Below are 144,179 nucleotides of genomic sequence, written 5' to 3'. Positions count from 1 at the left end.
TCTGCCTCTGGACGAGGCAGCCGCGCAACACGGTCCCTAGTATTACTAGGATCGTGTTGCTGGAAAATCAAGTTTTATCAGTTCCGGTTTCGCAACAGCGCTTTAACTGGCGCTGTGACGTCTTATCAGCAGGAACATCCGGCACTGACGCAGCTGCAGTCTCATTCGACTCGACGCAGCCGCACGCTACGCATCGCCATGCCATACCGCCGTAGAAGATACGTGAGGAGGAGCAGAATTCTAGTGTACAAGACAGTGGATACATTTTCAATAGCACCAAATGAAACTGGTCAACAGGAGTTACTACAAGGACCTATTACTTTTGTTGGTTGCAAGATTCAATTTTCTTGTACTACAACAGAAGTAGTTAGTGGCAATTCATGGTTAACAATTGCTGTTCTGAGAGGTACTGACAAAGCTCTTGAAGGATTGGAAGCCTACAATGAGAGGGATATTATTTCTTATCGCACCTTTGCAGTTGGAGTTATACCTAACCGAAATTATGGTACATGTGTTGTTACAACGGACAAGCCTTTTTCGCTTTACACATACTTCATATGCCTTTCTCTTCTTTCTGCTCCTCTTATCCTTTCTCTGTCAATATTTCTTAGTGCTCGTACAGTGTTCACCCCAGCTGTAAATCCTAACGCCTTCAGAACTTCACACTTCACACTGTTCCCTTGGTTGTAGGTTGCTATTGCATCATAAATGCCAAAGTGCAGTGTTTTATGCTTAAAAACACCCTTTTAGGAATCACTTTCCAAATTAAATTGTTTACGCTCTCATTAGGATTCTGCGTCTTTCCGTGTATACATTTGTGTAACAATTCTGGCTGTGCTAAGTCATGAAAAATTGGTTTTATTGTTCCCTCCTGATTCTTGTACATACTGCATATTACCCGCTTTACACAAGAAGTATAATACTACCAACAACAGGCGCAATACTGAACTAATTCGAAACGGTAAACAGCAAAGAGACGATGTTCCGCGCTCTTATTCATTGTAGTATCGCAACTTGGTATTAGTGTTAATTTTCTTTTCCCTACGTTCTTCCTCTTCTTATATACACGGTTACTAAAACGTGGCATCGTAACCAGATCAAAAGTGTACGACGATATTAAATGGAGCAAGATGTTCGAAATTCTGAGGAAAATAGGAGTAAGCTGTAAGGAAATACGGGTAATATTTGTCACAGCCCCAAACAATGTAGCCAACCCTTGCACACTCGCTGTATGCGTAACAGGCCGAGAAAATCCCAAGCAGTTCGCCAGGAAGTCACGAGAGGGTGTTAGATGCATTCAGCGGCCGCCCATTTCCTCTGCAGGCGTGGGGGAAAATGGTAATAACTCCACTTCTAGGGCGAGTGGAACATTAATTCAAAGTTTACATTAAAGAGGAATGTTCCATTTAATTTTCGGTAGCAAAAAAAAGAAAATCGTAATTTTTTGGATTTGACCACCTCTGGCTCCCCTTAATTTGGATGCGTGCGTTTAACGACCTCGCATATGTGTACAACGACATGGTGGCTATGATAAACAGTAGAGTTCTGTAGAGGACAGTTCAGGTCGTGATCTGTACCTATTTCTGCTGTTTATATGTTCATTATTAAAATTTTTATGGCATATAGGGGGCATTACTGTTTGATCGAAACACTGCCGTTGTAACCTACAGTTAAGCTGAGGGCATTAGCGGTGTCTACTATTTATGTCAGCAAATATTACCTCGTCATCAGAAAATAAAAATCATTTAGCACATGTTTTGTATGGCCTCACTTGTATATTTGGTACTCAATCCTCGACATCCATTGTTGCTACGTGTCACTATACAAATATTAAAAGGCATTACGAGAATACTGGACCGCACTCTTGCCATGCACTTGAATCTCTTATATTATTATAATGTGACATTCAAGGGATTGCGGATTCTGAATCACTCTGCACGTTCGTATTAAATTTATTGTGTGTAAAGGTAATTTACTTTCCTTCAGATGTGTCTACAAATTCAGTGGGCAACTTTACCAAACTCGTTTTAATAGTATATAAACAGAATGAGAATTTGTCTGTGATTTTCTTGAATTTTTTAGTTATTTCACTACAACAAAAATTACATTCCTTCAAGCAACCCAGTTTCAACTTCTCACAATAAGTGTTCTGCTGTTTTGGTTAATGTAATAATTTAACATGTTTTACATTTTATGTTTTCCGGTTTTATTTTAATTATCTAGGAAATAACCACTCCTATTCATCCTTTCTACATTTTGCTTTGCAAAGCCTGGTTTAAGAAGTCTGTCACTAATTATGGCACAATACAAATTAAAATAGTTATGTGCACTATCAGTATGTTTTATTAATATTCATATTATCTTTACTTGTGAATAGTTATACAAAGCTTTCTTTCTTTACATGTGCCTGAGGGCAGACGTTAACTATCTCGATAAAAGATACAATGTTTCCAGAATCAGTATCACGTGAGGAATATGCTGTCGCTCACTTCGTAGTGCAGCTATAGAGACTTCAAAAACAACATTTCACTAAATAGAGCGTGCACAGAGGCGTTTAAGCAATCATATTCACGAAGTCAATAGGCGAATCGAATGGGAAGAAGTCGTAATGAGTAGTTCTGTTGCAAGTGCGCTCTGTCATGCACTTCAAAGTAGTTTGTATAGTATAGAGGTAGATATGGATACAGATATAGATTTTTTTCATGCATTTAATGGTACAGCGTGCATGTATGAAACAGACAACATTACGCAGCTTATTTTTGAGAATATTTTTTATTATTTACGATGTAAGATTGAAAAAAATTTTTAGGATAATGAGACAAAAAGTAATTGACTGGCAAAACAAAGCAGAAATACACGTGTAAACAACAGTTCCTCTCAAGGAATTTGGAAATTTTTGAATGCCTCTCCAGTACGAGTTTTTTCAGCCCAGTATTTATTCAATACAATGAATAGCCAATGGCATCTCCCTATCAAAGTCTGCAGTCTAACAGTTCTTGAAGCCTATTGTGGAAATTGATAAAAAATGTGACCGACACAGGTAAGTGCTATTATTTCCCGTGCTGCAACAGAGACTTAGAAAAGTCAGTTCCAGTTTTCAAGAAGGGTCGTCGGGCAGATGCGCAAAACTATAGGCCTATATCTCTGACATCGATCTATTGTAGAATTTAAGAACATGTTTTTTGATCGCGTATCACGTCATTTCTGGAACCCCAGAATCTCCTCTGTAGGAATCAACATGAATTCCGGAAACAGCGGTCGTGTGAGACCCAACTCGCTTTATTTGTTCTTGAGACCCAGAAAATATTAGATACAGGCTCCCAGTTAGATGCCATTTTCCTTGCCTTCCGGAAGGCGTTCGATACCGTTCCGCACTGTCTCCTGACAAACAAAGTAAGATCCTACGGAATATCAGGCCAGCTGTGTGGCTGGATTGAAGAGTTTTTAGCAAACAACACAGCATGTTGTTCTCAGTGGAGAGATGTCTACAGACGTTAAAGTAACCTCTGGCGTGCCACAGGGGAGTGTTATGGGACCATTGCTTTTCACTATATATATTAACGGCCTAGTAGATAGTGTCGGAAGTTCCATGCGGCTTTTCGCGGATAATGCTGTAGTATACAGAGAAGTTGCAGCATTAGAAAATTGCAGCGAAATGCAGGAAGATCTGCAGCGGATAGGCACTTGGTGCAGGGAGTGGCAACTGACCCTTAACATAGGCAAATGTAATGTATTGCGAATACATAGAAAGAAGGATACTTTATTGCTTGATTATATGATAGCGGAACAAACACTGGTAGCAGTTACTTCTGTAAAATATCTGGGAGTATGCGTACGGAACGATTTGAAGTGGAATGATCATATAAAATTAATTGTTGGTAAGGCGGGTGCCAGGTTGAGATTCATTGGGAGAGCCCTTAGAAAATGTAGTTCGCCCGCATCTCGTGGTCGTGCGGTAGCGTTCTCGCTTCCTACGCCCGGGTTCCCGGGTTCGATTCCCGGCGGGGTCAGGGATTTTCTCTGCCTCGTGATGGCTGGGTGTTGTGTGATGTCCTTAGGTTAGTTAGGTTTAAGTAGTTCTAAGTTCTAGGGGACTGATGACCATAGATGTTAAGTCCCATAGTGCTCAGAGCCATTTGAACCATTTTGAAATGTAGTTCATCAACAAAGGGTGTGGCTTACAAAACACTCGTTCGACCTATACTTGAGTATTGCTCATCAGTGTGAGATCCGTACAAGGTCGGGTTGACAGAGGAGATAGAGAAGGTTCAAAGAAGAGCGGCGCGTTTCGTCACAGGGTTATTTGGTAAGCGTGACAGCGTTATGGAGATGTTTAGTAAACTCAAGTGGCAGACTCTGCAAGAGAGGCGCTCTGCATCGCGGTGTAGCTTGCTCTCCAGGTTTCGAGAGGGTGCGTTTCTGGATGAGGTATCGAATATATTGCTTCCCCTACTTATACCTCTCGAGGTGATCAAGAATGTAAAATTAGAGAGATTCGAGCGCGCACGGAGGCTTTCCGGCAGTCGTGCTCCCCGGCAACAATAGGCGACTGGAACAGGAAAGGGAGGTAATGACAGTGGCACGTAAAGTGCCCTCCGCCACACACCGTTGGGTGGCTTGCGGTGTATAAATGTAGATGTAGATGTTGATGTAGACCAGAACGGCGATACTGAATGCCTGCACCGCTTGCCCCTCACCTGATCCCGGGCACTGCGGCGACGAGCGATCCGTCCTCCCGGAGCCAGACCACGTCCGGGATGGGACTGCCTCGCGCGGCACAGCTGACCAGGGCGCCGGTCGAGTTTGAGAAGCGCAGCTGTGCCGGCGGCTCCTGCACCAGCACTGGCGCCTGCACGCCCAGCTGCCCGCGACACACGCCTCCTGCAAAAGGTGGGGAGGCACATCTGATGAAGGCTGGCTGCGGCTATACAGAAAGCTTAGTGCAGATCACAGCTACACAGGAGGCCCCTACATCAGCGTCAGCATCTACTTGTCGACTTACCCACAAGAACAAATGGAGAGCCACTTGATGAACTGCTGGCAAGCACAGGTAGCCTTAGAAAGTTATTCATACAAAGCCAGGAATGGACAACCAGTCTGCTTTGAGAAGGAGCAAAAGAATTAATTGAAAATGTAAAGAAAGAGACACCCCTTCAACATTTCTGAATGCCACACTGCTGTCATGTTATCATCCTAACATTTGTTCATCAGAATCAGAAGCCATGCAGCAAATACTTCAGCGTCTGCCCACCAATGTCTGCAGTCTAACAGTCCTGCAACTAAGCAACTCATCAATTGTTAAACATTTGCAAACTGTACCACTGATAGCATTATAAATACAGGACTAACACGCAAACCATAGCAATGACAAGCATCTATTTCTTAATCATATTTTCTTCATGAACATCAACAAAAGCAAAACGAGGATAATTGAATGTAGTCGAATTAAATTGGGTGATGCTGTGGGAATTAGATTAGGAAATGAGACACTTAAAGTAGTAAAGGAGTTTTGCTATTTGGGGAACAAAATAACTGATGATGGTCGAAGTAGGGAGGATATAAAATGTAGACTGGCAATGGCAAGAAAAGCGTTTCTGAAGAAGAGAAATTTGTTAACATTGAGTATAGATTTAAGTGTCAGGAAGTCGTTTCTGATAGTATTTGCATGGATTGTAGCCATGTATCGAAATTAAACGTGGACAATAAATAGTTTAGACAACAAGAGAATAGAAGCTTCCGAAATGTGGTGTTACAGAAGAATGCTGAAGATTACATGGGTAGATCACATAACTAATGAGGAGGTATTGAATCGAATTGGGGAGAAGAGGAGTTTGTGGCACAACCCGACAAGAAGAAGGGATCGGTTGGTAGGGCATGTTCTGAGGCATCAAGGGATATTGGAGGGCAGCGTGGAGGTTAAAAATCGTAGAGGGAGACCAAGAGATGAATATACTAAACAGATTCAGAAGGATGTAGGTTGCAGTAGGTACTGGGAGATGAAGAAGCTCGCACAGGATAGAGTAGCATGGACAGCTGCATCAAACAAGTCTCTGGACTGAAGACTACAACAACAACAACATTTTCTTCATAATGCTACTTGGTCGATGTCTACAGCACAAATGATACTGTAGTAATAGATTACGTTTGCAATAACAGGATTTCCATTTTTAGTTTCAGGAGAGGGGAACATGGTGGATTGGTAGGACTGTTATAACCCTCTGGACCTCCACTTTGGCTACTTCAGAATGTGGATCATAAGAAGTTAGTCCACAGGGAAGCTGCATATACTTGCACTTATAAGAGTCACACACTGTCTAAAGCACTCCAGGGGAGAATCTCGTCATCTGACAAATATATGATGATGAGAAACACAAGCATCATTTTCAGGAGGTGGTGCCCTTCAGCTGTTATAGGGTGTTTGGAAAACGTCATATTACACCTTGAGCTGCTGGTAACAGACTTCCTTTATTCAACCAGTTTCAGTGATCTGACCATCACTAGGCTCATAGAAGTATTCAGCATCATGTTAGACGAAACGTAAAGCCTTTATCGTCAGGTAATGAAACCATGAATAATGGACTGTTATCATATCATAATATAAATTGTGCTAGGGAGTATACTCATGCTTGTTAAAACTGTAATCAGCGTCATTGCGTCTACAGTTCTCTGCATCACCTTCACGAACAGAACAATATGAGTTTGGCAAGATTCCTGTTTGTGCAATCCCAGTTGATTATATAGAGCAGAGATTCATTCCCCGAAGATATGATAATACGCATCTGTTGACACTCCAAGAAGAAAAAGACGGAAAAAAGAAAGACATACCACGAATGAACTACCCAAATGGGACAGAAACTGGTGGATGTGATGTAAATATGCAGACAAACAAACGACTAATATTTCAGGAAAGTTGGATGATTTATTCAAGGGAAAGATCTTCACAAAATGAGCAAGTCAATAATGCGTTGGTCCACCTCCGCCCCTTATGAAGCAATTATTTGACTGGGCATTGACTGATAGAGTTGTTGAATGTCCTCCTGAGTGGTATCGTGCCAAATTGGCACTTTAGATCGTCCAGATCCCGAAATGCTTGGACCGCCCTGCTCTAAACGTTCTAAACTGGGAGGAGGTAAGGCGTCCTTGCTGGCCAAGGTAAAGATTGGCAAGCATCAACAACCCGGGGCGCCGAACACAGCCAATGTACCGCTGTGCTGCAACGGTGCCACAGATGACAGCCACACGGGTCCTGAAGTGAAAATAAATGGCACCCCAGCCCATCACTGCTGGTTGTCGGCCATATGAGGGGCGACAGTCAGGTAGGTATTCCACTGCTGTCCAGAGCGTCTCGAGACGCGTCTTCGGCCTAGAATCTCATTCACTGGAGTAAAATTGTCTATGGTGATGAGCCCCTGCTTCGAACTGAGCCCCGATCACTAGCAACGACATGTCTGTAGACGCCCCAGATTGCAGTGGAATACCAACATGTCACCCACCATACTGCCCGACAAACAGGATTGGTGGTGTTGGGTGCCATTTCATTCCATAGGGGGCCATTATGATTATCATTGCATCCGTTATCTTAGGGTTTGCCGGCACGGTAGCTCAGCGTGTTCGGTCAGAGGGTTAGCTGCCCTCTGTAAGAATAAAACTGAGTCAATGGCTCAACACTAAACGTGAACAGGTGTCATGGGACATTTGCACCGAACAAATGCAACAGAAAAAAAAGTAGCGTTTTTTATTCACAATCAAAACGTCTTCGGTCTGGGTTCGAATACCGCCACTGCTTAAATTTTGATTAATAATCAGCATTGGTTGCTGAAGACTTCCGTCATTAGAAGTCACCCTCATTCTGCCTAAGGCTTTCTCAAAGAGGGTGGAGGAGCTGGCAGAGATTCAGGGCACTCTCTTGTCCTAGTGGTGGGAAACTGCCCCTGGAGGGGGAAGAATCAACAAAGCTCAACAGTATGAGGATGCAGAAGGCAATGGAAACCACTGCATTAAAGACATATAACGTATATCCGCATGATATGTGGGCTGTAACTGTAGAAGTGTCATGATGATTTCTCATTTAGCAAAAGATTCCGGAATAGTCCCCATTTGGATCTACGGGAGGGGACTACCAAGGGGGATATTACCACGAGAAAAAGATTGAATAATCAATGAAATAATAACAATCTACGAGTCGGTGCATGGAATATAATGAGCTTGAACGTGGTAAGGAAACTAGAAAATCTGAAAAGAGAAATGCAAAGGCTCAATCTAGATATAGTAGGGGTCAGTGAAGACAAGGATTTCCGGTCAGTTGAATATAGGGTAATATCAACAGCAGCAGAATATGGCGTAAAGGTAGTAGGATTCGTTATCAATAGGTAGGTAGGGCAGAGAGTGTGTTACTGTGAACAGTTAAATGATAGGGTTTTTCTTATCAGAATCCACAGCAAACCAACACAGACAACTGTAGTTCATGTATACACACCGACGTCGCAAGATGAAGATGAAGAGATAGATAAAGTGTATGAGGGTACTGAAAGGGTAATACAGTATGTAAAGGGAGATGAAAATCTGATAGTCATGGGGGACTGGAATGCAGTTGTAGGAGAAGGAGTAGAAGAAAAGGTTACAGGAGAATATGGACTTGCGACAAGGAATGAAAGAGGAGAAAGATTAATTCTGTTATGAACTTCAGCTAGTAATAGCGAATAGTCTGTTCAGGAATCGGAAGAGGAGGAGGTATACTTGGAAAAGGCTGGGTAATACGGGAAGATTTCAGTTAGATTACATCATGGTCATACAGAGATTCCGAAACCAGATAATGGATTGTAAGGAGTACCCAGGAGCAGATATAGACTCAGATCACAACATAGCAGTGATTAAGAGTAGGCTTAAGAGATTAGTCAGGAACAATCAATACCCAAAGAAGTGGGATACGGAAATACTAAGGAATGACGAGATGCGCTTGAAGTTCTCTAAGGCTATAAATACAGCCATAAGGAATAGCTCAGTGGGCAGCACAGTTGAAGAGGAATGGACAGCTCTAAAAAGGGCGCTAACAGAACTTGAGAAGGAAAACATAGGTACAAAGAAGGCAATTGCGAAGACACCATGGGTAACAGAAGAAATACTTCAATTGATCGATGAAATGTGGAAGCACAGAAATCTTCCGGGAGACTCAGGAATACAGAAATACAAGTCGCTGAGGAAGTGCAGGGGAGCCGAGACGAAATGGCTGCAGGAAAAATGTGAAGAAATCGAAAAAGAAATGATTGTTGGTAGGACTGACTCAGCATACAGGGAAGTCAAAACAACCTTCCGTGACGTTAAAAGCAAGGGTGATAGCATTAAGAGGGCAACGGGAATTCCACTGTTAAATGCAGACGAGAGAACGGATAGGTGGAAAGAAAACATTGAAAGCCTCTGTGAGGGGCAAGATTTGTCTGATGTGATAGAAGAAGAAACAGGGCTGTGTTGACTTAGCAGCTGCAGCTACGTCACGACGTTGGGGAGGTACACGAGGCGCTGGAGGGGAAGTTGGTGGGGGGACCGTGCTAGAGTTTTAACTAAGCACGGTCCGCCTGAAAAATGCTGCTTCCGGCCGCCATTGCGGTTTATCGGCGCTCTACTTCCTGCCGCGCCCAGGCAGCTGCTAATTATCTGCAGGAAGTGTGACGTATGGCGCAGCTCTTACTAGTACTTGCAGGCATGTACGACATGTTAGGACGATTTCTAGTTGCTTTATATTACGAAGCTGTTGCATTTAATTTAACACGAGGCAACTGCTTGTTTTACACAGCCATGTAGCGTTCTTATTGATTACTAATGATTATAATCATATGTTTCTCTATTTTTGCAGGAGTGCCGACTCCTGGGGAGGTGGGTGGGTTATTTGTTTTTTTTTAGTTTGTTATCTGATACATACTCATACACATTGATCTTGCCAAAAGCCGAGAAGCGATTCTTCTTGGTGTTTTAGCTCACTAGGCCCCCTCTGGGATTTTCTCTGGGGCACTCTGGGATGCTCTCTGGGGCACTCTGGGATGCTCTCTGGGGACTCTGGGATACTCTGGGATGCTCTCTGTGGCACTCTGGGATGCTCAATGGGAGTTGCTTATTTCATTGGTCACTTTAAAGTTGCGAAGCATCCTTATCTATCCCGTGAATTTTTTTTTTAAAAGCTTACTTATTGATTCTATAAAAAAGCTTATCTTTTATAGGCCGGCCGAAGTGGCCGTGCGGTTAAAGGCGCTGCAGTCTGGAACTGCAAGACCGCTACGGTCGCAGGTTCGAATCCTGCCTCGGGCATGGATGTTTGTGATGTCCTTAGGTTAGTTAGGTTTAACTAGTTCTAAGTTCTAGGGGACTAATAACCTCAGCAGTTGAGTCCCATAGTGCTCAGAGCCATTTGAACCATTTTTTTTATCTTTTATATCTTTTAGATCTGGTATTATAATCAGTATTTAAAACAGCTTCCGAGGAGTTAAGATCAAATAAGGCAGAAGGGGTAAATAACACTCCATCAGAATTTCTAAAATCGTTGGGGAAAGTGGCAACAAAACTGCTATTCACGTTGGTGTGCAGAAGGTATGAGTCTGGTGACATAACATCTGACGGAAAAACATCATCTACACAATTACGAAGACGGCAAGAGATGAAAAGTGCGAGAATTATCGCACAATGAGCTTAACAGCTCATGCATCCAAGTTGCTTACAAGAATAATATACAGAAGAAAGGAAAAGAAAATTGATGATGAGCTATATGTCGATCAGTTTGGCTTTAGGAAAGCTAAAGGTACGAGAGAGGCAATTCTGATGTTACAGTAATAATGGAAGGAAGACTAAACAAAAATCAAGATACGTTCATAGGATTTGTAAACCTGGAAAAAGCGTTAAACAATGTAAAATGGTGCAGGACGTTCGAAATTCTGAGAAAAGTAGGAGTAAGCTATAGGAAGAGACAGGTCATATATAATATGCACAAGAGTCAAGAGGGAATAATAAGAGTGGACGACCAAGAACGAAGTGCTCACATTAAAAAGGGTGTAAGACAAAGATGTAGTCTTTCGCTCCTACTGTTCAATCTGTACATCGAGGAAGCAATGATGGAAAGGTTCAAGAGTGGAATTAAAATTCAAGGTGAAAGGATATCAATGATACGATTCGCTGATGACGTTGCTACCCTGAGTGAAAGTGAAGAAGAATTATATGAGCTGCTGAAAGGAATGAACAGTGTAATGAGTACAGAGTACGAGCTGAGAGTAAATCGAAGAAAGGCGAAGGTAATGAGAAGTAGTAGAAATGAGAACAGCGAGAAACTTAATATCAGGACCGATGGTCACGAAGTAGATGAAGTTAAGGAATTCTGCTACCTAGGCAGCAAAATAACGAGTGACGGACGAAGCTAGGAAGACATCAAAAGCAGACTAGTAATGGTGAAAAGGGTATTCCTCGCCAAGAAAAGCTTACTAATATCAAATATTGGCCTTTTTTTGAGGAAGAAATTTCTGAGAATGTACGTCTGGAGTACAGCATTGTATGGTAGTGAAACATGGACTGTGGGAAAACGGGAACAGAAGAGAATCGAAACATTTGAGATGTGTTGCTGCAGACGAATGTTGAAAATTAGGTGGACTGATAAGGTAAGGAATGGGGAGGTTTCGTGCAGAATATGTGGAAAACACTGATGAGGAGAAGGGACAGGATGACAGGACATCTGTTAAGACATGCGGGACTGACTTCCGTGGTACCAGAGGGAGGAGAAGGGACAAAATGATAGGACATCTGTTAAGACATGAGGGAATGACTTCCGTGGTACTAGAGGGAGCTGTAGAAGGTAAAAACTGTAGAGGAAGACAGAGACTGGAATACATCCAGCAAATAATACAGGACGTAGCACGTGCTACTCAGAGATGAAGATGTTAGCACAGGAGAGGAATTCGTGGCGGGCCTCATCAACCCAGTCACAAGACTGATGACGCAAAAAAAAAGGTTATCATGCGCGGCACCCTAACAGCATAGCGGTACGTGGACGATAATCGATGACCCGTTTTGTTGCCGCTCTTGATAAGGCATAAGCAAGTTCGCATTTCAGCAAGACAATGCTCGCCTGCACACGAGGAGAATTTCTACTTCTTTCCTTCGTGCTTCCCAAACCGTTCATCGTGCAGCAAGGTGACCAGATCTCTGCCCAGTTGGGAACGTTTGGAGCAGGGCCCTCCTACCATATCGCGATTCTGACAGTGTAAACTGCCAATTAGACAGAAATTGGCACGATTTTCATCAGGAGGACATCGAACAACCCTTTCAGTCAATGCCAAGCAAAATAACTGCTTGCATAAGGGCCAGACGTGGATCGGAGCGTTGTTGCTCGCTCAGTTTGCGAAGCAATTTGTGAATAAATCATCCAACTTCTATGAATTGTAATCATTTGCTTGTCACCACACGTACGTCAAGTCTACCGATTTCGTCCCATTCTGATGAATCCGTCGTGGTGTGTCTTTTTCTTTTTTTTTTATTTGTTGGCCAGCTGCAATAACGAAATCAAGAAATACATTGAGCTCTCCTCTGTAGTGCGTGGCACATCTGTAACAGGCCGCACTGTTTTGCAATCCACACAGAGTTCGACTTTTACATAACTTACATGTGGAGGCCTGTCATCTGTCGAAATGGCTGAAATTGTCAGCAGGTCGCCATTGCCAGTTGCAGGTTGCATTTCTGACGGCTTCTAGGTGCAAAAAATGGGATTCTCAGTATTTCATATAGTTACTGACAGAAAATAAAAATTTTAAAAGGCGGTTAGGAGGTACAGGGTGTTTCAAAAATGACCGGTATATTTGAAACGGCAATACAAACTAAACGAGCAGCGATAGAAATACACCGTTTGTTGCAATATGCTTGGGACAACAGTACATTTTCAGGCAGACAAACTTTCGAAATTACTGTAGTTACAATTGTCAACAACAGATGGCGCTGCGGTCTGGGAAACTCTATAGTACGATATTTTCCACATATCCACCATGCGTAGCAATAATATGGCGTAGTCTCTGAATGAAATTACCCGAAACCTTTGACAACGTGTCTGGCGGAATGGCTTCACATGCAGATGAGATGTACTGCTTTCAAGTGTCCCCACAGAAAGAAGTCACAGGGGTTCATGTCTGGCGAATAGGGAGGCCAATCCACGCCGCCTCCTGTATGTTTCGGATAGCCCAAAGCAATCACACGATCATCGAAATATTCATTCAGGAAATGAAAGACGTCGGCCGTGCGATGTGGCCGGGCACCATCTTGCATAAACCACGAGGTGTTCGCAGTGTCGTCTAAGGCAGTTTGTACCGCCACAAATTCACGAAGAATGTCCAGATAGCGTGATGCAGTAATCGTTTCGGATCTGAAAAATGGGCCAATGATTCCTTTGGAAGAAATGGCGGCCCAGACCAGTACTTTTTGAGGATGCAGGGACGATGGGGCTGCAACATGGGGCTTTTCGGTTCCCCATATGCGGCAGTTCTGTTTATTGACGAAGCCGTCCAAGTAAAAATAAGCTTCGTCAGTAAACAAAATGCTGCCCACATGCATATCGCCGTCATCAATCCTGTGCACTATATCGTTAGCGAATGTCTCTCGTGCAGCAATGGTAGCGGCGCTGAGGGGTTGCCGCGTTTGAATTTTGTATGGATAGAGGTGTAAACTCTGGCGCATGAGACGATACGTGGACGTTGGCGTCATTTGGACCGCAGCTGCAACACGGCGAACGGAAACCCGAGGCCGCTGTTGGATCACCTGCTGCCCTAGCTGCGCGTTGCCCTCTGTGGTTGCCGTACGCGGTCGCCCTACCTTTCCAGCACGTTCATCCGTCACGTTCCCAGTCCGTTGAAATGTTTCAAACAGATCCTTTATTGTATCGCTTTTCGGCCCTTTGGTTACATTAAACATCCATTGAAAACTTCGTCTTGTTGCAACAACACTGTGTTCTAGGCGGTGGAATTCCAACACCAGAAAAATCCTCTGTTCTAAGGAATAAACCATGTTGTCCACAGCACACTTGCACGTTGTGAACAGCACACGCTTACAGCGGAAAGACGACGTACATAATGGCGCACCCACAGACTGCGTTGTCTTCTATATCTTTCACATCACTTGCAGCGCCATCTGTTGTTGAAAATTGTAACTACTGTAATTTCGAAAGTTTGTCCGCCTGAAAATGTACTGTTGTCCCAAGCATATTGCAACGAAAGGTGTATTTCTATCGCTGCTCGTTTAGTTTTTATTGCCGTTTCAAATATACCGGTCATTTTTGAAACACCCTGTATTATCTTACGTTAAAGGCTTTAAACATTAACACAAGTATTAAAGTTAGAAACGATGCGTATGTATTGACGCAGCGTAATTCACAGAAGGCAAATTGCCAAGGCAACATTCATCAAGTATTACAAAATGAGAGCACTTAGTGATTTTCAACAAACCTTATGCCAAATTTCAACTCTTTATGGAACATTTTCTCGTTGGAAGGAGAAACGTTTATTGGTTACTACTTTTCGTTGTTTATGCAGTAAAACTTCAGCGTCAGCATGACCTTTCAATATATTATTTCTGTACTACTAACGCTATTCGAGGCTCACTTTGCAGACAATATCCATTTATAACATTAAATGTACTTGCGACATTGTGTCACTGCACAGCAAAATAGTTTAGGAGATACGATTTCATTACTATTGAGCGTAAAAAAATAGCTTTTCTTTAAACGGAACGTAAATTACCCAGACGACACTCATGCACTGTTTGATCATGAGAGCATTTAGCGACTTACAGCAACTATAACACAATTTGAAACTTTTGGTACGTGGGGAAAAGGGGGGGGGGGCGAGTTTAACTGGCTGATTAACGGTGTGGGAGATTTAAAGGTTTTCGAAGGCTTGAAACTTTGTCCTGCCGTGACACTCAGCTCTGGGGATAAATGGTTCAAATAGCTCTGAGCACTATGGGACTCAATATCAGAGGTCATCAGTCCCATAGAACGTAGAACTACTTAAACCTAACTAACCTAAGGACATCACACACATCCATGCCCGAGGCAGGATTCGAACCTGCGACCGTAGCGGTCGCGTGGTTCCAGACCGAAGCGCCTAGAACCGCTCGGCCACCCCGGCCGGCCTGGGGATAAATGCTAGCAACGAACTTATAATTATACATTAATACCATCAGCTGCTGACGGGCGTTGATATATGTCAGCGAGAACAGGTGAAAATGTGTGCCCCGACCGGGCCTCGAACCCAGGGTCTCCTGCTTACAGGGCAGGTGGTCTATCAACCTTTTTTCTTTTTTTCGTTGTGGACGTCACATGACATCCGTCAAAGTTCGTTTGTTGATCCTTCCACTCAGTTTTTTTACTACAGAGGCCAACCAGCTCTCTGATCGAACACGCTGAGCTACCGTGCCGGCATCCATCTGAGCCACCGAGGGCACAGAGTATAGTACGACACCAGGGACTATCTCGCACACGCCTCCCGCGAGACCCACATTCTCGCCTTGTATGTCAACACACTACATTCGTAGTGTCCTTACCCAACACACTCATTACTCGTGGAAGACATTCTTACCAAGTCCCATAAGAGTTCGGGTCATATGTGTGCATCCGCACAGAAGTGGAAGGTCATGCCCGGTATTGCCAGAACCATATACTTATATGGATATGGTGTCTGTTCTGGGTTCCTGGGTTCGAGTCCTAATCACGGCACACATTTTCATCTGTCCCCGTCATATATATCAACGCCCGTCAGTAGCTGAAGCTATTAATCTATAATTCTAATTTCGTTCTACACGGCTGCAGGTCCGAAAGAACAGACACCATATCCATATAAGTATAAATGCTAGCAAAGTGAAGTAATAATAATGCTCGGATATTTTACAACAGTGTGTAACATGACAGCCAATTGTAAAGGGAAGAGCCGGCCGAGGTGGCCAAGCGGTTAAAGGCGCTACAGTCTGGAACCGCGCGACCGCTACGGTCGCAGGTTCGAATCCTACCTCGGGCATGGATGTGTGTAATGTCCTTAGGTTGGTTAGGTTTAAGTAGTTCTAAGTTATCGGGGACTGATGACCTTAGAAGTTAAGTCCCATAGTGCTTAGAGCCATTTGAACCTTTTTTGTAAAGGGAAGAGACACCTTATTCAATCACAAACACGTAATCACGGGCGCACAGGCGGCGGCTAAGATCGGGTCATATTCGTGTTGACAGCTGAAATCACCTTGACAGGGGCACGTAAAAGGCCAGTTTCTCACTATGCTTCACAGATTGGGTTGTCTCTGGACTTCCACCGGTTGCTAAGATAACTGCGTGACCAGGAAAACCCGTCCGTTGGGCAGCAGAACGGCTGCGGCTGCCCATTTCTCATGGCCGCATTTCGTGTCAACAGCAAAATTAGAACTTACCCCGAAATTAATAAATATTGAATTATACGTGTTACTGAAGAGCCAATAGGCTCATTTGAAGTGCAGAAGATGGACGATTATGCGTGTGTAGACAGTTATAAGTTAAATATTATAAATAATTCCTGGACTGCGAAAGTGAATATCTTGGCAACGCATTATCCGATTGCAACAAACGAGTTGTCTACGGATTCATCTCATAGAACTGTATCGGACTGAAATTATTCGCATATTTAAATAAGAGGCCGAGAAGTGGATTTCGCACAATTAAAAACAGGTTTTTTCTTACTGAATAAATAGAGACCCATTAAAATCAGCGGCAGAATTGTAACATTAGATATATAGGACATTATTTAATGTACAATTTAAATTGTTTGTTAATATTTACACTTGTAAATCCGAAAACGGAGGAAAAACCACAGAAATTATTGTTTATAAATAAGCTATAGCAGATAAGAGAAAACTGATAACAGTATAATATTTGTCGGAAAATTTCCGTGTGATTTTGTGTGTCAAATATTTACAAACGGTTAAAATTAAGAATTTCAACAATTTTTACGTTCAGTAGCTTAACTGACTTTAGTGGTGTTTGACTGAGGTTTCCTGGGTGAAGAGCGACAATTTGGAGGGGAGTCTATGTTCGGACGCCGTTGGAAGCGGTCATGCTATGTTAGTCCATGTTAGGAGAAAGTTTTATCTAATGAATGGTGAAATAGCCGCCAGTTTGCATATGTGAATTATTCAGAGTTCCTACTTTTAGACATGAAAATTTTATGATTGACTTGTTATTTTTCGGGTTGCGTGTGATACAAGCCGCACTTATAAGACTTCAGTGTATAGCCATTGTGGAATTTATAGTTTGAGATACTTGAACGGTTTTCTGAAGATAACTCACGTAGTTCATAGTGGTTTATTTAGCCGCCTCCAAGATCTTAAGAAACTCGGTCAGGCTCTGAAATTAATTTATTGTGAACTGTCATTTTTTATTTTTCTATGTTGTTATTGGAAATAAATTCGAATTTGTGAAACTTTAAAAATACGTGAGGACATACGTGAGTTTTACATAGCCAGTCCAACTAGCATTTATATTGTACTTTTGTGGAACATTGGGTATATTGCGACGAATGTGAGTTGGCGCTCCATAGACGAAACGTAGCCAATCCTGTAAGTCCAATCACATTTACGGTGGCCCATCGAAGTGTTTGTACTGTGTAATGTGTTGGTTAATCTTTTAGTGCAGTTGTACGCAGGGGTTCCGAGCTGGTACAGAACTTGTGAATCGTTTATAACCTTGATTTTCCACGAGTTTATGAGAGAGCTTGTATTTTAATTTTGTCATCCGTAGCACATGCACATTTCTGTACAGCCCGTACCGTTGCAAGTGGTAAGAATAAAGTGATTAAGATGTATAATACTGGTTCGGTAGCTCAGTGTTGCAATGATTTCTTAATGTGTAAAATGACGAGTTGCACTATGGTTCTGAATCTACGTTCAACCTGAGCTCCCCTTATAACAGCCTCGGTAAGTTCAATAATCGGTGGAAGAAAACGACACACGACGTCGAATAGGACCATGGATAGTGAAGTTGTAACACTTTCATGCCGATGTGCTCTTTGACCATTTATTATTGTATATATACTTGCTTTTATCTTTATGTAAATTTATATGTACACGATGTATGAATTAATTTCTTTATTTTGCTGTATAATCAATTATGTATATTATGTAAATATCGCTGAGTAATCGCTGAGAGAATGTTAGGGAAACGTTAGGTTTTTCTCAACGAATAAGTATCGTTGGAGTAGCAGCGTCTCTGGAGGCGGGAGGATGTTACGTCAGAGCGCGCGCTACAGAGAGAGAGAGAACTCTGGTGTGAGACTTGGTGAAGTGCGGACGCATGGATGGCGTGCACTGTACTGGAGGAGTGATTGTTTAGCGGCACGTGGCAAGTTATGAGCGTGGGCGGTGGAAATATTGGCTGCAGCAACATCAAGAACCCGCCACGCTAATATCATTGCCAATAACTCCCGTGCTCGCTAATTATCATGAAAAGGAGCCAGCAGCAGTATCGTCGTCAGCAACTTCGTCACGGCGAGAATGGACTGAAGTAAGTTTGCTGCATCACAGCTTATTGTCAACTAGTTTAGTAACGGTGTTACTCAGCTTTGTGGTGTTTTGCGAGTGAATAATTACCATAGTTTAATCAAAACTGTTTACCCGTGATTCTCCTAAAATCATTCACCAAGTAGGTTCCTGTCCTGTCCTACTGTTACAATAATCCGAGTACCGCATATGAAAAATGAAAATTGCAGTACCGGTTAATTTTGCTTTTGAACTAAATGATTCAGTTAGATTAAAGTTTGAATTTAAAGCATTCAGTAATTTCAGTCTTACTAACTTTAAATTTGAACTTTAATCTGAGCTGATCTAATTGTTGCAAATAGTAAATCAACTAAACAAATTAAAATGATTCCTAGCACTATGAACAAAAGCACTAACTTGAATTAATGAGTGAGTGCAAATATCAGTGACTACTGTAATTTGTTGTTAGCAAAGTTCTGGTTCACATTTTGTCTTGCAGTCGTGCTAAAGTATAATAACTACCTTTTAATACAGTAATTATCAATTTCTACTTCCCTGTCCAGAAGTCAATAGAGTTTCATTTAATTACTTTTTTAACATTTTCCATAATTCATATGAAAATACTAGACGTTATTGTGAGTTAGCGCCATTGTCACTTACAACAGTAAGTAACCGTTAATCTAAGTGTTATCTTGTATGTTTTCAAAATTGCAGCTCTATTAGTCAATGATATTTCGAGTGCAAACTATTTTCTTTCTCGCTTTATTACGTAAATGTTTCAATTGTTTATGCTAACGTGCGTGCAGCCCTCTGTTGCCGCGCGTGTTCGAGTAATTCTTGACATTGACTGTTCGGCTCCTTAATTCACCTACCGAACAGAAATTTTGCCCAACTGGGCTGGCGACCGTATTTCTTTTAGCTATAATTATTTCAGTAACTCTTATTATTATGTTCCGATCCACGTGGTACCCCTTCTCGTTGGCACAGTACGTGAATGACAGCACAAACCTTTCCAACAACTATACTAAATTTTACAGTAATGAAGTAGGTGGAATAAGTTGTCCTAGAGGGCATCTTGTTGTTAACTTCCCCCTCATTTATCGACTTTATATTGAATCTTTGGAACGGTAGCCTTTTCAAAATTTTATTCGAATTGTTTAGGCACATGCTTACACGGTATAACGCCTCTTCTTCTTAATGATTTGGTTTGATTTGTATTTGGCCTAGGCTAAAACTTGGCGACAGTCGGTAGAGTGTTGAGATCGTTATCAAAAGACGAAGACGACGTTACATAAAATAACAGTGCTGAACCGAAATGTCGACGTGTGTGAGATATTTACTTCACCAAGAATCGTAATTAATCGTTCGTAATCTATGTTTAACTGATTAATGATGAAATATTAATGATAAAACCAATACAGTCACATCCACAACAAATTCCCTACAAGCTGGTCGTAATTTCAAGTATCTAAGAAATCGTAACAGTGGGCTTGTTATTTGAGTGAAAGATTCTACACAAGCGCCGAGCGCTACGGTCAAATATTATCGCTGCGCGTAATTATTACTCGGAAGTTTCATGTCAATAATTTGATAGAATTTTAAATCACAAATGCACGACTTGGCACGAGAGGGTGTTTGATTGCACAATATCAGTCACTTCCTAACCGAGCCTTGAGAAGAAAACTTTCCCAGGTGTTGGGGGGATTTAAATTATATGCTTCGGATCTATCACTGAAGTTCCATATACCACTGCCTATTATGAATGAAATTGTCTATCAGTGCTCGTTGCCTAAATCACTGTCTAGGTAATGTTTAGTTCAATTATCTAATTAAAAGTACACTTTATTTTAGTAGGTAAAAGTCCTCCGTTCGAATTCTAATGCCGTGATATTTGAAGTCAGAAGATCGTATTACTGCGTCATAATAGATCGAAATTATTCAATCTCAAAAACAATATAAGCGCGCCTACATATACGAGCATTCAAATATATGACCTGCTTCGGCTAACTCTCGTAACGTAGTGACAATGCATTGAATTATACTTAGTCATTACTCACGATTCCCAAAGAGTACTCAGACGGAATATTCTTTGGGATCGTTGGTTCTACTTTGCGAATGTTAATTTATGCTAATTTTGCAATTTATTACGATTTTGATTTTAATTTTTCTGAAATTTAGTCTTTATTTCGTAGATTGTTAAATTGTCAAGTCTTAGATTCCTGATTTAATTACTTGTTATTGTCCTAATAATAGTGATAAATGGAACTTTGTTCGCTTATTCACTTTTCTGGGAATTTGGGACTTGGGGGGAAATCTTTGGGGTATTGGGAGCTAATTTTTGATTTTTATTTCTCGTCCGAGGAAGTGGCATTACAACGGTCATATATTTCTAACATTGTCGATAGAATGGAAGGGGGACGTTACGAAGTACTGTAGTGTTGTAACCAATTTTCGGATTGATGAGAACTTTACATTTCCTTTTACGTTAAGCATGGTTATTGGTAATCAGTTTTGTCTCTCAGTTCTTTCTCTGCAGCCGTGATCGTCCAGGGAGGGGATAACATAACATCAAAGTCTCAGAACTTTCTCCTTATACCAAACGACTAGGTAGTACGGAAGAAAGTAGATGTAAGTCAGTGGGCAGAACAGCCAATGTGCTCGACGGTTTACAGTTCTTTTAGTTGTGGCTAAAGATCCTTTGAGGAGTAAGCGAACTTTCCAATTACTAATGGTTTTAAGTCCAAAAATACCTTCAATATTTCATGAATATTGCTGCGAACAATATAAAAGTTTATTCATTGGAGAAAGGGTAATGGGGCTACGTCTGTCACTGAATTTTAGAGTTCTTCCTCTGCTTGTGATGTTATCAGATGATATTTACCGCCGGCGAAAATTCTTAATTCCCCTGCGAAATCACGGCTGCCTACACTGAACCGGCGCGCTTTGAAAACCACTCGCCATTAATTAAGGCTCGTACCACCTGTTCTGTGGAGATTAAATCCGCTGTTGGGCCGAGAAATACAAACTGAAAACGGGGGGCGAGGAATTTCGCCGCAGCGCCGACGATCGTCCGTGAGGAGACTGCTGCTGCCTCTCCTGAAACGTAGGAGACTTGAGGTACAGAAGCGTAATTACAGGCAGAACTGCAAAGCTACGCGCCGAGCCCCGCGATTCGCCCTGTCTTTGGCTGCCCTAAACAATGAAACAAAGGCCGACGAGGCACGCGGCTTATGAAGTGAAGCGCGGGGAACGGCGACAGAGGATGAAGGAGTGGAGTGAGGGGTTGGAAGAAGAGGCTAATAAACTGCGGAGCTGATTCATACTCGAGCAGCGCGCGATGCGTGCGTGTTCATCTTTTATGCCGGCAAATGAAAGTGAAGTGCTGCGCGCGGCGCGCTCTTAAATGATGGAACGAAAAATGGAAACACGTTTCGCCGACCGTGAATAATGCAATAACTACATGGCGGCCCTAATTTCGACTCACACCACCTGTTTTTGGAGAGATTAAATCTTTTGTGCGGAGCACGGACAGCGAACTGAAAACGGGACGCCGTTTCTCCTGTGTGACAGCACGGAAACGCTTCAGAATGCAGCGTTAAAGCTCCCCATTAAAGGAGGTTGGTATTGTTAGCATTCGAGGGACGAGACGCTATGTGGTCTTTATTTTTTTTTTTTCGTTGGTTCATTATGATTTCCTTCCCAGTTCATTACGAACAAATGTGCACTATGAAAGGACGGCATGAAAATGAGAGTAAACGCTGATTCATTACGTAACTGTAAATGGCGGAGAGTGGCAGAGTGTCGTACTTCGCATACTCTGGCTTTTGTGTGAAGCGAATAGCTGTTTGGGGGAACGTTATCTACACTTGTAATCTGGAAACCTCCTTACAACTTGTGGCAGAGAGTACTTTGCTACCACCAGCAATCCCCCGTCGTTATTACTGTCCACTTCGCTAATGGTGCGTGAGAAAAACATCGATAAATCTCCATCTAAGATCTTACATACATCACCCGTTTATTTCGAAATTCATTGCTCAGAAACCAAAAGTTGCCTCTGATCGTACTATACAGGGTGGTCCATTGATAGTGACCGGGCCAAATGTCTCACGAAATAAGCATCGAACGAAAAAACTACAAAGAACGAAACTCGTCTAGCTTGAAGGGGGAAACCAGATGGCGCTATGGTTGGCCCGCTAGATGGCGCTGCCATAGGTCAAACGGATATCAACTTCGTTTTTTAAAATAGGAACCCCATTTTTTATTACATATTCGTGTAGTACGTAAAGAAATATGAATGTTTTAGTTGGACCACTTTTTTCGCTTTGTGATAGATGGTGCTGTAATAGTCACAAACGTATAAGTACGTGGTATCACGTAACATTCCGTCAGTGCGGACGGTACTTGTTTCGTGATACATTACCCGTGTTAAAATGGACCGTTTACCAATTGCGGAAAAGGTCGATATCGTGATGATGTATGGCTATTGTGATCAAAATGCCCAATGGGGATGTGCTGTGTATGCTGCTCGGTATCCTGGACGACGTTATCCAAGTGTCCGGACCGTTCGCCGGATAGTTACGTTATTTAAGGAAACACGAAGTGTTCAGCCACATGTGAAACGTCAACCACAGCCAGCAACAAATGATGATGCCCAAGTACGTGTTTTACCTGCTGTCGAGGCTAATCCGCACATCAGTAGCAGACAAACTGCGCGAGAATCGGGACTCTCAAGAACTTCGGTGTTGAAAACGCTACATCAGCATCGATTCCACCCGTACTATATCTCTATGCACCAGGAATTGCATGGCGAAGACTTTGAACGTCGTGTACAGTTCTTCCACTGGGCACAAGAGAAATTACGGGACGATGACAGATTTTTTGCACGCTTTCTATTTAGCGACGAAGCGTCATTCGCCAACAGCAGTAGCGTAAACCTGCATAATACGCACTATTGGATAACGGAAAATCCACGATGGCTGCGCAAGTGGAAGATCAGCGACCTTGGCGGGTTAACGTATGGTGTGGCATTATGGAAGGAAGGATAATTGGCCCCCATTTTATCGATGTCAATCTAATGGTGTAGTGTACGCTGATTTCCTACGTAATGTTCTACCGATGTTACTACAAGATGTTTCACTGCATGACTGTTATGGCGATGTACTTCCAACATGATGGATGTCCGGCACATAGGTCGCGTGCGGTTGAAGCGGTATTGAATAGCATGTTTCATGACAGGTGGATTGGCCGTCGAAGCACCATACCATGGCACGCACGTTCACCGGATCTGACGTCCCCGGATTTCTTTCTGTGGGGAAAGTTGAAGGATATTTGCTATCGTGATCCACCGACAACGCCTGACAACATGCGTCAGCGCATTGTCAATGCACGTGCGAACATTACGGAAGGCGAACTACTCGCTGTTGAGAGGAATGTCGTTACACGTATTGTCAAATGCATTGAGGTTGACGGACATCATTTTGAGTATGTATTGCATTAATGTGGTATTTACAGGTAATCACGCTGTAACAGCATGCGTTCTCAGAAATGATAAGTTCACAAAGATACATGTATCACATTGGAACAACCGAAATAAAATGTTCAAACGTACCTACGTTCCGTATTTTAAAGGTTCGTCTAAAATTGTGAGCCATATGTTTGTGAATATTACAGCGCCGTCTATCACAAAGCGAGGAAAGTGGTCCAACTAAAACATTCATATTTCTCTACATACTACACGAATATGTAATAAAAATGGGGGTTCCTATTTAAAAAAAAAAAAAACGCAGTTGATATCCGTTTGACCTATGGCAGCTCCATCTAGCGGGCCAACCACAGCGCCATCTGGTTTCCCCCTTCAAGGTAGACACGTTTCATTCTTTGTGTTTTTTTTCGTTTGACGCTTATTTCGTGAGATATTTGGCCCGGTCACGATCAGTGAACCACCCTGTATAATCGTGGCGCTAGAAAATTGTAACGAAACGATGAGAGACGTGCAGAGGATCGATAGGCGGTACAAGTTATGACCCTCAATAAATATAACTTATTTTTGCTAATACATACACGGAAAGACCCTTTATTGTACGATAACACGATTGACGAACAATCACTGGAAGCAGTTAAGGCCTACTTCCTTAAAATATCTAGGTGTCTGCGTACAGAGTGATCTTAAGCGGAAAGGCCACATAAAATTAATCGTGGGTAAGTTAGATGCCACACTGAGATTCATTGGGAGAAAATCTGCAAATGTAGACCGTCAACAAAGGAAGCAGCTTACAAAGCACTCGTTCGACCAATACTTGAATATTGCTTGTCAGTGTGGGATCCACACCAAGTAGGATTGATAGAGGAAACAGAAAGGTCCGTAGAAGAGCATCACATTTCATTACAGGGTCACATAACACACGAGAAATCGTCACGAATATGTTCAGCTAACTCCAGTGGCAGACCTTGCAAGAGAGGCGTTCCGCATCAGAGTATAAAATTCCGAGAGTGTGCGTTCCAAGAATCAATATATCGTTTCCTCCTACGCATATCTCGCGAAAAGACCATGAAGATAAAATTGTAGAACTTCGAGCACACGGATGGCTTACCAGCAGTCGTTCTCCCACGAAACATGCGCGACTGGAACAGTAAAGTGACAGTACTGTAAAAGTACTCTCCGCCACCCACCGTAAGGTGGCTTACAGGATGCAGATACAGATGTAGATGTAGAATTGTGGTTATTGTCAAAACCTTGCATTTTCATAGATTATTCGCAATACAACTGCACCGACACACTTTGTACAACAAATCCGTCACGAAGGACTTCGTGGTGAGCCACACAGCTCAGGCAGACAACAACCGTCGTCAAATACGTGAACATCGGCATTCGGGAAGAAATCCGTGATTTCCCTAAATCGCTGCAGTCAAATGCCGGGATGGTTGCTTTGAAAGGGCACGACCGATTTTCTTCGCCAACCTTTGACCTTGTGCTCCGTCTCTAATGACATCGACGTCGGCGGGACGTTAACCTCAATCTTCCTTCCTTCCTTGCATCTAATCGTCACCCAAAGCAGAAGATCTCAGTGCTTCATACATTAATCTGATTAGCATTGCGAATAGCACGCAGATTGACCTTCGCTAACCATGAACCAGTTTCGGGCTAGGTGGGAGTAGAGGGAGCATCCTAAATAAATCTATGGCAACAAGGGACAAGATAATGAGCCCCAGTACAGCCACGGTAAATCTGTCGCCTATCAAACATACGGAGTGGGATTGGCGACATTCTGTTTCGAAGGACAGTCAGACCAGTCTGTTTTACCAACGACAAGATAAGAGACTTACTGATTTCTACAAACGATGCAATCGATAACCTCATGTGGCAGGAGTCGAAGAGGTTATCAGAGACTGTGGATGTATTACACTGCCTAAAAGTGATGCACCCAGAACACACGGTGTGTGTGTGTGTGTGTGTGTGTGTGTGTGTGTGTGTGTGTGTGTGTGTGTGTGTGTGTTAAACCGGGGACCTAGAAACGACGGAGAGGCTTCGTCCCGCTGTAGTCCTCAGTGGTTCGCAACCCCACAACAGGCCACAGCAGTCCACCCACCCCACCGGCGCCTACACTGAACCCAGGGTTATAGTGCGGTTCGGTCCCCAGTGGACCTCCTCTCCCCCCCCCCCCCACCCCTCCTCAGGGAACGTCATCGCCGAAATAGTGCAACTGAGGCGGAGTAAGGGGGACCAACCCGCAATCGCCGAGGCAGATGGAAAGCCGTCTAAAAACCATCCACAGGCTGGCCCGCACACCGGGCCTTGAGACTAATCCGCCGGGCGGGCTCGTGCTGGGGATCCAGAACACATGGTGGGATGCCAATGTAACTACGAACACGCACACTCCATTGGCGTGTGTTTAGATCATTAGAGATGCAATTCTCTGTAACAGGTAGAACCGCCAGCAGAGTGCTATAGTTTCGTTCGTACTTAGTGTTGTTAATAGACCTATACGGTGCTTGAACAGTGTCATATGTTCAGTGATTACTGTGAAGGACATGCAGATGAAGTGCACTTGCGTAATACAACATTATCAGCGCCTGACGCAGTTTGAAAGGGGACTGATTGTGGGTCTGCATTAGGCTGGGAGGTCTAATCGTACAGTATCCATATCTGTGGGGCATTCGGATGTGACAGTGGCCCGATGTTGGACTTCTTGTGGATATGAGGGCAGACATACTGGTTTTCAAGGTTCTAGTCGACCATATCTGGCCACTACAATAACCCTGGGTTCGGTGTGGGCGCCGGTGGGGTGGGTGGACTGCTGTGGCCTGTTGTGGGGTTGAGAACCACTGAGGGCTATGGCGGGACGAAGCCTCTTCGTCGTTTCTAGGTCTCTAGTTCAACACACACACAAACACACACACACACACACAGAGAGAGAGAGAGAGAGAGAGAGAGAGAGAGAGAGAGAGAGAGAGAGAGACAGAAAACATGTTCTGGGTGCATCACTTTTAGGCTGTGTAGATGTGTCCGCAGTCTCTGCTAACCTCCTAGACTTCCGCCACATGTGATTATGGACGGCATCATGTGTAGAAACGAATAAGTCTCTTATTTTGTCGTTCGTGAGACAGACTGGTTTGATTGTCCTTCGACATAGAATCTCGCCCATCCCGCTCTGTATGTTTGATAGGCGATAGATTCCAACTGTTCACTATGGACATCGTAGCCCCTTCACATTTGCGCCAGCCATCCGAGAACAAGTAATGGACTCCTACGACGTTCTTTGTCCTCCAGCGCCATTATTCGTAGACTGGCAATAGAGGTTCAAAGTGGTTCAAATGGCTCTAAGCACTATGGAACTTAACTTCTGAGGTCATCAGTCCCCTAGAACTTAGAACTACTTAAACCTAACTAAGCTAAGGACATCACACACATCCATGCCTGAGGTAGGATTCGAACCTGCGACCGAAGCGGTCGCGCTGTTTCAGACTGTAGCAGCAGAGGGATTAGGGAATTAGTGTCTCACGCATAGACTGCAGTTATCACCACAACTTCGGCTGCGTTTGTAGGGGACTGCTGATGAACGGTGTTTCAACGTTTTCAGCGATGAATCGAACTTCTATACTACCCAAGACGAGTATCGTCGGCGAGCGCCGCGGCGTCACGGAGAAAGGTCCAATTTTTCCACTTTTCAAGAGGTACAGAGGTGTCACTCACAGCATTATGGTGTGGGAAGCCGTCGTGTGTTACTTCAGGTCACGGCTGGTGCTGATTGAAGGATCCTGACGACAGAACGATACGTCACATATGTCCTGCGCCCTCGTGCGTCATCCCCCCTGTCACAGTATCGTGGTATCATTTTTCAAGAGGACAATGTCCACACACGGTACACGTCCCTATGACCGTGTACGCGATGTTGAGGTGTTCCCATGGCCAGCAGGATCCCCAGATCTGTCCCCAGCAGAACACGTTTGGGACCAGCTCTAACGTCAACTCTGCCCAGCACCAGAATCCAGAATATCAAGGACCAGTCACTACAATCGTGTGCTCAGGAGAGTGTACAACGGCTTTATGGCAACCTTCCCAGCCCAATGAATGCACACATACAGGCCAGAGAGCGACAAACTCGTGCTGATAAGTGGGCTCATACTACCGAGTTATTTGTCAGTTTCACTCGATTTAGTAATCACTGAAACAACTTCACTTACTTTCCGAAACCGTCAAATTTCACTTTGTTTCCTACTCCCCGTCTAGATGCTTCCTTTTTTTGTCAGGTACTGTGTTCTTGAGGGACGGGACGCACTATAAACTCATTTATTGTGGGGCAGGGTCGGTTTATACAGGATTCTTAGCATACTAAATCGTCTGTGAGAGATCACTAAGAAACGTGTGGCTAGTCCATACCATTTTTTAAATAAACAAGCATTTCTTTCACGCACTGAGACAATTACCTCCAAGCGGTAGTCAAACGGACCGTCAAAACCGCAGTGACACAGACGAACAGAAACCGCGACGCAGTGGCAGCGAACCATCAACAAGTTTTGTTGTGGCGTAGTAAGACAGCCACGCCACTCGGAAGTAGCCGAAAGGCACGCGCTAAGCTCACGGAGATGGGCGTGAGGTCTGAAACAGGATACGTAATGAATGCTAGAAAGAAAAGTACGTAGCTGCTGGAATACTTAACTTTAATCCATCATTGTTGTACATCGCTCTTGACGATACAAGTGAGACTCTGTAGATACATGCAATGTTACTAATGGCGCCTTGCTAGGTCGTAGCCATTGACTTAGCTGAAGGCTATTCTATCTGCTCTGCAAATGAGCGAGGCTTCGTCAGTGTGCAACGCTAGCTAAGTCGTCCGTACAACTGGGGCGAGTGCTAGTCCGTCTGTCGAGACCTGCCGTGTGGTGGCGCTCGGTCTGCGATCACTGACAGTGGCGACACGCGGGTCCGACATGTACTAATGGACCGCGGCCGATTTAAAGCTACCACCTAGCAAGTGTGGTGTCTGGCGGTGACACCACAAGTTTCATGGTCGTAACTTTATTTCTTCGAGTTGATTATTAAAATGTTACGCCTACCCTCCGTATTCATTTTGCTTGTACTCAATTTTTGTGTTAAATTAATGTTGTCATACCTTTGTACAGCACTTGTTTTTTTTTTTTATCTTGATGGCACAGTGCTTAAAAGCCAGATTACAGATCGATTAGCGGAGGTTCGATCTCTAATGAGCACTGGAATGTTTCTCTGCCACTTGTCAATCCTTTTACCACTGGCCATTTTTATTCATGTGAAAAATACGGAGGTGCGTCAAGGTTCGGATTCTATGTTAAACTGCAGATACCATTACAGCCGGCTGGATACGTCAGTTCGGCGGTTGGAGGAAGTTAAGCGTATACCACCTACAATAAGATCATGGCTCATAAATCACTGTAATTTTCAAATCAGTCTTCGGGTTGATGACAGTTTTACCTTTTCATCTGCTTACAATGGCCATACTTTTAAGAACATGCAAGTCAATAGCTCTGACCGTGCATCATAGGAACGTTTCATGTATTTTCCTGAAAAAAAAATGGTTCAAATGGTTCTGAGCACTATGGGACTTAACATCTGAGGTCATCAGTCCCATAGAACGTATAACTACTTAAACCTAACTAACTTAAGAACATCACACACATCCATGCCCGAGGCAGGATTCGAACCTACGACCGTAGCAGTCGTGCGGTTCCAGACTGAAGCGCCTAGAACCGCTCGGCCACACCGGCCGGCTAGGTTCCTGATTAATAGTAAAGTACGACTGTTGGGCAATGATGTATCATCAGATAATAAAAGTAGGGAAGCAGTGTACCCAGAGAGGACTAACCTCTTCCCACGGTTAAGTCCCTCAGCCACCCATCAGTAGACGTGGATTCAAGTTTCGGCTCTGGGAGGTTATTACTGTCCCACCCACTTCCCCCAACAGAACCTGTTTTCAACCGCCTATGTTTTTGCCATATGAATACATATACAATTAAATAAAAAATTAATATAATAATAATAAAAGTAAACGGTGAACTTTATATTCATATTGAAAATATTACGCACATTATTAGAAAAAAGAAAAAAACTTTCTACGGCCGTATCCAAAGAACGAATCCCAACAGACTGACTAAAAGACTATTTCCTTACTTCGGTAAATTAAAATTATTAAGACGCGGTTGAAGGAGGTTGAAACGGGCGTGGACGCGAATTACTCTGCAAGATATTGAGGGACGATTGCCACCCATAAAGAAATTACAAGACTCCAAAGGTTTCCATGAAAAACCCAAAAGGAAGACTGGAGCCACCTGGACCAAAGAAAGAAGAGAGAAGCATCGAAAAATGATGAAAGAAGTGTGGAAACAGTGGAAATAACCGTAGCCCATAGCCGATAATATGGAAAAGAGAAAGAAAAAGGACAATTTCAAATCAACGAGGGAGTTAGATCGGCTTACAAAATGAAAAAAACTTCAAATTCTCTAGAATTTGCAGAGGACCTAGCAGTTTTACGGAATCTGTGGAAACAGCTACTAGAGTCATAGAATTCCTGAACAAAAAGCAAAAAATGAGGCTCATAAATTATCTTTGAGATAACCTATTTATGACAAACGGTAACACGGCCTCCAAGATAATGAAAACCAGATACGGAAAAACGGAGACAATTAACAAATTCAATTATCTATGAAAAAAAATTGGAAAAAGATGCTTCCGAGAAAGAAGATATTAGGGGAAAAGTTAATAAGATGAAAACAGCGTACTACGTCATTAAGGATTTACGTAATACGAAATCAGTATTCGTCAATGATTAACTTTCACACTACTCTACAGTAACACGTCCAGAAGCACTTTATGCAGCAGGATGTTTAACTCCAGACAAGAAGGCGATGTTGGCAGGACTGTAAAAGACAGCGAGACAACTACAAAGGAAAATTTTGGTACCAGTTACGGACAAACACAATACAGAAGACGTCAAAATACAGAACTTTATACACATGTGGAAAAAATGAAATACATTATCAGAAAACGAAGAAGAGCTTTCTACGGGCACATCCAAAGGGTCAATGCCGAAAGACTGACAAGAAGATTGTTCACTTATTTCGGTAAATTGTGAATGGATAACGCACGTTGCAAAGAAACTGGAAGTGACATAGACGGACTCTGAACTGCTCCACAAGATATTGAGCAAAGACAGCCAGTTAGAAGGAAGTTGGAAGATTTCGAGGGTTTCCACTAAAAACCCACCAAGAAGAATGAGGTCACTTGGTAAGAAGAAAAATAGAGTTGTGTAAGAAAATAAAGGAGAAACAGTTGAAATTAACGAAGCCGACAGAGGCTCACACGTAAAAGAATAATAACAAAACTAAATAATAATGATGATAATAACAATAGTAATAAGTTTTCCATAAGTGCTTAATGGCTTGCTGGTACAGCGTAATGCGCAGGTCGTTACCTTGCGAGTGAGGAAGGTGAGACAGACGCCGATCGAACCCACGCAGCAGAGTGGCGACCGTAGGCTGATACATTGACAGAGCAGAGTGCGATTTTTAGGCGGTTTCCCACATTCGATCAGGTGAATGCTTAACTGATCCACAACTTCCGTCTGAGACGCGCAGACAAAGTACGATACCACACAGATAGAACCGGTTCTAGAATAATTTTCGACTCAAGAGACTTATCATTGGGCACCTCCCCTCCTTTTCCTTATCCCTCGTACAATTCCATCAGTGGCAGTTTTTGCAACTATCTGTGATGCGAACTGTACACAAATCTTGCATTTGTGCGACCTAGGTGCCCTTCTCAGCTCGACGCCCCAAGCGGCCGCTGCTCATAGTGGCATGTCCCCTATGGCAATGTTACAGATGTGGCGCTCTGGCGCCCTTCAAAAGTTGGCATCCCAAGCGGTGGACTGTGTCGCTTGGGCCTTAAACGAGTCCTGCACACAGAACACATTCTACACGATTGACAGAGAGGCTGCACATGCGACATCCGTCCGTTATGCTACCTTGACGACTGTGGCTTCAGAAGGCCATTCGAGCACAAAGTTAAGTAATAAAATTTGTCAAATTAAAGTTAGCTAGGGGATCGAAGAAAGAAGTCTGCATTAGCTCTTGGTACGTCGCTGTAGCATCACTTCCAGGGAATTGCAGTTAAAAGAAATTCACCTTTTGAAGTACATTGGCCATGCAGTTTATTTAAAAACTGTAATAGCAATCAGCTCTGACAACTTTAACAACCTCGTAATTTACACGATCTAAAATCTAAGTGTGCCCGTGAGGTTATTAGCACTTCCGTATAATTGTTAACTCAGACAGAGCAGCTTGGGAGTCTGGGAATGCTGTTTTTTTCCGCCAGCTTTGGGGAAAACGAGTACTCCATTTATTTTTATTTCCTAGTGGGAGGTATTTTTCTTTCTGTCCTGTGTTGCTTCACTGTTTCAACCTGTGGCTGGCGAATCACGTTAGTTGCTTGCAGCAAGTACGGGGATGGACGAAAGAACGGAAACACTGAAAATACGACACAGCACATGCCTAATACGGCGTAGGAAAGCTGTTGGCATTCAAACCAGTGTGCGATGGTCTCGGAATGGATAAATACAGGTCACGTACAAGTCTCAAGAGATCTTACACCATTCTTCCTGCAAAATAGTGGAAACTTCAGGTAACAATGATGAGAACTGATAGTGATCACGCAGCCTTCTCGCCAAAGCAGACCACAAAGACTCAATGATAATGAGGGCAGTTGCAACGATTCATCCTCGTGCACACAAAACCAGTCGTGGACAATGCGAGATTTGTGAACAATGACTCTGAGACCTGGTACCAAGGAAGGCACGATTGGGTTGCGACTGTGAATAGGGCCATAATCAATTACTGTTGGTTAGTTCATTTTTTAATCACTTACACTTTATTTGGAAACAACAACAAATGAAAAGTGACAATAAATTAATAAGTGTTCCAGGGCTGAAGGCCTTAATGACAACAAATTCAACTATTTCTCGGCTGAAGGCCCCAATAGTAATAACTTAAAACTGAAGGCCTGAATAGCATCTTTTAGGAACCAGTTAACTTCTTCAACTTGCAGTTACAGTTATTAAAATATTTCTAAGAACAATCATCAAAATCTCACTGCTAGAATACAATTGTCTAATTAAAATTTTAAGACAAGTAGCATTCATGGCTGACGGCCTTAATGACAACAAATTCAACTATTTCTCGGCTGAAGGCCCCGGTAGTAATAATTTAAAACTGTTTCACGGCTGAAGGCCTGAATAGCAATCTTTTGGGAACCAGTTAACTTCTTCAACTTGCAATTACAGTTATTAAAATATTTTTAATTTGAAAAAAAAAAAAAAAAACAGTCGTCAAATCTGATCAAACCAAGGCGGTGGCGGGGGGGCGGGGGGGGGGGGGGGAGAGCGCAGACGTTGCTCCGAGGATCGACCTGGGAAAGTCCCTCAAAACTTCGCAAGCGATGAGACAGGCAGCCAAGAGTTGCATTCACTTCACGAGATGGTAACTGAGACTAGTGGCAGTTTAAATGCATGACCAATAATCATTTGCCGAATCTACGCAATGTGCAATGACCAATAAACGATTGAATAACACACCCAAGCCGGAACCGGTGGTCAGCACTACGTCTTCAGACTCCGGTGTTAAGAGCATCCGGAAGCAGAAAGGAACCACTACTAGCAGAGTAAGGGAAAAAAAAACCATAACATACACTAAGCTCCAGGGCAGGTAAATGGGGTGTTAGCGGCCACTGGGCAGGAAAAATACCACTGATGGAACTTCACAAATAATAACATACAGAATGCAACAATTAATAATAAGAAGAAGGCTAATTAGGTTCGCCTTCCCCAAACGCCCCACTCGCTGCTCATTGCCTTGGCGACACTGCAAGCAGCAACGTGTAAGCAAATGGCGAGATCTCACAATGATGGAGGTTTCACTAGTTGAATTAAGGCCCACTCAGCTTAACTTCCTGGGTACGGTTGACAGTGTTGTACATATACATGGATACTCTGCAAATCAAATTTAAGTGCCTCGCGACTACAGCCCTTCCATCTGGAAGTGCATGCGTGCCGCCAGTGGTCCCGGCATGTTTTCGCGCTGCGCGGCCCTGGCTGCTCGTCCGTCCCCAACCGAACTGCCGACTCACACCACGGAAACACCACAACGTCCACCAAAGATAGTTCGACCGTTGCTAGATATCGATAACGGCCGCTGCTGCCACTAGCGGACCGACAACGCTTGCAAACGGGGTGGCGGCAATGAACACGAGAAGAAGACTATAACCGTAACTATAACAGCTAAACGATGCCAACCTAGCAACGGCACTAACGCGAGCCGCAGCACGTCTCAGACTCTGTCGTCTTGGAACACAGCATCATCGTTGGGGAACAAACATTATACCATACGAGGGACATGAACAGCCAAAACGATCACATAAGCGTCGGCAGTATTGAGACCCCTGGGGCCCATGGAATAACACAATATGGTTGCCCGTCACTTTTCGCTCTAGGGTCGTAAACTCGGCCAGAGGTTGGAAACATGTGATACAAGACTTTTCAGAATAAATGACTTTTTTTTTTCAGTGCTCCACAGTTTACTTTTATGGCTTCGGCACGACGTTTACTTATTACATGGATTTGTATCACTGATGATTGGTTTGGAATTCCAGGTAGCTCTGCAATTCCTTGCTTATGGAGCTTCTTTCGTGTTGTTTTGTTGCTGACAGGGTTCGCGAGTGCGACTTTCAGTTATGCAGTGGCTTCTGCAGCTGTCTTCTTATTAATCGTCGCAATTCTCTACAACGACTGCCCGTCACGATCACTCAACACACACTTTTGTAAGCGTTGTGACTTAGCGGACGATGTTCTTCCACTTTCCCTGGGTGCGGTATAATCTTCGATAAGGTGCCCCTTGAAACAACAAGCAATTCGGTTAGCTTGGTTACGGAAGCAACCACCATATGAGCACCAATAATTTTCCCACGTTCGAATTCACTTAACACTCATGTACTCCAAATACACAGAACACTGTTCCTACCACGACTCCGGCCGGTGTGGCCAAGCGGTTCTAGGCCCTTCAGTCTGGAACCGCGCGACCGCTACGGTTGCAGGTTCGAATCCTGCCTCGGGCATGGATGTGTGTGATGTCCTTAGGTTAGTTAGGTTTAAGTAGTTCTAAGTTCTAGGACACTGATGACCTCAGATGTTAAGTCCCATAGTGCTCAGAACCATTTGAACCTTCCACGACTAACACTTGCAACCCACTGACAACATCGCAAAGGTGCCGTTCGTGTTGGAAAACAACAGCACAGCCTGCAGGCTCGGCTACAATCTGCATTTATGTTCAAGGATGCGTTTATCATGGCGTTGCCATGTCTTTGTCCAATCGCTGTACGGCCAGACTGTAAATGGGCACCTTTTGGTTCAAATGGTTCAAATGGCTCTGAGCACTATGGGACTCAACTGCTGAGGTCATTAGTCCCCTAGAACTTAGAACTAGTTAAACCTAACTAACCTAATGACATCACAAACATCCATGCCCGAGGCAGGATTCGAACCTGCGACCGTAGCGGTCTTGCGGTTCCAGACTGCAGCGCCTTTAACCGCACGGCCACTTCGGCCGCCTGGCCACCTTTTCTTGGCTGGGATGTTTCGAGACAGCAATCCCATCCACGTGGACAAACACTCAGGAAACCAAATGAGAAGTATAATTTGATAAACATGGCTTGTCGTTTTCTAGAATTTCTTGCCATCTTTGATATTGAGTTTCCGCTTGAGAGTTACCTGAGAAAATAGGAAATTGCCGAAAATAGAAATGCGAACTTCGCTGGTTGGGGGGTGGGGGGGCATGACCCCTCCAAAAATAGGCGAAAAATATACCCATTCAAAAAAGCAGATAAAAATCTACTTGGCGCCTTCCTGAGAGACAATCTCCACTCCTTCCAAATTAACGATGTAAGTGTAGACATTATGCGGCTCGAATTCAGAGAAACAGTATCCACAGCAACTGAGTGATTTATGTCAAATAAATTAACAAACGACGGAGCTGATCCCCATTGATACACAAAACGGATCAGAACACTGTTACAGAAACAACGAACAAACCATGCGTAATGTGAAAGAAAGCAAAATCTCCCAGATAGGGGATATTTTACAGAAGCTCGTAAATTAACGCGGACATCAATTCGAGATGCTTATAACAGTTTCCACGACGATCTCGAAACCTGGCAGAAAAAAGAAAGAGATTCTGGCCGTATGTAAAGTATACTAGCGGCAAGACACAGTCAATTCCTTCTCTGATCGATAGCAATGGAAATATTATCGACGACAGTGCTGCCAAAGCAGAGTTACAAAACACAATCTTTCGAAATTCCTTCACCAAAGAAGACTAAGTAAATATTACAGAATTCGAATGGAGAACAGCTGCCAACATGAGTAACGCAGAAGTAGATATCCTCGGAGTAATGAAGCAACTTGAATCAGTTGATGAAAGCAAGTCGTTTGGTCCAGATTGTATAACAATTAGCTTCCATTCAGAGTGTGCCGATGCAATAGCTCCATATTTATCAATCATACACCACTGCTCGGTCGACGAAAGATACGTACCCGAAGATCACACCAATATTCAAGGAAGGTAGTAGGCGTAATCCACTAAATTACAGGTCCATTACATTAACGTCGATATTTAGAAAACAACGTCTTTGTGAAACACAACTGGCTCTTTACACACACTAAGTGTTGAGTGCTATTGACAAGAGATTTAAAATTGATTCCGTATTTCTAGATTTCCAAAACGTTTTTGACACTGTACCACACAAACGGCTTGTAGTGAAATTGTGTCTTTATGGGATATCGTCTGTTATGTGGCTGGATTCGTAATTTCCTATCAGAGAGGTTACAGTTCGTCGTAACTGACGGATGATCATCGAGTAAAACAGAAGTGATTTCTGGCGTTCCCCAAGGACTGTTATAGGTCCTTTGCTGTTCCTTACATATATAAACGATTTAGGAGACAATCTGAGCAGCCGTGTTAGGTTGTTTGCAGATGCTGCTATCGTTTATCGTCTAGTAGGGTCATCAGAAGAGCAAAACAAATTGCAAAACGATTTATAAAAGACAACTGTACCGTGCAAAAATTGGCAAGTGACCCTTAATGATGAAAAGTGTGAGATTAATCACATGAATGCTAAAAGGAATCCGTTGAACTTCGGTTACACGATAAATCAGTCAAATCTAAATACCTAGAAATCATCAGAATGAGATTTTCACTCTGCAGCGGAGTGTGCGCTGGTATGAAACTCCCTGGCAGATTAAAACTGTGTGCCGGAACGAGACTCGAACTCGGGGCCTTTGCCTTCCGCGGGCAAATGCTCTACCAAGTGAGTTTCGGTCCGGCACACAGTTTTAATCTGCCAGGAAGTTTCATATCAGCGCACGCTCCGCTGCAGAGTGAAAATCTCATTCTGGAAACATCCCTCAGGCTGTGGCTAAGCCATGTCTCCGCAATATCCTTTCTTTTAGGAGTGATAGTCCTGCAAGGTTCAAGGTTCGCATGGGAGCTTCTGTAAAGCTTGGAAGGTAGGAGACGAGGTACAGGCGGAAGTACAGCTGTGAGGAGACGGGGTGCTGCGTGCTTGGGTAGCTCAGTTGGTAGAGCGCTTGCCCGCGAAACGCAAAGGTCCCGAGTCCGAGTCTCGGTCCGGCACACAGTTTTAATCTGCCAGGAAGTTTCAGACCTAGAAATTATAATTACGAACAACTTAAATTGGAATGAACACACAGCAAATGTTGTGGGGAAAGCAAACCAAAGACTGAATTTTATTGGCAGGACACTTAGAAGACACAACAGATTTGCAAGAGACTACCTACACTACGTTTATCCGTGCTTTTTTGGAGTACTGCTCCGCGGTCTGGGATACTTACAGATAGGATTAACGGAGTACATCGAAAAAGGTCACAGAAGAGCAGCATGTTTTGTGTTATCACGAAATAGGGAAGAGAGGGTCACTGACATGATACAGGATTTGTTATGCACATCATTAAAACAACGACGTGTTTTGTTGCAGTGGAAACTTCTCGCGAAAGTTCAATCACCAACTATCTTCTTCGAATGCGAAAATATTTTGTTGACTTCGACCTAAATAAGGAGAAACGATTCACACAATAAAATAAGGGAAATGAGAGCTCGCACGGGAAGATACAGGTGTTCGTCCTCTTCGTGCGCTGTCCGAGAGTGGAATAATAGAGAATTATCGTGAAGGTGGTTCGATGAACCCCCTGCCGGGCACTTAAGTGTGATTCGCAGAGTATCCATGTAGATATCGATGTAGATGTATACCACCACCCCCCTGCCTGCTATTCGTATCGGCGCCTGCCCATCAGCAGCCGGTAGGCTGGAGCCACACCGGCTCTTTACTCGGTGTCTCAGTGTCATCTGTCTTGTGGCTGCCCCGCTGAGTCACCTCCCCTTGCAGGTGGTATTTTCCGGTCCGTCTGTCTTCAGCCCCGCGCCGCTCCACTGTTTACCTCCAGCTTCCTGCAGCGGCTGAGCCCGCCCTGCCTAGCGAGGCGAGACGAGGGAACAAACGGCTCGACTCCAGGATCCGCTGCCCGCCACAAGGCTGCCGTTGTGTCAAAGGAAACAGAGGCAAGGTGGGCTCCAGCCTGGAGACGGGGCGCACAGACGCGCCCGCCTGTCTCTGCGGGTCCCTTCGTTAGGTCGCCTCATTACTGCAGCAACCACGAACGATCAGCCGCGCCAAAGCAGCGGCTTGGCATTCTACCGCAGGGCCGGTGCTGGAATTTCATCCGGAAATACTATACACTGTAACACCAGTAAAACCCCGATTCTTTAAAGACTCGGCTTCCTTGTATAAAACGGCTTCCAATATCTGATTAATTTACAAATTATGTAATGTCTTCAATATTAGACGTTAAGCGTGTGAGCGAAAGAAAGTAGGAACGGTTTGAAATCGTGCTTAACGTTTGTTAGAAGTCACCAAGTGCTCTCATTATGGAACACTGTATGTTCGTAAACTGAGTTATTTGCCCAACATTTTAAACAAAAATTAGATTTTTACGCATCTAAATGTATATGACGTAATTTCCTAAATATGTGTCATAAAATCACACGATACTTAACAGTATAAACAACGAAAATGTAGTAAGTGATAAACTTTTTTTCCTGTCATCATTTTGTAAAGGGTGGAAGAATAGGGTTTAACGTTCTCTCAGCACCGTGGTTGTTGGAGAAGGAACAGAAGTTCGGATTGTTTCAGGAATGGGGAAGAAAATCGGCCGTTCCCTTTCAAAGGCACTATCCCGGGATTCGCCTGGAGCGATTTAAGGGAATCACGAAAAACCTGAAACTGAATGGCAGGACGCTGGTTTGAACCGTCGACCTCCCGAATGCGAGTCCATTGTGATAACCACTGCGCCACCTCTCTCTCGGTCGTCATTCTGTGTGTGGTGTCGGCGAGAAAATATTGCATAAGGGTTCGAAACTACACTACTGGCCATTAAAATTGCTACACCACGAAGATGACGTGCTACAGACGTGAAATTTAACCGACAGGAAGAAGATGCTGTGATATGCAAATGATTAGCTTTTCAGAGCATTCACACAAGACTGGCGCCGGTGGCGACCCCTACTACGTGCTAACATGAGGAAAGTTTCCAACCGATTTCTCATACACAAACAGCAGTTGACCGGCGTTGCCTGGTGAAACGTTATTGTGATGCCTCGTGTAAGGAGGAGAAATGCGTACCATCACGTTTCCGACTTTCATAAAGGTCAGATTGTAGCCTATCGCGATTGCAGTTTATCATATACCGACATTGCTGCTCGCGTTGGTCGAGATCCAATGACTTTTAGCAGAATATGGAATCGGTGGGCTCAGGAGGGTAATACGGAACACCGTGCTGGTTCCCAACGGCCTCGTATCAGTAGGAGTCGAAATGACAGGCATCTTATGCACATGGCTGTAACGGATCGTGCAGCCACGTCTCGATCCCTGATCAACAGATGGGGACGTAAGCAGTTCGACGACGTTTGCAGCAGCATGGACTATCAGCTCAGAGACCATGGCTGTGGTTACCCTTGACGCTGCATCACAGATAGGAGCGCCTGCGATGGTGTACTCAACGACGAACCTGGGTGCACGAATGGCAAAACGTCATTTTTTCGGTTGAATCCAGGTTCTGTTTACAGCATCATGATGATCGCATCCGTGTTTGGCGACATCGCGGTAAACGCACATTGGAAGCGTGTATTCCTCATCGCCATACTGGCGTATCACCCGGCGTGATGGTATGGGGTGTCATTGGTTACACGTCTCGGTCATCTCTTGTTCGCGTTGACGGAACTTTGAACAGTGGGCGTTACATTTCAGATGTGTTACGACCCGTGGCTCTACCCTTCATTCGATCGCTGCGAAACCCTACATTTCAGCAGGATAATGCGCGACCGCATGTTGCAGGTCCTGTACGGACCTTTCTGGATACAGAAAATGTTCGACTGCTGCCCTGGCCAGCACATTCTCCAGATCTCTCACCAACTGAAAAGTCTGGTCAATGGTGGCCGAGCAACTGGCTCGTCACAAAACGCCAGTCAGTACTCTAGATGAACTGTGGTATCGCGTTGAAGCTGCATGGGCAGCTGTACCTGTACACGCCGTCCAAGCTCTGTTTGACTCAATGCCCAGGCGTATCAAGGCCGTTATTACGGCGAGAGGTGCTTGTTGTGGGTACTGATTTCTCAGGATCTATGCACCCAAACTGCGTGAAAATGTAATCACATGTCAGTTCTGGTATAATATATTTGTCCAATGAATACCCGTTTGTCGTCTGCATTTCTTCTTGGTGTAGCAATTTTAATGGCGAGTAGTGTATGTGCAGACTTCTTTGGAAGTCACTAAGTGTTCTCATTCTCAAAAACTCGCTGAATGAAGTCTGTGTATTTGCGCGTCGTCGGTCACCCTGCCTCAAGACGAACTCACAGTTTCAAACTGCACACCCGTCCTGTTGTGTTGGACTTTTGCCATAAGATTATACGTCTTAATGACTAAATCATGAATGAATTTTAAATTTTTAAAGTCAGTTTGTAACCACGCGAAATATCTAAAATCGAACATTTGTTTCCCTACGTTGCAACTGGCACCGGACAGCATTTCAGTAATATATATTCCGTCCTCATTCTTGCCCGTGTTGCAATGGACATAAGGGACATTGGAGGCAGCAAGTCTAAGGCAATTATAATCTATTTAATTGTGGAGTGACCGCTACGGTCGCAGGTTCGAATCCTGCCTCGGGCATGGATGTGTGTGTTGTCCTTCAGTTAGTTAGGTTTCAGTAGTTCTAAGTTCTAGGGGACTTATCATGACCTCAGTTGAGTCCCATAGTGCTCAGAGCCATTTGAACCATTTTTTAATTGTGGAGTGAGGGGGGGGGGGGCTGGATAGAATTCACTTACAGGTAGGGAGGTAGGAATGGGAAGGTTGAGAGCTGTAACCTTGTGTCTAGTACCCAGCCAAGTCTGCTCCCAGTAAATGCTGTGTGGGTGGAAGGGAGGACGTAGGGGGTGGGGGCCAACAGAACACTTCAGATAAGTGTGTCGTATGCCGCTGTTCCAACCATTAAACCAATACACACTGTGCTCAGGACTCATAGTAAACAGACATACATAGCTATCTCAACGAAACCGTCTTGGCCTCGTTTATTATTTAACCGTGGTAATCGACCTCGGCCGAATTTCGCCATCTTCAGACTCGAAATTAAAACGTAAATTACATATATTTTAAAACTAATGCAAGAACAAATGTAAAGGGTGCCAATTATTCAACTACGTGAAAAAGTAACGTAAATTAGTTACAAACTACGGCGTGCACATACTTTATTCAACATATAACCGTCACTACAGATATTCATATTTAGGTTATGACATGCTCGATATGCCTGCCATCATTGGCGATAATGTCGCGCAGACGAATAGCGAAATTCTAAATGAGCCGCTGAAGTATCGGAACATCGAAGCTGTCGATGACCTGCTGAGCGGCTGTTTTCAGGTCAGCAATGGTTTTGGGGTTATGGCTGTACGTCTTGTCTTTAGTATAGCCCCCACTAAAAGGAGTCGCATGTGTTCAGATCCGGAGAACATGGTGGCCAATCCAGGCCCATGCCAGTGGCCTCTGGGTACCCTACATCTAGAATGCGGTCCCAAAGTGCTCCTCCAGCACATCAAACACTCTCCTGCTTTGATGGAGTCGATCTCCGTCTTGCATGCACCACATCTTGTCGAAATCAGGGTCACTTCGAATAATGGGGATGAAATAATCTTCCAAAACCTTCACATATCGTTAGATAGTCACCGTGCTCTCAACGAATATCGCACCGATTATTAAGACACCCGTTGAGGTTGAAGATACTTATAGACCGCGAAATGCTGATTCTCAGTCCCCCCTATGCGCCAGTTTTTCTTACTGACGAGCCCATCGAAATGAAAGTGGGTTTCGTTGCTAAACCAAACAATACTGCGGATACTGATTTCCATCATGTCCCGAGGCCAACAGTGCAGTTTGAACGTCCTAACGCAAACAGTTCAGAAGTTATGAAGATTTTACTTCATGAAGTTCAATATCTGTCACACTGTATTTCCGAAGCTCCAAATGCCTGCTTAATAGTCCAATTTGCAACTTTTTCTTGAAAATTAGGCGCATTCAAAATTGCCACCAAAATAAATAACAGTTTCAATAGTCATAAGCCGTATTTATACTAACATGAAGGCTATGGACACAACCCACAGTAAACTATTAGTCTTTTTCTTTGTTATTGACCATTTCATCCTCTTCCCCTCCCCGTGGATTCACCAGCAACATCACTGTCACCACATGCGACGGTAGCTGGCTAGCAGGAGCCACAAGGCAGCTCTTCAACCCATCCAACCCACTGTAGATAAAGGAAAAGATAAAATCCATCGCACACAGCCCGTGACAGTGCTGCTGTCCTGTCTTCGCCATGCCACTAAGAGGGGGAAGGTTGCAGGCCCATCGCCCCTACCGCCTTTTCAAAAAATGTTCAAATGTGTGTGAAATCTTATGGGACTTAACTGCTAAGGTCATGAGTACCTAAGATTACACACTACTTAACCTAAATTATCCTAAGGACAAACACATACACCCGTGCCCGAGGTAGGACTCGAACCTCCGCCGGGACCAGCCGCACAGTCCATGACTGCAGCGCCCCTACCGCCTTTTAGCCCCGGTACTCACTTGGCAGATAACTGGGTGGACATGGAGCTGTCCTAGAGGGGCAGGAACGAGGAAAGGTTCCCGCCCCTACACGGAATTGAACCCAGGATCTCGAGGCCTGGATTCTAGTCCTTTACCCGCTAAAACATCAAAGCCACAACCAGATCATCCAGACACACCGTTGAAATGATTAAAATTGTAGAATTAAAATGCTGGTAACATCCTCTTTACAACTTACTATAAAAATGCAGATGGCGATGATGTGACTGGTGCTGAGTGACGATCATAATGACGATGCTGCTTCTGCCAAGTTCTTGGAGGTCAATTCCCAGTAAATGTTGTGAGGAAAGGCGTAGATTACTGTGCTATTCACAATAAAGTGCCCGGCAGAGGGCTCAATGAACCACCTTCAAGCTGAAACTTCCTGGCAGATTAAAACTGTGTGCCCGACCGAGACTCGAACTCGCGACCTTTGCCTTTCGCGGGCAAGTGCTCTACCAACTGAGCTACCGAAGCACGACTCAGGTACTGGCAGAAGTAAAGCTGTGAGTACCGGGCGTGAGTCGTGCTTCAGTAGCTCAGTTGGTAGAGCACTTGCCCGCGAAAGGCAAAGGTCCCGAGTTCGAGTCTCGGTCGGGCACACAGTTTTAATCTGCCAGGAAGTTTCATATCAGCGCACACTCCGCTGCAGAGTGAAAATCTCATTCTGGAAACATCCCCCAGGCTGTGGCTAAGCCATGTCTCCGCAATATCCTTTCTTTCAGGAGTGCTAGTTCTGCAAGGTTGCAGAAGAGCTTCTGTAAAGTTTGGAAGGTAGGAGACGAGGTACTGGCAGAAGTAAAGCTGTGAGTACCGGGCGTGAGTCGTGCTTCGGTAGCTCAGTTGGTAGAGCACTTGCCCGCGAAAGGCAAAGGTCCCGAGTTCGAGTATCGGTCGGGCACACAGTTTTAATCTGCCAGGAAGTTTCATATCAGCGCACACTCCGCTGCAGAGTGAAAATCTCATTCTGGAAACATCCCCCAAGCTGTGGCTAAGCCATGTCTCCGCAATATCCTTTCTTTCAGGAGTGCTAGTTCTGCATGGTCGCAGAAGATCTTCTGTAAAGTTTGGAAGGTAGGAGACGAGGTACTGGCAGAAGTAAAGCTGTGAGTACCGGGCGTGAGTCGTGCTTCGGTAGCTCAGTTGGTAGAGCACTTGCCCGCGAAAGGCAAAGGTCCCGAGTTGGAGTCTCGGTCGGGCACACAGTTTTAATCTGCCAGGAAGTTTCATATCAGCGCACACTCCGCTGCAGAGTGAAAATCTCATTCTCACCTTCAAGCTGTCTCTCTACCGTTCCACTCTCGTACTGAGCGCGGGAAAAACAAGCACTTAAATTTTTCTGTGCGAGGATTTCTTTTATTTTATGATGATGATCATTTCTCCCTATGTAGGTCTGTGTCAAACAGAATATTTTCGCAATCGGAGGAGAAAACTGGTGATTGGAATTTCATGAGAAGATCCCGTCGCAACGAAAAATGCCTTTGTTTTAATGACTGCCACTCCAACTTACGTATAACGACTGTGGCACTATCTCACCTATTTCGCGACAATACAAAACGAGCTGCCCTTCTTTGAACTTTTTCGACGTCATCCAATAGTCCCACCCTATGCGGAACGCACACCGCACAGCAGTACTCCAGAATAAGGCGGACGAGTGTGGTTCAAGCAGTCTCTTTAGTAAACCTCTTACACCTTCTAAGTGTTCTGCCAATGAATCGCTGCCTTTACTTTGCTCTACCCAAAACACTATCTACGTGATCGTTCCAGTTTAGGTTATTTGTAATTGTATTCGCTAAGTATTTTGTTCAATTTACTCCTTCAGATTTGTGTGACTTACCGCGTAATCGAAATTTAGCGGATTTCTCATGGGAATAATTTCTCATGTGAATAATTTCGCACTTTTCTTTATGCAAGGTCAATTGCCACTTTTCGCACCATATAGATATCTTATCTAAATCATTTTTCAGTTCATTTTGGTCATTTGATGACTTTACAAGGCGGTAAATGACAGCATCAGACAGTGGAAGTTACCGGTCTTCTTGATTATTATTTAAAAGTTATTTACAAATCACAACCTGGCGACCGTTGGCTAAATTGCTTCTCTATTGCTATTTGATTTCATAAAAATAATTTGATAATCGTATTCTTCTTGCGCTAAAATAAAATTATCAGTAAAAGTGCCACAATCTTTAACAGCATTTTCTCTGCTTGCTAGTTTTTCCTTGTAGCCTTCGTCCTTGGGCTCTGCTATTTATACGAGGGTTATTCGGAAATTAAGGAATCATCGGTCGCGAAATGGAAACCACAGCGAAAATCCAATGAATTTTTGCATAGGTGTGTTGGGCAGTGTCTCTACTATGCCCATCGATCGCCTTACATCGTTCTACTTAGTCCTGAGCACACAGGTAGCACATAAAGATACCTTGAACAATAGTGTCTACCGCCAAGTACGAGGGCCTGGTGAGAAATTTCACCTGAAGCTATGCAGCCCACATTACACAACTGCCGTGCGTTTTCTTCTTCAAGACAACTCTCACCCGCATTCTGCAGGGGCAATGAAGATGCTCCTGCATCGTTTGCAATTGGAAATGTTTGATTACCCACAATACAGCCCGTAATTGTCTCCCTCTGAGTTTCATCTCTGCTCACATGAACCGCTGGGTATGAAGACAACATTTTGGCACAGACAACGAGCTATAGGCCAGCGTAGAGAATTGGCGGAAAGCACCAGCGGCTGCGTTCTATAACGATGGTATTGGAAAGTTGGTACAACGCTACGACAAACACCTAAGTCGGATCAGCGACTATGGAGATAAGTAACTGGAAGTTGTTGCTAACTTTGCAAATAAAACAGTTCTGATTTTCACTGTGGTTTCCATTTCACGACCTATCATTCGTTACTTTCCGCATAGACCTCGTAAATAGTAAAGTACAGAAATTTATCTCTGTGGGGTAGCTCAGAACGACCGTATACATAAAAGTCCCCTGAATCATTAGCTTATTAACATTTGTATTCTTAATGGATGCTTCCTTATCCAATTGCTTTCAGTTATTGGTCGTATGCGGATGCTTCATATGGTTCAAGGGCTTTTGAGGTGAGGAAGAGTGACTGCTAGGATATTTTGTCACCACTCTCTGTAAATTTTTCCAGCTGTAGCAAGAGTTATAAACAGGTTTCTTCACCCTGTTCGCGTCCTTCCTTTCTTGTCTTTTTTGTCATCTTGCGCCAGAAAATCATTTCCGACCACGCATTGCTATGTGAGTTTCCATCGTCTACGTCAGGCGAGGTAAGGGTTACCTTTAGTGATCCTCTAACCTGAATTACATATTTACTTTAGCTAATGGGCCGCCGCGCCACGTGATGCGGGTGTAGCAATCGTAGCGCATGAAGTCATAACTAAAGAGTTTCTTTCTTTCTTTCTTTCGCTTACGCCATAGTCCGGCAGCGATAGCAAGGTCGGCATGGTTGCAACGGATTTGGCAATGTTAGTGTTGGGGATGGCCGGATGCCCTTCCTGCCGCCACCCCATACCCCCCAGGACGGAATCAGTGTACCCCAACTGTCTGCATCTAGTGTAAAGCGTGAAATAGTGCGGACGTGTTTGAAATGTCTGCGACGCGTGTAACTGAGGCGGAACGTGGGGACTATCCCTGTATTCACCTTGCGGGATGTGGAAAACCGCCTAAAAACCACATCGGCCCTCGTCGTGAATCCGCCGGGCGGATTCGATCCGGGGCCGGCGCGGCTACCCGAGTCCAGGAAGCAGCGCGTTGGCGCTCTCGGCTACCCTGGCAGGTGAAGTCATAACTAAAGAATCTGTGACGTTAAATATTTGCGGGGTAACGAACCGATATGAATGACAGCTCTATCCCGACACGCTACGCCATCAAATTATACCTCAGAATACACGTTTCCCAGAGTACATTAACTTTATGTTTACCCCATCTTCATATTTTTACATTTATTTACGCGTCGTGAGTATTGTTTGTTTACTTAAGAAGTTTTACAGTAGCTGTCTTGAATACTTTCGCTGCAGAATTCTTCAACGAGGTCAGTAAAAAAATGTTTGACACATAAAGAAAAGTAAACGTCAAAAATGGGTTGCCAGGCATCATGAAATGTCATCGTGGAAAAATAAACACCTATAAATGCAATAGCTTCCGCTAATTAATTACAAATTACCTTCAGTTTCAACAGTTGCGGTATGCTAATAAGACCACAACAGATGACAAGAATTATTTATTAATGTTAACACAAGAAGGGATAGTTAGACAAGATACAGTATTGAGATAGGTAGCAAATTTGTGTAAATTTGCGATTTTTGTCCTCGGGTAAGCCATTAGAACCGTCCAGGGAGGCCGAGCGGTTCTATGCGCTACAGTCTGGAACCGCGCGATCGCTACGGTCGCAGGTCCGAACCCTGCCTCGGGCATGGATGTGTGTGATGTCCTTAGGTTAGTTAGGTTTAAGTAGTTCTAAGTTCTAAGGGACTGATAACCATAGAAGTTAACTGCCATAGCGCTCAGAGCCTTTTCAACCATTTTGAACCTAAGCCGTTAGAGCATTTCAAATTTAGTGTGTTAATATTTCCAAACACTATTTTTTTAAAAAAATAACTGTCCAAAAATACGGTCGTTTCTGTAACACTAAATAAATTAAGTCACCAATTCCTCATTCATTTTAAAAAGGTTTGGAAGTCTAAGTCGCTTGAACTAAGCATATATCAGCTGTATTAACGGAAGATGAAATGGAAGATGCGAGCAACAGAACTGCGAATTGCCAAACGGATAATACTCGTCCTCACACGCTCAATACGTACTGGCAATACTGAAAATACTTTGGTCGGCGTCAGTTCGTCAGCAATTCTAGTGTTGACAATGTTATTTTATGTTAACCGGGGACCTAGAAACGACGGAGAGGTTCCGTACCTGCCGCAGCCGCGGTGGTCCGCAACCCCACGACGACCACCGCAGTCCACATCACCCCTCCGCAGCCCCACACCGAACCCAGGGTTATTGTGCGGTTTGGCCCCCGGTGGACCCTCCAGCGTACGTCTCACACCAGACGAGTGTAACCCCTATGTTTGCGTGGTAGAGTAATGGTGGTGTACGCGTACGTGGAGAACTTGTTCAAATGGCTCTGAGCACTATGCGACTTAACTTCTGAGGTCATCAGTCACCTAGAACTTAGAACTAATTAAACCTAACTAACCTAAGGACATCACACATCCATGCCCGAGGCAGGATTCGAACCTGCGACTGTAGCGGTCGCTCGGCTCCAGACTGTAGCGCCCAGAACCGCACGGCCACTCCGGCTGGTCGAGAACTTGTTTGCGCAGCAATCGCCGACATAGTGTAGCTGAGGCGGAATAGGGGGAACCAGCCCGCATTTGCTGACACAGATGGAAAACCGCCTAAAAACCACCCACAGACTGGCCACCTCACCGGACCTCGGCTCTGGCTCTGAGCACTATGGGACTTAACATCTATGGTCATCAGTCCCCTAGAACTTAGAACTACTTAAACCTAACTAACCTAAGGACATCACACAACACCCAGTCATCACGAGGCAGAGAAAATCCGTGACCCCACCTGGAATCGAACCCGGGAACCCGGGCGCGGGAAGCGAGAACGCTACCACACGATCACGAGCTGCCGACACAATATTCTCCCTCAGACAGTCATTATGTTGATGTTCGACAATAATATTTGTTATGTGAGGACTCCTTAAGTTCGGTGAGACGTTTCTACCATTGGAGGTAATAGGCACGACTAGTATGTTGTTAGCAGTGTATAAAATAGTTGAAAGTGCTGAAAGGCGTAACAGCAGAGCTCACTAAAACTTCTGCAGACTGTACAGCCAATAATACAGCAGTACTCACGTACTGAGCCGAGCGTCGGCGGGAATATCCGAAAATGAGTCCCGAGCAGACTACAGTGCGATCACCTTGCTCTCTCTCCCACAAATTTCTTCCGTAGGTCGAATTAAAACGAATAGTGAGTCGCATGCGGTCCGCGGGAAACCGGTTGCTCGCCCGTGATCTAGGTGTGCTCCATATCTCCTGAAAATCTGTAAACACTGTACATAGTCCGGATCTTTCAGCAACTCTAAGGATACTGTCGTTCGGTATATGTAGTGCTGTAGGTGTACAGTACTTCTTACTGTATACGCAGAATCAGTTCTTCAACAGGTAATGTACGTAATGTGTAAATTAATTAGGGTGATCCGTTAAAGTGCGAAAAATCGTTTCATTATTTCATTTCTCAAATTACTTGGGTAATCTGCGAATAACCTAGATAAGCTGTAGATTTTCCGTTTTTTTTAAATAGTCTTAGTCTTACGACTGGTTTGATGTGGCCCGCCACGAATTCCCCATCATTTGAGAGTAGAAACTGCAACCTACATCCTCAACTATATGCAGGATGTACCCGAATCTCTGTTTCCCCTCTACAGTTTTTACCCTCTACAGCTCCCTCTAGTACCAGGGAATTATTCTGTGATGTTTTTACGGATGTCCTATCATTATATCCCTTCTTCTTGTCGGCGATATCCATATATTTCTTTCCTCAGCGATTCTGCGGGGAACCTCCTCAATCCTTACTGAATCAGTCCACCTAATTTTCAGTATTCTCCTGCAACACCACATCTCAAGGGCTTCGATTCTCTTCTGTTCCAGTTTTCCCATGGTCCATGTTCACGCCCATACAATGCTGTGCTGGAAACGTTTATTTTTAGAACTATGACCGTCAAATTAAGGCCTATATTTGATATTAGCAGGCTTTTCTTGGCCAGGATTGCCGTTTTTGCAAGTGCTACTCTGATTTTGTGTTCTTCTTACTCCGTCTGTCATAGATTATTCTGCTACCTAGGTAGCAGAATTCCTTAACTTCATCTATATCGTGACCATCAATCGTGATGTTACGTTTCTCGCTGTTCTATTTCTGCTGCTTGTCATTGCTTTCGTCTTTCTCCGATTTACTCTCAGTCCATATTCTGTACTTATTTAACTGTTCATTCCATTCAGCAGGTCCTGTTATTCTTCTTCGCTTTCACTGAGGATAGCAACGTCATCAGCGGATCGTATCATTGATATCCTTTCATCTTGAATTTCAATTGCACTCTTGAGGCTTTCCTTTATTTTAGTCATTCCTTCTTCGTTGTATAGATTGAACAGTGGGGCAAAAGACTACAGCCCTGTCTCACACCCCTTTTAATCAGAGCTTTTCTTCTTGGGCTTCCACACCTACTGTTCCCCTTTACCTACAGCTTACCCCTATTTCTCTCAGAATTTCTAACATCTTGTACCATTTGACATTGTCGATTGTCAACCTCAACGTCAGAAATGTCTCCGTAGCACTTTTATCTTTCTCAAAGCCAAACTGATCGCCATCTAACAGAGCTTCAATTTCCCATCTGCAGTTGACGTTCGTGGAGTTACAACTCCGGCTCCATTCACCGCCACCGCCTACCGTCCAGAACTAACCGAAACCGGTTACAATGAAAATAAATGGTTTTGCTGTCGATATTTTTTGTGTCCATTTTTAAAGTACGTTTTGCCTGAGCGCTGTTCTCCACAAGAAATGTTTTCATAAATTACTGTGCTACTGTTGTTTGAGGTAAAGAGATTTCTACAGCAGGGACAACTTCTTTCGTTAAAAATCACTCGCTGCAAACACTGAATTCGGATTTTGTAAGCAACTGTTTTAAATATTCATTCGAACACCAAGTATATAAAATCCATCCTGCGTTTTACTATGAACCACAACTAAAATCGAGCGGGCATCAGTTTTCGTTCTGTCTGCTCAGGTTACTGTAATTCTCACAGTGATAGCTTCATCGACATTTCGGCAGTGCTTAATTTCGGCCGAAACACGGCGGAACGACTTTTCGACACAGCACGGGAAATTTTTTGGTCTCACTGGAACAAGTTGGCCCTGGAGAATTAAAATAGTACACGAGTGTTAAATCGCAACGTAACTGTACACTGAGTTAAGGGGCTCCGGAACGCCCTATACTTGCAATGTTAAAATAACGCTTATAAATTATATCTTTCCTCACAAAGTATTTGAGGTAGGAAGTTGAAATTTTTACAGATTATTTATTGGAATATGGGCTACAACTTAACACAGGGATTTTACAAAATTTTGGTTCAGTTATCAAAGATGATTTTTTTTTCAATTGTAATGAAAATTCACAAAATTTTTTTTGCAATTTTTTATTTATATATTCAAAAATATACAGTTTTTTGGAAAAAGGCTGTGTTACATTATGCAGAAGGTACTGTGTAACATTTACGGAAAGTTTGAAACAAATATGTTTGGAAGATACTTAGAAAACATGTAATTAGTATGAGAAAATAAAAGTTTTGGGAATCGAGCGACAAAGACTGGATTAACTTTTTAGTGCATTCCAGGTCAATAGGATGGATTATCTTCATCCTCTGCAAACTCCTCCTCCAGCTTCCTCTTGTTCCTCCTCCTGTTTACTCTTGCTTGTATTTATAGACTCTTTACAGCCCTGTTTGCAGCCCGAAGGCGTTCCTTGTCTAAAGCAAGCATCGCTCGTACCATGTTAGAACCTATCTTCATTCCCATATTTCTAAATACCTTTGGCTTTCCAACATTTCTCCTTTTCTTAAAAGCCTTCAGAGGATTTCTAATAACTTTACTTTTACTCATTATTATACTTCAACAAAACAGAGACTCAAGAAACAGAATTAATTACGAATATTTTCGAGATAACGACAGAGTAAATAAACATGAAACAATCGACAATCACACCAGCGATATATATTAAACCATCACAGGTTAGCCACAACACATACTTTATCTCACATCACTAAAATGTACCTGATGAACACGGACGTTAATAATAACACCAATTGACAGCAGTTTAACAGCGCCACAGTGGGTCACGCCCATGTAGAACACATTTTTAAAAAAATTTAAAAATAGTTGTAGTCTTCGGAATTGAATAAATTATGTATCTATTAAAAGGTAATAGTCTGCAGATTCAGAAAACGCAAAAAAGTAAAAATTGAACTTTTCATGACTTTGAGCCTTTCCGGAGCCTCTTAACAAATGTCATGGGATAGCGATATGCACATTTACAGATGGCGCTAGTATCGGATGCACAAGATATAAAATGCCGTTCCATTGACGGAGCAGCCGTTTGTACTGAGGTGATTCATGCGAAAAGGCTCCCGACGTGATTATGGACCGGTATTAACAGACTTTGAACGCGGAATAGTAGTTAGAGCTACACGTGTGGGACATTACATTTCGGAAACTGTTACGGAATTCAGTATGCCGAGTTCCACAGTGTGAATACCAAATTTCAGGCATTACCTCCCACCGAGAGCAAAGACGTTTGCGCAGAATTGCCAGTGCTAAACAGAAAAGCAACAGTGCGTGAAATAACCGCAGCAATCAGTGTGGAACGTACGGCGAACGTATCCGTTAGGGCAGTGCGGCGAAATTTGGCGTTAATGGGCTATGACAGCAGACAGCCAATTTTCTGACAGCATAACGTCGTGTACTGCGCCTCTCCTGGGCTCGTGACCGCATTGGTTGGACCCTAGACGACTGGAAAACCGTGGTCTGGTCAGATGGGTTCTGATTTCAGTTGGTAAGAGCTGATGGTAGGATTCGAGTGCATCGCAGACCCAACAAAACCATTGACCGAAGTCGTCAACAATGCACTGTGCAAGCTGGCGGTGTGCTGTGATTACGTAGATATGTTATGTTCGGCTGCTTGGAGGCTATTTTCAGTTATTCGTGACTTCATGTATTCAAACAACGATGGAATTTTCACGTGTGATAATTCGGCTTGTCACCGAGCTATAGTGGTTCGAAACTGATCTGAAGAACATCTTGGACAATTCGAGCGAATGATTTGGCCACCCAGATCGCACAACATGAATTCCATCGACTTTTAAGAGACATAATCGAGAGGTGAATTCGCACCGGCAGCGCTTTCGTAATTATGGACGGCTATGGACGCCGCATGTCTCAGTATTTCTGAAGGGAACTCCACCGACTTGTTGAGTCCATGCTGCACTACGCCGGCCAAATGGATGCCCGACAAGTTAATAGGAGGTATCGCATGACTTTTGTCGCCTCATTGTAATTTGCCGCTGCGTCGGCACCAGTGAACGTGACACAGGGTGATAAAAGTGATGCGATGGGCAGAGGCGTGGGACGAGGTACTGTGTTTGTGTGTGCGTGTGTTTGCAGCAATTGCGCTTGGTACATATCGCCTTTTGTTCACGACTTCCAGCACTCTCGCCTATCTACTAGCATGGTGACGCCTCTTGATATGAGTGAACGAGAGATAAACAACGTAAGGAGTGTTTCAACACGCGCATCTCTATGTGTTTTGACGAAATCTTGTTTCTTCTCTGCTGATCAACTGCGCGTACAGAGAACGTACGGTTAAAAGTTGGCAGTCTTTCGAGCCGACAAGTAAACAGCCTTCCCCTCACATCCGTGAACAAGAGGAAAAAAAATTCGGGACAGGCACCTGGAAAAAGTGGTGAAGCTGTTGGGTTGGGTTGACTTTTACACTGCCGTAGTTCACACTACCCGGTCAAAAACTGCTCCTTTGAATGGAGGAAGAGTTAGAAGCCACAAGATGCCAATATCATTTGCATAGAGAATGAAAACTACGTTGCACTTCAATGTCGAGGCTTGCTTGTCGACCTGCCTCCGGTGGGATGAAAACACGGAACGTAAAATGTTGCCCAGACGATCTTTTTGAAACACTTACTGTCGCTGAAAACAAAACTTTCTTCGGATTTCTTTGCCAGATATCAACGTCAGTAACGAGACAGATGAGTTTGGAACGCTGCTATGACTGTTAAGGAGCACGCAATAGAAGAAATCTGAAGGTGCGCAATTTGTGTCAGAAAGTTTTGCCCCACCATTCTAAGAATATTATGTATTACCTGTCCATATACCAGTGTCACATGACGTGAGGAGGACACAAGGACAATAATGATATCTTCTGGGTGAGGAGGGAGAGAGGGGGGGGGGGATGCTTTCTTCTTCATCTAGCATTGTTACCAAAAAAAAATGGTTCAAATGGCTCTGAGCACTATGGGACTCAACTGCTGTGGTCATCAGTCCCCTAGAACTTAGAACTACTTAAACCTAACTAACCTAAGGACATCACACACATCCATGCCCGAGGCAGGATTCGAACCTGCGACCGTAGCAGTCGCACGGTTCCGGACTGCGCGCCTAGAACCGCGAGACCACCGCGGCCGGCGGCATTGTTACCAACTCAGGTTCCACGCACCGATAAGCTGCTATGGTACAAATGTCACACGAAATTAACTTTTCGTGAAGATGTATTATAGGGGCGTTCATATGTAGGCATGTTGATTATTTGTAGTAAGGAATATGAACTTAAATCAATCCAGTTGCAATAGAACTCAATGAGCAGAACACACAATACAAATAAAACACTAATCCACTAGTGTAGCTCCGGGTTTCGAGGCACATCGTTTTTTGTTTCTCCTAACTCTTCGGAAAGTCGGAATTGTACGTGACGCCGATATCATCATTTTTCATCACTAAATGCTTTATTGATTAATATTAGAGGTACATTCACCGAGCAGCTGCAACGCAACTTTTTGAACGTAGCGACTGGAAACAGTTGAAAACACGACGTCACGGTCACGAAGGCTTCTGGCTCGTGCCGATATGTACTGAATAGAACTAGGAAGAAAACGGGAACTGTTACCGTAACAGATAGTACCACCTGTTGTTTATATTAAATATTGTGATTTCATTGTTTTCGTAATAAGAAATTATGTTTTAAATTTTTTTTCACACTTTCTCGCGCATCTTGAAACACCATAACTCTAATGCTCTACTGATTTATTTTGATTTTGTTTATTTAATGTTACATCGTTGAGCTTCTGTAAATGTTGTTTGATTGAATCGATAACACAAAACTGTATACACCTTTCTTTGTAAAAACTGATGTCATGATTTGATTCCATGCAATGTACTATATCTGTCATTTAAATTCTTTGTCCCATTTGCAGGGAACGAAACTTACTGTATATAATTGTAATATCTGTGTGAATAATTTTTGGTAGAAATGTCAATATGTGCAAATGTTCTGTTTTATTCAATGTATTTGGTTGCTGTTATGTAAACTGCTGATCTTCACTTAGGGTTCTTAGTTATCCTGTATGAAAAAGGTGTAGTGGTTCCCCTCGGGAACCGAACTTAGTAGCGCGGGCAAATTGTGGTTGGCCTAAGTAGAAATGGTGGAACTGAGAGTCAGTCGGCGACTAGCTACCAAACTGTGCACTGCCCATGTAAAAGTTGTATATTGTGCTGGTTTCGAGAGAGGCTTTTCCTGCCGCTTACCAGTGCCTCGGATGGATGGATAAATAGCTGGAACTATTCTGGAATTGGCACCTATCATCGCCACCAAGAAGAGACAGAGTTCAGCAATTCTGCCTGCAAATCCACCTACCACTATGCAGCTGCCACCACATTGCGCAATCATTATAATGGAGCACTATAGTAACGTACAGTGAAGGATCAGCTCATTGGATGTTTTAGTGTGCACAAATATAAGGTAACTTATAACTGAATTCATGTACCTACCTTGATTTTTTTCTATCACAACACCTCTCAGACTCCTCTGCATTTGAACTATGATTACCGCGTGTCCTAGTTTGTAGAAAAAATTAAAGCCTCAAAGCCAAATATTTAATCAAATAATGTTGTTTGATCTTTGGTAAGAAGAGAGTATTCAGATTTACTGTGGATTTAGTGAAATTGTGGGAGGTAGTAAATGTAGTTTTGTGAAGATTCAAAGTCACCTATTTAATCATTTACTTGAAAGTAGAAGACGGTGGTAATAAAGACAATTTGCTGTTTCTTTTAAAGATTAGAAGTTCATAAAACTGAGGCATATAAAGTTTTGCTTAGTTGATGATCATAGTGCTGCCTGTAGTAAATTGTAAAAGGTGAGTCAGTTTCTTGCAAATTTGTCAACATTGTGTCTCACTGCAGTAAAAGCCGTGAATTGCAGTTGTGGAAAGTTGGATGCTTGCTCAGTAGCAGTAGCAGTAGCAGTAGCAGACACTAGTTTTATAATCTGACAACGGCTCAAAGAGTTTTTCACATCCTAGCAGACTCAGCAGATCATAACTTGCATTTATTCGATAATACTGAGATGCTTATTTCTTCTTATAACCTTTTATTGCTTTAAATCTTCAGTTCTACAATTATGCTTTCATTATGTCATTAAAACAGTATTACGTTTTGAATCTCCTCTAAAGAGTTTTACGAAGAAATTTTTCTCCGTTTTACTCACCAATTGTGTGCTTGCCAGAAAACTAGGAGCTAAATTTAACTGCTCAAAAAAATTACACAAATTTACACCCTAGCAACCGATGTAATTACGAGAAATAAAAGCGACCGCCGACGAAAAGACACTGGCGAAACTAAACTAAAAATGGAGTGAGAGGGGTATGGAGTAGGGAAATAAATGAGAAAAACAAACTTTTGAACTTTAACGAAGCGGAAGCCGTTTACGTGCACATTGCTAAACGTAAACTACGGAAAACTCTTGATTCCGCACGTTAACGGAGTAAATCAGTTAATCTGCAGGTTAGCTAGGTAATGTGCACAAAACGGCTTTAGAGTTTTAGCTGTAACGTATACATAAGCGCGATATTTTGCAGTCGGTCTAATTCTCTGGCTTTGTGGTCGTTCATTGCTATTTCGATGACGATGAGTTTGTCCATTTTGCTGTTACCATGCCATTCGGCTTAGCCGTTGTAATAATCTGTGGTTGTTTCCATCTCTCTGCTGTTTGTAACCACGTGCCCTCCTTGGGATCCTAGTAGAACAAATTGAGATTTTTGGTAGTTTGTAACATTACCGGTGGCAGTGGTATAGTCTTGTAGGGTTCGTCGTGTTTTGCATGCAGATCACCGTTGCTCTTGATAAATACTGATGTCACCTGCATACGCGTGACATGTGGATTTGATAGTGAGAGTTCGTAGGCCATGTAGATTTTATGTAACTTTTTCGGCCGTGGTTCTACTATGATTGCATGAAGAGTTACGGAAAGAGGACAACCCCCTCGTATGACTGTTCTGACAGGCGACGATCAAGTTATTTGACTACATATTTTGCAAAGTGATCGAGTGCGAGAAATGCTCTCTCGTATTATGCGAACGACCGTATCCTGAAATTTCAATCTGTGCATTATATTGAATAAATCAATCGTGACGAACCCTGTTGTAGGCTTTGTCACAACCGATAAAAGATAAAGCTAACTTTGCTTTGCCGGTCAATGTTATGTGTATTATATCCCGATATTCGGGTGGATCCAGCCCTTATGTTTTAGTTGATTGAGCTATCTATTCATTTTTCAGAACGAAACCATACTGCAGCATTTTCATAAGTTGAACGAAACCAGTGGTATACAACCAGGATGCAATATCCTCGGATGGTAGCCTACCGACGGGAGAGATGAAGAAATCACCGGGATACGCGGAAGTTAAAATAAGCATTATACGTATTCATTTGATTATGTACGGAATAGAGGGGTATTAAACGGAATAGAGGGGTATTAAATGAGTTCGATAGTCCAGAGGCTTTGGCAGTTTTCCAGTGCAAGGAAGCTTTGAATGATTCCGGTATTAAAAAGGAGATTGCTGTGGTTAGCACTCATTTTTCCCGTATACCTGTAGGTATTAAAAAGCTTGAAACTCATGGTGTGGCGTTGAATCTATTCAGTTAGTGAATAGAAATATTGTCGTGAACGCCTAATTGCCGGAGGTATTCCAAAAAGAACTTAAAGGAAAGTTTGAAAGAATGCTAAACAATAATACTGGGTGTGAACCCTTGTGCCAAATTGATAATTTTATTAATGGGACGGATGAACTTTTACCAGAAACAGTAAGTGCCAACACAGCACCCAAATTCAAATACTGCCCAGTTGCCTCAGTTGATGTAGAACAGTCCTTTTCTGCTTATAAAAATGATTTGAGTGATCGAAGGTACAATCTTACTACCGAACAACGGGAACGGTACTTGGTCGTTTATGTTTACGACAGTAGAAAAATGAAAAATAAATTGTAACTTATGCTTTGATCCAATAGTATTAATTAAAAGTTGTGGTGTTCAAAAAATACATGATTGCATGTTGTTTTTGAAATAAATTATTACGGAGGTTTTGAGCGTGCCCCTCTGGGTGCGATGTATTTCGAAATTGGTCCTGTAGATATCGATTGTTTCGCTGCGACTCATTCGCATCGCATCCGTGTGTCACCGACAACAATAGAAAACAAAGAACAGTTCTTGAAACACGGTATTCTTCCCGATTTTGCTAATTTTTTGAAAATAATCCCAGAAAGGCCCCCTTCCTAACCTCTACCACAAATTATTCAGAAAATGATATCTGCGCTCTAGATGTACCGATTTTCCGCGTGGCGGACTCTTCGTAACTGATATGCGCAGGTTCGACGTTTTGCACGCAGTAACTACTACGTTTTATTATTATTTGATCTTGCATACTTCGACACTTTTCACACATTTTTTGAGTATTTTTCATGTATGTTTGCATCCATATTTTAAGGCTTTTATGATACATACAATCCGGTTTCTGTTTATGATATAGAGGTCTCATACATGTTTTTTACAGAGAAATTTATGACCACGAGCTGTGAGATGAAATAACCCATCAGTGTTCATCTTCGTGATCATTCAAACCACTGGTCTAATTATTTGTTGTTCGCAAACAGGCTGACTTAACGACACAATATTAGAATATTTAGAATGTTATCAAAATGAACCACTAATGTAGAATTCACCTCCACCGAACCAAAAAATTCAGAAACTCGGTGCACTATGAACTTATGCACCAACCTAATACAAGTAGGAGGTGGAAAGGGATAGCCCATCAATTAAATATCACCGAACTGTAAAAGAAGGATTTGTTAATGGCATCATTAAGAGCTTTCTTAAATAACATAATACCCAGAAAGCAGGAGATACCGGCATCCAAGCTGATACTGGGTTTCTTGATTTCCAAAAGGTGTGCGATACGGTTCTGCTCTGCCACCTAACGTAAAAAAATGAGTGCATAAAATATCAGATCATCTGTGACTGAATTGAAGAGTACCTACTAGACAGAATACAGCATTGAACTGCATTCCTAACGGAGAGTAGTCTCCAGACGTAAAAGTACGAGGGCAGTTCAATAAGTAATGCAACACATGTTTTTTCTGAAACAGGGGTTGTTTTATTCAGCATTGAAATACACCAGGTTATTCCCCAATCTTTTAGCTACACAACACTATTTTTCAACGTAATCTCCATTCAATGCTACGGCCTTACGCCACCTTGAAATGAGGGCCTGTATGCCTGCACGGTACAATTCCACTGGTCGATGTCGGAGCCAACGTCGTACTGCATCAATAACTTCTTCATCATCCGCGTAGTGCCTCCCACGGATTGCGTCCTTCATTGGGCCAAACATATGGAAATCCGACGGTGCGAGATCGGGGCTGTAGGGTGCATGAGGAAAAACAGTCCACTGAAGTTTTGTGAGCTCCTCTCGGGTGCGAAGATTTGTGTGAGGTCTTGCGTTGTCATGAAGAAGGAGAAGTTCGTTCTGATTTTTGTGCCTACGAACACGCTGAAGTCGTTTCTTCAATTTCTGAAGAGTAGCACAATACACTTCAGAGTTGATCGTTTGACCATGGGGAAGGACATCGAACAGAATAACCCCTTCAGCGTCCCAGAAGACTGTAACCATGACTTTACTGGCTGAGGGTATGGCTTTAAACTTTTTCTTGGTAGGTGAGTGGGTGTGGCGCCACTCCATTGATTGCCGTTTTGTTTCAGGTTCGAAGTGATGAACCCATGTTTCATCGCCTGTAACAATCTTTGACAAGAAATTGTCACCCTCAGCCACATGACGAGCAAGCAATTCCGCACAGATGGTTCTCCTTTGCTCTTTATGGTGTTCGGTTAGACAACGAGGGACCCAGCGGGAACAAACCTTTGAATATCCCAACTGGTGAACAATTGTGACAGCACTACCAACAGAGATGTCAAGTTGAGCACTGAGTTGTTTGATGGTGATCCGTCGATCATCTCGAACGAGTGTGTTCGCACGCCCCGCCATTGCAGGAGTCACAGCTGTGCACGGCCGGCCCGCACGCGGGAGATCAGACAGTCTTGCTTGACCTTGCGGCGATGATGACACACGCTTTGCCCAACGACTCACCGTGCTTTTGTCCACTGCCAGACCACCGTAGACATTCTGCAAGCGCCTATGAATATCTGAGATGCCCTGGTTTTCCGCCAAAAGAAACTCGATGATTGCCCGTTGTTTGCAACGCACATCCGTTACAGAAGCCATTTTAACAGCTCCGTACAGGGCTGCCACCTGTCGGAAGTCAATGAAACTATACGAGACGAAGCGGGAATGTTTGAAAATATTCCACAAGAAATTTCCGGTTTTTTCAACCAAAATTGGCCGAGAAAAAAAATGTGTTGCATTACTTATTGAACTGCCCTCGTAACTTAGAGCGTACCTCTAGCGATCGATATAGGACCATTACTTTTAACACTATATGTAAATGTCTTAGTGGAAAACGTCGGACGCTCCACGTGGTTTATAGCGGTTGATGCTGTTGTATACAGAAAAATCGCAAGTGGAGGTATCTGTAACGAAGTACAAGAAAACCTGCAGATGATCGACTTGTAGTGCAGGAAAAGGCAGTTGATCCTCAACACAAACAAATGTAAGATACTGCATCCAAATAGGCGGAAAGACCCATTATTGTATGATTATACGATTGCAGAACAGTCAGTGGATGCAGTCAGATACATTAAATATGTAAAAGGATGCGTATGGATAGATTTCGAGTCGAACGAGAACAAGAAACGAATCGAAGGTGAAGGAGATGTGAGATTGAGATTTACTTGAAACAATATATGTGAAGTGGAATCCGCCTACTAGGAGAGAGCTTACAAAACTCTTCGACCAAAATTTAAATATTCCTCGTCAGTCTGAGTTCCGTACCAGACAGAACCGTTTGGGAGAATAGAGAAGCTCTATGGGTTTCGTTGGAGGTTCATTAGTAAACGTGAAAGCGCCAAGGAGACGTTCAGCCAACTATAGTGGCAGATACTTCAATAAAGCCGTTCGGAATAAAGGTGTACTTTACTGTTAAAATTCCGAGATCGTGGGTTCCCAGAAGAGCCAATAACCATGTACTGTTCGAAACAATTATGGGACCACGTGCGTCAACGTCCGGTATGTTAAATCTACACTCATGCTCATAAATTAAGGATAATGATGGTACATAGTGAAACAACGTTCTGGTGGGCGGTTTGTGGGTTTAAATCACTTCGGGGTATGACCATGCGGCGCATTTGACCTGCGGTCGTAGCACGGTGGCGCTGCCAGCAGTCCACATACGCAAGATGTGTGTTGGTACATGTTAGAGTACGGTGCAGCGAGTAAGTGTGCAGACGTTTCCAGACGTGCTAATGGTGACTGTGTGTTGAAAATGGCTCAAAGAACACATACTGATGACGTTATGAGGTGTAGAATACTATGGCGACTGGAGGCTAGTCAAACCCAGCAGGTCGTAGCCACAAAGCGTGATCTCAAGATAATGGCAACGATTCCAGCTGACAGGAAACGTGTCCACAGAGTACAACACCACAAGAAGACCGATATCTCACCATCAGTGCCCGCAGACGGCCACGGAGTACTGCAGGTAGCCTTGCTCGGGACCTTACTGCAGCCACTGCAATAGTTGTCTCCAGACACACAGAGTACAGACGACTTAACAAACATGGTTTATTCGCCCGGAGACATGCAAGGTGTATCCCACTGACCCCTGGTCACAGGAGAGCCCGTAAAACCCGGTGTCAAGAGCACACTACATGGTCATTGGAACAGTGGTCCCAGGTTATGTACACGGACGGGTCCAGGTATAGTCTGAACAGTGATTCTCACCGGGTTTTCATCTGGCGTGAACCAGGAACCAGATACCAACCCCTCAATGTCCTTGAAAGAGACCTGTATGGAGGTCGTGGTTTGATGTTGTGGGGTGGGGTTATGATTGGTGCACGTACACCCCTGTATGTCCTTGACAGAGGAACTGTAACAGTCCAGGTGTATCGGGACGCCATTTTGCCTTTTCAGGGGTGCAGTGGGTCCCACCTTCCTCCTCATGGATGATAAGCCACGGCCCCACTGAGCCGCCATCATGGAGGAGTACCTTGAAACAGAAGATATCAGGCGAATGGAATGGCCTGCCTGTTCTCCAGACCTAAACTCCATCGAGCACGTCAGGGATGCTCCCTCTCGACGTATCTCTGCACGTCTTCAAACGCCTACGACACTTCAGGAGCTCCGACAGGCACTGGTGCAAGAATGGGAGGCTATACCCCAGCAGCTGCTCGACCACCTGATCCAGAGTTTGCCAACCCGTTGTGCGGCCTGTGTACGTGTTCATTGCGATCATATCCCATATTGTTGTCGGGGTACATGCGCAGAAACAGTGGCGTTATGTAGTACATGTGTTTCGGGAATGTTTCATCATCACCAATACCGTGGACTTATAGATGTGTGTCGTGTGTGTTCCCTATGTGCCTATGCAATTAGCGCCAGCCCGCATCTCGTGGTCGTGCGGTAGCGTTCTCGCTTCCCCCGCCCGGGTTCCCGGGTTCGATTCCCGGCGGGGTCAGGGATTTTCTCTGCCTCGTGATGGCTGGGTGTTGTGTGATGTCCGTAGGTTAGTTAGGTTTAAGTAGTTCTAAGTTCTAGGGGACTGATGACCATAGATGTTAAGTCCCATAGTGCTCAGAGCCAATTAGCGCCAGTTTTGTGTAGCGACACGTTGTGTGGCACCACATACTGCAATAATCCTTAATTTACGAGCATGAGTGTATTTTGGTACGGGCGGTACCGTAACCTTGTTGGATGGCTTGAAATCTTCGATTTCAATGTAGATAACAATTAAAATCATTCACCATCAATTGGCTGTGTTATGGGTTACAGTGTAAGTGAGTTACAGGGAAGTGAGTACCGCTGTTGCAGTTTTTTTAGTGAGGCACACAAATGGCAGCTGTCATTTGTGGACGTAGTATTCAACCCAGCACATGGAACGCGACATCTTAACGCAGTGCAAGTTGCAAAGGAGGTCTGTTTGATCCAAAAACGATGGACTTTCGGTCGTGTTGCTGCAGATGCCATTCGCTCTCCCTGTGTCACCCATAGGTTGTGAAGACGCTACAAGGTGACGGGCAATACACAAGACGAGTTGGACAAGATCGCCGACTCATTACAACACGACATGAGGACCAGTATCTGTCCATTTCTTGGTTGCGGCGGCGTATGGATACCGCGATGGCACCGCAAGACGATCTCTGAAAGGCCACTGTAATGAACAGGTTACGAGAAAGGACCTGATGACCCAGACGTCCTGTTCGAGCACCCCCTTAACACGACATCATCTTGCAGCTCGTTTTCAGTTCTACCATTCCCATATGAACTGGCACCTTCGTCAATGGGGAATCGTTTTTTCATAGACAAGTCCAGATATCCTCTGACGCAAGGTAACGGCCGGGTTCCAATGCGAAGATCCGTGGTGAGCGGCAACTGCCAAATATTGCCCAAGAAATCCACATATTTCCACTGACCCTGTTGGACCATGTTGTGGCTGCTGCATACGGTGATGACTGCGAATTCCTCTTAATGCCAGAGCCTACGTGGCAGGCGTCATAGCGGATGTCTTGCAAAGCCTGTACATTGAAGTAATGGAATGGCCGGCGGTAAGTCTCGGTCTAAACCCCATAGTTCACATGTGGGACATGCTTGACAGACTTGCCCGTGGTCGTTCTGTTCTACCACAGACTCTCCAAGAACTTTCATGGACTCTCATGGAAGAAAGGGAACGGTTACTAAAGGGTTACTTTAGACTTATACAGAGCATGCCCCGTAGATACAGGGTGTTTCAAAAATGACCGGTATATTTGAAACGGCAATAAAAACTAAACGAGCAGAGATAGAAATACACCGTTTGTTGCAATATGCTTGGGACAACAGTACATTTTCAGGCGGACAAACTTTCGAAATTACAGTAGTTACAATTTTTAACAACAGATGGCGCTGCAAGTGATGTGAAAGATATAGAAGACAACGCAGTCTGTGGGTGCGCCATTCTGTACGTCGTCTTTCTGCTGTAAGCGTGTGCTGTTCACAACGTGCAAGTGTGCTGTAGACAACATGGTTTATTCCTTAGAACAGAGGATTTTTCTGGTGTTGGAATTCCACCGCCTAGAACACAGTGTTGTTGCAACAAGACGAAGTTTTCAACGGAGGTTTAATGTAACCAAAGGACCGAAAAGCGATACAATAAAGGATCTGTTTGAAAAATTTCAACGGACTGGGAACGTGACGGATGAACGTGCTGGAAAGGTAGGGCGAGCGCGTACGGCAACCACAGAGGGCAACGCGCAGCTAGTGCAGCAGGTGATCCAACAGCGGCCTCGGGGTTCCGTTCGCCGTGTTGCAGCTGCGGTCCAAATGACGCCAACGTCCAAGTATCGTCTCATGCGCCAGAGTTTACACCTCTATCCATACAAAATTCAAACGCGGCAACCCCTCAGCGCCGCTACCATTGCTGCACGAGAGACATTCGCTAACGATATAGTGCACAGGATTGATGATGGAGATATGCATGTGGGCAGCATTTGGTTTACTGACGAAGCTTATTTTTACCTGGACGGCTTCGTCAATAAACAGAACTGGCGCATATGGGGAACCGAAAAGCCCCATGTTGCAGTCCCATCGTCCCTGCATCCTCAAAAAGTACTGGTCTGGGCCGCCATTTCTTCCAAAGGAATCATTGGCCCATTTTTCAGATCCGAAACGATTACTGCATCACGCTATCTGGACATTCTTCGTGAATTTGTGGCGGTACAAACTGCCTTAGACGACTCTGCGAACACCTCGTGGTTTATGCAAGATGGTGCCCGGCCACATCGCACGGCCGACGTCTTTAATTTCCTGAATGAATATTTCGATGATCGTGTGATTGCTTTAGGCTATCCGAAACATACAGGAGGCGGCGTGGATTGGCCTCCCTATTCGCCAGACATGAACCCCTGTGACTTCTTTCTGTGGGGACACTTGAAAGACCAGGTGTACCGCCAGAATCCAGAAACAATTGAACAGCTGAAGCAGTACATCTCATCTGCATGTGAAGCCATTCCGCCAGACACGTTGTCAAAGGTTTCGGGTAATTTCATTCAGAGACTACGCCATATTATTGCTACGTATTGTGGATATGTGGAAAATATCGTACTATAGAGTTTCCCAGACCGCAGCGCCATCTGTTGTTGAAAATTGTAACTACTGTAATTTCGAAAGTTTGTCTGCCTGAAAATGTACTGTTGTGCCAAGCATATTGCAACAAACGGTGTATTTCTATCGCTCCTCGTTTAGTTTTTATTGCCGTTTCAAATATACCGGTCATTTTTGAAACACCCTGTATAAGGCTGTAATATACACTAACAAAGGGTATATACGTTTCTGAAGATCTAAGACCAATGGAAAGCACCTAGGATGATGGATGAATGACTGTTTCCACTTTCAGTTTTTTTATGTAAACAGTCGAGGATGTAGTAATATCTTGTTGTGTACTTAATTTGTGAACGATAAATGTATAATTTGGTAATCATCCAATCCTCAATTAATGCTCAGTGGAGTGTTACAGAAGCCAAACGTCATGTTCCCCTAATACCTTCGAGCAGTATATTCCTCCTCCTGCATATCGCCAAAGACCATGAAGGGGAACCAGATTCGACCTCACTCTGAGTCTTACCAACAATCGTACTCTCTGCGACTGTAACATAAACGGACAGTGGTACACAATGCATTCTCCGCCACACACAATAAGATGTCTCGCCATATTGCGGTTACTCCTCAACATCATGGCGAGCACTCGCCCGTTCGACGTTCTATTTATTTAATTTATTTTTTGTCCATATAAACCTTTTTTTTCAGTACGTATATCGTAAACAACAATTTGGACAAAGAACCTTTTTAGCTGATGGTTCCACGACCATGAAACATGTGTCATTTAAATTTTTACAACTTATTGGATCTATACAGTTAATAATAGCAAATCTCATTAAATACTGAACACTTATAACTTATTTCTGCAATTAGAGGTACGAACTACATTTTCTCTTATGGTGCTGTGAGATTGAATAACAGCAGCTTTGCACTAGGTAGGTTTTCACATGATTTTACGACTGTTTTTGGCACTTCTTCAACGCCTGATCCTGGCTTGACAAAGACCTGGATACTTACTTTAGTTTGCGCATGTGCCACCTTTTGTGCTATCGTACGTCCATGATATAGACAAAAATTATAACTTTTCGTTCTTTCTTACACAATTCTGGCCTGTCGACTAACTTGGAGAGCTTTCGTTTGCGCTGGAAAAACACCGCATGCCTGGTGCCTCCTTTAGACCTGGATGTTCGCGCCGTTGCATTATCTGCAGTGGATCTGTAGAGAGAGTGTTGGGAGTGGGACGCGTTCTCAACTAAGAAAGAAGTGGCGAGCGCTGAAGAGAGGGGGAGTCTGCAGACGGGCGCTGGGCTGCGGCGGAAGAGCGGGACACTTTAGCCGACAACTCCGCAAGACGTGCCGGACTTGTCCCAAGTTGTTGGGGGCGACTGTGGCCCCTGCTGCGCCGCGCCGCGCTGTGCCCACACAAACTGTAAACTGCGCCCCTTCGCTCGTCTCCGTGTTTACAGCCGCTGTCGCCACGCCTCAGTTCACCGCGATACCGCACGCGGCGCTGCTGCTGCTTCCGCCGTGCTGCGTTCAGTTCAAACTTTGCGACAAGACAAACATTTCTATTCGCGGGCTGCAGTAGACGTAAGGAGATGGGCACCGCGTGTACGCTATGTGGGGACGCGTTATTAGATCACGTCCCAGATGCAACATCTACACCTCGTAGCTCGTGACTTACGTCACAGTCATGCGAAGCGTGTCGGCAAGTTGTGATACAAGATTATCTACACTGGTACAGTAAAACGTTTCGGGGAGATGTGGTCGGAGGAAGATGAGAAACCATGATGTGGAAACATTATCCACCGACGCTACGGAACATCAAATGTCACTACCAATACATCGATCGCCTTGTAAGGTTATCCACACAGCTGAAAACATACAGAAGCTGTGATTAATATTCCACCACTTTCTTTCTAATACTATGTATTTTATTTTCACAATTATATTCAAGAATCACATGAAATTTGAAGAAATGAAAAATGCATTCCATTAGGAAATTAAACTATGGCACGAACTGGTAATTCCTAAAGTAACATAATAAGACACTATTTTCTTAAACAATCTTTCACAGCTAACCACCATAGTGCCTTTAATATTCGTCCATACAATCTATGTCTTTGAATACAGGAACAATAACGGAATAAAATACTTTGTCAACCATTCCTTCTGCTTTATAATCACTTTCAAATTCTATTCCTTGTTAACAGCGATTTTCACGGTGTTCGCAGGTCCAATTCCAATTTTTTCTTGATCTACTTCTTCAGTTCTTCTGTCGATTGTAGTTGATGCCACTCTTTTATCAAGTTTGACGGTAAATTCCTAATGAGGTTGTCTGTCGGCACAGGTAGTGTCGGAAGCAATGTAAATAAGTGTAAAATAAAATATAAGACTACTATGGCTGAAAATGGCAAAAAACATGACCTAAGACGGCCCACCCCTCTTTCTAAAAAAATTTCTATAAATTTGAAATTTTCAGTATATATATATATATATATATATATATATATATATATATATAATATATATACTCCTGGAAATGGAAAAAAGAACACATTGACACCGGTGTGTCAGACCCACCATACTTGCTCCGGACACCGCGAGAGGGCTGTACAAGCAATCACACGCACGGCACAGCGGACACACCAGGAACCGCGGTGTTGGCCGTCGAATGGCGCTAGCTGCGCAGCATTTGTGCACCGCCGCCGTCAGTGTCAGCCAGTTTGCCGTGGCATACGGAGCTCCATCGCAGTCTTTAACACTGGTAGCATGCCGCGACAGCGTGGACGTGAACCGTATGTGCAGTTGACGGACTTTGAGCGAGGGCGTATAGTGGGCATGCGGGAGGCCGGGTGGACGTACCGCCGAATTGCTCAACACGTGGGGCGTGAGGTCTCCACAGTACATCGATGTTGTCGCCAGTGGTCGGCGGAAGGTGCACGTGCCCGTCGACCTGGGACCGGACCGCAGCGACGCACGGATGCACGCCAAGACCGTAGGATCCTACGCAGTGCCGTAGGGGACCACACCGCCACTTCCCAGCAAATTGGGGACACTGTTGCTCCTGGGGTATCGGCGAGGACCATTCGCAACCGTCTCCATGAAGCTGGGCTACGGTCCCGCACACCGTTAGGCCGTCTTCCGCTCACGCCCCAACATCGTGCAGCCCGCCTCCAGTGGTGTCGCGACAGGCGTGAATGGAGGGACGAATGGAGACGTGTCGTCTTCAGCGATGAGAGTCGCTTCTGCCTTGGTGCCAATGATGGTCGTATGCGTGTTTGGCGCCGTGCAGGTGAGCGCCACAATCAGGACTGCATACGACCGAGGCACACAGGGCCAACACCCGGCATCATGGTGTGGGGAGCGATCTCCTACACTGGCCGTACACCACTGGTGATCGTCGAGGGGACACTGAATAGTGCACGGTACATCCAAACCGTCATCGAACTCATCATTCTACCATTCCTAGACCGGCAAGGGAACTTGCTGTTCCAACAGGACAATGCACGTCCGCATGTATCCCGTGCCACCCAACGTGCTCTAGAAGGTGTAAGTCAACTACCCTGGCCAGCAAGATCTCCGGATCTGTCCCCCATTGAGCATGTTTGGGACTGGATGAAGCGTCGTCTCACGCGGTCTGCACGTCCAGCACGAACGCTGGTCCAACTGAGGCGCCAGGTGGAAATGGCATGGCAAGCCGTTCCACAGGACTACATCCAGCATCTCTACGATCGTCTCCATGGGAGAATAGCAGCCTGCATTGCTGCGAAAGGTGGATATACACTGTACTAGTGCCGACATTGTGCATGCTCTGTTGCCTGTACTATGTGCCTGTGGTTCTGTCAGTGTGATCATGTGATGTATCTGACCCCAGGAATGTGTCAATAAAGTTTCCCCTTCCTGGGACAATGAATTCACGGTGTTCTTATTTCAATTTCCAGGAGTGTATATCTTGAGGTGAGTCATGGTATAGCGATATGCATATATACACTACTGCTCATTAATTTCAACACACCCAATAAATGACATCTAGTTCTCTATAGATAAGGTCTAATACCGTGGGTACGGTTGAGGAAGCAAGGGAATAGTACAAAAGTTATACATATTATAATTTTTGTTTGTGGTCACCGAGATACAATAGTATACAACAAACAATGTTGTGTACATAAATGTTATGCACCTACCTGTTTACCTATTTGCCGACGAACTCCGCATTTGGTGCACCTGTGTTGTTCCCTGTAGTGATGTGATGTTCGCAGCGAACGGCAAGCATTGCTACGATACATAACATGTGGTTCCTGCACGTCAGTTCCTTCGTGACACTGAAGTGTGCACATAGTATGACTCAACGAGTGGAGATATCCATAGAAAAACGTGCTGCAACTGTAGCACCTAGCCAAGCAGGTTTATCTATCCGCCAAATTGCGAAACAGTGTGGTGTGTCTATAGAGGGAGTGGAGTACAGTCTTCACCGCCAGAAGACAACAGATAGCAATAAGGACACACCACGACCAGGATGACCACGTAAAACAGCTAAAAGTGATGATAAATATATCTGAATTACCAGTAAGAGAAATAGATTCAAAACAGCGCCCCAAATTCGTGCAGAAAAGGTAGAAATTAACACGACAACAATATCTGTTGCAACAGTAAAAAGGAAACTGACTGAATCCGGCTATAAGGGACGCGTCACAGTAAAAAAAAAAAATCTTCTAATGGCCATAAATAAACAGAAGAGACTTGAACGGGATAGAAAATATCATAATTGGACATCGGAAGAGTGGTCGAAGGTTTTATTCACCGATGAATCGAAGTTCGAGATTTTTGGAACCAGAAGGAGAATATTTGTTCGCCGATTTGTAGGAGAAAGGTTGGCCGAGCAATGTGTTCTATGTACAGTTAGACACGGCGGAGGTTCTATTATGGTTTGGGAACCTTTCCCGGAGATAAGAGTTGGCGACATTGTGAAAATAGAAGGATGAATGGATCAAAAGCAGTACAACAGCATATTTCAGTATCATGAAATACGAAGTGGATTGCGCTTAATAGGGAAAGGGTTCACCATACAACAAGATAATGACCCAAAACATCGGTCGGCATACTGTACGAACTACATTACTTCGAAGGAAAAACAGAAAGCACTGAATGATATGGTATGGCCGTCCCAAATCCCCGATTGAAATCCCATTGAAACGGTTTGGGATGAAGTGGACAGACGTATCAGGGAAGTTAATACATCCAGCAAGGAACATCTCTGGAATATCGTTAAGGTCGTGTGGAATCATATAGATTCACGATACCTACAAAAACTGATTGACCACATGCCTCGAATTTATGAGGCAGTTAATCCAAAGGAGGATAATTTAATGAAAGTAAAATATAACGATTGTGATTGTATTACATACGAAGGTAATCCAAAAAGTAAGGTCTCCTATTTTTTTATAAGTACATAGACCTGTTTATTTCTACAATGTTTTACACCAGTTTACACTTAAATATGTAGCTATTTTTTGACATCATCACCATTTCTAAAAAATGGCTCTGAGCACTATGGGACTCAACTGCTGAGGTCATTAGTCCCCTAGAACTTAGAACTAGTTAAACCTAACTAACCTAAGGACATCACAAACATCCATGCCCGAGGCAGGATTCGAACCTGCGACCGTAGCGGCCTTGCGGTTCCAGACTGCAGCGCCTTTAACCGCACGGCCACTTCGGCCGGCATCACCATTTCTGTCCATGCATTTTTGTAGACGCTGTGGCTGTTTTTGTATGCCCAAGTCATACCAGCTCGCCACCATGCTGTTCAGAAAGTTATGAACCTCTTCTTTCACCTCGTAATCGGAGATGAATCGTTTTCTGGCCAAATGTTCTTTTAACCTAGGGAACAGGTGATAGTCACTGGGTGCCAAGTCATGACTAGAGGGTGGGTGGGTGATTATGTTCCACTGAAAATGTTGCAGGAGAGTAACGGTTGCCGAACAATGCGTGGGCGAGCGTTGTCATGGAGAATGTGTACGCCCTTACACAACAATCCTTTTCTCCGGTTCTGAATTGCCAGTTTGAATTTTTTCAGGGTCTCACAGTACCTGTCAGCGTTAATTGTGGTCCCAGTGGACATAAAGTCAACCAACAATACCCTTTCCGATCCCAAAAAATGGTTGTACTGACTTTACCGGCAGACTGTGTTTGTCTGAATTTCCGCGGCTTTGGCGAAGAAGGATGCCGTCACTGGCGTGATTGTTGCTTGGTCTCAGGTGTAAAGTGTATGCCAAGGTTTCGTCACCCGTGACAATAGAGTCAAAAAAGTTGTCCTGTTCGGTTGCAAGGGGGTGAAGAAATACGCGGGCAGCATCAGCTCGTTGCCGCATGTAGTCCTCAGTCAGCATGCGTGGCACCCATCTCGCGCACACCTTCCGGTAGTTCAATGTTTCCGTTAAAATTCTGTGAGCGGTGCTTCGGGAAACCTCAAGAACTAACCTACAGAGATCATCCAGAGTGATCCGCCGAACTTCACGCATGCTTTGCTCAAAAAAATGGTTCAAATGGATCTGAGCACTATGGGGACTAAACATCTGTGGTCATCAGTCCCCTAGAAGTTAGAACTACTTAAACCTAACTAATCTAAGGACATCACACTCATCCATGCCCGAGGCAGGATTCGAACCTGCGACCGTAGCAGTCGCGCGGTTCCGGACTGAGCGCCTAGAACCGCTAGACCACCGCGGCCGGCTACTTTGCTCAACCTTCAACACTGTCTCCTCAGAAATTGACGGTCTCCTGCTCCTTTGTTCGTCGTGAATTTCGGTCCGGGCAGCTGCAAACTCTCTACACCAATTATGAACATTTTTGACATCCATGCACGACCTACCAAACACTTCCGTCAATTGGCGATGGATTTCAATCGGCGCAGTGCCCTTTGCGTTCAAAAACCGAATAACTGCGCGCAGTTCGCACTCGGCGGTAACATCCAACGGGAGCTCAATTCTCAACGGCTGCCAAGCCAAGACTTAGCGCCTCAGCGCGGCGTGCGCACTCTTCATAACAGTGTGACCAACTGCCACACAAACAGAGTTCTGTACTTATAAAAAAATAGGAGACCTTACTTTTTGGATTACCCTCGTATATGGAAGTTAATGTAATTATATTTTGTGTGAAATAATATTTGAGTTGGGTTGTAATCTGAAATACCAGGGTGTACTGAAAGTAGTAAGCGGTAGACTATGTATAGCGGTATATGGCAGTAGTATCGCTTACGAAAGGTATACAGGGTGTTTAAAAAATGACCGGTATATTTGAAACGGCAATAAAACCTAAACGAGCAGCGATAGAAATACACCGTTTGTTGCAATATGCTTGGGACAACAGTACATTTTCAGGCGGACAAACTTTCGAAATTACAGTAGTTACAATTTTCAACAACAGATGGCGCTGCAAGTGATGTGAAGGATATAGACGACAACGCAGTCTGTGGGTGCGCCATTCTGTACGTCGTCTTTCTGCTGTAAGCGTGTGCTGTTCACAACGTGCACGTGTGCTGTAGACAACATGGTTTATTCCTTAGAACAGAGGATTTTTCTGGTGTTGGAATTCCACCGCCAAGAACACAGTGTTGTTGCAACAAGACGAAGTTTTCAACGGAGGTTTAATGTAACCAAAGGACCGAAAAGCGATACAATAAAGGATCTGTTTGAAAAATTTCAACGGACTGGGAACGTGACGGATGAACATGCTGGAAAGGTAGGGCGACCGCGTACAGCAACCACAGAGGGCAACGCGCAGCTAGTGCAGCAGGTGATCCAACAGCGGCCTCGGGTTTCCGTTCGCCGTGTTGCAGCTGCGGTCCAAATGACGCCAACGTCCACGTATCGTCTCATGCGCCAGAGTTTACACCTCTATCCATACAAAATTCAAATGCAGCAACCCCTCAGCGCCGCTACCATTGCTGCACGAGAGACATTCGCTAACGATATAGTGCACAGGATTGATGACGGCGATATGCATGTGGGCAGCATTTGGTTTACTGACGTAGCTTATTTTTACCTGGACGGCTTCGTCAATAAACAGAACTGGCGCATATGGGGAACCGAAAAGCCTCATGTTGCAGTCCCATCGTCCCTGCATCCTCAAAAAGTACTGGTCTGGGCCGCCATTTCTTCCAAAGGAATCATTGGCCCAGTTTTCAGATCCGAAACGATTACTGCATCACGCTATCTGGACATTCTTCGTGAATTTGTGGCGGTACAAACTGCCTTAGACGACACTGCGAACACCTCGTGGTTTATGCAAGATGGTGCCCGGCCACTTCGCACGGCCGACGTCTTTAATTTCCTGAATGAATATTTCGTTGGTCGTGTGATTGCTTTGGGCTATCCGAAACATACAGGAGGCGGCGTGGATTGGCCTCCCTATTCGCCAGACATGAACCCCTGTGACTTCTTTCTGTGGGGACACTTGAAAGACCAGGTGTACCGCCAGAATGCAGAAACAATTGAACAGCTGAAGCAGTACATCTCATCTGCATGTCAAGCCATTCCGCCAGACACGTTGTCAAAGGTTTCGGGTAATTTCATTCAGAGACTACGCCATATTATTGCTACGCATGGTGGATATGTGGAAAATATCGTACTATAGAGTTTCCCAGACCGCAGCGCCATCTGTTGTTGAAAATTGTAACTACTGAAATTTCGAAAGTTTGTCTGCCTGAAAATGTACTGTTGTCCCAAGCATATTGCAACAAACGGTGTATTTCTATCGCTGCTCGTTTAGTTTTTATTGCCGTTTCATATATACCGGTCATTTTTGAAACACCCTGTAAAAGGGCAGTGCATTGGTGGAGCTGTCATTTGGACCCAAGTAATTTTTGTGGAAAGGTTTCCGATGTGATTGTGGCCGCACAACGGGAATTAGTAGACTTTGAACGCGGAATTGTAGTAGGCACTAGACGTATGAGACACACCATTTCGGAAATCGTTAGGGAAGTCAGTATTCCGAGATCCACTGTATCAAGAGTATGCCGTGAATGTCAAAATTCATGCTTTGCACTTCACCACGGACAAGGCAGCGGCCGACGGCCTTCACTTAGCGACCGAGTGCAGCGTCGTTTGGTTATAGTCGTCAGTGCTAACAGACAAGCAACAATGAGAGAAATAACCGGAGAATTGAATGTGAGACGTACGACGAAAGTATCCGTTAGGACAGTGCGGCGAAATTTGTCACTAATGGGCTATGGCACCAGACGACCGACACGAGTGCCTTTACAAACAGCACGACATCGCCTGCAGCGCTGCTCTTGGTCTCGTGACCGTATCGGTTGGACCCTTGACGACGGTGAAACCGTGGCCTAATGAGTCCCGATTTCATTTGGTAAGAACTGATGGTAGGGTTCGAGTGTGACACAGTCCGCACGGAGTCATGGAACCAGGTAGTCGGCAAGGCAATGGACAAGCTGGCGGTGGTTCATTATTGGTGCAGGATGAGCTAGGTCTTCTGTTATGTTCGGCCACTTAGAGACTACTATCAGCCATACGTGGATTTCATGTTCTCAAACAACGATTGGATTTTTATGGATGACAAAGCACCGTGTCACGAGCCCTCGATTGCTCGTCAAGGTTTCAAGAACGTTCTGGACAGTTCTACTGAATGATCTGGCCACCCAGATCGCCTGAAATGAATCTCATCGAACATTTATGGGACATAATCGAAAGGTCAGTTCGTACACAAAACCTTGCACCGGCAACATTTTCGCGATTGTGGACGGCTATAGAGGCAGCACGACTCAGTATTTCTGCAGTGGACTTGTAGCGACTTGTCGAGTCAATGCCACGTCGAGTTTCTGCACTACGCCGGGAAAAAGAAGGCCCGAGACACGATCTTAGGATATCTATTTTTCCAAGCTTTTGCAGTAAACATCTATGGGGTGATAGATCACGTCGTGTAGAACATCTTTTATCAGAGACAGAATGTTGGCTTGCGTTTCCCGGCAACACTTGGCGTCCTTTAGTATACGTCGGCCCTGCGACGACGGGACTTCAGCGAACTAGCAGGGCCTAGTAACCAGGTGGGCTGCATACTACACTACTGGCCATTAAAATTGCTACACCAACAAGAAATGCAGATAATAAACGGGTATTCATTGGACAAATATATTATACCAGAACTGACATGTGATTACATTTTCACGCAGTTGGGGTGCATAGATCCAGAGAAATCAGTACCCAGAACAAGCACCCCTGGCCGTAATAACGGCCTTGATACGCCTGGGCATTCAGTCAAACAGAGCTTGGATGGCGTGTACAGGTATAGCTGCCCATGCAGCTTCAACACGATACCACAGTTCATGTAGAGTACTGACTGGCGTATTGTGACGAGGCAATTGCTCGGCCACCATTGACCAGACGTTTTCAATTGGTGAGATATCTGGAGAATGTGCTGACCAGGGCAGCAGTCGAACATTTTCTGTATTCAAAAAGGCCCGTACAGGACCTGCAACATGCGGTTGTGTATTATCCTGCTGAAATGTAGGGTATCGCAGGGATCGAATGAAGGGTAGAGCCACGGGTCGTAACACAACTGAAATGTAACGTCCACTATTCAAAGTACCGTCAATGTGAACAAGAGGTGACCGAGACGTGTAACCAATGGCACCCCATACCATCACGCCGGGTGATACGCCAGTATGGCGATGACGAATACACGCTTCCAATGTGCATTCACCGCGATGTCGCCAAACACGGATGCGACCATCATGATGCTGTAAACAGAACCTGGAGTCATCCGAGAAAATGACGTTTCGCCATTCGTGCACCCAGGTTCGTCGTTGAGTACACCATCGCAGGCGCTCCTGTCTGTGATGCAGCGTCAAGGGTAACCGCAGCCACGGTCTCCGAGCTGATAGTCCATGCTGCTGCAAACGCCGTCCAACTGTTCGTGCTGATGGTTGTTGTCTTGCAAACGTCTCCATCTATTCACTCAGGGATCGAGACGTGGCTCCACGATCCGTTACAGCCATGCGGATAAGATGCCTGTCATTTCGACTGCTAGTGATACGAGGCCGTTGGGATCCAGCACGGCGTTCCGTATTACTCTCCAGAACCCAACCCACCGATTCCATATTCTGCTAACAGTCATTGTATCTCGACCAACGCGAGCAGCAATGTTGCGATACGGTAAACCGCGATCGCGATAGGCTACATTCCGACCTTTATCAAAATCGGAAACGTGATGGTACGCATTTCTCCTCCTTACACGAGCCATCACAAAAACTTTTCACCAGGCAACGCCGGTCTACTGCTGTCTGTGTATAAGAAATCGGTTGGGAACTTTCCTCAAGTCAGCACGTTGTAGGTGTCGCCACCGGCGCCAACCTTGTGTGAATGCTCTGAAAGGCTAATCATTTGCATATCACAGCATCTTCTTCCTGTCGATTAAATTTCGCGTCCGTAGCACGTCAATTTCGTGGTGCAGCAATTTTAATGGCCAGTAGGGTAGAATATCCATTTTTTCTAAGTTTTATCTGTAAACATCTGGGAAGGGGGAAGGGGGGGGGGTAGGTCACGTCATGCAGAACAACTTCTATCAGAGACAGAATGTTGGCTTGCGTTTCCCGGCAACACTAGGCGTTCTTTAGTATACAATGGCCCTGGGACGACGGGACTTTAGCGAACTAGCAGGGTCTAGTAACCAGGTGGGAAGCATAACAATTACCCCAGTAAACTGACAGAGCGATTTTCAAAACGAAAATCTTACGAACGAATGTCTCTAAGCAGGGAAAGATAATTTAGAAGCGAACGAGGATCATTAATTTTGCTATGCTTACCCTGAGTCGGAAAAGGTGCGGTAATCCTGAAGTGATAAACGACTGAGCTCACACTCAGCAGAAAAATTTCACTAATTTATTTCACCGAAACAATGTACGTAAGTCACACGCTCGTAACGTGAGCATATTTAATTATAAAGTAAAAAAATTCGTAAAATAATTATTGAATCGTCTGAAAACGCCAATAAAATATATACTATAGCATTCAGTTTAAAAGCGACGATGCTCGAAACAGACGACCAGAGTAATATCATTTAAAAGTGCCAATAATTAGGACATGGCAAAGATGGAGGTAGCTTAAAGGTGCCAACAACATCATAATCTATGTAAAAGTACCAATAAAGAAGGCAAAACACTTTAAGGGTGCAGATGAGCAAATCGTTAAGCAACTGATAAAGCTGGAATAACAAGTTTTAGTAAAAATACACAGTTTTTTTACAGTAACTAAAGGCAGAAAACGAACAGAAGAAGAATGTCAAGATCTAATCGCGAAAAACTTCGTTCGGAAGCTGGTATGAACATATTTATATATGGCATAGGTCCGAACATGCCCAATAAAGAAAATTACATAAAACAGAATAAAACACCATGTTACCACACATACTGTAACTCTTTAAAACAGTTAAACATAATTTAAGAGAAGGCACCAGTTTTGCTCCTTCCTCAATGTTTATCAGCGTAAATGAATCTATCATATCTATATTCCAGTACTCGGTTAAGTACGCGACCACCTCAGCCAAGTTACACACGTTGAAACTGAGTGCCAAGTCCGGCGTAGTTTATGGCAAGATACCGCCCAGCAGGTACAACATGTACGGGTAGATTTAAATCAGGAACACACACAATTTACCGCCGGCACTCCCTTTAAAGTCTCTATATATCAAAGAAAATGATCTGATTGATCACAGCCCAAACCACTAGGGTAGAAAATTGAAATTTAGATAGATTGTTGAACCCGTAAAAGGGTGAAATAGGGAATGTAACGCCTTTTGAAAGTATTGCTATTAAGATGATTTTGAAGCTAACACTATGAAAACTGGTATTTGGTTTCTCGGAAAGAAATAAAAAAGCAACTGTTCCAGCTTTTTGGAAATTCAACAGATAACGGGATGAAATAGTGGGTGAAAGGTTTTTAAATAAATTTTAAAGCTACATTTATGAAAATTAGTGTTTGACTCCTCGGTCATAAATAAAATACTTGTTTCACTGTTTTTGATACTGTTTTTGGAAATTCAACCCCTAACGGGGTGAAACAGGAGATGAAAACATTCATGAAAATATTTCATTGTGAAATCATTTTCTAAAGGTAAACCTACAAAAATTTGTATTTGGCTTGCCTGTTAGAAATAAGAAAACACCTGTTCAAGGGATTTTGGAAATTCAGCGCCTAAGGGGCTAAAGCAGCGTTTGAGTGATTCACTAATTCATCATCACCTAGTAAAAACTGCTAAAGTCACAAACTTGAAATCTGGAGAGGGTGTTGATCTCGAACTGGATGCATCGTGTAGGAGGGATTTGGCGAAATTCCACCCCTCAGGGGGTTAAATAGGGGCTAATACGAGCGAAGCAGCGAGTACACTTCAATCATTCGCCTTGTACCACAGTGGTTGATACCTACTTCCTGAACAACCAGTATAGGAACAGGAATGTAAATTACAGGGCAGCTGAGCTCCCACGAGCATTGTCAAGACTGATTCATGCGACTTGCTAGTCAATTGCTTTTGGCACAATACAGGTGTAGTGCAGCAAATGGGAACTTCATTAAATTCCGTTGTATGATGACAATGACTGCCGCAACGGTCTCGCAGCATGTATATGTCGGTGAAGTGCCATCGTGGCCAAATTAAAACCTGTATTAATCGCATGGAAGTGCTCCAAACCAGCAGTGGAAATGTAACAAAGGAAAGGACGATTTTATATGTGGCTCCCCATCACATAGGCATCTCCAAACAAGAAAACCTGCTGCTTTTCCAACTTGGCTAGGGTCAGCGGCTATCGCGACATAACCAGTTTTCGGCTTCATCTTTTATTTAGGTTAGTTTCACTATTAAAACCGTTCAAAATAACTGATTTTTTGGATTCCTATTATTTCGTGTAATAAACGCAGAAATCTAATATAAATCGAAACATTATGACTCGCTGAGTTTCATGATACACTGCATAAAAATTCTAAATTATAAAATGGCTCTGAGCACTATGGGAATTAACTTCTGAGGTCATCAGTCCCCTAGAACTTAGAACTACTTAAACCTAACTAACCTAAGGACATCACACACATCCATACCCGAGGCAGGATTTGAACCTGCGACCGTAGCGGTCGCGCGGTTCCAGACTGAAACGCCCAGAACCGATAGGGCACACCAGCCGGCTACTAAATTATATAGGCAAATAAAAGAAACTTAGCACGTCCACCCTTCGCTTCTTTTCTGGAAAAGTGATTAATGGTTGAATGCTACAAATAATCACCAGTATTCTCCTGTTGATACTAATTTTTTGAAACTCTGCTCAAAAATCACATTGTAATAGCTGATCATAGTACTATTTGTGCATTAGGAATAGTCAGTGCTATAGGGTGGAAACTAAGGTTTAAAAACTCTTGTTAACTTGTCCGTTTTCAAGGGTTACAAGCAGATAAGGGCAATTACACAGAAGCGCAAAGAAACTGGTATAGGCATGCGTATTCAAATACAGAGATATGTAAACAGCCAGAATAAGGCGCTGCGGTCGGCAACGCCAAGACAACAAGTATCTGGCGCTGTTGTTAGATCGGTTGGTGCTGCTATAATGTCAGGTTACCAAGGTTTAAGTGAGTTTGAACATGGTGTTACAGTCGGTGCAGGAGCGATGGGACACAGCATCTCCGAGGTAGCGATGACGTGATGACCATTTCACGAGTGTACCGTGAATATCAGGAATCCGGTACATCAAATCTCCGAGATCGCTGCGGCCGGAAAAAGATCAAGCAAGAACGGGACCAACGACGATTGAAGAGAATAGTCCAGCGTGACAGAAGTGCAATCCTTCCGCAAATTCCTGCAGATTTCACTGCTGGCCCATCAACACGTGCGAGCGTGCGAACCATTCAACGAAACATAATCGATATGGGTTTTCAGAGTCGAAGGCCGTTCAACACCGTCAACATCGACATTGGACTGTTGATGACTGGAAATGGACATGTCCCGTTTCAAATTGTATTGAGCGGATGGACATGTACGGGTATGGAGACCTCATGAGTCCATGGATCCTGCATGTCAGCAGGACACTGTTCACGCTGATGGAGGCTCTGTAATGGTGTGGGACGTCTGCAGTTCGTGTGATTTGCGACCCCTAGTTTGGCTAGATACGACTCTGACAGGTGACACGTACGTTAGCATCCTGCCTGATCACCTGCATCCGCACACGTCCATTGTGCATTCCGCCGAACTTGGGCAATTCCAGCGCGACAATGCGATTCCCCACACGTCCAGAATTGTTACAGAGTGGCTCCAGGAACACTCTTCTGAGTTTAAACACTTTCGTTAGCCACCATTCTCCCCACACATGAACGTTATTGAGCATATCTGCGATGCCTTGCAACGAGCTGTTCAGAAGAGATCTCCACCCAAGTGTCAGTTCCATCCAGCACTGCTTCAGACATTAGTCGAGACCATGCCGCGTCGTGTTGCGGCACTTCAGCATGCTCGCGGGGGCCCTACACAATGTTAGGCAGGTATATCAGTATCTTTGGGTATTCAGGGTATATAGACACCGGCACCGGATCAGCTGATTTCAATCTGATTGCATACTATAAATGAATTGTTGTTATGTTTTTCATTTACTACTGTATCATAATTTCCTTCCGCTTTTATTATACGAGGGCAGATCAATAAGTAATGCAACACATTTTTTTTCTCGGCCAATTTTGGTTGAAAAAACCGGAAATGTCTTGTGGAATATATTCAAACATTCCCGCTTCGTCTCGTGTAGTTTCATTGACTTCCGACAGGTGGAAGCGCTGTACGGAGCTGTTAAAATGGCGTCTGTAACGGATGTGCTTTGCAAACAATGGGCAGTGATCGAGTTTCTTTTGGCGGAAAACCAGGGCATCTCAGATATTCATAGGCGCTTGCAGAATGTCTACGGTGGTCTGGCAGTGGACAAAAGCACGGTGAGTCGTTGGGCAAAGCGTTTGTCATCATCGCCGCAAGGTCAAGCAAGACTGTCTGATCTCCCGCGTGCGGGCCGGCCGTGCACAGCTGTGACTCCTGCAATGGCGGAGCGTGCGAACACACTCGTTCGAGATGATCGACGGATCACCATCAAACAACTCAGTGCTCAACTTGACATCTCTGTTGGTAGTGCTGTCACAATTGTTCACCAGTTGGGATATTCAAAGGTTTGTTCCCGCTGGGTCCCTCGTTGTCTAACCGAACACCATAAAGAGCAAAGGAGAACCATCTGTGCGGAATTGCTTGCTCGTCATGTGGCTGAGGGTGACAATTTCTTGTCAAAGATTGTTACAGGCGATGAAACATGGGTTCATCACCTCGAACCTGAAACAAAACGGCAATCAATGGAGTGGCGCCACACCCACTCCCCTACCAAGAAAAAGTTTAAAGCCATACCCTCAGCCGGTAAAGTCATGGTTACAGTCTTCTGGGACGCTGAAGGGGTTATTCTGTTCAATGTCCTTCCCCATGGTCAAACGATCAACTCAGAAGTGTATTGTGCTACTCTTCAGAAATTGAAGAAACGACTTCAGCGTGTTCGTAGGCACAAAAATCAGAACGAACTTCTCCTTCTTCATGACAACGCAAGACCTCACACAAGTCTTCGCACCCGAGAGGAGCTCACAAAACTTCAGTGGACTGTTCTTCCTCATGCACCCTACAGCCCCGATCTCGCACCGTCGGATTTCCATATGTTTGGCCCAATGAAGGACGCAATCCGTGGGACGCACTACGCGGATGATGAAGAAGTTATTGATGCAGTACGATGTTGGCTCCGACATCGACCAGTGGAATGGTACCGTGCAGGCATACAGGCCCTCATTTCAAGGTGGCGTAAGGCCGTAGCATTGAATGGAGATTACGTTGAAAAATAGTGTTGTGTAGCTAAAAGATTGGGGAATAACCTGGTGTATTTCAATGCTGAATAAAACAACCCCTGTTTCAGAAAAAAAATGTGTTGCATTACTTATTGAACTGCCCTCGTATCATAGAAATTGCAGACGTATCTTTCATTTTTAAAGCAAATGAAGACTTGTACTTCATCTGTATGTCGCTTCGTAAAAATGTTTTTAGACTAGGACTGGTGCTACTGTGGAATACAGCGATATTCGGCGACGACAGCGAGAGCTACCGTATAGACTAGATGGGGGAAGTCTTGCACTTTGCACGTACACGCGTGCTGTAAGTCACGACACACGGCAACAGTGACATTATTACTTCAGCAAGACTGTGCCAATTCTAATGCCAATTGGTTAATGTTCGTTTCTGTCAGCGTACCACCTACTGCACTCCCCTGACTTAAGCCGTCGTGAGTTCAACTCGATGTCTAAACTGAAGGAAACACTTCGCGTCATTCGCTTCAGAACTGCTAGAAATTCGTCGGGCAATAGCTCGAGCCGCTCGAACTGTCAACACAACTGGCACTGCTAAGGGTATCCTACGACTTCCACATCGCTGGCAACTGTTTATACACAATGCTGGTGACTACTTTGAAGGTCAGTAAGACTTTGAAACACGTATCTATTTCGTACGAGCTGTAAAATAGTTGCCACTATTAAAGTTCCAACCCTCGTAAATAAGGAAAAATACCGGTTATTCAGAACTATAATACCGGTGTCCGTTTTAACCGGTCACTTTTTCCCATCGCTAGTTGACACTCGTCACTCTGTGGTGTGAATCTTAACGTACTCTGCTGCCTGCATACTCCCTGCCCAGTGTACTGCTCAATCCCCTCTGTCCGTACTGTGCTTGCGCATCGTCTTAATACCGGCGGATGCTTAAGTCGCGTTCTCTCTCGAAGTGCCCAAGAGGCAACCGAAATCAAAGGACCGTCACTAGCTTATCAAAACATTGTTACGAAAGTATCACATAATCTTGCAAACGGAGCAGGTGACTGGATTACGCCGGCCGCGGTGGCCGAGCGGTTCCAGGCGCTTCAGTCCGGAACCGCGCGACTGCTACGGTCGCAGGTTCGAATCCTGCCTCGGGCGTGGATGTGAATGATGTCCTTAGATTAGTTAGGTTTAAGTAGTTCTAAGTCTAGGGGACTGATGACCTCAGATGCTAAGTCCCATAGTGCTTAGAGACTTTTTTTTTTTTTGGCTGGATTACAGGCAAAACACAAGGCATGCGCACAGCGCAGACTAATTACACCATACTGCCTTTCAGAGCTGTAACCTATACAAAATGGTGCCTGGCATTGCTGAGAAGCATCACTGAACAGTTTACTTTTTTCTCAAACAAAATATGTTGTTTCCCGTGACATGATCTATTAACTCTGGACGTTTGTTATAAATTCAGGCTGATTAAGGTCCCCTACCGGTTCGTTTTATGCAACCCACATGACACATCAATGTTGTTGGCCAGTTAGCTCTAGAGATGTGAAGCACATTGTCAAAATGTCACTGAATAACTGATAAAGTATACGAAGATATCTTAGACCTATTGTACAATTTTATTTATGAAACTGCTTTACCACATTATCGTGGCACATCATATATTAATCTTTTAATTGGCTTATATACCCTAAAGCTGTTACTGCCTTACTAACTATTTTGATAAATCCTGGTAATTTTGTTGTTTCTGGTGGTGAAACACGCATTATAAGTCAACGTTCCTGAATTGTTTACGAAAGATTAAGTACTATAAACGGAATAAACTCACAGAGAGATCTAAATCCCATACGACTACACCGCTATTTACACAAAGAAAAAGTGGAGACACGTGGATAAGTGTGGCAGAATTAAAGAAGATTGCCGGCCGGAGTGGCCGTGTGGTTCTAGGCGCTACAGTCTGGAGCCGCGTAACAGCTACGGTCGCAGGTTCGAATCCTGCCTCGGGCATGGATGCGTGTGATGTCCTTAGGTTAGTTAGGTTTGAGTAGTTCTAAGTTCTAGGGGACTGATGACCTCAGAAGTTAAGTCCCATAGTGCTCAGAGCCATTTGAACCATTTTTGATTAAAGGAGATTAAGTACCGTAAACAGAATATACAGACATCAAAATGGTTCAAATGGCTCTGAGCACTACGCGACTTAACTTCTGAGGTCATCAGTCGCCTAGAACATAGAACTAATTAAACCTAACTAACCTAAGGACATCACACACATCCATGCCCGAGGCAGGATTCGAACCTGCGACGGTAGCGGTCGCTCGGTTCCAGTCTGTAGCGCCCAGAACCGCACGGCCACTTCGGTCGGCTATACAGACATCCAAAACCTGTATGACTACACCGCTAATTACGCAAAGAAAGATTGGAGACACCTGGGTAAGTATGGCAGAAGTAAGGTATATCTTGGTCCAAAAGTCATGGTAAATCCCCACTTGTGTTTTTTGCCATATGATTTCGTTTTCTAACAGTCGCACAAAGCTCTGAAAGGGAACTTATACCGATTACGTGGCTGTCACTTGTCTGGATATCATTCCTGAATTAGACGTAGTGGAGGCTGCATGAAACGCATCGGTAAGGGCGCCTGGATTACCCTGTGTAATTACAAGGTGTGATGTATGCTTCACATCGTTATCTTGGAGTAATTTCAATGTAGGTCTGTTCCCCATTTCTTCTACACTCTTGTACAAGTTCTGCTTCAGGATTCTGAGGTAGCCCTCTTCGTTTAACTTTCTGTCACTGAAAGTTATCTCTCCCTTAGCAGGTAACCTTATACAGCCGTACACCAAAGCAATTTGCCCGCCGTGTTTTAACAGCAGGTTGTAAAATTTAAGCTTACACTTCCACATCTTCGATTTTGCTCTCATATGTAAATGTAACATAATTCCACCACTCTCAAGCTTCGTTAACATGGCCTCTTGAGAACTGGAGCCTTTTGCCATAGTTCACTTTGTTTAAATATAGCTTTTTCCTTGCTACTCTTCTTTTGTACCCATACTCTTATAACTCACTAGACATTTGATTTACTTGCGTATCATTGTCTTACAACAGTTAATCGAGGATTACAGCTAACTTTCTTATGATTTATCACCTTTAGTTTTCATTTAGTCTCCTTGGCTGCTCATTTTGAGGGACAAATTATAAGCGATCGTCGTACCAAAACGTCTCGTATCGCTTACCTTAGTTATGGGCACACTCATCAGATTAGCAATATCTCTGCAACTGTGACCCTTGACAGGAGCGTCGTTTTATTGTCTTCATGTCCCACTGCGACATTGTAGACTAAACAGTAGGGTGCTAAAATAATAATGGGTGAGCTGGAAGGCAGAAACAAATCCTATTTTAACAGACACAACTAGCATTTATACAGATTAACTCAAGACATGCTGATTCATGATAAAATATTAGAGAATGGTAATTGACAACACTTCCAAATTAAATGCTTTCAAAAAATATTTATTAACCTTTGCCGTGTCTCAGTTACGCTTCGTTATTCAACAGCCGTATTTCCCTCGCCGTATTTCTATGACCGAATGTTAAATCCAGCGTTGGTACCGGTTGACCTGATGAATAGACTCTGACTACAGTAAAACCCATATGTTTTATTTTCGATACTTAGCCATGTTGCTTACTATCGCCCTCTTGACTCTTAACCTGTTATTCTACCTATATTTACGTATAATTTGAGGTAAATGTTACATGAATATCCATCAGTAAATCCGAAATTTTTAACTCAAATATGGCAAAACTTACGTAACTGACTGCCGGATGAACTGTAGATGCAGAGATTTGTCCTTCCTACACGACGTACAAGACGACCACTTCACAAACAACCGACATTCATATAAATGCATAGGCGTCCGCGACCAGATTCGGCAGGCACAAAAGTTTTCTGAATATCGTACAGCGCCAAAATTTAAAAACAGCTATAATGGAGAGACCATCGTTTCGGTCACGCTTGCAGTGATCTTCTTCTGGATCTACTGGTAACCCAAAAGAAGACACTATAACCGTGGTTGAAACGTTGGTTTCTCCATTATACCTTTTTTCACATTATGACACGGTACCCTCTAGAAATCTTTTATGTCAACCGATATTCAGATCCTGTTTGTGAATGAGAATTCTACTGCATAATCATTGACGCTAATGACGTTGTAAGGTGGCTATAATTTCGCACCTTACAAGCACCCATCCACATACTTTGCCGTGACCTACAAACACAATTAGGTGTCATGTGATAGATTGTTCATCGTGTATATGAATATACGAGGCCTGTTCAGAAAGTAAGCTCCGATTGATTGCCAAATTGAAACCACAGTGAACATCAGAAATGTTTTACTTGTAACAATTAGCTACACCTTTCAGCTACTTCTCTACGTAGTCGCCGTTCTGACTTAGACTTTTGTCATAGCGTTGTACCAACTTTTCAATAGCCTCATCATAGAAGGCAGCCGCCAGTGCTTTCCGCCAATTCTCCACGCTGGCCTACACCTCGTTGTCTGTGTCAAAATGTTGTCTTCAAAGACAGCGGTTCATGTGACCAGAGATGAAACTCAGGGGGAGACAATTGCGGACTGTATTGTGGGTAATCTCACATTTCCATTTGAGCAGCATCTTCATTGCCCCTGCAGAATGCGGCTGAGAATTGTCTTGAAGAAGAAACAGCACGACAGTTATGTAATGTTAGCTGCATAGCTTCAGGCGAAATTTCTCACCAGGCCCTCGTACTTGGCGGCAGACACTATTTTCTAGACATCTTTACGCACTCACTGCGAGCTCAGAAATGAGAAGAGCGACGTGATGCTAACTGGGGTTATACTAGAGACACTACCCAACACATCTGTGCAAAGCTTTATCGGATTTTCATAGTAGTTTCCATTTCGCGACCGATCGGAGCTTACTTTCTGAACGCCCCTCGTATAAAGGAGACTGACATTGTCACGTACGCCTTGTAAATAATTGCTAACGCTTGTTGCATGAAAGGTGACGGTGTGTCTTTATTGTCGTACTAGTAGAAATTGGAATGACAGTTGAAATGAAACAGCAGGCGGAACTCATGTCTTAGGTGGAAGGCCCACACAGGTGTGCTGGTCCTGCTTAAACACAGGAAGTAGCAAGACGGACGTTGGGACACCTGAGTGCTGGGGCACAATAGAGTCGCGACCGGCCAGTGTTGTAGCCGAATGGGAAGGATTATACTTTGGAAACTATGAAAATTCGGACGCAGCTGAGAGGAACGAAGAAGCATTGCCTCGGAAACTACCCAGGCTGGGTTATTTCTAAGGACTTTTACTCAGAAGAGTACCATTCTACGAGTATAGGTTTTTCCTCGCAAACTTTCCGCGCTGGGCGACAAAAGAGTAAAATATGGTCGGTCGGCGTTCGGAAGAATCTGTAGAGAGGGAGAATATTCCGAGGTTTCGGGAATATGATTCGTTTTCTGAATTACGAGGGTGCGGAGCTGAGCCTTGCTGGGAGGCCAGCAGTGGGGAGACGAGGTCTTCCGTTGTGGGCGCCCGTGTGTGACGATCGCTCGTTATCAGCTTTGTTGGTATGGACGGAATTGCTGTCTTTGCTCTCAGGAGAGTTTATAGTTAGAACAGTTAGGCACTGTACTGTTGCGAACCTATACGATTCTGGACTTCACCTCAGGGTTGGAAGTCGTCTTTAGTACACGGCGTTCAGTAATTGATAGCACTTCCTCTGCCTACATTTACGTCGAGACGTTATCTAAACTCTGTCCTTGGGCTGGGAGTTCGCGTTTCTCGTCTGTAGAACACAGAGAGGGGAAGACAGTATTAGAGTATATTAGACAGAGGGCCGCCTTCTGCCGTCCTAGTGTTGAAAGAGTTTATCTGTGACTGGAGGTCTTCCATCGTCGCAGACGAGTACGAGAACCATCACTTCGGCGCACCGGACGCAGTACATACGGTGATATCGCAAACGGCTTCGGCTTATTAGGGCTATAAAAGCTAAACAGCTGTGATCCCGTTAGTTTATTTCCACTGATGTTCCACACCACCGTAGGTCGTCTTTGAAAGTAATGCCTTCTAGTGTTTGGTACGTAGATGATGTCAGTCATTTCGCGTTATTGATATTAGATCACGCAGTCATAATAAGGGGCAGAGGTGGGCAATTGATTAGTAATTTTACTTAGGAACTGTAAAATTTGTAATCTAGTTTTTTTAAAAATCTACAATAAATATATAAGCAGGAACAGCGTTTATCATTTAGTACTATCAGTTGCCTTTATCATTCATTTATGTTTAGGTCGTAATTTATATGTTAAAGTGCATTAAGAGATGCTATGATCTGCTTCAGGGGGTACTCAGACAGGGCCAAATCTTCATTTAGCATTTATTTTCTTCCGTTGCGCACATACGTTTTATACCCGCCTGGAGTAGCATCTTGGAAAGTTATTTGTACAGTTTCTTTCTGCAGTCTTCCTTCTCAGAAATGAATCAGCCGTCTGAGACACCCTTCTCGTTTATTTTCTGACTCACCTTTTCTTTTATGTAAGCATTTCGTGTAGGCAACGGCACTGCCTCACCGCAACATTAGTATGCATTGTTTCCACGTAACGACATGCTGTGCACAGCGTCGGCAGACGATGTGATTCACAGGGACAAATCCCATTGGTAGCAGACGCTGTTTCGACAATGTTGCATAACGAGCGGGTAGCGCCCTCACTCGTGAGCGTGTTGGAAACCGAACTAACATCGGGTGTGTCCCAGGAACGCGTAACAGTACCTCTAATGTCTTCATTACACGTAAATAGATTAGCAGAGAGGAACAACAGCAATGTCGTATTTTTGGTTGAAAATGCCGTCGTCCACAGGAAAGTGTCGACACTGGACGATCATAAGAATTTCCACATGGCATAATAAATGACATCTCTCTTTAAACGTGGATCACTGCAATGTAATTCCCATAACAGACAGAATGAACTCGCTAGTATCCAGTTACAAGATTAATGACAAATTTTTGCAGCCCGTCACATGACTTGTATAGGGTGTGTCTGCTAAGAGTTGTTAGGCGTGTTTTGCCTGGTGTTTCAGCAGATATTTGCAGCTTCGTTTTTGCATCATGTAGCTGGGCTCAACCCAATGAAATACACTATTGGACGTTAAAATTGCTACACCACGAAGATGACGTGCTAGAGACGCGAAATTTAACTGACAGGAAGAAGATGCTGTGATATTCAAATGATTAGTTTTTCAGAGCATTCACACAAGGTTGGCGCCGGTGGCGACACCTACAACGTGCTCACATGAGGAAAGTTTCCAATCGATTTCTCATACACAAATAGCAGTTGACCGGCGTTGCCTGGTGAAACGTTGTTGTGATGCCTCGTGTAAGGAGGAGAAATGCGTACCATCACGTTTCCTACTTTGATAAAGGTCGGATTGTAGCGTATCGCGATTGCGGTTTATTATATCGCGACATTGCTGCTCGCGTTGGTCGAGATCCAATGACTGTTAGCAGAATATTGAATCGGAGGGTAATACGGAACGCCGTGCTGGATCCCAGCGGCCTCGAATCACTAGCAGTCGAAATGACAGGCAACTTATCCGCATGGATGTAACGGATCGTGCAGCCACGTCTCGATCCCTGAGTCAACAGATTGGGACGTTTGCAAGACAACAACCATCTGCACGAACAGTTCGACGACGTTTGCAGCAGCATGGACTGTCAGCTCGGAGACCGTGGCTGCGGTTACCCTTGACGCTGCATCACAGACAGGAGCGCCTGCGGTGGTGTACTCAACGACGAACCTTGGTACACGAATGGTAAAACGTCATTTTATCGGATGAATCCATGTTCTATTTACAGCATCATGATGGTCGCATGCGTGTTTGGCGACATCGGTGAACGCACGTTGGAAGCGTGTATTCGTCATCGCCATACTGGCTTATCACCCGACGTGATGGTATGGGGTGCCATTGGTTACACGTCTCGACCACCTATTGTTCGCATTGACGGCACTTTGAACAGTGGACGTTACATTTCATATGTGTTACGACCCGTGGCTCTACTCTTAATTCGATCCCTGCGAAACCCTACATTTCAGCAGGATAATGCACGACCGCATGTTGCAGGTCCTGTAGGGGCCTTTCTGAATACAGGAAATGTTCGACTGCTGCCCTGGCCAGCACATTATCCAGATCTCTCACCAACTGAAAACGTCTGGTCACTAGTGGCCGAGCAACTGGCTCGTTACAACACGCCAATCACTACTCTTGATGATCCGTGGTATCGTGTTGAAGCTGCATGGGCAGCTGTACCTGTACACGCCATCCAAGCTCAGTTTGACTCAATGCCCAGGCGTATGAAGGCCGTTATTACGGCCAGAGGTGGTTGTTCTGGGTACTGATTTCTCAGGATCTATGCACCCAAATTGCGTGAAAAGGAATCACATGTGAGTTCTAGTATAATATATTTGTCCAATGAATACCCGTTCATCATCTGCATTTCTTGTTGGTGTAGCAATTTTAATGGCCAGTAGTGTATACTGTGCAGATAAGTTTGGGAATCTTAAGAATACTCAATACAATTTAACAGCTCCCCGGTTAGCTGCACAAACCATAAATAACAAACTGCCATCCTGGAGCCTTCATCCAAACAGGTTTAACGTCAGCAAGTTTTAGTTTTGAAAGCAACTTTATTCGTAATCCTATGTGGTTCCTTAACCGAGACTGCTGCTACTTCGTAGATGCAATGAGGAGCAGTTCGACCAGCAGGGAGCCTCTGAGGCCCAGACCACTGGTGCACACTTCTGTAGTGGTGGTCGACTACAGGGTTGCCCATCTGAATCCTGGTGGTAGCAGAAATTTTCATCAACTGTATTTGGCCAGTAGGGGTAGAAAGTTTCAGAGCACAATTAGTGATTAGTACGCTAATCTACCGGGTTAATTCTTAAATGTGTCTGACGTTTCTCTTGGTGTGAAACACGTGACACTGCTGAGGGTGACTCACGCCTCGAATGGGGATATTAGGCATGGTGGACCTCTGGTAGTCTGTGATAGTAGTAGTTCAGAAGAATGGGAACGAAAGTACAGTAACAGTGAACTCTGACACAGACATGTCTGTCCCCACATCTGTTATTGTGGCATGAAGGTCATCTGCCTAAATCCCAGAGTAGAGTGGAAAACAGACTGCTGGCAGTAGTTCATGCTCTCTCTCATCATCATCATCAACATTGGCATCACCATAATCGTCATCACCATCACCATCATCATTAACAGAAGAGTATCAACAAACACTATGAAACCTCCTGGCAGATTAAAACTGTGTGCCGGATCGAGATTCCAACCCCGGGCCTTTGCCTTTCGCGGGCAAGTGCTCTACCATCTGAGCTACCCAGCATGCGGCGTGAGTCGTGCTTGGGTAGCTCAGATGGTAGAGCACTTGCCTGCGAAAGGCAAAGGTCCCGGATTCGAGTCTCGGTCCACCACACAGTTTTGATCTGCCAGGAAGTTTCATATCGGCGCACACTCCGCTACAGAGTGAAAATCTCGTTCTGGGAACAAACACTATAGTCACGCACACAAAATACCGAACCTTCACACTACGCAAAGGAAAGATGTCGTTGGGCAAGGAAGCAAAGCCTTTGCAAGTAGGTACCTGAGCAGTCCTTCGAGAATCTGTCAGCCAACAATACCATAAACTTCAGCGGAAAGGAGAGAAGGTGAATAATTACAGTTCCTGACCGAGGCAGTGGTGTAGGATAAGTCTCAAATTACTCCTCAGTGTTTCTTAAAGAAACGTGGTGATTATCCGTGCACCAGGGGTGGTAATGTTAACCTAGGTAGTGGTGATGAGAATTTATGTTTTATGTGTATATCAGCTGTAATATCGCATCATCACCATCATCATCATCATCATGCTGTTCACTCATCAGTGGAACATAGGGCAGCTACACTAACAGGCCTCGCCCTCGCCCAAGTTTTGCTACTAGTCATCAGTTCTTTTCTTCTACATCCATTTGTGCTGGCGTCAGCTATCTTCAACACTTGGTCGACAAAAAGGTATAGTGCAAAGACCGATAATAGGCGCTTGATCAAGCATGCATATCATGAGAGAGGCCAGAGACACACAGACAAGCAACACGCCTCCAACGCCCTCTCGACAGCATATATTTAAGCGGCCGCTGCTGAACGGAGGGCCTCAACTACTGACTCTCTAACTCACACTCCAGTTGGGTGTCTGTCAGTTCACATCGCAGGATATGACAGCACATAGCGGCCAGATTAGAGTAACAGCAAGATAACCATTATTGTCTGAAAGAGGACTCTTATTGATGAGCTTGTACCATGAACATGGACTCTATTCAAATTGTGTAGCAGATTCTTTTGAGTAAAGAACAGTGTTAATCGTGGTGTGCATTTATGTTGTAGTAAGAGGATATCATCCACCCGTAACAACATTCTCTCCCTTGCTTCCTTAGTACAAGACTCTACAGTGGCGACGAGGACACTACACCATTGTTATTTATCGTCTTCCACACTTTTCCAGCTGACAGTAAGTTTTCAGAGTGACCATTTGGGATTCTGAGAGTGTGTGCAAAGCCTCACCAATTGTGGTCTTTCCATATGCTGCTGACTTGTTAGTTGCGAAAGTATTTTCAGAACACTTTTTTTCATATGGTGTTCGGCTATCTGACACCAACGTTTGCATAGATACATTTAATGAGAATAGGTTGCTCTTTCCGCTATAGGTGCTTGGTTGCCGTAGAGAACTGCAGATCGATCACTAAGTTCCTGCTCATCATCCTCGAAGAAAGAATCGTTGGGGCTTACCATTCAATCAACGATGATACCATCTGAGACGAAACCCAAACCCAGAATGAGGAAAAATGTGGAAGACAATCGGCCATGTTCTTTCCAAAGGAATCACTCACAGCCGGCCGCTGTGGCCGAGCGGCTCTAGGCGCTTCAGTGCGGAACCACGCTGCTTCTACGGTCGCTGGTTCGAGTCCTGCCTCGCGCATGGATGTGTGTGATGTCCTTAGGTTAGTTAGGTTTATGTAGTTCTAAGTCTAGGATGACTGATGTCCTCAGATGTTAAGTCCCATAGTGCTCAGAGCCATTTGAACCATTTTGAACCACTCACGCCTTCGCCTCAAATAACTTGAGGAAACCACAAAATATCGAGGTCAGAGGAACTGGACGCAATTTGATCCACAGCCCTCCTGAATGTGTCTGTACCACTAGCTGAGCAACACTGCCATCTTCAGAGAGGGCGCAATTTGGTGAAAGCTGCTCTTTACTAATTGAGAGTCTTAATCTCAGAGTATTACCAACCAACGTCCTCAATTATTTGTTGGATGTATTACAATATCCGACTTCCCCTACAGATTTTACACATTTCAGCTCCCTGATCCCTGATGTCTTAACCTATGTCCTGTCATCCTGTTCGTTCTTCTCTCCCAATTTCTTATCAGCCCACCCAATGTTCATTCATCTACTTCACTGCATCCCCTGTTATGTCCTAAGGTTTTGGTCACAACATAAGGAGAACCATCCACGTTAAAAGCAGGCAGTGTTGTATTTATTTGTTGCTCCTGAATTTTTGTGGAAAATATCTGAAATTTTGCCGTGGAGTGCAACGTCTGACGGTTAGTCACAGATCTCTCTTACTAGTTCGGTAATGCCTGCAAAGTTACCGTCTGAGAGTCAGAGACATTAGACATCGTCAAAGCGGCGAATTCCGCTGATCTGATCGGAGGATGAGCAGCTGGCTCTGAAACCAGGTTCTTCTCATTTCTGATGGTCTGCTTTCGCTCTGTTTCAGTCCGCTTGTAGTGTTAAAAATAGATCACGTAATTAGCTCTGCAAAGTGAGAGATTTTGGAATTCGTCCCGTAACGGTGTAGTTACGAAGGCGATTAACGAGACAAGTACAGGTGCTTCAGGGGCACCTGGGGTGCCGTAACCGGCAATGTTACCTTCCGATAGCACGGCAGCGTGTGAGTTAGCCCGCCACTCGGCGGTTACGCGCGCGTGTGCCGCGGCGATACGATACAGCGGCGTGGCTTGACGTGCACTCGCGGGTTACCGCCCCAGCAGGCGCCCATCAAGCGCCGTAACGGCCTCGTTAAGCGGCAGCGCCTCTAGCGGCGAGTGCGCGACTTAGCGCTGTGTGGCGCACCGAACGAGCAGAATGAACGCCGTAACAGAGCTCCCTCCGTACGCCAGGCATGCGGCTTGCAGCAAGCACCAGTTGTCGTGGAGCTCAGCAAGCAATTGCCAGACGTCACGCAGTACGGTCATTCTTAATGGCTACAGAAGACGCGGCCGAGTGCTATACCGTAACTTCATAGTCTCTCCCGAAAATTTGGCTCCGCGCTCGTCTTCAGCTGCTACTGCTACGATTCTCTCGAGGCGATACGTATATACATTTCGGGTGTGTTTCGAGGACAAACTGCAAATTGCAACAGTGACTCGGAGAAATTACAAAGGTGTCAGTTGTTTTGGGGAGATAACCTCTGAGCCGGCCGAAGTGGCCGTGCGGTTAAAAGGCGCTGCAGTCTGGAACCGCACGACCGCTACGGTCGCCGGTTCGAGTCCTGCCTCGGGCATGGATGTTTGTGATGTCCTTAGGTTAGTTAGGTTTAACTAGTTCTAAGTTCTAGGGGACTAATGACCTCAGCAGTTGAGTCCCATAGTGCTCAGAGCCATTTGAACCATTTTTTGATAACCTCTGATGGCGAAAGAAACTCCTGTCTTTCAACGCCAAGCAGTGGCAGAGAAACATACTTACATACAATCCTTGTAGATCAAATCCATTCTTCCTTCTTATAGACAAACAATACAGTAAAGAATATTGATGGTGACTTGCATCGCGAACTGAAACCAGTACTCGGCTATAAAATGATCCGAACAGTGTTTGTTTATTTATTTCTAGCAGACAAACCTGGGTTTGCCAGGATGATCATTCAGACAATTTTCAATTAGAAACGAAAACAAAAATGAACTGTGTTTGTAATTAAAGATCGAAAAATTTCATTTCCTTGTATTCGTGAAAACACATTTGAAATTATGAAGCAGTCGAACAAAGAAATATGCATAAAGTGCAAATGTACAAGTACAGTACACAAATTAAGAAACATCGCATCGCATCGCATCGCATCGCGTGTCTACAATGCGATTTTTTGAACATTTCTATGAATAAAAAAAATAGGAGTACGGGTAAGCTACTACAAACAGCATAGTGAATGCATTATTGTGGCCAAGATAGACACGAAGCCCACGTCTACTACAGTTGTACAAGTACATATGCCAACTAGCTCTGCAGATGACGAAGAAATTGACGAAATGTATGAGGAGATAAAAGAAATTATTCAAGTAGTGAAGGGAGACGAAAATTTAATAGTCATGGATGACTGGAATACGAGAGTAGGAAAAGGGAGACAAGGAACCATAGTAGGTGAATATGGATTGGGGGTAAGAAATGAAAGAGGAAGCCGTCTGTTAGAATTTTGCACAGAGCATAATTTAATCATAGCTAACACTTGGTTCAAGAATCATAAAAGAAGGTTGTATAAATGGAAGAATCCCAGAGATACTAAAAGGTATCAGATAGATTATATAATGGTAAGACAGAGATTTAGGAAACAGGTTTCAAATTGTAAGACATTTCCAGGGGCAGATGTGGACTCTGACCACAATCTATTGGTTATGAACTGTAGATTAAAATTGAAGAAAGTGCAAAAAGGTGGGAATTTAAGGAGATGGGACGTGGATAAACTGAAAGAGGTTGTACAGAGTTTTAGGGAGTGCGTAAGGGAACAATTGACAAGAATGGGGGAAAGAAATACAGTAGAAGAAGAATGGGTAGCTTTGAGGGATGAAATAGTGAAGACAGCAGAGGATCAAATAGGTAAAAAGACGAGGGCTAGTAGAAACCCTTGGGTAACAGAAGAAACATTGAATTTAATTGATGAAAGGAGAAAATATAAAAATGCAGTAAATGAAGCAGGCAAAAAGGAATACAAACGTCTCAAAAATGATATCGACAGAAAGTGCAAAATGGCTAAGCAGGGATGGCTAGAGGACAAATGTAAGGATGTAGAGGCTTATCGCAGTAGGGGTAAGATAGATACTGCCTACAGGAAAATTAGAGAGACCTTTGGAGAAAGGAAAACCACTTGCATGAATATAAAGAGCTTTGATGGAAACCCAGTTCTGAGCAGAGAAGGGAAAGCAGAAATGTGGAAGGAGTATATAGAGGGTCTATACAAGGGCGATGTAGTTGAGGACAATATTATGGAAATGGAAGAGGATGTAGATGAAGAAGAAATGGGAGATATGGTACTGGGTGAAGAGTTTGACAGAGCATTGAAAGAGCTGAGTAGAAACAAGGCCCCCGGAGTAGACAACATTCCATTAGAACTACTGACAGCCTTGGGAGAGCCAGTCCTGACAAAACTCTACCATCTGGTGAGCAAGATGTATGAGACAGGCGAAATACCCTCAGACTTCATAAGAATATAATAATTCCAATCCCAAAGAAAGCAGGTGTTGACAGATGTGAAAATTAGCGAACTATCAGTTTAATAAGTCACAGCTGCAAAACACTAACGCGAATTCTTTACAGACGAATGGAAAAACTGATAGAAGCCGACCTCGGGGAAGATCAGTTTGGATTCCGTCGAAATGGTCGAACACGTGAGGCAATACTGACCTACGACGTATCTTAGAAGAAAAATTAAGGAAAGGCAAACCTACGTTTCTAGCATTTGTGGACTTAGAGAAAGCTTTTGACAATGTTGATTGGAATACTCTAATTTCAAATTCTGAAGGTGGCAGGCGTAAAATATAGAGAGCGAAAAGCTGTTTACAATTTGTACAGAAAGCAGATGGCAGTTATAAGAGTCGTGGGGTATGAAAGGGAAGCAGTGGTTGGGAAAGGAGTGAGACAGGGTTGTAGCATATCCCCGATGTTATTCAATCTGTATATTGAGCAAGCAATAAAGGAAACAAAAGAAAAGTTCGGAGTAGGTATTAAAATCCATGGAGAAGAAATAAAAACTTTGAGGTTCGACGATGACATTGTAATTCTGTCAGAGACAGCAAAGGACTTCTAAGAGCAATTGAACGGAATGGACAGTGTCTTGAAAGGAGTATATGAGATGAGCATCAACAAAAGCAAAACGAGGGTCATGGAATGTAGTCGAATTAATTCTATTCAATACCTCCGCATTAGTTACGTGATCTACCCATCTGATCTTCAGCATTCTTCTGTAGCACCACATTTCGAAAGCTTCTATTCTCTTCTTGTCTAAACTATTTATCGTCCATGTTTCACTTCCATACATGGCTACACTCCATACAAATGCTTTTAGAAACGACTTCCTGACATTTAAATCTATATTCGATGTTAACAAATTTCTCTTCTTCAGAAACGCTTTCCTTGCCATTGCCATTCTACATTTTATATCCTCTCTACTTCGACCGTCATCAGTTATTTTGCTCCCCAAATAGCAAAACTCCTTTACTACTTTAAGTGCCGGGTGGATGTACCGTCGAATTGCTCAACACGTGGGGCGTGAGGTCTCCACAGTACATCGATGTTGTCGCCAGTGGTCGGCGGAAGGTGCACGTGCCCGTCGACCTGGGACCGGACCGCAGCGACGCACGGATGCACGCCAAGACCGTAGGATCCTACGCAGTGCCGTAGGGGACCGCACCGCCACTTCCCAGCAAATTAGGGACACTGTTGCTCCTGGGGTATCGGCGAGGACCATTCGCAACCGTCTCCATGAAGCTGGGCTACGGTCCCGCACACCGTTAGGCCGTCTTCCGCTCACGCCCCAACATCGTGCAGCCCGCCTCCAGTGGTGTCGCGACAGGCGTGAATGGAGGGACGAATGGAGACGTGTCGTCTTCAGCGATGAGAGTCGCTTCTGCCTTGGTGCCAATGATGGTCGTATGCGTGTTTGGCGCCGTGCAGGTGAGCGCCACAATCAGGACTGCATACGACCGAGGCACACAGGGCCAACACCCGGCATCATGGTGTGGGGAGCGATCTCCTACACTGGCCGTACACCACTGGTGATCGTCGAGGGGACACTGAATAGTGCACGGGACATCCAAACCGTCATCGAACCCATCGTTCTACCATTCCTAAACCGGCAAGGGAACTTGCTGTTCCAACAGGACAATGCACGTCCGCATGTATCCCGTGCCACCCAACGTGCTCTAGAAGGTGTAAGTCAACTACCCTGGCCAGCAAGATCTCCGGATCTGTCCCCCATTGAGCATGTTTGGGACTGGATGAAGCGTCGTCTCACGCGGTCTGCACGTCCAGCACGAACGCTGGTCCAACTGAGGCGCCAGGTGGAAATGGCATGGCAAGCCGTTCCACAGGACCACATCCAGCATCTCTACGATCGTCTCCATGGGAGAATAGCAGCCTGCATTGCTGCGAAAGGTGGATATACACTGTACTAGTGCCGACATTGTGCATGCTCTGTTGCCTGTGTCTATGTGCCTGTGGTTCTGTCAGTGTGATCATGTGATGTATCTGCCCCCTGGAATGTGTCAATAAAGTTTCCTCTTCCTGGGACAATGAATTCACGGTGTTCTTATTTCAATTTCCAGGAGTGTAGATGTAGATACTCCTTACGAGTATGTTTATCCTCTTCAGAGATAAGAAACATCTCTCAGTCCCAACAATTATTCATCTGACAAGTGCCAAATGTTCGCTTTAGTATCCCTCCCAGCGGACATCGAGACGTATGCAGTTGAGATGGAGTGGGTATCGCAACGGAACAGTGGAGAACGCGGTCACGGCAAGCGCGCGCAAAGCGTGCTGTATGCAGAGCCACTGACCGAAGCGTTTGTCCTTCGGTGGCACTGAGCCTGACCCAGCCGTTGGTATGGTGGCACCGAGATAATCGGACCTAGGTCTCGCTTCGCGCCTGCTCTGCGTCCCTCGTGCCAAATGGTTAGTCGTTTGCGCCGGTCGCATTTTTTCGGAGTGGCCGTTTTTCCGCAGTGTTCGGACTTCTGCTCAACTATAGATTAACTCGTACGTCGAGTTAAGTTCCCTGTTCTTAGCTTATTTCCCCACCTTTTCAAACGCGCCGACATAGGCTAGTGTATTTTCGGTAGTGTAGACAGTGACAGTCCGCGATCTAGTGACGCCCTGTGCAGATACATCTACATGTACATTTATACTCCGCAGGCCACCCTGCGATGTGTGGCAGAGGGCACATTGTGCACCAATTTCACTTTTCCCTTCTCCTGTTCCTGTCGCGAATAGTTCGCAGGACTGACGGTAAGCCTCCGTTTGGGTTCGAGATTCTCTAAATTTATCTTCATCGCCTTTTCCCGAGGTATGCATAAGAGGAAGCAATATTTGTTAACTCTTCTAGGAACATACGCTCTCGGGACTTTAACAATAAACTGTGTTGCAGTACACCTCTGTTGCACCATCTGCCACTGGAGTTGGTTCATCATATCTGTATCTTCCTGGGCTTAATATCAGGGGCGTTCAACAAGTAACGTAACAATTTTTTTTTTCTCGGACAATTTCAGTTAAAAAATGCGGAATTTGTTGTGGGACGTCGTGGAATATTCATGTTTCTGCCGCTATAGTTTCATGAAGTTCCGATAGGTGGCAGCGCTATACGTAGCCCTCAAGATGGCGCCTGTAACGGAAGTACGTTACAAGCAGAGAGCTGTCATTGAATTTCTTTTGGCAGGAAAAAAAAAAAAAATGTTCACATGCCTCTGAGCACTATGGGACTTAACATCTGAGGTCATCAGTCCCCTAGAGCTTAGAACTACTTAAACGTAACTAACCTAAGAACATCACACATAGCCATGCCCGAGGCAGGATTCGAACCTATGACCGTTTCGGTCGCGCGGTTCCAAACTGAAGCGCCTAGAACCGCTCGGTCACAACGGCCGGTGGCAGGAAACCAAAACATCGCAGATACTCATAGGCGTTTGCAGAATGTCTATGGAGACTTGGCAGTGAACAAATGAACGGTTAACTGTTGGGCGTGGCTTCATCGGAACAAGGTCGTGCAAACTTGTCCGATGTCCGGCGTGCCGCGCGGTCGCACACAGCAATGTTGGGACGTCCGGACACTCTCATTCGAGGTGATCGATAGATCCGTGTTGGTACTCTGAAGGGGTTATTCTGCCTAATGCCATCTCTCATGATGCAACAAACAACGCAGCCGTGTATTGTGGTGCCCTCAGGAAACTGAAGAAACGATTTCAGTATGTTCGTCATCACAAACGGACTACTTCTCAATGACAACGCAAGACCTCACACAAGTCTGGCTGTTCGAAAGGAGCTCCCAAGACTTCATTGGACTATTCTTCCTCATCCACCCTATAGTTCGGATATCACAACTTCCGATTTCCATCTGTTCGGCACAATGAAGGATGCACTCCGGGCGAAGCAATACGTGGATGATGAGGAGGTTACTGAAGAAGTAACACGTTGACTCCGACGTCGACCAGTAGAGTGGCACCATGCGGTCATACGGGCCTTTCCAGAAAGGCGGCGTAAGGCTGTCGCATTGAACGGAGATTATATTGAAAAATGAGGTTTTGTAGCCAAAAGCGTGGGAAATAATATGGTGTTTTGGAATAATGAATAAAACCAACCTGTTTTCAGGAAAAAAAAATGCGTTGCCTTACTGAGCGCCCCTCGTGACTGAAATTATAACTAAATGTGCTGCTCTTGTTTGGATTTTCTCTTTTTCCTCGATGAGTGCCACCTGCTACGGATCCCATACTGACAAGCAATATTCAAGTATTAGTCGGAGGAGTGTCCACAAAATTGGCGATGTAGGATGTTCCGTGTTTCTTTTTACAATAGTGTTAAATTGTGGCCACCACGGACCTGGAATTTTTGCAATGCTGACAGGAGCAATTGCACCTCCATAAACAGCAACAAAAAGTACAGCAGAAGCAGATGCAGAAACTTCTCAAAAAGAATGCGGAATTGCACCTTACTTTGCCGTGCTTGCGGTGGACGAGCCGCCCGCAGACAAGCTCTCTCTTCCACCGCACCCGCCTTCGTTTTCCAGCTTCAGTACGTCTACGGAAAGGCGGGAGAATTACGTGCACTGGTTCTTGCTTCACTGCCAGGTAAGGTGCATCGTCTTTCCAGTTGATAAAGCTTCCTATTTATTGTCCAGTAATGTGGGATTGTATCAAATCGCGCACAATTTGAAGCGCTATACTGAGCCTATCTTAACTTTGAGGAACTTTATCAGTTGCTCATGCAGAATTTTGGCCATAAAACCCATGAGGCGGCGCCACGGCTACAGTTTAACCAGCATGGCAATCGCCCCAGGCAGTCGTACACGGAGCGTGCAAAGTGTTGGTTTGAGTGTTCCCATTGTGCTACCTTGTACGTGCACTCGCAAATTAGGGATATGATCGACCAGGTAACAACCGATCCCCAGACCCAACCTAAGCCATTGGCTTTGTCCGACCCTTCTTTAGACGGTCTTTCTCAGACTGCGGTATCACATGAACTTGCGGCAGTAGCAAAGGGCGAACAGTCCGACAGCTGGCATGCGGTGAAGGCAGATGTGCTTGGTAAACAACCCCTGGTGCGTTGAAGGCCTTGCCTTCTACTGAGTCGCCATGTGTTGACGCCGTTTGTCGAAACGTGTGCAGTGACGTCACGGCGCTTCCCGCCTTTATCCGTGTTGGGTCCGGCTGGTGCGAGCTTCGCAGTCCCTGCTCTCGTTTTTAGTGTAGGGCCAACTCCGTTCCACACCTGTTTCTACTCAACGGAAAAGCTGCCAGTCGTCCCCTGATTGCCACTTTGTGCGTCTTCGTTAGGACTCACAGCATGTGGATGCTTTAATTGTGGTTTTCCACAAAGTAGGCCATGTGGCAACAGTTTGTGACAGGTTCCGGACGCCAGATCGGTTGTCGGAGGGCCCAGTGTTATCCCTGGACTCAGAGGCTGTCTCCAACACAAACATTGCCCCACCGAATTCTGATAACGTTGTAAGTGGATCGTTGATCCAATGAGTTTCAGGTAGACAGGAGAATGACGGTCAGTGCTATTTTCTCCTTTGTCCGTTGACTTCGAAGCAGGAAAGGTTACCCATTTTAAACGGCAGGAGCTCGTAGAAAGCAACACGAACCGTATTCACTGACATCTGCTGGCTATAGTATCCTCTTTCACACAGAGGAGGAACGCTGAAATGCTGTGTCTGAGTTTAGAAAACCACGGAGAGACGCTGTCCGAGCCCCTTTCCTAGCACCTCGTAGTCGGTATCACATCGTTATTTCTACCTGTGCGAGAGTTGCCGCCATCTTACTGAAAATCTCCTGGCTTCCATCACTTTGGAAGCAGATTTCTGCAGATACAGTTCAATTTACACTACTGGCCATTAAAAATGCTACACCACGAAGATGACGTGTTACAGACGCGAAATTTAACCGACAGGAAGAAGATGCTGTGATATCCAAATGATTAGCTTTTCAGAGCATTAACACGAGGTTGGCGACACCTACAACGTGCTGACACGAGGAATGTTTCCAACCGATTTCTCATACAAAAACAGCAGTTGACTGGCGTTGCCTGGTGAAACGTTGTTGTGATGCCTCGTGTAAGGAGGAGAAATGCGTACCACCACGTTTCGAACTTTGATAAACGTCGGACTGTAGCCTATCGTGCTTGCGGTTTATCGTATCGCGACATTGCTGCTCGCGTTGGTCGAGATCCAATGACTGTTAGCAGAATATGGAATCGGTGGGTTCAGGAGGGTAATACGGAACGCCGTGCTGAATCCCAACGGTCTCGTATCACTAGCAGTCGAGATGACAAGCATCTTATACGCATGGCTGTAACGGATCGTGCAGCCACGTCTCGATCCCTGGGTCAACAGATGGGGACGTTTGCAAGACACCAACCATTTGCACGAACAGTTCAACGACGTTTTCAGCAGCATGGACTATCAGTTCGGAGACCGTGGCTGCGGTTGCCCTTGACGCTGCATCACAGACAGGAGCGCCTGCGGTGGTGTACTCAACGATGAACCTCGGTACACGACTGGCAAAACGTCATTCTTTCGGATGAATCCAGGTTCGTTTTACAGCATCATGATGGTCGCATCCATGTTTGGCGACATCACCGTGAACGCACATTGGAAGCGTGTATTCGTCATCGCCATACTGGTGTATCACCCGGCGTGATGGTATGGGGTGCCATTGGTTACACGTCTCGGTCACCTGTTGTTCGCATTGACGGCACTTTGAACAGTGAACGTTACATTTCAGATGTGTTACGACATGTGTTACGTCCCGTGGCTCTACCCTTCATTCGATCCCTGCGTACCGTACATTTCAGCAGGATAATGCACGACAGATGTTGCAGGTCCTGTACGGGCCTTTCTGGTTTCAGAAAATGTTCGACTGCTGCCCTGGCCAGCACATTCTCCAGATCTCTCACCAACTGAAATCGTCCGGTCAATGGTGGCCGAGCAACTGGCTCGTCACAATACGCCAGTCACTACTCTTGATGACTGTGGTATCGTGTTGAAGCTGCATGGGCAGCTGTACCTGTACACGCCATCCAAGCTCTGACTTAATGCCCAGGCATATGAAGGCCGTTATTACGGCCAGAGGTGGGTGTTCTGGGTACTGATTTCTCAGGATCTAGCCGGCCGCGGTGGTCTAGCGGTTCTGGCGCTGCAGTCCGGAACCGCGGGACTGCTACGGTCGCAGGTTCGAATCCTGCCTCGGGCATGGGTGTGTGTGATGTCCTTAGGTTAGTTAGGTTTAAGTAGTTCTAAGTTCTAGGGGACTTATGACCTAAGATGTTGAGTCCCATAGTGCTCAGAGCCATTTTTTCTCAGGATCTATGCACCCAAATTGTGTCAAAATGTAATCACATGTCGGTCTAGTATAATATATTTGTCCAATGAATACCCGTTTACTATCTGTATTTCTTCTTGGTGTAGCAATTTTAATGGCCAGTAGTGTAGTTAGGATGCTTAACGATTTCTTTAGGCTGCTTCGGTCGGTTTTATTACGCGATCAGACCGCTAGAACCACGAGCGGGAGACATCGACATTTCATCAACGCTGATGTTGCAAGGTTTGTCGCGTTTTCTGTCTTTGTATTTGTATTTGTAACTCCTAATGCCTAACGACTTTCTTTTGTTGCTTTCACTTCCGAGTGCCCATCTCAGTTCTCCAGCTACCACTCTCTAGGGACTGGTTGAGCTATCATTTGTTTCTCTATATTTTTGTATGTATTTTTCTTGTCCTACATCAAGACAGCTGCGCAACAAGTGAGCCAGAACTTTCGATTGACTTCGTTCCAATTGTGTAACAGGATACATCGCATTTAAATTGTTGAAATGGTCAGCATACTGATTTATTTTAAATTTGCTGTCTCTTACGGGTGTGTAATTTCCAGATGTTCCCTTCCTTTATTTTCGTGTTTATACGTCTATAGTTTCCCCCATGTCACCTTCATTTTTTTCGTGTTATTTATTCTGACTGAGTCGCGCGCGGCTCGTGTTAGTGCCATTTATTACTTGACGTCTTATCTTTGCGGTACTGCCGTCCCGTTGCTTCTTCGATTTACTGGCATCACTAAGTTGCTGGCTTGCCTGCCCGTGAGTGGCAGCAACAGCGCTTGTCGATAAGAGCACTGTCGTACTGTCTTCGGAGCGACCGCTAGTATTTCCGGGTCGTCGTGTCTCGGGAGTTCAGGAGGAGTGGAGCTCCAGTAAGGTCTGCACAGCCAATAATCGCCGACCACTGGCGACACACATGCACTGTCCGGCGGAAGAAGATTTGAGCGGGGACGACCGTTGGTTGGTCGTTCGGTCGGTCACCTCATCGGGCGACGTGTTCAAATAGATCTGAGCACTATGGGACTTAACTTCTGAGGTCATCAGTCCCCTAGAACTTAGAACTACTTAAACCTAACTAACCTAAGAACATCACACACATCCATGCCCGAGGTAGGATTCGAACCTGCGACCGTAGCGCCTAGAACCGATCTGCCACACCGGCCGGCGGGCGACGTGTATTTCGTCTTCTGACCGCTCCTGAGCCCTTCCAATTGGCCATTTTGTGGGACTTAGGTCGGTTCCTTCCTTGTACAGAGGTGTCGGGTGGCCAATGGGCCGGTGTTCCTTCTGCATGGTTGGGTCCAAGCCAGTGTCTCCGGGTCGGCGTGTGTCCGAGTTGCGGACGGACATCGAGGGAGTCGGGGACGGAGTAGCAGTGAGGTTCGGACAGCCATGACTTGACCAACCGTTGCCGGCACACATAACTTGAGTGGGGACGACCTTGGTTGGTCGTTCGACGGTCGTCTCATCCGACGACGTATATTTGGTCGCCGACCGCTTCTGGGCTCTCTGAGTGTGTCGACTTGTGATTCGTCCTTGTTGTTGTTCCACAGTGACCGTTTTAGTATTGTTCGAGTTGTTTGTGGAAGGGTTTCGTGGAACCTTGTGTAGCTTGTGTGGTCTGACTGAGCAGCTATTTTAATGCTGTCTGCGTGCTGCAGGCGGTCAGTCGTTTGGGCGCGAGCCCAGGCCCAGACCGCTGGCGGTGTGCAAGCGCTGTCGGATCGTGAAGCGCTAGCTGCGAAAGCGTCAAAGTTCGTTGCCCACCGAACCTGAACGCTGAAGTTGAGCGATCAGTTAACCTGTTATGAAAACTCAACTATTGTGACATGTCTTCGTTCATTTGCGGTTTGTTGAACCGTGGGCTGTTTTTAGAGGTCAATTTCTGAAGACATAGTGCTGTTCGTATCCTCGTCCTCGGCCGATGTTTTCCTTCGTTGGTCGAACGGAAGGGTATTGGTTAAATTGTTGGTCGGTCCTTGGGCCGTCCCTAGGTTGGGTTGCCATTCGATTATTTAACTGCAATTCTTGGCTGCCTGTCTCACCTCACCTTACGTTTGAGCTACCTTCTCAAGCCGACCCTTGGAACACTTCTGAGCACCACTGTTCTATTGGCTTTAGATTGTGATTTTCATTTTAGTCCCAAGTACTGTGCGAGGCCTTCAGCCGTCTATTAATTTAGTTTCTTTCAATTTTTTAGATAAGGCCTTCAGCCGTCGTAAATTGAATTATTTTTTGTTTAAAAAAAGGGGATTTTGCTCTATTGGAAATCCTTATTATCCAGGCTTTAAGCCTTGAATTATTCTATGTTCAGTATGTGGCCTTCAGCCGAACTTTTAAGTGAAAATTTTAAGTAAGGCCTTCAGCTGTGTGTATTCCTTAATACAATTGTAATAATTTGTGTTCGGGCTTTTAGCCGTATTGTTTTGAATGCTTTTAAGGGCACGTGTGATTAAGTGTTTTTAGGAAATTAAAATTTGTGTGTTCCTCTCTATCCTGCGAAATCCTAGATTTAACTGACATTTGAAACATCTGTAGCGGGTGAACAAGTCTGATGTCTGCAAGTTCAGCGGGTCGAAGACTGCCAGGTGAAAGGACTTTTATCTGCTAATAGGAAAACAATGATAGGTAGAACATCTGATTTCTTTCAGAAATTGTCGATCGACTTGATGGACACCAAGAGCACTACAGCATCTACCAATCTGAGGTGCCAGTATTACCTTGTGTTTTCCTACATTTCTCAGGAACCCAAATTGTCTTCCTAGAGTTCTGGTTCTACCAGTTTTTCTTTCTTCTACAAATAATTCGTGTCCTTTTCTTCTCCACGACTTATTAAACAGATTGTTCGGTACTTGTAGGGAATTAATGTCCCAGTAGAAGAAATGAAAAACTTTGATATTTGTCGATGATGTTGTAACTGACGATACTGGACTTAGAAGTGTAGTTAAACTGGATGGATAGTATATTAAAAATTGCTTACACGATAAGTATTAAGAATAGTACACAATAGTAACTCAATGCAGTCAAATTAAATTAGGAGATACTCATGGAATTAGACAAGGAAATTAAAAGTAGACATTAAAGTAGTATATGAGTGGAGTTATTCAGACAGTAAAAAACACTGACGAATAAGTAGGTAGATCGGACAACTAATGACGAAGTACAGAATTTATAGGAGAAGTTGACTAAAGCGAGAGAACGGATGATAGGACAAGATTTAAGGAAACTTCATTCTCGTAATGGAGTGAAGTGTGGAGGCATAAAACGTGTAGAGGAAGACCAAGGCAGGAATACAATAAGCAGAATCAAATGAATTTAGATTGGCATAAATATTGAGAGATGAGGAGTCTTGTAAAGCGTTTACTTGCATGGACAGCTGCATCCAATCAGTCTTGGGACTGAAGAGGATAACAACAACTATAAGAACAACAGCAGCGTGTACCCTCTGCTACACACTGTGCAGTGGCTCGTCGAGAGCAGATGGAGATGTGCACGTAAAATGCAACGACCAATCAAAAAATCAATGCAGTTTTTTAACCTTGGAACATGGTACTCATAATCAATATGGGATTATTTCATCTTGAGCTCGTATACGTGGGCCTGTCTATGATAATATAGCTCGGCATTTCGGCGCGTTTAACCCTAGACAGACGAGCCGCACTTCCTGTGGCCATTACAAACAGCGCCCACAACAAACAAACGCCTGTTTGGCGAGCCTGGCGGAGAACACACAGAGGCGAGAGCGGCAACCTGCACCCTGCGCCGTGGCGCGCTCCGGCCGCTAAATTTTTCGTGGCTCCTACAGCAGGCACAAATATTTGCTCGCTGCTCCTCTCATTGTTTGGCCGGCAGTTCGGTCCCCCCTGGCTTACTGGCATAGTTCCTGTTTGCCTTCCGTATTTCTGCAGGCCCAACCTGAACACTACCTGCTAAATACATTCTAAAGCAACGAAAAATAATGTGTTGAAAAAAGTGGCGTGAGCATCTTTATTCATGAGACACTTCGCCACTAGTAGCTGCATTTCAGGTTTCCAGTTGCATCGCTAGTCTTCCTGAGTTTCATTGTACTACAGTTAGCTAGTTAGTTAGTTAGTTAGATAAATGTTCCATGGATCATTTCAACGATTCTTTTATCGAAATGAAGTGGAACATGTCAGTTCGCACGATCTGTATGCATGACTAGTGTTGACATTTATGAAATTATAATTGTTGTCCTAATCACGCAACTATTCTCTTTCTCTCTCCCTCTCTCTATCTCTTTTAAGTTGCTACCGGCTTTTAAGCAGAAATTCTTCAATGAAGTAGAAAGAGCTGTCCAGGAGAAATGATTTTAAATTAGATTTAATACTTGCTACGCAACCTGTCAGAGATTTTATATTATTGAGCAAATGATCAAGAATATTTGTTGCTTCTTATTGAAGTCTTTTTTGAGCCACTGACAACTTTAACAAAGGTCATGTTTCCCTCTAGTGTTATAGGTATGGATATCACCGCGCTTCTCAAATTGTGATTAATTATTTATGACGAATTTCATTGGCGAATATGTGTATCGTGACGGCGCAGTTAAAATGCCTAGCCCTTCAAGAGGTACCCAGATGACGTCTATGGGTGAACACCACATATTGTTCTTACTGCTCGCTTTTGTGCCATAACTACTTTCTTTCTAAGTGATGAGTTACCCCATAAAATTATTCTGTAGGACATTATTGAGAGGAAATATACAGAATATATCAGAAGGCTGGTACGTTTGTTTCCAAGATTAGCAATTATAAAAAGAGCAAAAGTAGCTGAACTTAATTGTTTGAGAAGCTCAGTAATATGCTTCTTCCAGTCCAAGTTTTCATCAATCTGTACACCCAAAAATTTGGAGCTTTCTACCTTATTTACTGACTCCTGCTCCTGTGCTATGTCAGTTGTTGGAGTGACTATTTGTTGTACAGAAATGTATGTAGTGTTTTTTTTTTTTACAAAATTTGAGGAGAATTTGTTTCCTGAGAACCACTTAATAATTCTTTGGAAAATATAAATTAACAACCCTTTTGTTGCTTTTTCCCTAATGGGATTTACTATAACGGTAGTATCAAGTGGAAAAAGCACTAAATTTGCTTTTTGAATATTAAGTGGAAGGTCGTTCAGATATACATAGATTACGCATGGACCAAAAATTGAACCCTGCGGGACTCCCTTTGTGGATTTTTTTCCCTACAGACACTAAAATTTTCTATCTTTCAGACATTGTCATAATTATTGAGCAAAAGATTTTGGACTGTGTTTGTTAAGTATGATTCAAACCAGCTGTGCATAAAGCCACCATTTCCATAAAACTTATTTTTTTCTAACAGAGAAACATGATCTACACAATCATATACCTTTGAAAGATCACAGAAAATACCAGCTGTAACATATTCTTATTTGTTTGATGAAGGAATGTATGAAGAGAACTCTCAGTCGAGCAACACTTTTGGAATCCAAATTGTGATATGCCAAGTAAACAGTTTCCACTTAAGTGCGTCTACTCTTGAATGCATTACATTTTCGAATATTTTAGAAACAGAAGTCAGAAAGGAAACCAGGTGATAACTGTTAAAGTTTGTATTGTCACCTGTCTTACTAAATGGTTTAACCAATATTATAACATGTCTGGAAAAATCCCTTGTGCCAGTGATGCATTGTGTGTATCACTAAAAACATTGCTTATCCTGTTTGGAATGCCAGCAATCCCATAAGAGCTTTTGTTTTTTTTAAATTTTGAGTTGCTTGAAGTTTTGTGGACTGACGTTTTTAATATGTACTCTTGCTTCTTCAACTGAACCATTTATCCCAATATTTGCTACTACATTTAGAAAATATTTATTAGTGGTATTTGCTACGATTGAATTATCAGCCACTACACTGTAACTTAGTTTAAATATTATGGAACATTGTACACTGACTGACTGTTCTGTCTCCCATTTGACAGTGTTGCATACAGCTTTAATCTTATGATCTGCATTGTTTTTTTTTCTGTCGGGACATGCATACTTCTGGACATTTTAATGACATTATTAAAAATACTACAGTATTTATTGTAGCAAGCTAATAATATCAGATCCTTACTTTTTCTGGCCTTAGCATAAATTTCTCTCTTCCTCTTACATGAGATTTTAATTCCCTTATCTATCCATGGTTTACTTTCCTTTTTTTTTTTTTTTTTTTTTTTTTTTTTTTTTTTTTTTACTGGATCTTCTGGATAATTATCCCCATCTACATCTATACTTCGCAGATTGCCTAAAACAGGTAGGTGAAAATGTTTAAGTTAAAAGAAGAAACAGGTTCAGTTTCAAAATACCAGTGATATGTAGTTTGTTTGGAGCCAACAACTCTGAAGTCTAGGCTCTGAAGACGGATTTGTCGAGTCTGAAGAGGAGATAAATACGAAAAATGGACTAGTAGCATGCTCATGAGAACTGTGACGAAAGAATGAAGAGCAAACAAAACTAACATCATAACGCATATTTCATTACAGAGAAACAGAGCGGGAAGGAAAGTTAGGAGTAGGAATTAATGAAAAAACGAAAATTAAAACAATATGCCAAATATAAAATGAATGTAACGTTTTCAAGAGTCGATGAGAAACAGCTACTCAGAAAACTCATTTATAATACACAGCCCTAGTGAATTATCTTTTATTGCAACCAATTTAGCTCTACATCGACCATCTTCGTAGTATTTAAAAGATCAGATGTCACTTTATCTTTTCATTAAGTCGTAGCTAAGACTTAAGTTATTATTCCGTGCAAGGCTCAAGAGCATAGTGTAGTAACGAACGAGCACCTAAATTCTAGCTACAATCTATACAGAAGCATAAAGTTATATAATACACAGTTAATGTTTGATCTTTTAAATACCACGAAGATGAACCAGGTAAATCGAAACTTGTGAAATAAGTGATAATTCATATACTAGCGTATAAAGAAAGGCTTTCAGTGACTTCAAAGGCTTGATGTCATCTCAAACATAAGATGAAGTCATATTTGAAAAACACAGAAGAAATAATTAGTTTATGCACCACAGAACTCACGTTCTGATGAGGTGGTGGAAGACCTCAGTTAAAAGTTACAAGGGCTGATGAACGACAAAAAATATCACTACAAGCTCGTAATGACAAATTTCAATGCAAGAGTTGAACGAAAACTCAAAAATGAATATTCAGAGGGAACTATGAGGACAGAAATGACAAGACATAAAAAATTCGACAACTGGCGTGGCACGAAGGTATAATGACGTAATATACCATTTGCAGCAGAGAAGCAGAGAGCAGGTCATTGCATTTTCGTTATCTGATTTATACACAAGAGTAATATAGGCATTCTACCTACAATACATGTACTTGTGACCTATCATTCCCCAATTGCCCATATTCAGAAGCAAGTTGGGTGCCGCTGCTTAAGCAATACCTCTTTCATGGAAACAGGCCAGTCAGAGAGCTCCAAAGCCAAAATATATACACACACATTTTGCTCTCCCATCACAATCCAGTACTTTTCCAGCTTCCAGTCAGGTAATCCCATGTCCTTTAGCCAAAGAAGATGTAAAAGTTTTCTGTAGACACATTTCAGGACACTTTATGAAATCGACAAGATGGTTACTATATCTCTGTTCACTCTTCAGCTTATTATCTGACATATAAATTTGTCGTATACCTTTATTGTGTAACTGCAAAACATCCACATTAAACAGTCTGTTCCAACTGCCTTATCGTTCTTTACATTCGCATTGCTGCTTTCTTGGTAGTCTTCTTGTACACATTTTAGGGAAACCTTACATTATATCCAGATCTATGTATAAGGTAATAATCGTCTGCACAGAGCTGGTGCAATATCCCAATTCCAGTAGTACAACCATTAAAGCGTCAGCCAATTTCACTTTATGTGGTGTAGCCACAGTATTTTCATATGTCCAATGTTGCCTCCCAATTTTTTCCAATATGCCTCCCGCTGTCACGTTGCCAGTACTCTGTAGGAGAAATGCTGTTTTCGTGTTGATAGAAAAGAAGATCTTGGAGAGCTTTAATTGTTGTTAACATTCCAGACTGTCCCTTCTCTGATTGTTCTTTGCAGTCCGCCTAGTCACACATTATAAGCACCACACTGTGCTCACAAAAAAATTCTGCAATGGGTGTAGACGCATTTAAATTCTTCTTGCTAAGCAGCGTGTCATTTTATTGTTTATTAATGTTACTAAGTCTGTAACAACATTGTCCAGGTTCTCCAATAATAACCATAAACCAAAACGTTTGTCAGTCTTGTCTTCTTTCCTGACATCTGAAGGATATTTGGCACTTTTTAGGAAGCCATGTTGACACTTTGAACTGCCTTGAAATAAAGTACAGAGCAACACAGCAGTTATCAAACTGCTTACATGCTCTAAACACCTAAGGAGGAGGCAATTTTGATCATATGATCATGACGTCACCTCCGGTTATCCATACCATATTTAGAAGGCTCCTGGGTGCCAGTCCTTGGGTACCGTACACCCACATGCCAGTGTATGTACAGAATAGTATATTGCATCGGATTGTGCCCTGCAGAACGTGGGGTGGCACCTGAGGAACTGTACAGAGAGCCTTCTAATTTTTTGAGGCGTAACCAGAAACGACGTCATGATCATCTGACTAGAAGTACTGCCATCTTGGATCTTTACAGCATTTAAGGAGCTCTGATGGCTGCATTTCTTCTGTACTTTGAGGTAGTTCAGAGAGTCAGCATGGCTTGATACGAAGTGCTAGCCATACCTAAGAAGTTAGGAAAGAAAACAATACAAACTGACAAATCCTGTGTTGTCATTAATGGAGGGACTGCACAATCATGTTACTGGTTGGCAACTAAAATTACATACAAAATGGCAAGAAAAATTTATATGTGCTTACACCTACTACAGAATTATTTTGTGACAACGTTATGGTGGTCACCATCTGTTGTCAAGTGGACTATTAAGGAAGGGACGGTATATAATGTTAAAGACGGAAATTTGTGACGCGTTTGAAAAACATCTTCACGGTAAATGCTCCACGGTCATCTCTACAAGACACGGCATCAAGGAGAGAATACCATTTCTCCTACGTTGGAACGACAGTATGATACCAAATAGCATACCGAAGAAAACTGGCAAGAAATAATTGGAAACAATTTAGAGGAAACACGAAAGTCCTGTGGCCGTAGCATATAAAGAGGAATTAGCTGATCTGAAATGGCTGGACTAATGGATGGGCTGCCTGGGATACTGCAGCAGCTCTGTGTAGACGACTATTTCCTTATGAACGTGGATATAATGCAAGATTGTGCTGAGATTTTTAACAAAGTAGAGATGTACGAGGACTACCTAATGTCAAATCACGACTTTTGAGTGCCAGAAGACTACCGAGTAAAAAGCAGTATGATGATGAACAATGGTAAGAGTTGGAATGCACGTGGATGGGCTTCAGTTTTAGAATACACACATATAACGAATTCCAAGAAGGAACGAAGATTCTTGTTGGACTACGGATTCTGTTTTAAAATTCCCTGCAATCTATCTGCATATTTTTAACACAGACAAAAACTAAGGTGACATAACTATTATACGCAAGTGTTGTACTGAGGCTTGAGCAACGTGTTTTTCTCGATACAGGTCACTTTTCTCTGCAGTGCTGTCGAATACAGATACTGCCATATTATGATTGGTTTCCATGAATAATCTTATTCTGCACATCTTATGGAGAAAAATGAATCAGACAGACATAAACCACCCTTATTAAAGAAATACCTCTTTGAAGTGCAATAACTGTTTTATGTGTACAAAAAAGAAAACAGGAAATGCAAAACATTGAAGTTAAAAAATGCAAATAGGAGTATTTGGTGAACATAATTGCCAAGAAAGAAGAATATAAACTGCTACTGGAAAAAGAAGAAGCTACTGCAGATGTGAAAGCAAAGCTTACAAATTACTTTAAACACAGTACATTGAAAAATCTGAATACGATTAGGAAAGAAAGATATCAGCATTTACTGTAAATACTGATGAAAAGTAATCATATGTCGGAGTACTGTACTTTTAGAAAATGATGGATTCGAGCAATTTTATAAAAATATGTTTATAGTATACCTCTGTACAGAAGTTATTCAGAAATGTGGATAAGAAGAGCTGGCAACGTACTTCTTACACGATGTGGAAAGCTTAAACAACAGTGTAATGCAGAAAAGAAAAGGCTAAATTAAAACTCCAAATCCTCTTAACTAGTAGAAACGGAGCTAGTTCCTAAGGGGATAAAGGAAAAAGTTTATGGAAAAAATTAGATGCTGTAAAAATGGGCAGCTTTGTCACATAGGTATTACTTTGTGACAACAGCACACTCAAACTTTTTATTTTCAAATACAATAACACTGAAACTTCCTGGCAGATTAAAACTGTGTGCCGGACCGAGACTCGAACTCGGGACCTACGGAAAGTAGGAGACGAGGTACTGGCGGAAGTGAAGCTGTGAGGACGGGGCGAGAGTCGTGCTTGTCTAGCTCAGATGGTAGAGGACTTGCCCGCGAAATGCAAAGGTCCCGAGTTCGAGTCTCGGTCCGGCACACAGTTTTAATCTGCCACGAAGTTTCATATCAGCGCACACTCCGCTGCAGAGGGGAATTCTCGTTCTCGATACAATAACACTGTTCAAAAGTTAACATATAGTTCTGCTGCAATATTTTCTTTTAAATTGCTGGTATTTGTAATGGAAGCTACAAGTGAATGCCTTAAGCCTGATTTGGTCACAAAACCATTTTGTTTGCATATAGAAAAACGTGTTTGTCGCTGTCTCGGAAACATTCTGCTACTGCTGACAAATTTGAAGAGCTCACTAACCGAACGTAAGATGACGTGAGTATGTTAAACGTGCCGATTGTATTTTATAAGTGTTAAAATTTACAAAAAATTTATTCAGTCATTGGAAAGCGAATCCAGTTATTTCTGTAGCTTATAGGAATAACTTTGTCACTGTGCATATACCTGCAGAAACAGCTATGACAATTGAAACTGTTGAAAACAAGTATCATTGATGAAATTAGAGACATCTGTGAACGGCTTGGTGATAAAGACAGAGTTTTATTCTGCAGCATAATATTGTTTCTGAATACAACATACAGTTGCTCAGAATATTGTATGAAATTTGGCATTACTTTGGTTTTCTTTGTACCTCTGAACTTGAAAGCAAGTGTCTAACAGTTCGAACTCATTTTCATGCTTGGAGGATACCCTGTTAAATGTAAGTCTGAAGTAATTCATGCAAATGATGGAGTTACACGCGTTATCTAACTGCCAGCCGCTATCATGATTCATCAGATTTTCCGTCATGCGTATTTCCACGTATTCTTTAATAAAGAAGTCCCAAAATGATTGCTACCACAAACATTATTGTTTTATCATACTCTATTTAATGTCCGGTGGAGACAAGGAGACAAGGGCACCCATACCTTGGGGTTGGGGAGTCCGCCGCCCCCGCCCTCATCTCTAAGGAAAAAATATAGTGTAGTCAGATGTTTTTCTTTCAAGACTATTATTTAAAAGTCGGTATTATACAAGTTTTTAAGATGGTCTGAACTGTAACATTTTATGGCTATTTGTAAGTCGCCATTTATGATGTGGTATGGCTTATAAGGGACAGTCAAATTAAAACGAGCCAGATAGAAAATAAGCAAGTGAAGTGTTTATTATTTCAGAGTGTGTGTAGGGGCTTATGGGCGCTCAACATCGAGGTCATCAGCGCCCTATTATTTCAGAAGTAATCTCCATAACTGTTAACATACAGGGTGACTATTATTGAACTATACGAATAAAATCGTCATAACTTCTGAACTGTTCGCGTTAGGACGTTCAAACTGCACTGTTGACCGCGAGGCATGCGCAAGCGCAAGTGGCTTGTTGTTGTCGGTCCACTTTCATTTAGATGGGTTCGATAATAAGCAAAATTGGCACATTTGGTGGACTGAGAATCAGAATTTCGCGGTGGAGAAGTCTCTTCCCCCTCAACTGGTGACTGTGTGGGTGCAATGTCCAGTAACGGAATAATCGGTGCGATATTCCTTGATGGCACAGTGACTACCGAACGGTACGTGAAGGTTTTTGGAAGATGATTTCATCCCCGTTATTCAAAGTGACCCTGATTTCGACAAGATGTGGTTCATGCAGGACGGAGCTCGACCACATCCGGAACACTATGGGGACCGCATTCTGGCTCTGGCGTACCCACAAAAAAATGGTTCAAATAGCTCTAAGCACTATGGGACTTAACATCTGAGGTCATCAGTCCCCTAGACTTAGAACTACTTAAACCTAACTGACCTGAAGACATCACACGCATCCATGCCCGAGGTGGGATTCGAACCTGCGACCGTAGCAGCCGCGTGGTTCCGGACTGAAGCGCCTAGAACCGCTCGACCACAACGGCCGGCAGGGCTACCCACTGGCCACAGGCATGGGCCTCGATTGGCCGCCATATTTTCAGGATGTGAACACATGCGACTCCTTTTTGCGGAGATCTTTTAAATCAAGGTGTACAGCAATAACCCCAAAGCCATTGCTGAGCTGAAAACGGCCAGGATGTCATCGACAGCGTCGATGATCCGAAACTTCAGCGGATTATGAAGAATTTCGCCATTCGTACGCACCACATCATCATCAATGGTGGCAGGCATATCGATTATGTTGTAACCTAAATCGAAATATCTGTAGTGACGTTTACATCTTGAATAAAGAGTGTGCACGCCGTAGTTTGTAATTAATTTACGTTTATTTTCATGTACTTCAATAAATGTTACCATGTATGTATCCCACTGTGAGAGAAAACAATCAGTGTCTTCATGCAAAAGTGTTTGCGTTGCCCACAGGACAACGACTGAACCCAGGCACGCGCCTCTTCGTCCCGGGAAAATCGGTGGCAACAATATATTTCTGCATGTCTCCAAAAATACGAAGACCACATGGTGAGAGACGAGAAGTAATGGAGGATGTGTAAGAGCTTTAAAGAAAAACTTCTGCAGCGCACTCGAAACAACCCTGGAAACATGTGGGCGGGCATTTTTCTAGCAGGTTGTTTCGACTACACTGTAGTAATCTCATTGGGAAGACCTTTCACATCCTCCTGATCTCTCCGATTGCGAGCTCTATATTTTTAGAACACTGAAGATGAACTTTCGTGACGGTCGATTTACTTCTGACAAAGATGCACGCGCCTAATCACATTCATGGTTCCGTAGGAAACCGGAATTTTTTTTTTCATGAAGCCATTATTTGTCTTCTGTCCCAGTGGGATAAATGTGTTATCAGGTATGGCAATTATTTTTCAAATAATAAACAGTTTACTTACTTTTTTCCATCCGTCTGGTTTTCATTTATCTGCTATTTATACATAAGCCAGACGACGCACAACTTAGGAGGGCATTGCACCAAACATCAACGCTACACTCGGAGTACCAAACGAATGTAATGTGCTATTGCTAAACATTGTATCTCTACCGGACATTCAATGGATTACGACAAAACAGTAATTTCATCGCCGCAATATCATTCTGGGACTCCTTTACTGAATAATACTTGGAAATACCCGTGGCCGTAAATCTGATGGACCGTGACAGTGGCTACCAGTTAGACAATGCGCGGAACCCCATCATCTGCACGATTTCCTCCAGTCGAAGAGAAGACGGAGTACACCTGTAGCTGCGGCGAGCGACAACCCTTCGAACAGCTGCGTTCCGAAGTTTAATCAGCGAGGGCAGCTACTTGCAAGGTACTGTGGTCACTCTGCTATACCTTTCTTAACGCATGCTAGGAATACATGCGGCGCGATAATTAACGCGGGACGGGAGAAACTCGTTCTGTCTTCGAGTGCTTGTCTGCAGAGGACTGACAGTCGCTTATGCGAAATGTCGTCGATTTTAGTTGAACATAAGCTATTAATTCATCCATTTTAAATGACTGTTGAGCTCCTTGGTTGTGGATTATATTATTTTAATAAATACGGAAACCAGCCACTTTGTTATGTATTTTTATTTAAGGCAAAACGCGTGTTGGGCTTCCACCCATCTTCAATTAGCGTAATACACTGAAGAGCCAAAGAAACTGATACACCTGCCTAATACAGTGTAGGGCACCCGCGAGTACGCAGAAGTGCCGCAACACGACATGGCATGAATTCGACTAACGCCTGAAATAATGCTGGAGGAAATTGACACTATGAATCCAGCAGCGCTGTCCATAAATCCGTAAGAGCCGACCGCTGTGGCCGAGCGGTTCTAGGCGCTTCAGTCCGGAACCGCGCTGCTGCTACGGTCGCAGGTTCGAATCCTGCCTCGGGCATGGATGTATGTGATGTCCTTAGGTTAGTTAGGTTTAAGTAGTTCTAGGTGTAGGGAACTGATGACATATGTTAAGTCCCATAGTGCTAAGAGCCATTTGAACCATTTTGAACTCCGTAAGAGCACAAGGGCTGGAGATATCTTCTCGAAAGCACCTTGCAAGGCGTACCAGATATTCTCAATAATGTTCACGTCTGGAGAGTTTGAGGGAAGTCTTTAAACTCAGAGTGTTCCTGGAGCCACTATGTAGCAATTCTAGAGATGTGAGGTGTTGCGTGTCCTACTGGAATTGCTCAAGTCCGTCGTAATGCACAATGGACATGAATGGATGCAGCTGTTCAGACAGGATGCTTTCGTACGTGCCACCTGTCAGAGTGGTATCTAGACGTATCAGGGGTCCCACCTCACTCCCACTGCACACGACCCACACCATTACTAAACTTCCACCAGCTTGAACAGTTCCCTGCTGACATGCAGGGTCCATGGATTTATGAGGTTGCCTCCATACACGTACGAGTACACTCCGTCCGCTCGATACAATTTGAAACGAAACTCGTCCGACCAGGCAACGAGTTTCCAGTCATCAAAAGTCCAATGTCGGTGATAACGGACCCAGGCGAGGCGTAAAACTCTGTGCCGTGCAGTTTCGTTGAATGGTTCGCACGCTGACACTTGTTGATGGCCCAGCATTAAATCTGCAGCAATTTACGGAAGGGTTACACTTCTGCCACATTGAAAGATTCTCTTCAGTCGTCGTTGGTCCGTTCTTGCAGGATCTTTTTCCGGCTGCAGTGATGTCGGAGATTTGGTGTTTCACCGAATTCGTGATATTCACGGTACACTCGTGAAATGGTCATACTGGAAAATCCCCACTTCATGAATGCCTCGGAGATACTTTGTCCCACCGCTCGTGCGCCGACTATAACACCATGTTCGAACTCACATAAATCTTGATAACCTGCCATTGTAGTGCCGTAACCGAGCAAAGAAATGCGCCACACACTTGTGTTATATAGGCTACGCCGATCGCAGCACCGTATTCTGCCTGTTTACGTATCCCTGTATTTGAAAACGCATGCCGGTAGCAGTTTCTTTGGCGTTTCAGTGTATCTCCACTGGTCATTCAATTCGGAACAGTAATTTTGGTCGCAGCGGAGTCATTTTGGGTCTCCTTTCTTAAAGACTACGTGCAAACAAGCATTGCCGAAAATCTGGTGGACCGCGACGGTGGTTACCAGTTGGATAATGCGCGGAACCCCATCATCTGTACGATTTTCTCCAGTCGAAGAAGACTATGCCTGTGACTGATGGCAGCGACAACGCTTGGAACAGCTGAGTTCCATAGTTTCACCAGCGAGGGCGCCACTTGCAGGATGCCGCGGTCAGTCTGCCACCACTTTCTTAATGCATACGTGGAATACATAAGGCGCGATGACAAATTGCGGGACGGGAGAAGTCTTGTTCTGTCTTCGAGTACTTATCTGCAGAGGACTGATAGTTGCCTATGAGAAATATCGTCGATTTTAGTTGAACATAAGCTATTACTTCATCCATTTTTATAGCTGTTGAGCTCCATGGTCGTGGATTACATTATTTTAATAAATACGGCAACCAGCCATTTTATTATGTATTTTTATTTAAGGGAATACGAATTTCGGCCTTTCAGCCATCTTCAATTAGCGTAATACATATTGGAGTCTTCAGTCTGTACACAGTTTTTAACACTGGAACTAAGATGACATACTGTTATAGAGAAGTGTCACTAAGAAATGTATTTTTCTCAATATAGGTCATCGTTCTGTAGAATACTGTCCAACATAGATACTGCCGTATTAGTATTGGTTCCCACGAATAAGGTTATTCTGCAGATCTTAAGGAGAAAAATGAATCAGACAGATATAAATCACTTCCTATTGATGAAAGGTCTCATTGAAGTGCAGTTAGTGTTTTTTGGGTCTGTGTTTGTGTGTGTGTATAAAAACAATAACTCGAAATGCAAGACATTGAATTAAAAAATACAAATAGGATATTCAGTCAACACAATTGCCATGAAAGATGAATATAAACTGATGCTGGAAGAATAGCGAGTTATTGCAGATGTGCAAGCAGAACTTACAAACAAAAATGGTTCAAATGGCTCTGAGCACTGTGGGTCTTAACATCTGAGGTCATCAATCCCCTAGAACTTAGAACTAGTTAAACCTAACTAACCTAAGGACATCACACACATCCATGCCCGAGGCAGGATTCGAACCTGCGACCGTAACAGCAGCGCGGTTCCAGACTGAAGCGCCTAGGGTCGATCGGTCACAGCGGCCGGCTCAGAACTTACAAATTACCTTAAACACAGTACATGGAAAAATCTGAATATATGTGCCACATAGCACAAAAACAGCCCAGTATCCATCGTGTTACTGACTTGTTGGCAGCATGGCGGATACTAGGCTGTTTTTGTACAAAACAGAAGTAAAAAGGTGTCTGTACCACATCCATAAGGGCGAGAATCGGAATAATGACAAGCAGAGAAGAAAGGCAGCTGCAGCGTGCAATCTGCTGTCGATGTTGTAACGATGTACTGATTGAAGACTCAGACATGTATATCACCACATGAATACGGCCGAAAGCCCGAAACGCGTATTGCCTTAAATAAAAATACGCCACAAAGTGGCTGGTTGCTGTATTTATTAAAATAAAGTAATAATTAATTGAGTAACTGTACTTTTTAGAGGCGATAACTGAGACTTTGTGACGACCTTTGTACACTACTGGCCATTATAATTGCTACACCACGAAGATGACGTGCTACAGACAGGAATAAGATGCTGTGGTATGCAAATGATTAGTTTTTCAGGGCATTCACACAAGGTTGGCGCCGGTGGCGACACCTACAACGTGCTCACATGAGGGAAGTTTCCAACCGATTTCTCATACACAAACAGCAGTTGTCCGGCGTTACCTGGTGAAACGTTGTTGTGATGCCTCGTGTAAGGAGGAGAAATGCGTACCATCACGTTTCCCACTTTGATAAAGGTCGGATTGTAGCCTGTCGCGATTGCGGTTTATCGTATCGCGACATTGCTGCTCGCGTTGGTCCAGATCCAATGACTGTTAGCAGAACATGGAATCGGTGGATTCAGGAGGGTAATACGGAACGCCGTGCTGGATCCCAACGGCCTCGTATCACTAGCAGTCGAGATAACTGGCCTCATATCCGCATGGCTATAACGGATCGTGCAGCCACGTCTCGATCCGTGAGTCAACAGATGGGGACGTTTGCAAGACAACAACCATCTGCAAGAACAGTTGGACGACGTTTGCAACAGCAGGGACTATTAGCTCGAAGACCATGTCTGCGGTTGCCCTTGACGCTGCATCACAGACAGGAGCGCCTGCGATGGTGTACTCAACGACGAAGCTGGGTGCACGAATGGCAAAACGTCATTTTTTCGGATGATCGCATCCGTGTTTGGCGATATCGCGGTGAACGCACATTGGAAGCGTGTATTCGTCATCGCCATACTGGAGTATCACCCAGCGTGATGGTACGGGGTGCCATTGGTTACACGTCTCGGTCATGTCTTGTTCGCATTGACGGCACTTTGAACAGAGGACGTTACATTTCAGATGTGTTACGACCCGTGGCTCTACCCTTGATTCGATCCCTGCGAAACCCTACATTTCACGAGGATAATGCGCGACCGCATGTTGCAGGTCCTGTTCGGGCCTTTCTGGACACAGAAAATGTTCGACTGCTTTCCTGGCCAGGACATTCTCCAAATCTCTCAACAATTGAAAACCTCTGGTCAATGGTGGCCGAGCAACTGGCTCGTCACAATACGACAGTCAGTACTCTAGATGAACTGTGGTATCGTGTTGAAGCTGCATGGACAGCTGTACCTGTACACGCCATCCAAGCTCTGTTTGACTCAATGTCCAGGCGTATCACGACCGATATTACGGCCAGGGGTGGTTGTTCTGGGTACTGATTTCTCAGGATCTATGCACCCAAATTGCGTGAAAATGTAATCACATGTCAGTTGTAGTGTAATATATTTGTCCAATGAATACCCGTTTATCATCTGCATTTCTTCTTGGCGTAGCAATTTTAATGGCCAGTAGTGTACCCTTGTACTCAGTAACATCGTTAAAAGTTTTACAAGAAAGTTTAGTTGTATTCGGGAATAACAAAAGCGAAAGGTAACAAGAGGAGGCTGTTAGGTCTGTGGCGGCAAAGACGCGAGCAGACCCGTGGGAGGCCGGCGCCGCCGCGCTGACCGCGCGCAGCCCGTGTCGCCCCCGGCGCCGCCCCACAACTCCAGAACTCGTGCAGGCCGCGGCCGGCAGAACTTGGTCCGCTCGCCCCCGCCGTTCCCAGGAACGTGCGCCGCCGCCCCGGCATAGTAGCAGACGACTCCCCGTCCACTCTGTGTTAGGTCTGCGTTTTCTCCTCCCACCCGCAGCCGGCTGTCTCCCGCACTCTGGCGTGACAGCGGAACCCGGCTAGCCAGCCACCACTACTGTGACGTGCGCCGCAGCGCTTTGTTCGCGGGGGCCGTCAGCGACCGACAGCGCTGCCGATGCCGCGCCGCATCGGAATCTTCTCCGACGCTCCTCCTCGTTTCACCACTCGTATCTTACTGGCGTCTGCCGCCTGAGGGCTTGAGCCTTACAAAAGAACAGGCGAACAGAAGGTATAAAAGACGAAGAATGCGGTACGCTGTGATATCAACTAAACCGAGGGCATTAAGAAAGTGATGACATCGTTTGACCGGCAATATCATTATCATAATCAGCAGCTTGACCTTCATTATTATTATCATCAAGATTCTAGCAAACGGGAAGTGGTGGTGCACAAAAAGGTCCTGACGTCAGCTGACAGTAAGAGCACTGTTATTAAACAAAGTGTGTGTAGTGTGTGCAGGACTGGGAGTGAGAAAGGCATCAACAGTGTACCTTTGGCCTTGAGTTACTAAATTACTTATCTGTGCAACGGTATTGTGTACTAGGGTCAAACCTAATGAAAAATGGTTCAAATGGCTCTGAGCACTATGGGACTTAACTTCTGAGGTCATCAGTCCCCTAGAACTACTTAAACCTAACTAACCTAAGGACATCACACACATGCATACCCGAGGCGGGATTCGAACCTGCGACCGTAGCCGTCGCGCAGTTCCAGACTGTAGCGCCTAGAACCGCTCGGCCACCACGGCTGGCAAACCGAATGACGTAGCACTGGTTTAAACAGAGTGGCCTTGTATTCGCGAGGGTGGGGGCTCCAATCTTCATCCAGCCATCCTGATTTAGGTTTTCCGTGGTTCCCCTAAATTACTTCAGGTAAATATCGGGATGATTCCTTCTGTAAGGCCACGGCCGCCCGATGTGTCCCATCCTTGTCATTCTACGCAAGTAAGATGTCAATGTGAACGGCTTTTTTTTATCGTTAAATTGTAATACCAATGTAATGTGATCAAAAGTATCCGGACATCTGGCTGAAAACGACTTCCAAGTCCGTGGAGCCCTCCATCGGTAATGCTGGAATTCAATATAGTGTTGACCTACCCTTAACCTTGATGACAGCTTCCACCCTCGCAGGCACACGTTCAATCAGGTGCTGGAAGGGTTATTAGAAAGTGCTGCACTTAGGAGAGGTGTCGATGTCGGTCGGTGAGCGTGGCACGAAGTCGGCGTTCCAAAGCATCCCAAAGGTTTTCGATAATATTCAGGTCAGTGCTTTGTGCAGGCCAGTCCATTATAGGAATGTTACTGTCGTGTAACCACTCTGTCACAGACCGTGCGTTATAAACATGCGCTCGATCATGTTGAAAGAAGCAATCGCCATCCCCGAATTCCTCTTCAACAGTGAGAAGCAAAAAGGTGCTTAAAACAGCAATTTAGACCTGTGCTGTGATAGTGCCAAACAAAACAACAAGGAGTGCAAACCCCTCCATGAGAAACACGACCACACCATAACATCACCGTCTCCGAATTTTACTGTTGGCACTACACAAGCTCGCAGATGATGTTCACAGGGCATTCGCCATACTCACCCTGCCATCGGATCGCCACATTGTGTACCAAGATTCGTCACTCCACACAACGTTTTCCCACAGTTCAATCGTCCAATGCTTACGCTCCTTACACCGAGCCAGGCGTCGTTTGGCGTTTACCGGCGTAATGTGTGGCTTATGGGTAGCCACTCGACCATGAAATCCAGGTTTTCTCACCTCCCGCCTAACTGTCATACAATTTGCAGTGGATCCTGATGCAGTTTGGAATTCCTGTGTGATGGTCTGGATAGATGTCTGCCTATTACACATTACGACCCTGTTCAACTGTGGGCGGACTCTATGAGTCAACAGGCGAGGTCGCCCTGTACGCTTTCGTGCTGTACCTGTCACTTCACGTTTCCACTTCACTACCACATCGTAAACAGTTGGCCTAGGGATGTTTAGGAGTGTGGAAATCTCACATACAGACGTATGACACAAGTGACACCCAATTACCTGACCACGTTCGAAGTCCGCGAGTTCCACGGACCGCCCCATTCTGTTCTCTCACAGTGTCCAATGACTACTGAGGTCGCTGATATGAAGTACCTCACAGTGGGAGGCAGAACAATGCACCTAATATGAAAAAGGTATGTTTTTAGGACTGTCCGGATACTTTTCATCTCATAGCGTATATCCGATATCCTTATAAAAGACACATACAAGTCAGTAGCACTATTGCTGCTGCTACTGCTACTGCTACTGCTATACGTCTACATTCCAATCAGCGTCAGCAATAGTATAGTATGATAACTTCTTTTGTCCAGCAGCAACATACAAATACGTATCAACCAAATGTTGTTTATCTACCATGTGATCATTATCCACCATATTCCTCTTTCTTATAATGAAATTCGTTACGAATATGTGAATACCAGTATGACTTTTTTAAATAGTACTGTGCATTTTTTATTCGATAATCTACTTTCTCTCCTCATGATATGTTCAAAACCGTATCACGTTGTCCTTGTGGCCTTCAGTCCAAAGATTGGTTTGATGCAGCTCTGCATGGTACTCTATCCTGTGTAAGCCTCTTCTTCTCCGAGTAACTGCTGCAACCTAAGTCCCTCCGAATCTCTTACTGTATTCATCTCTTGGTCTCTCTCTTTAACCCACACGCCTCTCTCCAGTACTAAATTGGTGATCTCTTGATGTCTCAGAATGTGTCCTACCAACCAATCCCGTCATTTGGTCTGGTTCTGCCACCAATTTCTCTTCGTCCCAATTCTATTCAGCACTTCCTCATTACCTATTGGCTTCTGTCTCGGGTTCTTCGGCCGACGTTCATCTAATGATTTTTCTGACGTTTCGCCAGCACGAGTGGCTGGCATTGTCAAAGCTTCACCCTCCATTGCCGGTGGTGAACTGGAGCCGAGTTCGCGGTCGCAGACTATATGTACCTGGCGCGCCAACGTCGGAGGGCTTCTCCGCGGTCATTTCCGGTGCGGTTCTCCTCTTGCTACCTGCGACGGTCGTTCGCTGCAGTACGGGAAGCCAGGATCCGTTTACCTTAAGGCTTTCCTCTTTCTTGTTGAAACTGTTCGCGTGTTTTTGTTTCTACAGCTTCTCTGAACACTCGAACAGTTTCAACAAGAAAGAGGAAAGCCTTAAGGTAAACGGATCCTGGCTTCCCGTACTGCAGCGAACGACCGTCGCAGGTAGCAAGAGGAGAACCGCACCGGAAATGACCGCGGAGAAGCCCTCCGACGTTGACGCGCCAGGTACATATAGTCTGCGGCCGCGAGCGCGGCTCCAGTTCACCACCGGCAATGGAGGGTGAAGCTTTGACAATGCCAGCCACTCGTGCTGGCCAAACGTCAGAAAAATCATTAGATGAACGTCGGCCGAAGAACCCGAGACAGAAGCCAATAGGCAGTTTGTCAACAAGTGGCCACGAAAGCCTTAACAATTTTGTACCTCCTCATTAGTTATGTGATCTACCAATCCCATCTTCAGCGTTCTTCTGTAACGCCAAATACGAAAAGCTATTCTTTTCTTGTCTAAACAGTTTATTGTCCATACTTCATAATCATACATGACTACACTCCACAGAAATACTTTCAGAAAGGACTTGCTGATCCTTAAATATATACTCAATGTTAACAAATTTCTCTACTTGAGAAATGCTTTCTTTGCTATTGCCAGTCTACATTTTATACCCTCCGTACTTTGACCATCATCAGTTATTTTGCTTCCCAAATAACAAACTCATTTATTACTTTAAGTGTCTCCGTTTCCTAATCTAATTCCCTCAGCATCACTGATTTTAATTCGGCTACGTTCCATTATCCTCGTTTTGCTTCTGTTGATGTTCACCTTATATCCTCCTTTCACGACACTATCCGTTCTGTTCAACTGCTCTTCCAAGTCCTTTGTTGTCTCTGACAAAATTGCAATGCCATCGGCAAACCTCAAAGTTTTTATTTCCTTTCCCTGGACAACAATTCCTACTCCAAATTTTTCTTTTGTTTCCTTTACTGCTTGCTCAGTATACACATTGAATAACATCAGGGGTAGGCTAAACCCTGTCTCACTCCCTTCTTAATCACTGCTTCCCTTTCGTGCTCGTCGACTCTTATAACTGCTATCTGGTTTCTGTGCAAATTGTAAATAGCCTTTCGCTCCCTGTATTTGACCCTGCCACCTTCAGAATTTGAAAGAGAGTATTCCAATCAACTTTTTCCAAAAGCTTTCTCTAAGTCTAAAAATGCTATAAACGTATGTTTGCGTGTCCTTAACCTACGTTCTATGAGAATTCGTAGTGTCAGTATTGCCTCGCGTGTTCCTACATTTCTCTGGAATCCAAACTGATCTTCCCAGAAGTCGGTTCTAAGAGTTTTTCCATTCTTCTGCAAAGGATTCGTGTTAGTATCTTGCAGCCGTGACTTATTAAACTGATAGTTCTGTAATTTTCACACCTGTCAGCATCTACTTTCTATGGAATTGGGATTATTACGAGGCGTGTTTTCTGACGTGCTAAGATATCTCAATAATTGTATTTTTACGTGAAAGCGTGTACCTTAATCTACGCACTGACGCCATTACAGTCTGATTCTTCCTTGTTTACGTTGTGTACTGAGTGTTTAAGATGCCTTCGATAATGGTGAGTCCCGCCGACTGTGAAGTACGGGCTGTTATATGATTTCTTAGTGCTAAAGGCCTAAAAGCGATCGATATTCATCGTGAGATCTGTGCAGTTTACGGAGAAAACAGTATGAGTGATGGAATGGTAAGAAAGTGGGTGAGATCATTTAAAGATGGCCGCACAAATGTACATGATGAACAGCGGAGTGGGCGTCCTTCGGTCGTTAATGAAGGTTTGGTGCAGGAAGTGGACAATAAGGTGAGAGAAAACAGACGCTTTGCAACTTTCTCCTTGCGGGATGACTTTCCTAATGTTTCTCGTAGTGTTTTGTATGGCATTGGGACCGAGCACTTGAATTACCGAAAATTGTGCGCAAGTTGGGTTGACGGATGGGCACAAAACCAAATGTTTAGACAGTGCATTGACTTTCCTTGAGCGGTACCACAACGACGGTGATGATTTCTTAAGCCAAACTGCTACGGACGATGAAACATAGGTGGCCTACGTCACACCAGAATCAAACCAACAGTCCATGGAAGTTGAGCAAGGGCATCGTTTTGCTGCAAGACAATGCCCCTCCGCATGTGGCGAATCAGACCAAAGATCTCATCACATCTTTTCGAAGGGAAAATCTAGATTATCCCCCGTACAGCCCCGATCTTGCGCCCACTGAGTACCATCTGTTCCTACACTTGAAGAAACACCTGGGCGGTCAGCGTCTTCAAGACGACAACGAAGTCAAAACAGTGGTGATGCAGTGGTTAACAAGTCAGGCGGCAGACTTCTATGAGGAGGGTATTTAAAAACTGGTACAACGTTATGACAAGTGCCTCAGTATTGACGGAAATTATGTATAAAAGTAGATTAAGGTACAGGCTTTCATGTAAAAATAAATTATTGAGATATCTTAGCACGTCTTTTTTTAATTTCAAAACGGTACTTACTTAAAAAACACGCCTCGTGTATTATTCTTGAAGTCCGAGAGTATTTGGCCTGTCTCATACATATTGCTCACCAGATGGAAGAGTTTTGTCATGGCTGGCTCTCCCAAAGGTATCAGTACCTCTAACCGCAACATAGGGTACCATCAATGTAAAAGTGACGTAATTAAACAAAACAGATTTTGATTGTCTTGTAGTCGCACACATTGCAGGGACCTAGTGTAACGTAACCCGTCCACTTGCTGAAGCTGGCAGCACATATACGAAAATACATGGAAAATGCTCATTGGTCGTTCAGTCAACCATCTTCAGTTAAAGGTGTAAGAATGTAAAAATGCGACTCTCTACGGAGAATGTACTACAGTACTGTACTACATATACCCATATTGAAATAGTACATTGTTGCAATCACCATTCCACTTTCATACATTCTCCATAGATGAGTAGCATTTCAATTGTCTTTGGAGTACATTGTACTCAAACAAATCTTCGACTGGAGGCGGTTGATGGAATGACATGTGTATATTTACAACGTGTTTCCATTTCCTTACTGTCATCTTCAGCAAATGAAAATTTACGTCAGGACCGGCCATGGTGTGCCAAACTCCATGCGTGCAACGTATGTGAGCCGTGTGCGATCCAAGGACTGGCCTGTCACTCGAATGTGCTCGGCCCGTTTAGGAACAGCCCGAAACAGCGGGACATCTTATTTAGCGTTGTGGAGCGGCATGTTTCGGTCGTTAAAAACCTCTGAATTCGCAGAATCGTGGTCTCGTCTCTGTTTACCCTCTGTTATCTGTTCGTGGGATGAAGGACGTTTGCACAAAAAGCCTAGCTTTCTATTGTCACAATGCTTTCCGAGAGAAGCGATTCAGTTCGCAAAAGCGATGGGTACTGCATACATTACAGTACCATGCAGAAAGAATTTAAAAATTTAGTTAACGATAAAAGAGCAAAAAATTGCAACGATCAACAGACGGATTCATTGTTCTGCACATCAAGAAACACTTAATGTTAAATTTTCAGGCATGGAGCACTTGAAAAAATTGGAGGTACAAATAGCAAAATTTCTGAAGTCACACGAAATATGATTTGCATCAGTTTTGAATGGAACTGAACGATGAGTATGGAGATTTCATATTTAACTCTAAGTACGTTGGGTAACTCAAGGCGCATGCCTGGAACGATTTTTCAATTTAAAACTCGCTATTGTTGAATTGTGAAGGAAAAAGGAGTGCAGGAATTAAAATTAGAACATCTGGATTGGAATGCCAACTTTCGTTTTTGATGGACTTGACTCCGCAATGCCCACAGTAAGACACTGCAAGGTAACTTCTTTCTGATTTGATTGGGATGTATTTAAAAGGAAAATCGCGTGGTAGAAGGGACACATTCTGACAAAGACCGTCCATTTCCCTAATTTCACTAGCGTTAACGAAAACGCGAGGTTTGAAGTATTCATTGTGGCCTTGAAACAATTACAAGGATAGTTTTATAGAAGTTTTGAGGACACTGTCAATGTTCCATCTGTTTTCCTGCACATTTTGAACAGGGCTGGAGGAGAGGAAATGGATTACCGAGTAAAGAAATATAGTATGATACTCAAAAAAAAGTTACTACGTTAATATCTTCGTAACGACAAATTCAGAAGAAAGGCAAATATTCTCTCTAATATTCACATGGTACGTAAACAATATCGGTTTGATATATTTCTTATTATGCTGCTGGACAGAAAGTTATTGTGGATGGAAAAGACAAATGAGATACCCTGTATAATCACCAGCAGCAGCATCACCATCAGAAACATTGCCATCAGCGTCAACTATTCAGCACTCTCTGCTGGATGAAAAACCACTTCCTCACTTCTGTACGCTTTGCCATCTTCAGTTATTCAATGTTTTACTTGCAACAGTGTGTTTGTTACGCCGTCGCCAAGGTAGCCCCTGCGGGCCGGCAACACTTCTAACACGCCACAGGACCGAGGTTGCCTATGCTCAAAGGCGTAATCAATGGTAAACATCGGCTGTTTTGGAAAAAGACTTTCCGCATACTACTTCCTGCAGGGGGAGTTCGAGATGGCCTGCAGAAAGTATTACTACACGAACATCTGAATGGCTGACCAATGCTATTTAAAGGCTACAACCAGCACCGGACGTCAGTTCTCGCCGAATTCCGACCTCAAGGACGTCTCCACGGAAGACTACGTCTTCCCCGTCGGAATGGGGCTAGGAATTAAGTGTATGTGTGTTACAACTGATTCTTGTGGGAAGCTTAGAAGTTATCTTTTGTTGCCTCTAGTAGGAAATTATTACTAGTTTTGTGATTGTGATTTCCGTTGTTATTCAGTCATTTCCATGTAGACTCATGTATATAAAAGTTGTGTTGTAAAAACGTTCGAATGGCAGTTGCAACACAGAGTCAACAGCCGAAGCACATTTTTTGAATGACTTTAATCTGCCGCATACGCTGTCGCAACTGTAATTGGAATATTCTTTTATTTTTGTTTATTTTTTCACTATTGCTCAGTGTTACTTGAGCAGCAGAGAAGGAAAAATCTATTCACGACCTGTTATTTATTTTAAAGTCTGGTAAGTAAAACATGTTACTGTTTGACATATATCGACCACTTTCAATACTGCTTGTATTTTACTGCATTTCAAGTGAGCCAAATGCTTTTTAACCACGTATACTATGTGATCAAAAGTATCCTGAAACCTATTAGTTGACATCAGTATGGGGTGTGGCCATCCTTAGCCTTGATGACAGCTTGGACTCTGCTGCGAAGGTGTCTGAATATTTCTGGAGGAATGATGGTCCAATATTCGTCAAGAGCCGAAGCCAGGGAAGGTAGTGATGCTGACCGCTGGGGTCTGGAGCGAAGTCAACGTGCCAACACGTCCCAAAGGTGTCCCATTGGGTTCACGTCGGGACTCTGGGCGGGCCAGTCCATCCCAGGAATGATATCTTCTCAAAACATTACCTCATAAACCCTTATTTATGATAGTATGCCTTGTGATGCTGATACAATCATAGTCTCCAATCAGTTTCTCTACTATACTGTAAAACGTGTTCATATTCTTAAGCAACTAGCGGTTTTTTATGCGCAATAACGGGACAACGCCCTATTCGCGAAAACCACTCCCTCCAAAATCCAAACCCTTCAGTTGGATTGCCCATGACTATAGAACAATTTTGCTTATGAGTAGCTGCTCAACCATTGTTCCACATTATTTTTAATTCCTCACTCGCAATCATTGCACTAATTGGATTTTTGGTAGAACGTTGAAACTTACAATTCATATCTTCTACTGATTTCATGTGACTTTTTACAACCACCCTCCCAGATGATCAGTGGCCCCTAACCATCTGTATACGATGTCTTATTTCAGCTGTGGTTGTTCCTTCATGTTTCCACTTAACAAGCACATCACCAACAGTCGAATTGGCAGCTTTAAAAGGGTTTAAATGACCGCGATAGGGATTAAATGACCGTGATCGAGGTCTACTCGACAATCGACGTTAGAAGTCACTGACCGACACATTCAAACCTTTAGAAAAAAACTGACGGGTCCGCCTCTCATGATATGCACTGGTGAATCTTTTTTGTCAGATGGTTTTTGTATCTTTGATGACTTATGAGATGTATGTTCTCTTTTATTTCATCTTCATATTAAGTTGTCGACCAAACAACTAACGGTTGCCTCATATTTGTATTTTAACGGTAATTATTTAAAAACAGTCTCAATAGCTATTATTTAATATTAGTGTTGTCAGCACTTTCGGTCAGTAGATCATTATCAGAAAGCTTTAAGCCAGAGGTGATGTGGACTTCGAGGTAATACCGAATGGCTGGCCGAAGTGGCCGTGCGGTTAAAGGCGCTGCAGTCTGGAACCGCAAGACCGCTACGGTCGCAGGTTCGAATCCTGCCTCGGGCATGGTTGTTTGTGATGTCCTTAGGTTAGTTAGGTTTAACTAGTTCTAAGTTCTAGGGGACTAATGACCTCAGCAGTTGAGTCCCATAGTGCTCAGAGCCATTTGAACCAATACCGAATGGTGTCAGTCACACACCGAGCAAAGGTGGGATCATCCGTAATGTCTTAAACTGTCAACCGTGATACACCTAGCACTTCCTTCAGACACTTTAAAATGATTACACAGCCGAAACTGAGCATTAGTGCTTAAGACAAAATAGAAGGACGTTCTAATCCAAGTTACGTCAGCCACCGCGGCAGGTTATTGCAATTCAGAGATGCTGGTATTCAATTTCATATTACTCCTGTCTGTTTTCTAATGTCATCCTCTCATCTAATATTACAATAGCCTCTCTTCCTTTTCTCGTCTCTTTGGATCGGGAAAAGAATTACGATAGTCCATCTATCATTAATAAATCTGGTTACTAAATCCGACCATCTCCACTTTTTTTCACGACAGCCACAATCACATCTATCACTTCAGTCAGTTCCCTGATTGACTGTTATTTCTTCATATTTGTAATAGTGATTCCCAACTCGTATCTCTCCGTTTCTCCGTTAGTTTTTGAATTTATTTGTGTTTATCGACGACATAATACAATAAACTGTTAAGTAAAATTACAGATCACAATACTGAAACAAACTTAGTTAACATAATCGAGTCAACACATTAAAAATGTATTAAATAATACAATAATACGTCATTTGCTGTCGAAAATGATGTCCACCAAGGTTTACAGGTGTCCAGAATTCCAAAAGTCCAAATTTGTTATTGATATCCATGACCCACTAGCCTAAGTTTAAACAGGTAATATGGAATGAACTGCACGTTTCAGACGAACAGCAGTGTCTGTTTGGAAAACGGAAAGCAGTCAAGCTCAACAGTCTCTGAGGTCTTTTCCATGACTTTATAGACCAAAGTTACATTTATTTTAAATTGTAATTATTTCTGAAAGGAATGTATCATTTCTTGATGACGGATGACCGCCATATTCTGCAGTGACAACATCTGAGGACCTTGTGTCTGTCTGGTTAGCAGCTATTTTTGTATCATAAATGACACAAAGGACAACACTATCATCCATAAGGAACGCATTTCAGAATGAAAAACACATACAACAAATACCTGAATTGTGTTATAATAGATGGCAAAAAATCAGAACGGTTTAGGAAGGGTAGAGGGGCTCGACAAGGAAGTGTGCCCTCACTACCGCTCTTGAATGTACTCATGGACAATATCGTAAGGGACGTTCAGTAAGGGTCAACAGCAGATGATATGAAAATCATACCACATGCAGATGGTATGACGATTCGGGCAGGAAAGGAGCATAAATTAGAACATCTACTTGTCACAGAGTAATTGAAGAAGCGGGCTTGAAAATAAGCTTAACAAAAAGTGAGCTAGTGAAAATCAGGAGGAAAATGAAAAAAATGAAAGATGTAAGCCGTAATCGAAAAATTAATAAAGAAGAAAATGCTTTCAAGTATCTAGGAAGTAAATTAACCAAGAAAGGAAACATCAAGGTTGATATTTCTGATAGGATAGAGAATTGTTGCAAATTTTATTATTGTGTTTTGGGCATGATTAGAAACTGGAGAAACCTGCCAAAGGAAAGATAATGAGATACAAGTCATATCATCTGCCAGTCTTTTTATATGGTTCAGAACCTTCGACTAAGACAAAGAAAGATCTGAGGAGGATACAAACAACAGAAATGCGTTTTCTACGAGGGTTTCTGGGTAAGAGAGAAAGTGTAAAGAATGAAACAATACAAAACACCCTTCTGTTCAGTCATCTAGAATCAACTACGGAGAGAAACAGGCTTAAATAGTTTAGGCACATTAAAAGAACGTGACAAGAAAAAGTTCCAAGAATAGGCTTAGAATGGATTGAGTCTCCGACAAAGTCCAATTGGAAGATCATGAACAAGATGGAGAGACCAGGTGAAGGATGATGCAAACCGAAGACGACTGCAGTGGGAGGAAATTCTGAATGATAGGCTGTTGGAGAAGAGAGAAGTTTGGAAGAGGCCCTGTTAACGATCTGCATAAGCAGAAACATTTTAGAAAGAAAGAGATGAGGAAGTTAAAACGAACAAAATTATAGTGAAAAAAGAACTATTGCAAGAGACAAAAAGTTGTCTGTTGTGTAGTGCAAGCTGCAAGGTGCTGTAGTAATGGGGAAGGGGGGGGGGAGGGTGAATAACTGGCATAAGCAGAAACATTTTAGAAAGAAAGAGATGAGGAAGTTAAAACGAACAAAATTATAGCGAAAAAAGAACTATTGCAAGAGACAAAAAGTTGTCTGTTGTGTAGTGCAAGCTGCAAGGTGCTGTAGTAATGGGGAAGGGGGGGGGGAGGGTGAATAACTGGCAACATCAGATGGCTGCTGTGGTTAGGGGAGTTTTGCGATTGACTTTAAGTATGCCGTACCTCCAGAGTAAGTCTCGCCGGATTACTTTGTTCGTCCCTGTCATTCCGAAAATATCAAAACTGTCATGCTTACCGCGATGTAGGAAATACATGGGCTGGATAAAAAGTAGTGGCCACACTGTTATAATTGATACCAGACTTTATTGAAGGACGTTCACAGTATTAAATACTCTCAATACAATCGTCCTGCATGTCGATCAGCTTCCACTACACAGATAGAAGGCACTGTACACAGTCATCGCGTCCGTCCCTGTCGATGTCTCGCTAGGATCGCATGGCACGGATGGTGTTGTAACACAATTATCGATTGTAAGTGGTTTATACAGTATTATTATGCGTATGTAACTATGAAGTTGCCCGCCCGGCTAGCCGAGCGGTCTATTGCACGGCTTTCTGGAGCGGGAAGGAGCGCCTGGTCCCCGGCACGAATGCGCCCGGCGGACTTGTCTCGAGGTCCGGTGAGCCGGCCAGTCTGTGGATGGTTTTTAGGCGGTTTTCCATCTGCCTCGGCGAATGGGGGCTGGTTCTCCTTATTCCGCCTCAGCTACACTATGTCGGCGATTGCTGCGCAAACAAGTTCTCCACGTACGCGTACACCACCATTACTCTACCACGCAGACATAGGGGTTACACTCGTCTGGTGTGAGACGTTCCCTGGGGGGTCCACCGGGGGCCGAACCGCACGATAACCCTGGGTTCGGTGTGGGGCGGCGGAGGGGTGCAGTGGACTGCGGTAGTCGTCGTGGGGTTGTGGACCACTGCGGCTGCGGCGGGGACGGAGCCTCTCCGTCGTTTCTAGGTCCCCGGTTAACATACAACTATGAAGTTATTGTTCTGTAGTAGTTAAGATCTTTGAATTGTCAGAGGGAAATGTTGTAAAGAATTGACAATGTTTAAAAATAATGAAACTTTATAAAATATCGTCGTAAAAGAGAAAGTGTACTGTGAATACTGTTCCATACTTACGGAAGTTGTATTATATAAAGGAAATTTGATTTTTGCTTTGAATATTACTATGAACTAATTTCTGAACTTTTATTTGAAAATATTATTTGAGTAAATTGCTATATAGTGTTGAAATATAAACTAATTCAAGTGGGGTTAGAGAGCCACATTAGTGTAATGCAATTTGTCCCTGAAATAGTTACAGAATTTGCCTGTAGATTAAATGACAGTTTATGGACCACATTATATTCTTTTCTAATACGAGGAAGTTAAACTAAATATTGCTTTTGCAAAAAGGAATCGTAACTATTTCCATAAAAGCGGGAGTATGAAAATGTGTGTGTATAGTGTTATTTTACTGCATTTGTGATGTTTATGTGTTAGTTAAACTAGGATTCTTTCGATGCCCAATTTTAGTCTCGTGATGTCTTTGATAACATTTTGGTGCTGAATTAATTAATGATTGAGATAGTAATTATTATCATTAGGAGTAAAATGTCGTTTGCCGGCCGCGGTGGTCTAGCGGTTAAGGCGCTCAGTCCGGAACCGCGCGACTGCTACGGTCGCAGGTTCGAATCCTGCCTCGGGCATGGATGTGTGTGATGTCCTTAGGTTAGTTAGGTTTAAGTAGTTCTAAGTTCTAGGGGACTGATGACCTCAGATGTTAAGTCCCATAGTGCTCAGAGCCATTTGAACCATTTTTTAAAATGCCGTTTATCTTTCTGTGATTGCCAATTTATGCAAATGGTAACTACCGCTATACATTGTTCACATCGTCTGGTAGTCGTGTCTGCTCATTGCACTTTACAAAGAGAAAAAGAATGAAAGTCCCTTTTGCAAAATTATATTTAAATTCTTTGAGCTTAATGTTTCAAATTATTATGCCTAATTAGGCTGGCGACCTTTTATTATTTCGTTCACGAGACTACATTACTTTCTTAGCATCCAAAATTAAAGTCTTTCTGCTAATTGCCATTTATACGAAATTCATGTTTGATACCCTCTGTCCATCAGGTAAAACACGGTCAAACTTCAAAACTGCTCCCAGAGGGTATCACTTATTGTAAGTTAACGTCATATTTGCCACAACGTACGTACAGGTGCTATAGTGTCTTCTCATGTATTGCAGTGCGTGTCATGAAGAGATCCCTTTATTTTAGCGAATAGGTCATTAATCAGACTCATGTCGGGTGACTATGGTGGATGTTACACTACCTCCTACCCCCATATATACAGTAACTGCCGCACGATGTTTGCCGTGAGGCGTCGTGCATTGTCATGAAGGATGTTGGGATGCAATGTCAGAAGGCGCTATCACTTTTTTTTTTTTTTTTACTGCGGGGCGAAGGTGATGTCGCAAGAAACAGCAGTAATGGGCTGCAGTGACTATCTGCTCCAGTGGTACAACGTGACTCAGGATTAATATGTGGATGTCGTAAGCCACAATACACATCACTTTGGTACCAGCTGGTTGACGCCACACGTTCTGTGAGCGAAGAGAATCAGGCCGTTTCCTTTCATTTGAATGTCGCTTTAATCGTGATATGTATGAACGAGCCCGGTTTCGTCCATTGCGACGATCCTTCCAAGGAAGTTTTCACCCTCTCTTTGGTAGCGACCGAGCAGTTCCTCTGCAAGTTCATAACGATGACACTATTCCATCTCGGAGACTGCATGCGTTACCCAACGCACCGCAGTTTTGCGGAACCCAAGAATATCGTGCAAAATGTGGAGTGCTGTTCTGTGGCAAACGCCTTCCTAAGCGTTAAATTGTCATGTTGTCCATGGAGGGTTGTCCCGAACGGGGCCGGTTTTGAATGACATCCCTGCCACCCCGAAACACTTTCACCCATCTCGTCACCGAACGATACGGAAACGCTGCATCACCACACATCTCACACAGTCCCTGAAAACATCGTTGGGCGCTCCGATCACGTGCCACTGCAGTCTCAATCCACACATGCTATTCAAGTTTCCTAAAGATGGATGAACTGGCCTCCCGCACTGCAACTGACTCAAACATGGCCGTCGCAGCTCACTGCACGACTTCAAAGGACCTTGTGCTATCAGCTACAACAGCGCGCATACCATTTGATGCATATCCTTTACGTTACGGCGGTGTTGTCACTACTTTTTATCCAACCGTCTTAGACTTCTGTATGTCGTTTTAATTTTTTTTCTATCTCAAACCTAACTCTGGTATACACCACTTCTAACAAACACCGAACAACGCGCTCCAGTACGCGGCCGCCAAATACATCGCTGGTTGCACTTCTCTGGGCGGCCCGCTGCTTCCATCGCTGGCCGTCTTCACACGCACGCTCCCTTACGTGGCCGAGAAATACATCGCTGGCCGCACTTCTCCGGGCGGCTCGCGGCTACCATCGCTGGCCGCCTTCGCGTGCGCGCGCGCGCGTTTGTCAGCACACAGCAATTGGCTACGCCAGGAAACATTGCGATTGGTTTTCCCTGGAAAACAGCGACCCCAGCCGACGGCTCCAATAACTAGCATGCCTTATATAAACCCGGCCGCCGCCACAAACGACAGTTCTCATCGGGAAGCGCAGTACGCCGTGTTCCAGCTGCTTGTGGATGACTCGCCGCACCACTCGGGGTTACCTGGCTCGCTGCTCGGCGGAAAATCTTGCGACTTCACTTGGAGAGACTGAACATCACTGGACTTGGGAATAAATACGTGACGTGCACCGCACCATGCACATTCGGACATTGGTATAACCAAACTTTAATTCTGCATTACTTCTGAGTGTGAGCCGGGGTAGACGCTTGGCTAACATAATTGTTAAAAAGTGATTTGTGATTTAATAAACCAGACTGAAGAGGTTATTGTGTTATTCCTGCTTATAACACTAACTATCAATTTTACTATCACATACTGATAGTTCTATTTAAGAGTGATTACTCTGTATCTACGAGAAATGATATGGTGATGGGCCACATTGCCGAAAACTTGGAAGTTTGAGACAACAAAATCAGCGATCAATGGCCGGAATATGTTTTCAGTAGCAAAGTAATTTTGAAAAGGGTGTGCTATGAATAGCCGGTCACCACAAACAGTCATTATCGAGTTTTCTGATATTTTAGAGCACATGGGTGGGCTTACAGGCTCAAAATACACTTCCGTAACAGTGGTCGCTAGCGAACGCTTGTGCAGTGGCGACCGACTTGGTGATACCCGGTTCGAAATCTGATAGATCAACTCATTTTCACTGCAGATACTTTACCCGCAATGGGAGTAGGGTGTACTTCCTATTCACCAACCTTTGTGGGTTACACTAAAGGTGATCCGTCCGTCGGATTGAGACGTAATCTCGGCGGCCTCTGTGCTGCTAGTCAAGACGAGCAGACACTTGCCGGTACCATGTTTTAGTCTCTCCCGTACCCTCAACCGTAACTCCAGCAAAATAGTACACTACACAGACACCAATCACAGTCAGCCAAGTGATACAGACTCACAGCAGACACTTCATAATTGTATAACAGGCCTGAGGGATGCTTTGCGTTATTCCCGCATCAACCCCTGCCATCATTTCCTGGATATCAGACTGACTTTGACTGATTTAAGGTTGGCTCTGAGCGCTATGGGACTCAACTGCTGAGGTCATTAGTCCCCTAGAACTTATAACTAGTTAAACCTAACTAACCTAAGGACATCACAAACATCCATGCCCGAGGCAGGATTCGAACCTGCGACCGTAGCGGTCTTGCGGTTCCAGACTGCAGCGCCTTTAACCGCACGGCCACTTCGGCCGGCGACTGATTTAAGTTCTCCTGGACTATTATCTCTTCCTCTGCATACATCATAATTTTATATATTTACAATTGGTAAATCTTCCTGAGTGTTACAGCATTACGTATGGTAGCTTGGACTGCGAGCTGCCAGTTTTTCAAAAAAAATCATTAACAGTAACCGTTTAACGACACTTGCAAGAAGATTCGCATCCCATAAGTTTGTCAGTGTCTAAACGCAGTTGCCACAATGTACTAAGCGATGCCGAAAAATCTTAGTATTGTATACTAGCTCAGCTCTTACACATTTCCCATAACAATTACAGTCAAATAAAAAAAGTTACATTTATCAGGTTCGAATGAATTTGTGTAAACAAGTAAGACGCTGTATAATAACCTATTTTCAGCTCTATAATAGAGACGGATTTTTTAAAATTTGTATTCGTTACAAATTTCGATATGTACAATGCCGGCGGAGCGGCGAGTTTGTAAGAAATTGAACAATTCTTGCCACATACCTCACGGTTGAAGAACATTGTAATGGTTCCTTCTGAACTGTTGTAGGAGCTGAACAAAAATAAGGAAAACCGCGAGGAATGCACGTTTCAATATAAAAGCAGATACTAGCCAAGCCTACTGACCACGATGTTGTGTTTGATCACGAAGACTCCTGAATAAAGACATCAATACGTTGCAAGTGCCAGTCGCGATCGTAAAAGTGTTCTTTGTAGTCGTGAGATCTTTATGTCGGAGCGGAGTGGTTTCGGATGTGAGCAAACTGTTGGTGTTCGTGTGGTGGATGCTTTCGAAAGCAAGGGAACTGAAGTGTTCGGTGTTTAGAGACGTACCGTAACAAAGATGTATACCGCATACAGGCTAAGCGGAAAAACATCACCCGCTAAGTCAGAACTCTGACAAAGGTGTGTGTGGTGTGATTGTGACGGACAGTCGTTGAAGAGGATCGTCACGAATAATGAGAGGACAAAATTCACTGCAGAACTGAAAGTCGCGCTCGCGATCCCCGTCAGCATCGAAACAACCCGAAGCAAGTTTCACAAGGAGGGAACCGCAGGGCGAGCTGGAATTCCAAAACTACTTATCAGTTATGTAAATGCCGGTAACAAGAAAACGTGGCGTCGAATCCACAACACCAGGACTATGTCGTTTGGTTGGATGAGTCTTTTACACACTGTTTCCGATTTCTGGCTGAATTGATGTCCCAAGAGTGTAACATGGCAGGAGTTTGGTAAAGCTACAGCTTGGTATTCCATGGGCCCCGTAGTTGCTGTCCAAAGTCCTATCACTGCCAAGGATTACGCAACCATTTTGGCTGATCAGATCCATCTAATGATACGAGGGTTGTTCGGAAAGTAAGGAACGATCGGTCGTGAGATGGAAACCACAGTGAAAACCAAAACTGTTTTATTTGCACATATAGCTACACCTTCCAATTACTTCTCAACATAGTCGCCGCTCCGACTTACAAGGGGAGGCCAAGACGTTTGGAACGCGGATTTACTGCGAACTTCGTACAATCGTAGTACTCCATGAGGACAGCAAAATGTGTAAGTCGTAGCGCGTACTTCTTAAGCGTTATTGAGAAAATCGCAAGATGGTTTCGGTCGTCGAATATACAGGGTGTTACAAAAAGGTACGGCCAAACTTTCAGGAAACATTCCTCACACACAAATAAAGAAAAGATGTTATGTGGACATGTGTCCGGAAACGCTTAATTTCCATGTTAGAGCTCATTTTAGTTTCGTCAGTATGTACTGTACTTCCTCGATTCACCGCCAGTTGGCCCAATTGAAGGAAGGTAATGTTGCCTTCGGTGCTTGTGTTGAGATGCGACTCATTTCTCTACAGTACTAGCATCAAGCACATCAGTAAGTAGCATCAACAGGTTAGTGTTCATCATGAAACGTGGTATTGCAGTCAGTGCAATGATTACAAAAAATGGTTCAAATGGCTCTGAGCACTATGGGACTTAACATCTATGGTCATTAGTACCCTAGAACTTAGAACTGCTTAAACCTAACTAACCTAAGGACATCACACAACACCCAGTCATCACGAGGCAGAGAAATGCAATGTTTACAAATGCGGGGTTGGCAGATGCCCATTTGATGTATGGATTAGCACGGGGCTATAGCCGTGGCGCGGTACGTTTGTATCGAGACAGATTTCCAGAACGAAGGTGTCCCGACAGGAAGACGTTCGAAGCAATTGATCGGCGTCTTAGGGAGCACGGAACATTCCAGCCTATGACTCGCGACTGGGGAAGACCTAGAACGACGAGGACACCTGCAATGGACGACGCAATTCTTCGTGCAGTTGACGATAACCCTAATGTCAGCATCAGAGAAGTTGCTGCTGTACAAGGTAACGTTGACCACGTCACTGTATGGAGAGTGCTACAGGAGAACCAGTTGTTTCCGTACCATGTACAGCGTGTGCAGGCACTATCAGCAGCTGATTGGCCTCCACGGGTACACTTCTGCGAATGGTTCATCCAACAATGTGTCAATCCTCATTTCATTGCAAATGTTCTCTTTACGGATGAGGCTTCATTCCAACGTGATCAAATTGTAAATTTTCACAATCAACATGTGTGCGCTGACGAGAAAACGCACGCAATTGTGCAATCACTTCATCAACACAGATTTTCTGTGAACGTTTGTGCAGGCATTATTGGTGATGTCTTGATTGGGCCCCATGTTCTTCCACCTACGCTCAATGGAGCACGTTATCATGATTTCACACGGGATACTCTACCTGCGCTGCTAGAACATGTGCCTTTACAAGTACGACACAACATGTGGTTCATACACGATGGAGCTTCTGCACATTTCAGTCGAAGTGTTCGTACGCTTCTCAACAGATTCTGTGACCGATGGATTGGTAGAGGCGGACCAATTCCACGGCCTCCACGCTCTCCTGACCTCAACCCTCTTGACTTTTATTTATGGGGGCATTTGAAAGCTCTTGTCTACGCAACCCCGGTACCAAATGTAGAGACTCTTCGTGCTCGTATTGTGGACGGCTGTGATACAATACGCGATTTTCCAGGGCTGCATCAGCGCATCAGGGATTCCATGCGACGGAGGGTGGCTGCATGTATCCTCGCTAACGGAGGACATTTTGAACATTTCCTGTAACAAAGTGAAGTCACACTGGTACGTTCTGTAGCTGCGTGTTTCCATTCGATGATTAATGTGATTTGAAGAGAAGTAATAAAATGAGCCCTAACATGGAAAGTAAGCGTTTCCGGACACATGTCCACATAACATATTTTCTTTCTTTGTGTGTGAGGAATGTTTCCTGAAAGTTTGGCCGTACCTGTTTGTAACACCCTGTATATATTTGTGCGTGGCCATTTTAACGATGAAGCGGCTGCACGCAAGTGGAGCCGGCATGGTAGCTCAGCAGCCGGCACGGTAGCTCAGCGTGTTCGGTCAGAGGATTAGCTAGCCAATGTAATAAAAAAATTGAGTTAATCGATCAACAACGAACTTAAACGGATGTCTTACGACGTCCGCCCCGAGCAGACGCAACGACCAAAAGGGAACAAAATGAAATTAAAAAAAAAAAAAAGCTTGTACGGTCAGAGCGTTAGTCACATCTACATCTACATCTACATTTATACTCCGCAAGCCACCCGACGGTGTGTGGCGGAGGGCACTTTACGTGCCACTGTTATTACCTCCCTTTCCTGTTCCAGTCGCGTATGGTTCGCGGGAAGAACGACTGTCTGAAACCCTCCGTGCGCGCTCGAATCTCTAAATTTTCATTCGTGATCTCCTTGGGAGGTATAAGTAGGGGGAAGCAATATATTCGATACCTCATCCAGAAACGCACCCTCTCGAAACCTGGCAAGCAAACTACACCGCGATGCAGAGTCTGCCACTTGAGTCTATTAAACATCTCCGTAACGCTATCACGGTTACCAAACAACCCTGTGACGAAACGCGCCGCTCTTCTTTGGATCTTCTCTATCTCCTCCGTCAACCCGATCTGGTACGGATCCCACACTGATGAGCAATACTCAAGTATAGGTCGAACGAGTGTTTTGTAAGCCACCTCCTTTGTTGATGGACTACATTTTCTAAGCACTCTCCCAATGAATCTCAACCTGGTACCCGCCTTACCAACAATTAATTTTATATGATCATTCCACTTCAAATCGTTCCGCACGCATACTCCTAGATATTTTACAGAAGTAACTGCTACC

This window comes from Schistocerca nitens, chromosome 1, assembly GCF_023898315.1.
Source record: "Schistocerca nitens isolate TAMUIC-IGC-003100 chromosome 1, iqSchNite1.1, whole genome shotgun sequence".
NCBI classification, from domain to species: Eukaryota; Metazoa; Arthropoda; class Insecta; order Orthoptera; family Acrididae; genus Schistocerca; species Schistocerca nitens.
This window is presented reverse-complemented; position numbering follows the sequence as displayed.